The 144179-nt window shown below is 38.3% G+C and overlaps 2 protein-coding genes across 15 annotated transcripts in view; one reads left to right on the top strand and one right to left on the bottom strand.

Moving 5' to 3' along the window:
• The window catches only part of INPP4A (inositol polyphosphate-4-phosphatase type I A), a 124619-nt gene extending 110475 nt beyond the window's left edge, over positions 1-14144 (top strand). For 12 of the 13 annotated variants that reach the window (XM_030469555.1, XM_030469547.1, XM_030469563.1 and 9 more), the window contains 3 exons: positions 2353-2465; positions 2806-2960; positions 11192-13221. In XM_030469555.1, coding sequence (XP_030325415.1) covers positions 2353-2465; positions 2806-2960; positions 11192-11324 — 401 coding nt within the window. In that variant the 3' untranslated portion in view covers positions 11325-13221. Of the gene's footprint in view, positions 1-2352; positions 2466-2805; positions 2961-11191 lie in introns of all 13 variants that reach the window. The other variant, XM_030469538.1, reaches the window with a different exon arrangement.
• Positions 14145-26809: 12665 nt separating this feature from the next.
• On the bottom strand, positions 26810-118259 carry TMEM131 (transmembrane protein 131). Of its 2 annotated transcripts, XM_030448987.1 has the most exons (41): positions 118062-118259; positions 98638-98699; positions 88049-88089; positions 81794-81862; positions 75906-76029; positions 74953-75069; positions 73845-73967; positions 73085-73165; positions 70394-70544; positions 70225-70281; positions 69232-69293; positions 64771-64879; positions 62770-62878; positions 61829-61982; positions 61558-61728; positions 61137-61247; positions 60916-61050; positions 60344-60448; positions 58995-59081; positions 54577-54729; positions 54353-54428; positions 54136-54253; positions 52946-53084; positions 52736-52845; positions 52260-52326; positions 51125-51276; positions 50319-50461; positions 48869-49055; positions 47528-47713; positions 44059-44217; positions 42901-43496; positions 38800-38975; positions 37465-37592; positions 35931-36055; positions 35633-35791; positions 34564-34747; positions 34095-34216; positions 33888-33984; positions 32710-32807; positions 31277-31440; positions 26810-27886 (listed from the first exon to the last, which is right to left on the bottom strand). In XM_030448987.1, exons 1-41 carry the CDS (start codon positions 118228-118230, stop codon positions 27581-27583), a joined length of 5682 nt encoding a protein of 1893 aa, XP_030304847.1. In that variant the 5' UTR covers positions 118231-118259; the 3' UTR covers positions 26810-27580. The 2 variants fall into 2 exon arrangements, with proteins under 2 accessions (XP_030304847.1, XP_030304856.1); XM_030448996.1 differs by lacking the exon at positions 35633-35791 and having other exon boundaries at positions 27486-27886; positions 118062-118253.
• Positions 118260-144179: the final 25920 nt, after the last annotated feature.

Raw genomic sequence — 144179 nt, 5'->3', positions numbered from 1 at the left:
TGTTGCTTCTGCAGCCAGCAGCAGAGCAGTCTACCTCCTGGGAGAAAGACCGTAGCTACAAGCTTGAGGTTTACTGCTTGTATAGGAAGATTTCTTGATTTTTTTTCTGTTTTTTTGTTTGTTTGTTTGTTTGTTTTTTTAGGGGTGGGGGGAAGTGCAGTGGCATAGATGTTATTTTCATGTCACCACAGAAATGGTGAAAATTAATGGATTCGTTATTAGTAGCATAGAACCTCTTGTAAGGTAATTTTGTGGGTCCCACAATTGCAGTTTTATTGCATAAATAAAGTGCAGCAGCACGCAGAAAGATAGTAAGCATTCTGTCTGCTAAAATACTCTATTGTACTTTCAGTGACCCTGGATTTATTTTGGTGCAGCCGAGAGCAGAAGCTGTTTCCACCCTTCCGGCCCTACATAAACTTTCATAATTAACTCTCTGAAATTTTTGCTGCAAACATGTTTTTATATATATATATTATAGTCTTCATCAGACTTTCTTGTAAAGTTCAAAGGTTAATCAATTTTAAGTGATTTTTCTTCTGCTTTTCTCCGTTACTTCATGTCTCTGTCCATAGTCTTCCATAATAGTTTCCATTCAGCTCTTTCCTCTCCTCTGATATTGCTTTTTCTTGTTTCAGTCCCTTCTCTTGTTCCCAGACCTCTTATATTGATCCAGTCATCTTTTAGCCTTTGCCTTTTTCCTAAAATTCTTTTTTTACCCTGCAGTACATTTTCTGACCTGTTTTTTATTCCTTGTCTTTTCATGTTTTTTTTCATTCTCTTTTAACTTTATACTTATTCTTTTCCATTTTTTTAAAGTGCACTGGTGCCATGACCTTGAATTTCTCATTTACCAGTAACACTTAATGCCTTATACTGGAGTTTTTTCTTTAAGTAACTTGTTGTGAATAAGGTTGGCACGCAGTGCTGGATAGGTGGCATTAACATACACCTTAACTGAAAGAAAACAAAACAGTCCTGTGTCCACCTGCCTTTGTCTCCCTTACTCTGGTTACACTGATCCTTGTCACATGAAATTAATACCACAAAGGAGGAAACCTGTCCTCTGCCAAGAGCTTCACTGTTCATCCTGATTAAATGCAGAGGTATTGTTCCTGGTTTTGCAGTCAAGCTTGAAGAAATGGTTTCTGGTCATAAACATTTAAGAAAAGTTTTGACTAGAAGTGTGAAAAAAAATATTGTGGGTGTCACAGGAGATGTGTTAGAGGCACTGTGAAAATCTGAGACTGTACGAACAAACCTGGGAGTGCTTGTTGTAAGGAAGGTCTCAGGGTGTGTTGTCCCTCTGCTCTTAATTCTAATTAAGAATTAGAATGCAGAATTACTAAGAAGTGAATTAGTGTCTTAGCTTCATCAGCTCCTCATCCTTGTTCCATGAGCTCTCCTTTTGTTTAGAAATACTTAGGGAGATGGTCTGTGCCCTTTTTGGTCACGGGTATTACTTTCTTTTTAAGTGTAGAGTTCAAGCAGAGCAGACCAGGATAGATGCACTTGTGCTATCAAACTGTTTGCTGTAACAAGTGATGTGGTCCAAAAATTGAACCTCGTATGTCACCCATGAGGAGTTATTTTTGTCAGTCATTTTTAGCAGCACACACCACCTTATTTATCCAGTCACAGCCTTAACTGATGGTCTTAAAAAAACCCCAACACACCTATTTAATACTTGTTTATTGTCTTTGAGCATCTTTCTAGGTGTGTATGAAATGACATGTAACACTTTGAACATGCAAGATGACTTCTGAAAGCACTCCAAAACACTGAAAAATTTCAACAGCTTTATTTCCACTTAGTGAAGTGTTAATAAAGAGATCATGGGAGTGGATTGTGCTGTCAGAAAGTGTATTTCTTGCAACTGAAAACTGGTCAGTTAGCAAATCTTACACTGCAAATGTGGGCAGAATATAAAATATCTCCCTTGGAGGCATGCATCATATCCTATCTCTTCTGAAGAGTGATAATACAAGCAGTTACATGTTCGTATACAGTTCTGAACAGTGTGTGAACACTTGTACGTCTGACGCACAAACCGAGGTACTATAACAATCTTGCTCCCTCTGTTCCCTCTCTTATATTGCTATCAGATTCTGAGCCCTTGAATTTTTAAATAACCTCAGTGTGTCTTTCCAGGTGAGTTTAAGTAAACTTGAATTTGTTTTTCTGGTGGTACTAAGTAATGAAGAATTGGCCTAATTATTATAAGGTTCAATAGTTTTGAGAAAATATGGTTGTTTTTCCAATAGGCATATAAAAACACTTGAAATGTAACTTGTATTTGTAAAAGTGTTGAATACAGATAAATAAGTGGAGTCCCTTTTGTTTGCTTTGTAGGTCTACCTCGATCTCGTAGTCAGACGTGCCTGCCTGAACTGTTAAGATTTCTGGGACAAAATGTACATGCAAGGAAAAACAAGAATGTTGATATCCTTTGGCAAGCTGCTGAGGTACCTTATTAATCTAAGCATATCTCCATAGTTCAGTTTTTTTCCTGTATGTGTATGTGTTTTCCCCTTTTTTGCTACCAGTATTTTCAAACTTCTTAATTTGGAAATGCTGCCAGGTTAAACCTCCTCTAGAATGAGATACGGGGAGATAAAATGTGTTTTCCTCATCGTTTTCTCTGCAACTCATTCAACGCAGTTCTGCTGTCCCAGACATCACAACTTTGGACATTAAAGTCCGATGCAATGTTTCTGTCTCTCTAAGGAAGGGAAGTACAGGTGTGTTCTCTGCTGGAAGGCTACAGATGAGGAAGGAATGATGAATTGTGTGTCCTGTTTCTAGATATGCCGCAGACTAAATGGCGTTCGATTTACAAGCTGTAAAAGTGCCAAGGATAGGACTGCCATGTCGGTCACCCTAGAGCAGTGTTTGATCCTACAGCATGAACATGGAATGGCTCCACAGGTCTTCACCCAGGCTCTGGAGTGTATGAGGAGGTAAGAGTTTGACTGTGTCACTTATTCCTGAATGAGGAATCATGCAAACTGCAGAGGAGCAGTGGTCTCTGTTTCTGTCAGAAAGAAAAAAATGTAAATCAAAACTGCCTGCTAGAGTTCATCCCTCCTTTGCATGTATTAGTAGCATATGCTAAGGATGGACATAGCCAGATTTATATCAAATGGGCTTCAGTTTTCAGCAGTTAACTGGAGGTTTTCAGAGAAGTGTATAGAAACCTGCTTTCATTGAATACTGAGCTTATAGAACAGGAAACTGGTGCTGCTTTGAAAGTTGTTTAATGATGAGGTGACTGTAACTGTCACTGGGTTTCTTAGTTCGAGATCAGTCAGATTTCTGAGGGATAGCCTGTGTTTTGTTCTTGGAAACATAGACACCTGCAGTTTGCAGTGGTTTGCCACATGTATCCTTTAACAGTGAAACACTGCTTACTGGGCAAAATGTCAGTGTGAGTGTTTCACAATACAACAATCAAATTTCATCACAACTTGTCAGTGTGCTGTTGTCTTACCAATATAATGATGTTCTGTTTTCTGAGAGATGTTTTCAGAATTAAAAAGAAAAAAAGAAAAAAAAATAAAAGGAAATGTATTTACTGTTGTTCAATGCCTTGTTTCAAGCACTGCTGGAAAACTCCATATCTCACATACCAAAAGAAAGGATAAGAAATCTAGCTTTAGTCTTTATCAATGTAGTTCAACAATGCTGTTCAGTCCTGTTTTCAACATTCACTCTTACTGAATGTACTGTACTGTGTGTCTTCTCACCAAATTCTCTAGAGTGTTCAATTCTCTTATCCTTTCTGTATGTTTTTGCTGTTTGACCCTTTCTTACTCTTCAGTTACCTAGAAGGAAAATGTCTCATATGGTAACACTTGCAGCTTCTCACACTGGTAATTTGGTTTTTATATCAACATTTCATTTGATGTCACTAGACTTTTTTATTTTCTCTTTAGTACAGCACACGAAAACTGCGTTCAGGGAGCAGCTAAACCTTAGTATTAGAAGCAAAACTATAAATAGCTTTTTGTGGGAGAACTTAATAACTTAAAATGAAGCTAGGTGGCTCTTGAATATCTCTCTTTAAATTACACAATTTTTCAACTTAGACATCTGAAAGAATAAAGCTTTGTTGCACGGTTGTTTATTTAGTAAGAATAAAAGCTGAATGAATATAATACAGGAGTCTTATTTTCTTTAAATTATTTACTGAGTTAACCTTTTTTTTTAAATGCAGTTATGGACATGGTAGAGACAGAGGTTAATAACAACATTGTTTTGGACCTTCAAACTATCAATTTAATATCACACAAGATCAGATAAAATATTGACCCAAGAAACACATTGCTTAATGTTGACCTACACTGGAATATTGAAAGAGGGCCAAATTAATCAAAACCTTTGGCTTGTGTTCTAGCAACATCAAGGAGTTGCTCTAAGAGGTGAAAGACATCTTTCTCTGCTGTTAAATCTTTGACTAAGGGAGATTGTGCAGACCAAATACTGACTAAGCCTGAAGGAATGCTAAGATTAGACCATTCTCCAAGCCCATCAGTCTTCCTCACATCTCATTGCTCTTTGTGGTAGTGTTTTTAAAATTATTTGCCAATTCCAATCAGGAGCAATGGCACAGAATTAACAAAGCTTAACAAGAGAGAGGGTTGTGGAACAAATACGTAGGAATCCAACTGCACACAAACCCATTTTAGCCTGGATAGGATGACCTGACATAGATGACTGATAAAGGAAGTGGGAGAGTTGCAAATTGCTTCCAGGGCATTCAGAAAACTTGGTTTTTATTGTAATTAGGATCATTTATTTGTTTGATTTTATTAGAAAATGAAAGTTTAGTTCAGCTTTGAAGATTTCTGAAGCTTCTGGGGCAGTTAGAAGGACAAAGAAGAATTACTAATAAGTTGTGGGACTTGAAGGAAGTATTTAATCTCTTCTCTACTGGTAACTTTCCACAGAATAAAAGCCTCTTTCCTTACTCCATTCTTCACAAATTAAGAAAGCACCCTCTTCTTCCATGTGATGCTGGTCTTCAAATGTGTTAGCTCCCATTTACTCATTCTCAGGGACTTCCTGCTCTTGTGATAATTATGTGTCCTTGATGATTTTTTTCAGTGAAAATGGACATGAGAGAGAACACTGAGTGCTTGTTGTAGGTTCTTGTAGAAATTCACAGCTGCAAGTTTGTGGCTTTCAGCATAGAAACAAATCCTATTAGAATAAACTCACTATTCTGTAAATGACTGAGAGTTTTTACAGTTGCAAATTAAATATAAGGTAACTCGTGGCCTACAAATAGTAAAATAATGATGATAAGTCTTGAAGTCCATGCTACAGAGGAAATTACTGCCTGGCCAGTAAAGCAGTTCAAAAGTTGAAGTCCAATGGGATCAGGTAGCCTCTTCGGTCTGCAGCAGTGCCAGCACTCTCCACTAGACCTGTGACTCTCTCCTCCTTCCAGTTTGCTGTCCTGTCAGTCCGTGGGCTGAGATCCCTTGGCAGATCCCCTTGCCTCTTACTGTTACAGGCAAAACAGACTCAACTTAGAGAAAATTCATTTTTTGCCAATAGATTTGCATCTAAGAAACAAAACCAAAAGCAACCTCCACATCCCCTCTGGTCTGTGGCCCAAGTACTTCACTCCTTTATTCTCATCTCCTCTACCACCTCCGCACAGTGAGCAGTGGACAGGGTATGGGAAATGGGTCTGCCCATAACAGCTCCTCCCTGCTACTCCTTCCCCCTTGTACCTTTCCCCCACTCTCGTGTGGGCCCTTCCCAGGCTGCAGTCCTTCAGGAAATACTCACTGGCTCCACTGTAGAGTCTTCCACGGATTGCAGTGTGGATATCTGCTCCACTAGGGTCTTCCCCACAGCTGCAGGGGAACCCCTGCTACAGCTCCTGGGGCACCTTCTCCCCCTCCTCTGACTTTGGTGGTCACGGGGTTGTTTCTCACATCTTTTTTTTGACACCACTCATCACTGCCATGCAGTGTTTTGCCTTTTCTTACAGACACTGCCTCTGAGGAGTGACAGCCTAGCTGCGGAGTTCAGCTCTACTCTGTGGTGGATCCATTTAAGCTGGCTGGAACCACCTGTGTCCAGCACAGGTGGCCCTGACTGCTCCTCACACAGAGGATGCCATACACAAGCTGGATGAGCAGGAATTTGCTTTGTCTCTTTGTCTCTTTACCCTGGTCCTCTCCTAGGACCAGGCTGATCCAGTCTGCCAATGAATATTTTGATTTAAGAAACTGTACAGTTTGGTATATTAGGTCTTCTGTACTTCTCATCCCCCAGGTGGAAGTATCTACATGGGCCAACAGTGAGAGGGAAAGCACTTTCCAGCCTCTGTCTCCATCCACATTCTATGTTTCTTTGCATATGTCTTTGTGTAAGATGGAGTAAATTTTAGTGGTAGAGATGGAGCATGTGATGATCATAACATCACCTTGTAATTTTGAGCCTTTTTTTCCTTTCTTTCCCTCCCCCATTGTTTTGCTCCCCTATCTATATTCTAAAACACTTTCCTTCCACCAGAATATTCTATTGAGCCTTTGTCCACCACTTTCCAGTCAACATTAGCTTTCTACTTATTGATTCTCCTGCTCACCATGCCCTCCACAGCACACTACAACAAAGAAAATTGGGATTTGTAGGCATCTCTAACTCAATCTGCCCTTACCCAGTGCAGATATCAGAAATGAAAACATATTTTGATCACCATCAGAAATGAGAACATATTTTGATCACCAGTGTGGATGTATTAATGCAGATCAGAAATACTGTTCATTTAGTTCCTCATCCCCCTAATTCCACTTGACTTGGAGTGTCGCCACCATCTAAAGGCTATTTTTCTCTTTCACCACCTCCAAGGTATCTCTGATATCCTCCAAGACATTGTCTGTTGGTTACCTCACCTTCCTATGCAGCCAGCAAGGTTATGTATCACCTTTTATGCATGTAGTGAGTGCACTTGGTTCTACCAGGATCAGGTTCTCAAGCTGCATTTATTTGTTGCTTTGTAAACTAAAAATAGAGTTGGACTGCACAGGGTGTAAGAGTGATCCGAAATAAAAGCCCACACTACAAAACCTCAGGTAACCTGAGCAGGTCTTCACCACCATAGGCCTTCGGTGCTCAAAGCAATTTAGACAGCAGGGTCACAATAAGATGGGCTGTACAGCATGCCTTGCCTTCACAGACAGATATTGAGGCACTTCAGAAACTTGGATTTTGGAAAGCATGTGGATTTAAACTTGAATTTATGTTGAAGAATAATAAATGGGTAGTTTGAGGGTTTTTTTACATATTGAGGAGGTGCTTAAGAGGTAATTTGAAGAGGTCACATTATTTCCCTGCAACAGGAAAGATGTTTGAAAGGGTCAAATACTACAATGGTTATTCATGTTCAGCTTGCTTTTCAGAGCTCCACTTCTTTGCAGCATGGCAGAGCAGCATGGGATATTATTGCTTGGTAATCTGAAAGAATGAACATGGAAAACCATTTATGTTCAACCTACATGTGTTTATTTTCAGTAGACTACAGTACTTCTTTCTTATTTTTCTCTTTTATTCTCTTTCCCTCTCCTTATTTCTGTAACTGTGCTGATACATATTTTTGAGATGTTTTCCCACTCTTTCTTTACTTCATCTTCTGGTTTTGTTCTGCGTTCTTCCATGTTTTATCATTTTCTTGACCACCTTGTATTGCCATCTCTTTTTATACATTCATTTGCACGTCCATCTTCCTTTCTGTTTTATTTGCCCTCCTCCCAACCTTCTTCCTTTTCACAGCATTGGAACACGGGAGGTAGTCACCCAGAAGAACTTGAGTGGCCTGGTGCCCATCCGAGATTTCAGACTAGATCCCAGCCTCCTCTACTCCATTCCTTTACTAGCTCTCAGCCCCAATTTACTGATTGTGTGGCTGTTTCTGAGCATAGCATACCTGGTGGCCAGATTACGTTGCAAGTGAAAATAAAGTTTAAAAAAAAAAAAGAAAAAGTGCTTGAATGTGTATTGCCACTTGGTACCTGCTGGACAAAGGAATGTGTCATAGCATTGTCTGCCAAGAATTATTATTATGCCTTACAATTTTACGTTTCTATTGTACTAAACTGTAAATTTACATCAAATTATTTTATCAAAAAGAATTGTATTGAAACTTTAAATTATTGTTCTGCTTTCAGTGCTTGTAACATAGTCTGACATTGGCCTGTTACCTCGTTACTTTAGCCAGCCTGAAGATCTCTTACCAAATATAGTTTTGTGTTACTTGTTTCATGTATTCCAGAGAAAGGAACTCTATCTGAAAAGAATTTGTATCTTTTTGTATATTTAAGCTATATGCTAATCTTGCCTTTCATTTTTACGAGGTATGAAGAGAAAAATAAAAATATGGGTGGGGTTTATAAGAAATTGTAAGAAATTTATCTAAAGAAATAAACAAATTTCTACCTTCATTTCAAAGCATAATAACCAAATTACACAATGAACACTTTGTAGAACTATAGTTTTGTTCCTTTCTCATGGTTTAATATGTTCTAATAGACTAGTGTACCCACTGAAAAAACAACTTGCAGTGTGCTGCATGCAGAATTATTTCATTTGTAGATCTGCATTTTGTAATGTGTTAAAAGACATAAAGACAATGCCTTGTGGTTAGGAAGAGGATGTAACTGGCATTAGCCTGCTAATGATCCATTATCTGTTTCAGGTGCTCTGTTATAGAACTTATTCTGAAAAGGGATCATTGTCATCCTAGAAATTAAAGATACTGGTCTTTATATATCAGACAAGAAGAGGAAGGCTTCCTTTAGCTCATTTAGTAGGTTGTTTGAGGCTTTCCAGTGGGTTTTGTTTTTCTTACACTAGACTAAATATTACTATTATTTCCATTTTTAAGTGTTTGACAGCTTTAATAAATGATGATGTTGATAGTGACTTAGAGATAAGTGAATGAGGGTAAGTTAACACTTATTTAAGCGGTGGTAACTAAAGCAGCTTAGTTTAGTAATGCAGAATAACTGCAGGTGAAATTTGGTAATGGGTTATGTAGAACAGGAATCTGGAAGAGGCCTGTTTAAATGGAAGGATTTTGCTGATGCAGTGGTCTGGCAGAGCTTGTCAATAGCAATAGCTGATCAAAAAACCTAACCTCATTTAATATAGTTTGCTTAAATTCATGAAGGGATTTACTTCGCTTGGTGCCTAAAATGAGAGAAAATTGGGCTTTGGAGGAGAATTCTTCTAGTACTGTGATTTCTATTTTCTACTATTATTAGCTCGCTCAAAAAACCATAGGTAGCTACAGCTTTTATTATAAATTTCAATGGAATTTGAAAACTTCTGAGAGAAGTAAGGTTAGAAAAAGAAAAAAAGTGCGGTTAGAACAAAAATTATGATAAAATCCTCAATTTGGTGATTCTTCTAAATAAATAAAAAAAACGTTATGTATTTGTGTCTTCATGAAATCAGACTGTACAGTACACTATCTCCTGGTACTTTTCCTCAGTATTCTTCCAATAATGTCTTTAAAAGAAAAAACCCCCAAACCAGAAAGACATTATAAATATATTTTTATATATCTATATATATTTAAGCATGTATCCTATATATTTTTAGTTGCAAGAATTTAGGTAAATCCTTAATGCTGCTGAGATCGAAAATCATGGTATTGAACATATCCGTGTACTGTGCTGATATCTAATACTGCTCAGTCTCTGTACAAATCATCTGATTAATGCTGTGGATCATTTGCTATGGTTACCAAAATCTAATTTTTTTTGCAAACTGAACAAATGTCGGGTTGGACTGTGGTTTAGTTCTTGCAATGTGATGAGTGTCTTGGCTTCATTCTAAAATTATCTGAAAGCAACTTTAGTTGGCCTGTCTCCACTGAACTCCTTGAGATTATTCATCTGTCTAAGTAAAGTGTAAAGGGTTTGCTCATGACTATCATTAGGGTTGCAGCTACCCTTAAACTGCTTTGTAGAACACAAAGTTATAATGTCTTATGAAGTTAAACTAGGTGGTAGATACAGGACACTGTTACAGTCAGTTTAATTAACCAGAATTAGAGGAACGTGGAGGTCAGTAAGAGCTGAGAGCTTTTGAACTGAACCAGAATCCAAACCCTACCTTGAAGTCAGATGACAGCAGTTTACCTGGTAGATGCTGCAGCCATCTCCAAGAAAGAAATAACCTGACATTTCCACCATAGGATGGTGTACTGTACACTTTGCCATGAAGTTCTAGTATTAAAACGTTTTTTAGCTTTCAGCTCTCTATCAGGGAAAGACATTCTCCTGCAAGCCTAAAGTGATTTATAATATATATTTTAAAAGATAGTGCTTCCTCTTTGTATGTCTGTTTTTGGATATAATCAAAGGAACTGATGTAGACTTAAAAGTGTAAAGAAGCCTTATAACTGGAGTAGTATTTTTTTTATTGTAGCACAGAACCTGTTTGTAATGTGAGGCAGTTGCACCAAAACCTTTGGTAAAAATTAAATTCTGCATAGCTTTGTTTCACTGGGGTGATGACTGTGAGCACAGCCAATCTTTTTATTGCACCCACACAAAGCTACTCTGTCATTGCTAATTTTTTTTTAAGACTGTGTTGGTTTTCAAGTCAATTTATGCATGCAGAGATAACTGGAAACTCATTCTTTTTGTGTCAGAGCTAAACTTTAAGTAAGTGCTGGTAATACTGACATACAGGGAACAATAAAATTACTTGTAAGAGCTTACTGAGAGAACAGCAGTTTTTCTTTTTCAGCTTAATATACTAATAAATTAGCAGAACTGCTTGTAAGCAATCTCTTGGGATCCCTTGTGCAATGAAGCAGCATGTGAACTCCACAACAGCGTGCCCTGAAATACATGAAACCATCCTGAAAGAACTTTTTCAGTAGATCCACTGCTGCTTTGTAGAAATGCAAAACTAGCAAGAGACATAGCATGTGTCCATCCTGTGTGCTTCTTACTAGCATTGTATGAGAAATCATCATTTTTAATATTTGCAGCGGCAAATCGATTAAACGCTCATTAAATATAGCCAACTTTTTGTTAATGCTATAAAATAACCAGTTCATTTCATCTTAGTTTAAGTCGTCTTTTTTTGGTTTGTTTTTTTTGTTTGTTTTGTTTTCCCTTTTTACTGCTGTCATTTTTTTGTGCTTGTTTTTTTTCCCCAGCGAGGGTTGTCGGCGAGAAAATACAATGAAGAATGTTGGATGTCGCAAGTATGCATTTAATTCCCTGCAACTGAAGGCATTCCCAAAGTATTACAGGCCTCCAGAAGGAACTTATGGAAAAGTTGAAACATAAGCATACCATGTCCTTTAATTGCTGTTCCATTAAAAAGATGTGGATTCACTCTAGATTAATACATGACTTTGTCATCCAGAAGAGATAAATGACCTTTTCGTACGCTTCACTAGGTTATACAGAGCATGTTACCTACAGAATTGGAATCTATAGTACCAATTATTCTGACACCTTAGCTTGAGAATAGTGTGATGACTCTCTGCCCATTTAAATAGCCTTCAGTGTATGTAAGATGATCAGATATTATGCTACTTGAAAATTACCTATATACGAATATCTAGGTACCTCCTGGGGGGACAAGGACTCTAGGAATGGCATTTAGGCAGCTGTTTCACATTACATTTTTTTGTACTGAGTTGACATGAGATTGAGCTTTTCATAAACTTTTAAAAACAGAGAGTAAAACTCAAAAGTTGTAAATAAAAAGGGACTGGATCCTACACAGTCTAGTAAACGTAAGAATGACTTGTTACAATCAAGAAACAGAAGTTTAACTTTTAAAAAAATCAGCACAATAAAAGCCAGGAGTAGAAATTGTTTTACTGTATATAGGATACCATCTTAATTTATGAAATTAACAAGACATAGAAGGCCAGTCAAATGAGGTCTAGTTCCCAGTTCTGTACAAATAAGACAAATTCCTGCCATCCTTGGTAGATAAGGATTTGGACGCACGTCTTATTTTTTAAACAGTGTTTCAGATGATGCTTAACCATTGATGCCCTGTGCTTCCCCACAACAAGGCAAATGCAAGTTGCTAGTGCTGCACATGACGTGTTCAGTATGTTCCATGATATTGTATATTAATGACACAATTTTACTCATGGCTTTTTATATCACTTCTGGATTTTAAGCATTAGTATCTGGAGAGGTTACATTATTTTTTTATTAGCGTTTGATTTTTTTCCATATCAATTTTGTATATCAATACAAAAATATTCCAAGTGCCCAATGCATCCCTGTTACTCTGTAACATACTCTGCTTGCCTTTGCATTTTACCCAGGTAGATTTTCAGAATCCTAGGGGAAAAGTCTCCCCTTTTCAGAGTATTTCTGCAGTAGGTAGCAATGCCCCATATTGATATAAAGCAACTGCTCATGTGCTGGGGCTGTTGCACAAGAACCTCAGATGTGTTCTAGCTTATGACTAAGGTGATCAGTTTGATGGCATTTGATACAAAATGTTCAACAGATCTCCTTGGAAATAATTTTTTTTTAAATGCCTTTAAGATACCTTTTTGAAAAGCGGCTAAACATTAATTTCCAAATTTGAACAGGATTAAGTAATCTCTATCTGGCTTCATTCAGCCAGAATGTGCCCTTTCCTTCTGATTTTCTAAGGATAGAAACTGTAGAATAGAAAAATCTGCCTATTTATTCTTGTGGGAGTAACAACAGCCAGGTAAGTATATGGCTGTTTTCTGATTTCTTTCTCCCTCTCACTGATGTTTGTCTGTGCTGTCACTGCTCTATCAATCAGCCGTGTTCATCCTGCTCCCATGTAGGTCTGGGGGTTCCAGGTCTAGCAGTTTTTGCATTTTGCTTTTTGCAATTAAACACCGAGCAGCATGTCACAAAGCCAGGTCAGAAAGTTCTGCTGAACTAGGTTGTTACCATTCTTTCAGTCTCCCTAAGGTAACAAAACACTGAATTCTGTGCAAAATCAGTGTATTGTGATGCCTACCCCAAGTCTGGACACATCATCTACATAGAACAGTCCCTTGGAAGCTTCATCTTCTCCAATTAATATTTATTTTATTTTATTGTTAATATGTAAACAAATGTATGGTAGCTCTTTAAACATGTTACTCCATCAGTTCTGCTCAACCTTCAGTCCCTGGCTCATATTTAAATGCTACATTTATTTTTGTATAAAGTATACTCTTTATATCCCTTAGTTTTTATGAGTTGATTATTTTATTTTGTATATTTCAAACATAGTTAATTATATTTTAAGTCCTGTATTGTTATACTAAAAAATATTCCAATGTTCAGCTTCAGAAGAAAACAAGAAGAGGTCTGTTGTAACAATTAGCAGAGCCACTCTCTTAGATTGTGGCCAACAATCTTTAGATCTATTCTAGAGCTTAGCAATCCTTTATTTATTTTATATACCAACATAACCAGAAAAAAAAATTGCCAGATTTTGTATGTGCATGGTTTTTGCTCACCTTTTCAAAGTGGTGGAATGCTGGTCTCAAGTTCTGCATTACTTTGTTTAAAATATACTCTGATTTCAGTATGCTCACACGTAAAACATCATTGCTAGATACACCCTTGTCATACATGCACCTCGATGGGCTTCTTGAAAGGGCGTCAATGAGCAGTGAGGTCTGGAGGAGTTCATCAACAGGAGAAAAACTGGGAAACTTGAAATCCACATAGGACGCTTCAGAAGGGTGGAATAAGCATTTCTGTTGCACAGGAGAGGCCAATTTAAGGGTTACTGTAAAATGAAATGATGTCTGATGTTCTTTTTTGAGTACATTTTTTAAATTATAAAAACATACAAAGGTAAAAAAAGAAAACTGTTGCCAAGTATGTTCTGTGTATGTTCTGTGAAAGTACCTACAGCACAGTTGCCTTTTGTTTCATTTATACATGTAAAATTACTGTATAATACAACACTGTTTTGTCCCAACACAACTGTATTTACCGAGCTTTGTGCATTGAAATATTTTTATTTATTTGGTTTTGGGCAGTATTAATATATCATAAACATATGGCTACTGTTTTATATATTCTAGTTCATCCAATCCATGTATGCTGTAAATGTGCTAGACTTTAGGGTGAAAACCAATAAAGAACTGACAACAATAACAAACGGCTGCTTCATTTTAGTGTGTTTGTGGTTAAAAATGAGATAAATATTTTTAGTGTTTTATCAGTTGGAGAAATTATGAAGTTAAACTGCACATGCAGGTATTTTACAGAGATATTCAAGTCAGGAAGGAGCTACCCCGCTGAATTGCAGCTCCTATCAGGTGTCTGTAGTTACATCAGGCACCAGTCTGCCCCATACGCTCTACATTCAGCAGCAGCAGTTTAACTAAAGAAGAATGCAATTCCTTTTTTTTCCTTAAATTGCTGAACTTTCCCCATAAATCTTCTCTAAGACCCTCCTAGCTTTTTTTCTGTTTTTATTCTTCCATTAATGTAATTTCTTCTCTGCTGCTGCTTCCGCTTCAGCCAACTCATCCCACCAGCAGTAGTTGTGTTACTTTCCAACAGGGACAGTTTGCCATTATTGACTCCAGTTTTTCTTTCTGATTAAATAAATTTTATATAATGACACTAATCCAAAGCATCCTGATTTCTGTAAGATATAAAGAGTAAACCAAAAAAAGAGTAGTTCTTCTGTCACTGGACGTATGAGAACTGTCAAATACAATTTTATTTGCATGAAAGAGGACTGAGGGGTCCAGCTGGGGCTCAATGAATTAATTTTTCTAGTTACAGAGAAAGCAAAAAAAAAAAACAACAGCAACAACAAAAACCAGAAAACCCCCCAAACAGACAAAAAAACCCCAAAAACCAAAAAAACAGCACCAGGAAAAAAACCCCATACAGTTTTCATTCAAAATGCATAGAGAAAAGATGCTTGACAGGTGGGAATTCTTAAATTATACCAAATATAAATACATAAAATATAAATACAAATATAAATACCAAATATAAATACATACATGCATGTGTATAAATAAATAGATAGATAGATAGATGTTGGGGAAACAGTTCAGAAATATACAGGTTGTGAGCAATCCTGACTTACTTCAATTTAGGCCACATTGGGTTAATGGTTATTGAGGCCTAGTTAAAGGCTTTCTGAGAATGAGCTACTGGGAAAGAGATAACTTAATTGGCAACAGAGGAGGAAAATAATTATGTGGGAAGAAGGTCCCGTGAGAATGGTATGTGTAATTGGAAAGCCACCTGCATGATAAGATGATGTAAACAAGGCTTCTCTATATAAAGTGAATGCAAGTTGCTAATGGACGATTTTCCTGCAATCATATTGATGCGTACATGGAATCCTTAAGCCTCCGCAGATTGCTTTCCCACAGATAGATACTTGTAATTCAGATTTTTTAAATTGGTGTGAAGAAAGCACCTACCAGTATTCCTTTTAATTTAAAAAGGTGAGGTGTTTAAAAGGTGGTTGAGATTTTAACACCCCTAAAAGGCATTCTGAGTTCCTGTGAGCTGTGGCTGTGTGAGGGGTGTGTGTGTCCATGGGCTGCAAATGCTGCCCTGGGAGCTGGGTGGCTGCCTGCTTTGGTAGGAAAACACAACTTGCCCCATCTCCTTGCCATGACTTGGGTTGTGGAACTGCCTTTGGGCAGGACTGGAAGCTCTGGTACAGCCTTCTGTGTGGAGGCACTGGATGCACTTCAGAAAGGCTCAGCTGGTGTCACAAGTTTAACCTCTTCAAGTGTGAAATGTTTACTATTACAAAAGAGAGAAAATGTTAATAGATTCAACACAAAAAAGTGTATGAGAATAGAAAGCCAAGAAGAATTCACAGAGTCATCATCAGAAGAAATGGGGTAATCCTGTTGACCAAAGGGTAAGCTTTTTCAGCCCATCTTAGACTCTGAATTCCTAAACATTTCTGACACTCAGCAATGTTGTATCAGCATATTATTGCCAACTGCATGCGGGTTTGTTTAAAATAGATCTCCCTAATGAGTGACAGGACTTTTCAGGCTATGAATGGGAAAGCTTAATTCAACAGCATCTTCTTTTTCTCACATTATTTTAAGCATCAGGCAAACTTTCTGCTCACAAATCAAATATTTTGCCCATTTCAACTGAAATCCCATTCTCAGCAAGATGGTGACATGCAGAGCTGTGTCCTGCTTCATTCAGTAGAGTCCAATGTGATCAGTTGGAGGCGTGAACATGCAGCTTGTAAGAGCTTGGTTTCCCTTGCTAAGCATCCTTTTCTTTTTTCTTTTTTTTTTCCTGAAGTCATGCCAATATTAAGTTCTGTGTTATTTGCCAGCCTGGTCCTATAATCTCTGCTTTTTTTGTATTTCACACAGACTTCAGCATCAAGATGTTTTGATTTTTATTGTACTGGTTCTTGTATTTGTGCACATGCCCTGAGTATTCTGAATGTAAAGTTCTGCAGCTCTGGATTTTACAGATTTTACAGCATAAGGACAATACTACACATCCCCTAATATAATTTCTTGTAAAGCTCTGATCCTTGCAGTCAAAATACTTGCAGTAATGTGCTTTATACCATTTTGTACCTCACCCCAAATTGCCAGGCGTGCTGACTGTTTCTGAGGGAGCAGACCAGAGGAGCCTTCCCAAGGTCTCCGACTCCTCTAGCCCCAGGATCACTCAGCCTGGAGTCAGTGACTGCCCAGCAGGCTCACTGAATGTGTAATCATTCATAAGGTTGGAAGATTTAAAGAAGAGAGATGACCATTTCCATCATCTGGAACATGAACCAATTACACTGTGATCATTGATCTGGGTGGGAATGGTTTTGCTTGTGTTCTGCTCCCATCAGAGTCCTTAGAAACCCTTCCTGCTGCAAATACACAGGTATTCCTGGGAAAAACCCTTGGGTGGGAATTTGGAAGCACATCCCAATAGAACGGTGGAGGAAAAAAAAAAACAAAAGTGAGAGTTTTTTAAATTAGATTGAGAATTTTCTAAGCTTTAATGATAAGAAATATGGAACTGGAATACAAAGCATTTACTCATCCACACCCCTGATTCTATTCTAGTAACCAAGACGTGTTTTTTCAGGCTGCTACTTCACTCAAGCTCATAAAGCTTTTTCAATATACACATCAAAGCATCAATAAAAGTCTGCCCTCAGTGAGCTGTGCTTATGTACTTGTTTGATGCTGAGAAAACTGCCTGACTTACACAATTTAAATCACTTCAGGATGGATGCATTTTATCCCTTTATTCATCATGTAATTAGCCAGCAATGAGCACATAAGAAGAGTCAGGTGTGGTTGACATGAACCTATAAAGTTCTACCAGGGCATTTTCTGCAGCAGGGAGGTCTGGTTGCTGTTCCCTGCCTGCCTGAGCCAGCCATGGCTGTTGGCCAAAGAAGTGAGGCTTTGCAGTTCCTCTCTGGGAGTGAGCTCTGGAGGTAAATAACTCTGTGAGATAAGGGTCATGGCAGGAGCTAGAAGAGAGTTTACTGAGAAATAACATCTGTTAAAAAGTCAGATGGCTTACCTTCCTCTGTCCCAACCTCTTGCCTCTCAGAAGGGGCACCTGCTCAGCAGGGATTCACAAAAAGCAGGAGTTCTCCTTCATTTGCCAGGGGTGCAGTGGGCACTGCAGTGCTTGTTGGGGGTCAGGGTGTGGTTGGTACCTGTGCTGTGGTGCAAAGCAAGGCAGTGTGGCCGACCAGCAGCCAGCCAGAGGTGCTGGTTGAACCTCCCAGGTCACCCTGAAAAGTGGCATCCCCTTAGCTGTCTGCTCCCATGGCAGTAATGTCAAATGGCTGCTGGCAGAACTGACTGCAACTTTTGCTGACAGGAAGTGGTGCAGAGAGAAGGTGTGGGATCTGTTTTTCCCTTGTGTCAGGCCAGTGAGAATCAGCTCCAGGTGTTTGCACTTGAACATTTGTCTTAAGATGCTTTGCAAAGAGAACTATCAGATGTTATGGAGGTGAAGAGGAAGACACTTCAAAGGAGGCTGGAAGGTTTTTTTTGTCCTGCCCTCTTCCTTCACAAGCAAAAAAGGGAGATAGAGATTTTTTGGGTTTACTACATGTGCCTAAATTGGTTCTGTACCATAAGGGGGGACTGTTTCAGCATGCAAAATCTGCATTTCATACAATCACAGAATGGGAGGGGTTGGAAGGGACCTCTGGAGGTCATCTAGTCCAACCTCCCTAGCAGGACTGCATAGAACACATTACATAAGTTTGCATCCAGGCAAGTTTTGAATAGCTCCAGAGGAGACTTCACAGTGTCTTTCCAGTGCTCTGTCATGCTCAAAGAAGTTTTTCCTCATGTTCAGATGGAATTTCCTGTGTTCCAGCTTGTGCCTATTGCCTGTTGACCTGTTGCTGGGCATCACTGAAAAGAATCTGAGCGTAAACTCTTGACACCCATCTTTTATAAGCATTGAAAAGATCTTCTCTCAGTAGATCAGTATTCTCCAGGCTAAAGAGACATGGGTCTCTCAGCCTTTCCTCATAAGAGAGGTGCTCCAGACCCCTTATCATCTTTGTTGCCCTCCTCTGGACTCTGTCCAGTAGTTCCTTGTCTTTCTGGAACTGGAGAGCCCAAAGCTGGCCACAGTTCTCCAGATGTGGCCTGAGGGAGAGGATAACCTCAAGATGGCTGAATACCTGCCTGCTGATGGGAAGCAGTCAGTGAATTCCTTGTTCTGCTTTGCTTGTACACAAAGCTTTTGCTTTACCTATAAAAGTGTCTTTATGTCAACCCATGACTTTCCTCACTTCTACTCTTCCCATGCTCTCTCCCATCCCATGGCAGGGGAGTCACTGGATGGCTTGGGCTGAGCTGCCAGCTGGGAGTAAACCACAAGAAATTCTTGGAGAATGAGGATTATGAGTCCATGAATATTGTGCATGGAGTACCTAAACTAACCTAGAATAGGAGTTTATCGTTATGGTGGAGGTAGTAAACCAGAAAGATGAGGCCTTGCCAGCAAACTATAGCTGCTGGGATTTTTTTTCATTTTACTGATACATCCCTGTCTGTTCCCAGGCTATGGATCTATACCCCCAGTAATCTGATCATTATTTTTGTTTTTGTATTGTAAATCAAGACTGGTAGTTATTTAAAGAATATGGAACTGTTGCAGAGTGTAACTGAAAAACTGGGCAGCTTTCACAAGGAAATAAAATTTTTTAATTCACTCTAGTATCAAAAGATTGAAAGCAGAGGAGTCAGCTGCTCCCACCACTTACTCTACCAGCCTGATTCAAGATTTGGTGGCAGACCAAAGTTTGCAGTTGCAGAGGTTGGGAACAACCATGTCAGAGCATGAAGGGGCAGTGCAGGGTCATCCACAGTGTTCATGCTCAAATATTAATGCCATGGGTTGGTTATTGGAGAGCTAAGACAGGAATCAAGGCTAAAACCATGTAAAAAAGTGATACTTCTTAGATGGGCAGGAACTTCAAGGGTCCTTAGGCTTAGGGGGGGTTTTGCTTTAAAACATTTACTCTTTAATCAGTATTTATTCATGGAACTTAATATGGCATGAGGGAGGCATGGGGCTCATTTGGATCTCCCTAAGAAAGGCACAACAGTGTATAGTGCAATAACATCCTGTGTGTTTCTGTTCTGTTTTTCCCCTGATGTTGGGAAGGGAGTGCTTACAGGGATGTGTAATGATAGGACAAGAGCCAATGGTCTTAAACTAGAGCAGGGTAGGTTTAGATCAGACATTAGGATGAAGTTCTTTACTATGAAGGTGATGAGACACTGGAAGAGTTTGCACAGAGATATGGTGGTGCACAGAGAGTTTGCACAGAGATATCCCCATCCCTGGAGATATTCAGGGTCAGGCTTGATGTGAGTCTGGGCAACCTGTGCTGGCTGAAGCTGTCCCTGCTCACTGCAAGGGTTTTGGAGATGACCTTTAAAGATCCCTTCCAACCCAGCACATTCTGTCATTCTATCTTTCTGTCATTCTGTAACTTTGCCTTTCTCATAAGGTAGAATAAGAAGAGAGATACCCTGAGTAAATCTCATGTCCCATCAGGTGTTGGGAACCCTTTTGTGCATCCTCAGACAGACTCCAGATGGATTCTCACAGCAGTCGGTGCAGTTCCTGTCCCGGGGGAGATTCACAACCCCCCTCCCACACCCACGGTGCCTTTTGTCTTGCATATGGAACAAACCTATCTGTCTTCTCCTGACAGCTAGGAGTGTCCTGTCCTCTCTTTTGTGATCACCAGAGCACAGCACCAGTAGGTGTGGGGTGTTCCAGCACTATCCCTGTACAGTGCTGGGCATGTGAGGTTACACAGGGGTTACTCATGATAATGTTCTGTCTTTTCAAGCCTGAAGTAAGAGCCAACCTTGGCTTACCCAAGATCATTTATTCCTCAAATACAAATCTGCCACAAGGCTTCCAGTACAACCTGGAAGAAAGCAGGGCTGGGGCAGGGTTTTGATGCTGGAACTGTCACTGGGACAGAACAAACAGCAAGAACTGAAATAGTCAAAGAGGAGAGAATGTAAAGCCCTGGAAAAAAAGCCCAGCCCCACAATTTTTCAGTCCACTTTTGATAAAAGGGGACTGGAAGGGGGAGATAGAGCAGAAACAAGGGTGTTAGAGGTTTGAATAAAAATATGAAATAGCTGCCTAACATTCCTCAAGTAGGGGTGTAGAAATGAGGTATAAAAATTTTTGTGAATTGGAGGAGATGAGTGCCTTGAACATGTACAGAACATCACAGATTAGAAGGATTTAGTATTGGGGAAATAATCGTTAGGTGAACAGAAGACACAGAATAAAATATACTGAAAACATAGAAGGAGGAAGACAAGTTGTTTGCTTGTAGCCAGTTTAATGAAACAAAAATTTAAAGAAATAAAGGAACAGTTTGATCGCATTTGGCTTGTCTGGAATGTTGTGATACTGTGCTTAAGAAAAGTATAAGCCAGGTATGACTGACAGGGTACCCCGTTTAAAGACTTTCACCATTAAACTGAAATAACTTTCCGGTTCCTCTTGGTTTAGGAATTCTGACATATTGCTGTTGAGGAATGACAGCTGTATAGACTGGTCATAGTGAACTTAGTGTTCATTTTCCCTATGTACAGCTTGTTAAAGTGCTACTACTATAGGTGAGCTTTCTTTTTTTCAAGGTTTCAGGAAAAACTTAGGGCCTGAATGCTGCTTGTAGCCACAGAGGGGTGCTGTTTAGCTAAGTACTAAGACTTCTATTCTGCACTATGCAAAAAGAGGAAATGGCATTACTCAAATTTATTAAATTAGAGCAAGAGTTTTCCAGTTTGCTAATTTAATCAGAATTCCTGAAACCCTAGAGTAGGTGTTTTGGTTTTGTTTCCCCATGAGTTAATATTGCTGTATAAGCCAAAGCAGTGATTTTTCACAAGGAGGCTCCATTTAAAACCAAAGCCAGCCCACACATTGTCCATTTTCTGAAGCTCTCTGGTGCAGAATCTGCTGACTTCCACAATATTCAGTTTTTATTATTCTAATAACTTCCTGATATGGATTTTTCCCTGCAGTTGATTGATGCAGGAGCACAAAGTCAGCATAGAGTGTGGCTTATACTCATTCCACATACCTGGAACCATGAGTTCAACTCATGACCAGTGTCCAGGTCCATCAATTGTAGATATGAAATTAAGCTCTGCCTAACAGTGAGATGGTTTGTGAGCCACTTGTTGCTGCATGAATGCTTGTGTTCTGTTGGAGCTGTGATGAGTTTTACCTTCCAGGAGCATTTCTTAACACTGCTGAGTCCAGCTGCTTCCAGGAAAGGAACCCTCTTTTATCCCTCCTTTTCTCACTCCTTTCCACACCTGCATGACATCTGAATTTGTCACTAACTTTCTAAAGGTAGCTGCTGTGGCCTTTGCTTAGCTTAACAGAAGCACTAAGGCATTCTTGATGTTTTCTTAAGCTCAGGTGGTTTTTACAGCCCAACCTTCCCTAGAATTGGAGGCTGAGCCTTCAGCCCCAGAGCAGAATTTGACAGGTGGGCAAATGTGAGTGAGGTTTGGAAGACTTGGATCAGGTGGTCATAGAAAGAAACTTCTGTGTTGCTGCCTTGGGACAGGATGTAAGTGAATATTCATTGGAATTACGGTTGTCAAAAAAAATTCCCAGTTCCTACAGCACAACAGGAATTTCCCTGCCAGCTGTAAACTGAGTCACACCATTTAGTTCAGAATGTTGCTTAGTTTTGAGGGGCTTTCTTCACTTTTCATGGCCAGATTCTTCAGTGTTGGTAGAGTTTTGCTGGTAACTAATTTGACTGCTAAGAACAGGCTATACTAGGAAGATGGGCAATGCAAAGCTAAAGGGACTGAAAGATCTTTCCACTTTCAGCAAGCCAGTGAAAGTGCATAACAAGGAGCATTTTAGTCTTGTGTTTGATCTCAGCATCTGGGCATTATTTCCTTCTTGGGAGGCAGTGAGCATCCTCCTGAGCTCCTGTTGTCTCCTACATTGCCATAGAGCAGGTTATCAGCCTCTCTCCAGTATTGTTTGCCCTGAAAATAACTCCAGAATGAATGGGACAGGGAGTGATACTGGGTGAAGCAGAAGCAGCTCCAGGTGCTCACCCTCCCAGTACATTTGCTTCCCAGCAAGTTCCTTGTAACTAAGCCAAAACACCACAAGTGACTTCATCCTTCATACTAAAAACACCCAGGAAACTTCCCAGAATAGATAATTAATTTTTTTTTTCCTTGGGAATATTTTATTTGCCCCAGAATTATGAAATGGGCAGCCTGCACCTCCTCCCAGAGGTCTCTTACCCTCTCTAACCCAAAGCCTTCTGCCTTGTGAAGGATGCCAGCTCCTGTCTTGCTTAGGACAACCAGTTGAGCTGTGATTTGTACACCTTGCAGGAGTGTCCATCTCAGGCTCTGGGACAGCCTGTTTCTTCACCTCCTGTAAGGACTCTTCTGGCATGTATCCCATGGGAATTGTTATCTCAGTGCCAGAATGTGCCACTCACTTCCCACTACCACTCAAGGACTGCTTGAGTGTTACCTTCTAAAATTTTGGGAAAGACTCAGCATATCCCCTTGCAGCCCTTGAAGATCCCATATTATCCAGAATTAATGACACTGACTCAACCATTTGCTTCACAGTAGGCAGAGAGAGTGAAGTGAGACCTCAGCTACAAGGTCTGTCCTGAAAGGCCACTATTTGGTGATTCTAGCTTGACAAAAACACTTCAAGGGGGCTTCCCTAGAAACTGGCCTTAAAATTTTTCTTAGACACTTCCTTCCCCTTTATGCATTTCTCTTGGTACAATGTGATTCTGCTGTTTAAGTTCAACTTCCCCAACTGATGGCTTTGGATCCAAGCAGCTTATCTTTACACTGTCTTGCTCAAAATCAAGTTTTGCTCAGGACAGTCTTCATATTCCAGCAAATATAGTGATATTGAGGTTTTCATTGCTTTTCAAGACTCAATCTTTATTAGTCCCCCAGGGTTTACACCAGAGCTTCATTATATTTTCTCTGGCTCCTACGGATGCTTGTGGCTTTGCTTTCTGGTTGATTTCTTCTTTGCTGTATATAAAAAAAAAAGTCATGCTCCACTTGTTGCTGAATATCCCAACATCTAAGGAGCAAACTAGTCTGGCTACCAGTTGTGGTCAGAGGGCTACTGAAGAGTGTGGTGATCCAGTCAGCCTGAAGGCTGCTTTAGTATTGATGTGACTAAAGCCCTGGCTGAACACAGAAGTCCATCCTTGAGTGGTGCTAGATGAAAACCATCAAAAGACTCAGTTTTGAGGCAGGACCTATTTAAAACGAGGTGACTGAATGCTCTGCCAGCTGCAGCAAACACAGAGTAGAAGTTGGGTTATGTCCAATACCAGTGTGTGGCTCTCTGCTAATGAACTGACTCATCTTGAGCTGAAGTCATCATTGCTCTGTGAGGCTGAAACATTGAAGCTCGGAAAACTTACTCATAATTACAGGTTGGGAAAGCAGACAAGGCACAGTCAAAGTTCTATTTAGTGTAAAACATCACTCAGGGTGAATTAGCTTCAGCGCAAGATTGGCTTCTTACCCCATGAAGGTGAACACTCCTGCACTCTCAATTTTACCTCTCACTGTGTCAGGCAGACTGTTCCCAGGCACCTTGTGGGCAATTTCAGTACAAGTTGGCTGTGATGCTCCAGTGCTGTTTTCTCACATTCTTCATCCTGGGCTGTCTGAGAGCTTTCCCCAGTTTGGTATTTACCACTGAGGGCAGGGGCAATGGTACATACACTGCTGGCAGAGCTCTGGGGATGAGCCCAGACCTGCTCCTTGGTCTGTGGGTTCATTCCAAGTGTCTGTATCCATGAAACAAACACTAACTGCCCTTCGACTGGAATCTTATATCCTATTCTGATACTTGAACGAAATTCCTAGTGCCTTTCAAGAGCTTTTTGAATGAACACTTGTGCCAATTAAACCCATTTCACTGGTTTAGGCCACACTCACCTATTTCAGGCTTTCAGATTTTAGCAACAGGACAGAAACTTTAAAGTCGTATTCAGTAGAATTGGCAGAAATGCTTTTTTAGGAGCACAAAAAACATTTGCCAAAATTAACAATTGCTTCTCTGCCTTGATGGGAACTTCATATTCCCAATAGCTTCCAGGCTTGGGAGAGAAGAGTTGCCTCAGTTGGCCCTGATACTGCTCTGAAGCAGCATTTTAAATTTTCAGGAGGGCTGTGAGGTTCCTGCTTTCCAGGACAGTTCATCTTCAGAGCACTTCAAGCTATTTTTCCCTCTGGTCTTTTTACTCAAGATGGAAATTTCCTCTTGGTCTGAGCTTCAGTCTTGTTCACTCCATTTTAACAATGCTGTCCATCCATTCTTCTGAGCTTTTGACCTTACTTCTCCCTGGGTTCTTTCATTTTAAGCTGTCCCTCCATCAGGCTGCAACATTATTAACCCCATCTAGATTTGCAAGACTTCACATGTGCACTGCCAAAATCCTGTTTTCCTTTCCTTTTAACCTCATAATAAGAGGTTTTAGTTCTATTAGCCTGTGGTGTCTGTGGATGCTTCTGTCTCATCACACCCCTCCCCACTTTTCAACAACCTTAAAAGCATTTTCAATGCATGTCAAGAGTGACTGTAACATAAAAGCTGCTAAGTAGACACTCAGTGAGAAGGCAGCAAAACCTGTTTGTATATGTACTTACCAGACACAGAGCTTTATTTAGAAATACCTAACTTTTGCCCAGATTTTATTTCATCTAAATTCTGTCAATTCCAATTAGGGCTTCTGTTTAAGGCATCTCTAACTAGGCAGAACAGAGGTGTTCTCCCAAAGTAACCTTTGAGTAAAGAGAAGGAAGATAGGTCACTCTGAAGTAGGAAGTCTTTAGGCTAGGATATCTTTCTCATAAATTCAGTAAACACATAATTTTTTTTTAATTTGGAGACTGAAAATTGTGTGTAAAAGACCCTGATAATTCAGGTTGATTCACCCCTGTAACTTAAGTAATACTTAATTGGCGTTAGAGAAGGAAACTCTTCAAAAGCAAGAACTAAGAATACACTAAAGGCAGCAGAGGTTACGTGCATGAACACAAGGGACACATTTTGGGGCAAAAAAGTCTAAATTACTTGTGTGCTGCATTGTCTTGTTCAAAGAGAAAAGTTTTTAAATGAGATTTTCTTTTTTAATATCCTCACAACTGCTTAAACCACTGAGGACTACGAGGATCTCAGAATTAATTTCTGCTTCTACCATCCCATGGAATCAGTTCTAATGTAAACACCTGCTGGAAAAAAAAGAGGTGGCAAGTTCCCTAAAGCAGACTTTTTCACCTTGAAATTACTGGTAGTTATCTTCCCCAGTTCCACATACAGAAAAGCAGACCCTGGTATGTCTGTAGCTTTAACTAATTATTTTTAATTTTGCATGCTGCAAGTGACTTGCTTGCCCAGTTATTCAGAAGGAAATTGCACACAAACCCAAGCTGAACATTCAATGACCTTGCATCATTCTAGAAATACTCAAATTTTAAGTACAAAGGAGTTCCAGCAGGTTTGTATTTCAAAGCTCTTTATCTTCAAGCTTCTGCTGGTGGCAGCAAGACAAAAAATAGTCTGATAGTTGTAAGGTTGTGGGTTTTTTGGTTTTTTTTGGTTTTATATAATGCAAGCTGGAAAAGTGGTCACTTAGTCTTAATTACTTATTTAGCCCTCCTATTTTGTTGCAAACAATATTCCTTGTAGCATAAAGGCTTTAACTAAAATATGGAGTTCTTACTCTTTTAAAGGATGGATTCTAATAAAAATCTGCTGGTTTTAAGGTGCAACACTGAGTCATAAGCAAATTGATGCTGCTGGTGCCTCTTAATGCCTTCTCAGGATGGAAGGGTTAATTTTTAGGTGGCTTTAGCTCTGCTGGAGTCCCCATGGTTTGCCTCACTGTTAAATGAAGGGAAACAGGCAACATAAAGGAACATTTTTAGATCTTATGTGACTAAAAATAGTAACCTTCTTGTCCAGACCTATACAGGAGCAGTGTTACAAAGGCATGGGCACAGCACGCACACCATCAGCTGCTGCTATGCCTGACACTTCCAGCAGCACAGTGGAGCCTTTTGCCACCCAAAACCACCCTAAATTTTTCATTCTCCACTACTGTACAAACCCACACTGGTTCTCAGTGAAGTTCCTGCCCTGAGTGTTGGCCCCATCAGCAGTGGAATTTGGCCTGAAAGCTGCCACTGCTAAGTGGGTTCCTGCACCTACAAGTTCAGAAGGTACCAGAACAGAATTACAGCAGACAGATCTTGAAAAAAGCAGTATTTATTTTAAAGTACAACCCAAAGTTGTATCTGTAAGAAATGCACAAGGTATCTTGTTTCTTCCACAAGTCTTGGCTGTGTGCATTTCAGTTCAACTTAAAAATGCATTCAGGTTTACAAATGTACAAACAGCACAGAAAGTGTATTACAGTCTCAACAGAATGCTCTTACATTCAGCCATTTTGCTCTTAAGGTTTTGTGTTGGTTTCCTGCTGATTTTTTTCTTCTTTTTTTTTTTTTTTTTACATTCTTAGAACCTTGTTAACAAAGACAGCCTTATTTTAAAAAAATACTCTGAATTTTAGCACAAAGTGCCTTTTGATTTTTAATTAGAACTTGGGAGATAATACTGGAAAAAATTTAAAAACCCAAACCAGTACTTTTCATACAAGTATTGCATGCCAGGACTGCTTTATAGTTCAAATTATTTCATAAATAAAGATGGCAGATGGTAAAATATGAAACCAGTGAAATTGTTCAGATTTACAGGCTTCAGCTGCAGTTGTGGTTTGTGACCACACCCAGACTTCTTCAAGCTTATCTGCAACCTCACACTACCATATTGCAGGACAGACTTTAAAAAGGAGCAAGTGATGAAAGCATGACTGAGGGGAAGGGGTGGAGGAGGGGAAAAAAAAAAAAAAAGAAAAAAAAAAGAAAGCAATGACCAGCAACAGCCTGAAGATGATGTTTCAAAAATTTGCATTCAGAATGCAAATCACGACCTGGGTGAGAGCTCTTTCCTTTTGCTTGACTTCAGTTTTCGTGAGGGTAGTGTGAATTTGACCAAGGATCTGAACTTCTTCTTCCAATTGTTGGGCTCCAGATTCTCCAAGGATTGTACGTCTGTCCCACGTCTTCTGCAAGATTGGCAATGGTGGCAGCAGTGGGTGGAGGAGGAGGAGGAGCAGCAGCAGCAGAGTTTTCACTGCCCATGAGGTCAATGCCCGACAAGGTGTTTGTTGGAGTGGTGAAGGGAAGGCCACTGTTGAGATTGCTTGACCAAATGGAGCTGCTGAATGGAGTGGTAGACCACAGGCCACTCGGGTTGCCAAGGATCGACTGCAGGAAGACAGAGCCAGGTAAGCAGCAGCTCAGTAACCTCTGTTTTCACTTTCTCTACAGCCCCTCTGAAAGAAAAGTATCTAAGCAGCACCAATCCTGCCGTGGAATCCTTTCCATGGTCTCTGCACATGGAGTTTGGAATTCCCTTTACTAGAGCTTGCCCAAGGGACCACATTACCAATGGTCACCAAGCACAGCTGGTAACTGAGCTGCAGAGCTTTTAAGCTGCCCTCACTGGAGCTCATACATCCCCATACCATTACTAGGTAAACACCACTTGTAGTCAAGCTTTAACATACATCAGTGAAACAGCTCAAGCTTAATTAAACTAGTGAGAACAAGGCAGAAAAAAATGGTTTAAGTCTCAAAAACACACCAAAATTCAAGTTGTAATAGAAGGTAGCAGCAAAGTCTATTCCTTGATCCCTTTTTTGGGCTGTTTGCAAATGTATCTATTTGTATTGAGACAGCTGTGATAAATTGTACATTCTGGATGAACCGACCTGTGCTCAAGCCCCACTGTACCTCCCTGTATTCCCAGGGTATGCTTCTCCCCTCACCCATACAAACTTCTGCAGGTGAAGGGAGAGGGGATTGGAGAACTACCCATTTGTCATGGGGTTCCACTAAGTCTGTCCTGGCTCAGGACAGCTGGGAGTCTGACAAACAGTCATGGTGCAGATGCAGGTGTGCTGCAAGACAGGTCACAAATGCATTTGGGATGCACAGGACAGGTTTAGGAAACCTAGGGAATACCTGCAGGAATGAACAAGGCCCAGGCATTGTCAACTATTTTCTTAAAGCCCAAAGAGTTGCAAGCAAGGAGCACAGCAATCTAATCCATGGTGTGGTGGAAAGTGATACCAGGAAACAGCCAAGAATGGAGATGAGAAAAGTTAGCATGACTTTCATGCTAATATTCAAACAAAACCTGCTACATGTAGGTATGCAGTACATACCTCAGCATCAACAGATTTAATGTACATACGCTGTAAATTCAACTTGTAAATATACAATAAACTTGATGCATCTAAAAGGCAGTGGACTTGTTGGGTATGTGCTGTAAGGCACAAACATCCTCATATTTGGACTTACTGGGTGGAGATAGGGCATCCCTTCCCAAGATCTCCACGCTCAGATAATGCACACTAAAAGGTTAAAAAGTATCAGTGTAGTGATATTAGGGAATTAAAAGAAATGTCTCTTTAGGAAAGTACACAAGATAAAACTCTGAAAATGTTTTCATTACAGGTTTTCATTTTCTGCCCTGGAATGAAGAAGATGTGCTTAATCTAATCATAGCTGTAACTGTCTGGACACTAACACATTACCAAAGAGCCTTAAAAAAATTTGCTAGAGGGTTGGACAGGAGTTTTGAGCATATACAGGTGTTAACAAGGCCAGCATCATTAGGAGAGTCTCCAATGTCACTAAGAAGTTGAGCCAAGCTAGCTAGGGTCTCAGTCTATTACTGTTATATAACTAAATGGTGACATTTAAGCTATACAAGCATTTAGATTACTAAGGCAACAGCAGAAAACACCCATTCTGCTGTGCAGACACCAAGCCTAACACACTAAAAGTCCATTCTATTTCCTCCTGTGGGCAAGAGTCAGGAACTATTCCTACATGTCCCAAAAGTGTTTGGGAGAACCTGAGAAGCAATTGCTGACAATGAAGAAGCAACCAGGAAAGGAGAAGCAGCACCTGAGACTGCTACTCCCTTTCAAGGCTGATGGAGGTACACAGTGGCCCTCAGACAGAAGTATGTGCAGAGAAATGGAAGAAATAGGAGTAAGGTTACAAGGAAACCTGGGAAGAAGCACCAGCAATGCAGCAAGGCCTGAGAGGAGAGAGGACCCAAGAGGTCAAGTGCTGTTCAGTAGGGAAGTGAAGAGTTATGCGTAAAACGGGAAAGGCAAGAGAAATAACAAAAGAGAATGATCAAAATGAACTCCCTAAGAACGGTCCTAAGAAACAGCAGAACACAGAAGCCACTAATAAGTGGTTTTTGCAAGAATTTGGCTTTGGGGCTTGTGCCAGAAAGAAGGACAGGGCCTGCCAAGGTACCTACTCTCTTATCTAGCACTTAACAGCAAGGAGGTTCAGTGGCAGGTATTCCTGCACTTGAAAAATGTCCCAATAATTAAAAAAGCTTTTTATAGATCAACCTGTTTGCTGATTCTTGTTTATTAGGTCATCTTTTTCTCAAATAAGCTCCTAAAATGAATTCTTCCCTTTCCCCCCCCCCCCCCCAGCCCCCAAATCAAAGTATGTAAAGGGAGGGACTGACAACTCTATACTGTTTGTCTGGCTTTTGTCTCGATCCTTCCTGAAGCACACTTACAGGTATTTTTCAGAAGCAGCCACGATATAGGTTAGGAACTAGAGAGTGTTCTGGTTGTCCTCAATCCCTCCTGTTACCAAATGCTTAGAAATCTGCCCCTCATGTGACCAAAAAAGCAAAAACCTCTCCTTACATAGTTTTAGACAGGTTACAGCTGCAGCTACCCATGACCAGGGTGGGGATCAGTGTGTGTTTGTTTTTAAGAAGCTATGTGACTTTCTGCAGCTTCTCCTGCCCCCTGCCTTCCCTCACTCTACCTGAGCTGCTACCAGGTGAAGTAAACACTGCCTCTTATTCAATACAAAAACATTCTTATAAGACAAGATGAAGAACGATTTCAGCTGGCACTGAATACAGCAGTTGTGGTGTATGTTTTACTCTGACAGGTGAGAGTCCCAAGGATGAGAGAGAAGTGCTATAATCTGTATAAAAGTTGTTTTTTTCCTCTTCTTTGGCTATACTCTAGATCTCCATCAAAATTAGTAGTCAGCTAAACTGACTACTTCACCTTACCCTCAGGCTTTTAGTGGTTTTCTTCCTAAGCTGAAGAGAACACATGAGGTGATTTATGTAAGGGGTTTTTTTTGACCTTTTGTTGATTTACAAGTAGATGAAGTATTGGATTCAGGAAGCAGAATCAAAGTCTGAAAGCTGTAACATTAGCTACTTTGTAACTGCCCAAACTGGAAGTGACAGAGGCAGTGTCCAGCCATGCCACAGGAGCACAACAGCTCTTCCCACAATCCTGAACACATGGAAACAGAATACACTTTAAATGTTTGCAAGGTGCTCCCAGGAGGAATATTTTTATATGAAGCAATTCACTAGTCTTGATTATCTGCATAGGAGGGGGCTAATCGCTCTTTGTCCAACAGCCATTTCAACTTCACTGCACAGCAAGATGATGTAACATGTATAACTTCCCTTTTCCTATATTCTTAGGTTATTTTTTTTTTCACCCAAATTTAAAAATCCTCTGAATTAAATTAGATGGCTGATACACAACAGGTTGGTAACTGTAATTTAGTCTGAATACTTACTGCAGTTGTGTGAGTTGGGGAACTCGAGCTTGTTGGCCAGGAGGGTACAGAATCTGTAGCTGAAGGATCCCAGATGGATGATGGAACATTATTGAATTCACTCCAGTTTCTCTGAACATCCTGGCCATAAGCAGAGCGAGCTAAACCAAGTTTGCTAAAAACCTCTGAAAATAAAATGAAACAAAACTATGTAAATTACTCTTCCTCTTTTTCCAAGAACCACAGCAGACTCTTCACAGTTATTTCCCACATTTCTCTAGCAGGTCCTGCAGCAGTTCAGTAACTGAGATTAGAAAAGGTCACACAGTAATACAGATCTCACCTCACAGGCCCTGCATCAGACAGTGGCTACAAATCATGGTTACAGTGGGGAAAAGTGATGCACCTACTGTAATTCAGAATCAGCCTGTGGGATTTGTTTGGCTTTTGGTATTATACACCCGAAAGCAAAGAGGGAATGAGGCAGAACTGCAGCAAACCCTGATAGTCCTGGCAGCTCCTCTTAACAAGTTAACTGCAGGAGGAGTAAGTGACCTGGCTGAATAATCACAGCACTCCTTTACCTTGCAGCACCAGAGGTGGCACTGGCTGCACCCAGCCCTGAGCAGGCCCCCAGCATTTTTCAGCAGACATACGATGTTCTCAGTAGATGTTGTTTTTTTCAGTAGAGGCACAATCCATTTTGCAAATGCCACATAATAAGTTTGCTTTGCTTACTACCTTTTGCAGACACCTTAAAAATTCCCATGCCACCCCCAAAAACACTCTGCAAATTGAGAGTAAGTATGTAGAACATCCACACCCAGCAATACAGCCTGCTTGATCAATGCCTATCTCAGTCACTTACAGAAATTTTACCTGAATATTTAAATACAGGAATTAATGACTGGCTTTAGTATTAGTTTAGCCTTATTTAGTTTAGTTTGTCAGTTTATTATTATTAGTTCATTGTTATTATTATTTTTTTATTATTTAACATTAGTTCATCATGCAGCTACACAAACACTAGAGGGAAACAACACAGGGGATGGGCCACTGCCTCAGTTGTAGAGCAATGGTTTTATCCAAGCTTAAGGTGGAAACCTCAGGAAGCCACAGGCCCAGTGGCACACTTCTGAGAGCTACTGTAAAGCTTTAGGGGGATGCAAAGGAGGAATACTGAGGAAAAAACAAATATCAAGAAGTTTTATTGAAGCCGAGAAACTACAAAACAGAGTACTTCCTGCCCAAACACTGGAAGAGTTTACATCAACGCTCCATGTGCTGCAACACAGAACACAGCTACAATTTCTTAACAGGCTTTCCTACATAGTCATCCTTTTTGGGGGGAGGAATGGGAACAGTGCCTGTACTTAGACCAGTGGAATGGAAACACGTTTTCTTTACCTATATTTTAAATTTTTTAAGAAAAATATTTGAGAACAAAAACTTACCTCCAGTTAGGTTAAAAGAATGTCCAAATGCAGAGAATGAGTTGAGAGGAGTGAAGTCAGGGCTGCTGGGATTGCTCATAGGACTCCACAAACCTGAGCTGAGTATTATGGAATAATGGGAAATCAATACAGAACTCATTAATGCCAGCACTTCCAAAAATATTAACTTACCAACACATATAGAAATATACCAACACATATAGAAAAATGTATGCATGTGTATATATTTAATTACATGTATCTATGGATGACCAAGAGTTAGGAAATCAGCATATTTTTCTTTTAATAAAAGTTTTTGGTGAAACACCATTATTTCCTGTTTATCTACTCACTTTGGAGCAACACACTGCTATAGGCATAACGCTCTTTCAGCTGAGAGTAGCTCTTTTGACCAGTTTTTCAGAAAACTTACAGGGCCCAAGCCAGAGTGCAGGCTTTTTGACAAGCAAATAAAATTTAGAGCTCCTTGGAAGGAACAGAAATGCTGACACTATCTTGTGGGCAAGCTTCTTGAAAATATCAATGAGTTAACTGGAATCAGTGATAAACACTTTTAAAACCGAAACCCCACCCACAAAGTTGGTTCAGAAAAGCAATTAATTTGCATATTGAAACTTGAATTCAAATCTCCTACTCCAGAAAGTCTGCCAGACACTCACTGCTCTTTGCAGCTGAGACAGATGTGCACTGCCAAACCACATCAGAAGATACAGAATGCCCTGAGGGACATGACCAAGCACAGATGTGTTCTCCTCACTGTGCAAAGCCAGTGACAGTTTTGGTCTCAGTGTTAAAAGTGGGAAGGAAAGACACTGCTGTACAGCAAGATATTCTGCCTGTCAGCTATTTCAAACGATCTTGATTCAACAATCCTCAATACAGAGCCAAGCTGATTTCTCATTGTTTGGATCTCTGGGAAACACAAGACTGTAGAGTTACTGAGAACGAGGGGGAAAAAGTCCCCATCACACACAGTGAAACCTTCTCTTTACTTCTGAGTCACTTGTTAGTTCTAAATTTTTTGCAAGGTATGAGATTCTGTACCCAGACTTATTAAAAATCAGTTGAAAAAACAAACCCAGAATTAATTCTGTCACTACCTTAAAAATGACAAATTACCAGTTTACAGGCTTCATTTCTAGGAGCCTAGCTATTTGCCTAGAGAATATAAAAATTACCTGTCAGAACCATCACTGTCAACAACTGTGTGAGAAATGCTGATATTGCTAGAAACGTCTGTTTTGCTTGGAGAAACCTTTGGTAAACCACTGCCGCCTGCAAGAACATATATAAAAAACATGTAAAATTTTAAAAACCCCAACAAAATAGCAGAATATAACAGGAAATATTCAGAAATACACAGAACTCCAAACTGGTTCTAGTACCTGGACTCTTGTCATACCCTGCGGCTACCGCAGCAAAAGTGGGATTACCATTCCTGCCTGGAAGAGAAGCTGCCTTTGCCAGCTTATGTTTGGTACCATTAGGTTGCTTGCTTTTCATTTCACTTAATGGAGAGAGGGGAAAAAAAAAAAAAAAAAAAAAAAGAAAATAATTAGGTTTTGGACTTTGGTTTGATTAAAAAAAGCAGCAATTCAAGCTAGCATTCATGAAAATGTTAACAGCAGCTCAGCACTTCATATAATTGCACATTTTTCCAATCTATGAAGTTGTAAAATAGCCCATAAAAATATAATTAGCACATTAAGGTATGTGCAGCAATATCTGCAAAAAGCAGCTTCCATAGGAAGAGGAAATGGGTCTGAGCAAAGGGAGATGCACTTTATGAAGCACATGGGTTCCACAAGTGTTTTGTGCTGCAGAAATCAGTAGGAGGTGCAGATTTGGACTCACTTGCTACAGCTGCTGTTCACAATGCTGCTGTAAGTTCCTCCTCGTGGCCCAAAAGCTAAAGATGTGGAAGGAGGAGGAGGAGGAGGAGGAGATGGAGAAGCAGGTGTTGGTGAGGGCTGTCGCTGTTTCAGGAAAGCATCTGCATTCAGGGTTTGCAGAGAGAGCTTATACAGGTTGTCTGTAGCTGTAAAAAAAAGAACAAAAACAACACAACCCCCCCCACACAAAATACATTTCTGTAGTATTTACTTTAAAGCAAAGGCTTCTCAAACCAGACATTTTCAAAACCAGGTTAGATGGGGCTTTGAGCAACCTGGTTTAGTGGGAGGTGTCTGTGTCATGGTAGCGGGGTGGAACTAGATGATACCCAAATGATTCTGTAATTCTGCTGTCCTTTCAATTCACATTGAGGAATGACAAAGCCTCTCCCCAGTAACTGAAGGACTAGCTCCTTCTCTATATTCACCTAATCACTATTCAGGTTTACTATCTATTTTCAGAGAGGTTGTGTATTGCACCAAAACCAATTCATTTGTACAGAAGAAAGCACCTTTCTAAATTAGTGCTGTGGAGACAGATGACTATGTTTGCATGCAACCAAGAGGAATGGGATGTGGTTCCTACAGAAGGGATTTAAAGCAATCAAAAAGCTTACAATAGTGTCCCACTCTAACCACTGCATTACGGCTTTTTCAGTGTTCCCTCTCAAGGACAAATTATTAATTCATTTCAACTTTGGCTGCAGCAGACTTTACCAAGCAAAACTCTGTGGTAGAAAATACATTTTGTTTTCAAGTGGCAATTCTCATTTCCTCAGTTTCCCCAGCAGCTTCTGAATCCTGCTCATCACTGAAGAATTGCAGAACAGCCCAGATTCTGCCCCTTCAGTTTTTCAAACCTCCCAAATCATACCAGATGCTATTAACATGAGGCCTACAGCAGAATACAGCAAAAACCAGAAGCACAACTATGCAATGGCAAAAAGAGAGGAAGATCTAGAAACAGACCAAGTCTACCTACAGATTTTAATGCAGAAGACTAATTCTGTCATCATTTAGTGATTACTTACAGCTGCCAGCTTTGTGGAGAGGCACAGAGTCCCACTCTGGAGGGGGAGAATCTTTTTCCCCTTCTGAGCTGCTGGTATTCCCTAGCTCTTGTGCAGAACTACTAGGGAGAAATTTTCCTAATACTGATGGTCTGCTCTCCATTAACTTACTATTTGGACCTATGAAAACACAAGAAAAAAGTCCATGGATAGTAAACCGAACAGCTTTCTTCTCACACTAGACTCAGAATTAAGTACTCAACAAGTAAAACAACAAAATAAAACTCTCAAGGTATTATAAAAAAATAGCTCACACTACCTCTTGTTTTGGGGAGGTTTCTTGATTTAGACCCATTCATCAAAAGGTGCTGTGTTGGTATCTTGGATGGGAAGGTTTTGCGCTGCTTGTTTTCCAGTGGGGGAGTACAAGACAAGTCCAAGGAACTACATGAAAACAGAGATCCATTATCTTTAAGCTCTCTTATGCCAAAGCTATTTATAAGCAGAGTTTTGTATTTCTCCTATATGCAACTCCACCCTTCCTACCACTGGCTCATTTTCTACCCACACTGCTGCACACTTTCATTAGGGCTCACTCATCTTCCAAGAGAAGCTTTCACCCTGGAGCTCCAGGATTACAAAACCTTTTTGATTATGCACAGACAACATGAGATGGCAACTGCTGTTTATTTACTTGGCCTGCATATACTCTTGTTAGACCACATGCTGCTGATATGCTATTGCATATTTGGCTATATATTGTTCTTTTTCTCCAGCTATTTGATTATATTTCTCAGACTTTCTAAGGAAGAACTGTTTTACTCATTTCTCACAGAACAGTTACAAACCAGCTCTCACTGTAGCCTCTGAATAATGTCAGATGCAATGAACTTGTGACTTGTATGATCAAGGAAAGCAGATAATTGTAACAATAAATATGGTGAAGGAGACTTCGTTAGGCACTGTTTTAAGAAATATTTTGAAAGAAAATGCATTTATACTAACTTCTAATCCCAGTTTGGTTAGTATTAATTACAGCAGCAGGGAAAACACAAGCCAATGCACAGCACCTCAATTTGGCCAAGTTTACTTTTGCAGCACTTGGAAATCAGATTTCAGAATTTCAGATTACTGTTTCAGAATGAAGTACACATAGTCAGACTAAGGACCTTCATTTTTCCCTATCTGCAATCAACCACCTCCAAGTAAGGGAAAGGGACTGAGCAGCAGCAGCAGCCTCCTTCAATAAAATATCCAAGAGTTTGATCTTACTCTGTGATACAAAAAAAAAAGAAAACGCATGGCTGTATTTTCATTGAAGGACACTAAAGACATTCATTGCTGGCTGACTGTGCCATCACTAGAATCACAGAATCAGTCAGGTTGGAAAGGACCTCTGAGATCACCAAGTCCAACCCTTGATCCACTTCCACTGTGGTTACCAGACCATGGCACTGAGTGCCACATTCAGTCTCTTCTTTAAAACCTCCAGGGATGGAAAATCCTCCACCTCCCTGGGGAGCCCATTCCAATGCATGAACGAAGCTCCTGTAGAAACATGAGCCCTAATATGTGTATGTGTTACCTGCTACAAAAAGCTTAACATCACTTAAATTGATTTCCTTCTCCAGAATGAATTCTCATTTATGTATTGTATTCCCATTAAGTAGTTTACTATTGACAAGTTGCAGATATTCCCTGGTATCACAAAGGAAGAGGAAGCTGCTTAAAGGTGTTTGCTGTTGGCATCAGCCAGACTGGCAGCCACAACAGTCAAATACACAGATTTTTATCAATCCATCTTCCCTTCAAGCACAACACTGTCTCTGATAAAATGCCTTTGTTGTGCTTACCTGGTTTTCACATCTACAGGGATTTCTTTCTTGATACTTGTTATCAGTTTTTTAGATTTCTGTTTTACTTGGACTATTTCATTTTCAGGTTTTTCTGGTATTATTTTTCCCTTTTGTTTTTCAGGCTCCTATAAAAGATATAACAACACGTTAATATTTATGAAAAGTAAATTCTGTCTTGCATCATAACACACATAGTGTAAACAGGGCTGAGGAAAGAATGCTATTTGAAAACATCAGCATTTTTGCAGCACAGAAGCTATCTTTTTACAAGGTGAGTGTATCTACAAAAACCAGTATTCTTTTTCATTTGGAGAAGTAGAAATTGAAATATCTAGCAAACTGATGTGCTTCATAGCAAATTTGATGTTTGCAAACACACAAACAAAATCCTCAGGACACAGCCTCCAAGTCTACATAAAGAGATGCTAGCTCTGTATGGAGATCTATCTTGTGTCCATTGTATGCAGTCCATGCCATCTGAAACAGATTCTCTAAAAATGCAAAGACTATGAGCAACTTCACCAGTTTATTACTTTTTTTAACCACACTTCTAAGTATACTTCAAGATAGTCATCCTGAAAAATCAAAGGTGATTTTCAAATAAAACCTTACTAAACTGTAACTTTAAAAACATATTAAATGGATTTACTGTCTCTACCCCAGGTAGAATCCCTATCTTTTCCAAAGTTCAAATTTAAGGCATGTCAAAATTTAGGATTGGTACTCTTGTCCTTGCAATTACCTTTGCTTCATCTGGTTCTCTAGCACATAATTTAGGACAAAATATTTTTGACAACTTGATGACTACAGATATTGTTAGACCTTCAGTTTATTAACTAGAAGCATGTAAGCTAAATGAGCAAAATAAAGGTAGGGGCATTGTCAGAGCAATAGTTAACTCACCTGCAGACAAGTTACCATAGGTGAACTGACCCTTTGTAACTGATAAAGTGCATGGGTTTAGCATACACCTTAATTACTGAGTTAAATTAATGTCCATACTTTGGCATTTCATTCTACAAGTAGCACAGGCTAGGAGTGTGCAGAGACACAGCTACCACAGTGCTGCTGAAAACTGGTGGCTTATTCAAGCCACAGTCTCTCGGGCACTGTCATTCCTGCAACTACATGATTCAAGAATGTTCACACTCACAGAAGAGCAAATTTTATAGAGAAGTGAAGGAGGATCAGGAAAGATGTTTTTCAATTAACATTCTGCCTTTGTTAGGTACTGCAGTCTACAAAAGCTGGGGGTGGGGGAAAGAGACTGTTCCTGCTCTGACAGGTACCCACCAGCTACGAAGGAGTCTCCTTCAGTGAGCAGTGCCCTACCTCTTTGAGAAGTGGCTCTGTGTCTGGGTTGGAGGTTTCGGTTGTGGTTGAGGAACTGTCATCATCTGCCAAGGAATCCTTCAGTTCATCCTCCTGCTGCTTTCCTTTCCCTCTTCTATCCTTTTCTTCCCGCTTCTTCTGTGGCTTTGCCTTGCGTGGAAGTGTTTTCCCTTTCCCTGGGGAGATAAGGATGCTTCAGATTCTCAGCAGCAGTATTCCAAGATGGGCTTGTTCACTTCATTTTAGAGGCTGACCCACATGATTAAAGCTCTGAAGTTTGTCATCTGGTATGTACAACCGCTTCACACCAAATGGGAGCAATACCAAACCTGAAGAACCCTGATTGCCACTGTTGGATTTTTGTTCCTGAGCCCCACCCTCACTGCTCTCTGTAGATGGTGGGCACCTGGCTACCTATATTTCTTCTCTGCTCTGTTCCCGGTATTCATATTAAACATCTTCGAATCCAATTTGACAGTTTCACCATCTACAACAGGATTTAAACATGAACTTCAGAAGGTGGTACAAGCTTTATCATCCAGATGAAGAACAGAAATTTTTAGCATGCTTATAAATCAAAAAACAAAACAACTGGCAAGAAGAATAAAGTGGATGAGAAAAATCACTAATAGTATTTGTCTAGCAAAAATGTAAAAAACCAAAACCCAAAATCTCACACTCAAGTATACTTTCTCCCCTTGAAGTATTTTATTTTTTCAGAGCTTCCTACTTCAAGTATGACTAATCTGAATACAAAATAGTTTGCTTGACAGTTTATAAAGTGTTACTGCATCTCCAAGCAGGGAAAAGAATGTGTGAAATACTCCATGGGATGTTTAATCAAATTTCTTGAAGCAATCATGTATAAATAAATAATGCTATTTATATTAGGGTAGGTTAAATGGGGAGTTCAGTCTAGTGGAAGATGTCCTTGCCTATGCAGGGGGGGGGTCATGTGGGACCAGACGATCTTTTAGGTCCCTTCCAACCCAAGTGCCTCTGTGATTTTATGACACTTGAACAATTGATTATGTTTTTCCTGCAATTTCTACAGGTTAATTGAAGTGTATCACAGTGTAAGATCAAAATGAGTTTTAGGACCCTTCAAAATCAAGCCAGAGGTCCTGGTTTGTAAAGAAGGCAGAATTAGGCTCCTAGGAACTAAAAAGCTAATCAGAAAAAGCATCAATAAAGAGAAAATGTGTGTGCATGTAAAACATACCTTTACTAATAAGATCTTAGACATTGCCCTCCAGGCTAAGCACTCTCATTTCTAAGCCTCACAGTGCCTGTGTACAGTTTCCAGGATGGATCTAATAGTTCACTCAAGTAAAGATTTAATTAACCCATGCTGAATAATAAATGTATTCAGCCCCTACTGGGATTTGTACCAGCTCAAGTCAGGACTCAGTCTGGATTCACAGTGGTAACTGTCTTATTTCACTTGGCAAAATATTCCTCAGGGAAAATTTGTACCAAAACATAAACTTGGCTTCAGTATTTTGGCAGATACACATCAAGGGGCAGTATCTCCAAACTGTTTTTTTCAGACTTAATGTCTTCAGTATTAAGAATAACAACAATATCAGAGAAAATATTCTTTTTAGTGTGAATGCAATAGAAGTTTAAATTTAAACAGACCTTTGTATGGAAATTTTCTGAAGCTTGGTTACAGCTTATTGGGGGTATTCTGGTTTTGCCTCGGAAAGCCTTGTCCTAAGATTTGCTTCAAAATTTGTCCATATTCCAGATAAACAGTTTCGTGTTCATCGTTAGAAAAATTATGTAAAATGTTATAATGAAAAAAATATGTAAAGAAGCCTCCACAACTGTCTGCTAGGACCTGAAGCTGAAACACAAGACTTTATAAAATCCTGCAGAGGATATATGGCAGACAGTTTTAGTCCAGAAGCTGCTGCTTCTGCAAATATTTGTGACTAGCTCCACCTCAAGAGGCAGTATGTGTATGAAGATCCAGATATAGAATGGACCTTCTTCTAGGGCTTTAGATTTTTATAAGAGGGCAACTGGAAATTGTCAAGTTTTACATGATGTGCTGAGCTTGTGTGAGTCAAGCTATGGTTTACAGATAATGTGGGGTTTTTTCTGTTTGTTGGTGTTTGTTGGTTTTTTTTAATAAAGCTTGTGAACTAAGATTTATTGATCTAAAACAATGAAGAGGCAAAGAAAACTATCTGGATTGCAAAATACATTTGTAATTTGCAATACAGAATATGTTTAAATATTTAGTATTCAGCTTGAATATTCCAATATTAAATATTCAAGTATTCAGCCTCTGTAACAGGAGGAAAGATGTGAATTTATCTGAATGAACACGTCAATGAATGAAAGTTACAAAACAGGAAAGTACTGTCAAAAAATGGAACTCATGTAAGTGACTAGGTATCAAGTATTTTACATAAACTTGAACAACTTTGGAAATCGAGACCAAATCAACACAAGCACCCATATCTAAGTATATTTGAAAAACATGTAATTAAAGGTCTATTGACTTAAGATCAGCTATTTGCTAAGATAAGCTCCTAATACACAGACTGCTAGAAATTATTTGTATGGTTACAGAAATAATAACGAAGGAATAATTTAAAAAAGGAATATGCTGTGAAACCAAACTCAGTGCTCTTCAGGTGCTGAGTAGCAGCTGCATCACACAGCAGGATTGGAATGCAAGAGCTGTTTTCATTTTAGGCTGAACTACAAATGGAAGGTGCGCTCCAAAAGTACTCCCAGCCCTTTCAAGCACTGAGTACATGGGCTAAGTCCACTTTAAATCCCCGTAGACATGCTCCATGAGGACGCTGCATCCTCTCTACTACCTGATTCTCTTTTCAGAGTTCCATCACTGTAGTATTTGCTAACAGAGGAGTTGCCTATAAAACATACATCCAGTCATGTCATTTGCTGGAGTCCTACTTAGCCTTTATGAAATGAGTAAATGACAAACCGGTCATAATTCTCTTAAGATTAATTCCCCAAACCCATCCCCTTATCTAAGCTAAAGAACAAAAAAGCCCTGAAAAAATAACATATTTCAGCAGATCCCCAAAACCTCTCATCTCTCTAGAGTCTCTGCTTTGAAAGTCCAGATGAATCATCACATTTATTTTGAACTCATTATAAACTTTCTGCTCATTAACAGTCAACAGAGCAAAGCTTTCCTCTTTGGTGGTGCATGATCATACAGGTACTTCAGAGTTTATATGCCTTCCCACCATTACTTTTCTTAACTTTATCTTTAATAAGCCACAAAGAATCAGTGCCATTTCTGTTGTTGCTAGAAAACATGTGAAAAATCACTTAGAAATATACATATTAAGATTAAATTTATAAGCACGTAACTCTATGACACAACTGAAAGGGCTGATAAAAAAGCACAATTGGAGGTTCTGTACACTCAGGAAGCATTTGTAACAAGGACACAATCATTGGCACACACTTTTAGAAGTCTGAATGCATCACATTAGTTTCTGCATTAGAGAACTGAGAAGATACTCAAACTCAACCCTAACCCTATGCAAAGATGAATGCAAGTTATAAATACAGGTGCCATATATAGCTTGCTGACCACCTGACATCAAGGATTTTCTGCATGTCTGGGCACAATTCCCAATCAATACCACAGGGGTTTACTCATCTCTCTTTCCCCCTTCTCCCTTTCTCCATGTCTCAGTTTTCACAATACAGTGGGACAACTTAAAAAAACTCCTTTCCTTAACCCCCAGGCCCAAGCACAAATAATGGAGACAGAAGGGATGGATAGTAACTCAAAGGCAAAAGAGTACCAGCAAAAAGCATCTTTCTTCTTGAGAGGGTCCGATGTCTGGATATTCACATCTACTTTTATAAAAATCCTTCAGAAATTTTGCAGGAGGAAGCACAATCTAGCACTGCACAGAGAACTTTGCTGCCATGAAACAAGTAAGGGAAGTGTTCAAGACACAGGCACATACTGTAGGGTAGGGAACAGCTGAGAAGCTATCACTTTCCACACTATGAAAACATGACCTTTACAGCTGATTGTATCTTGTTCTGCAGCTTACATAATGAATCACCCTGTTAAATAAAACACAATTGTATTACCTTTGTTTTTTGCTAGAGGAGATGGGGGCTGCTCTGTAAACACATCTGAGGAAGGGGACTCTGGGTGGTCAAAGTCTTTTTCCATAGTTTCTATGAGCCCAGTGAGATCTGAATCCTCTGAGCTGTGCCTTCTGCTGCTGGCACATTCACCGTGAGGTGTGCTGAGAAGTGGCAGCTGTGGCAAAGCACTTTCAGTCTGTTGCTCCTGCTGCTGGGGCCCGGCTGCTGGGGGCTGCTGGAGGGGCTGCTCTGCCAAAGCTGGTGCCTGCTGCTGTGCTGGCTGCTGGTTCTGCCTCGTCCCCTTGGCTCTTTTGCCTGCAGCATGAGTCTGAGATGTGGCACCTGAATCCAAGGTAAAGGGGCCCGCTCTGTTCACTGACTGCATGGAAGCTGCTTGTGCTGAAGTCCTATTAGGTATGCTTGAACTGTTTTTAGATTTGATGTTGTCAACATCAGGTGCATTTCTATTGCTGTGAAGGTGTGCTGTTGCATTGCATTGTTTATGATTCCCTGCACTGGATCGTGAAGACGAACTGCTTGCTCCGTAGATCCCTCTGGATGAACTGTGATTAGAATCTGATCCAAGGGCATTCAAGCTGGAAGAACAAGTGTTTAAATACACTGGACAATGTTTCCATTCTCCCACATGAGAAAAAAAAAAACCCAAACCAAAAAACACTATGTCCAAGAGAGTCCTTGATCTACACTGTTGTTGGCATAAAACCAGCTAAAATGCCTAAAACTTGTTTGAGAAGTCAGAGGACTGTTCATTTGTTCACTGTACAGATAAATAAAACCACAGTAAAATGACAGTCAACGTATGGATTGAAAGGAACAATGAAAGGAGGAGATTTCTCAAGACACTGAAGGTAGGAACTTCTGGCCTGTAATTTTTCTGCATTCTATACCTTTTGTTCTCAAGGAACATTAACAGAAAATCTGACAGGGTTTGGTTGTTTTTTTTTCTTTTTTTCCAAAGATGAATATTCCTCACAATCAAAAAACCCATCTTTTTATCCAGGCCATCTTTTTATAAGTAACTGGATCTTTTATCCATTCATCTGTCCTAAAGAGCAATACTACTTTCTTTTCAGCCTTAGAACTAAAAGAAAAATTGAAGAGGTAAACACCTTACAAAACCCCCAAACTTATACTTACCTTCCATCAGATGAAATTCCAACTATTCTCCTGAGATCAAGTGGCCTTCCCATATCAAAGGGAGGGTTTGAGGCCTCAAAGGATAAACGTCTCCTAAATGGCTCCCATATTCCTTGAGCTTCTAGATAGGCTGTTCCAATTACCAAGAGAAAGAGTACACTGCAGAGAAAAGAAGCAATCATCTAAGTATTTCTTAGTTTTGAGCATTTTGAAGTTAATTAATTACACAACACAAGTTTGAATCTTGTACTGAAAAGCTGAAAATTGCATCCGAACCACACAATTTCGCCTGATAGAAACAAAGAGCACACAAGTCTGGCACGTTACACACATCACTGACACTGAGAATTGAAGCTAGAGGCAAGTCTGACTTGCAGTTGCTGAGAATCCAAAAGAAAAAAAAAGACAGAATTAGAATATAAAATTGGACATCCAAGTGGTCAGCAGCTGTTGCAGCTTGCTGGTGCAATTCCATTTTAAAAGCAGAGGCCCTCTACAGAGAACTGTACTGCTGCTCAGAGAGATAAAATTTAGAGACTGTTATTTCAAGGAGTTTTACAACTAACTGCATCTGCTGCAAACCCATGTTTAGGAGTTCTCCACTTACATAATACACTGCAGTGAACTACATTTTTGAATGAAGCAATAAAACCACTGCAGAGACCTTCATCGCACTCTGAGTTCATCTCCTAACAGGTGGGAGTTTCGGGGGAAGGAGACACAATGACGATGACTAAAGCTTGCTTTGCCTATTACCCTAGAAAGTTTATGAGAAAAGAACTCCAAATTAGCAACTTCAGATTCTGTTCTCCCTCCTGCTCTGACTGCCAGCTTTTCTAATCCAAATCTATGAAAACCAGCATCAGTTCACAGAAAAGGCTGAGATACCTCTGTTTAATTTTAGCTAGAATCATCTAGTCTAGATATCTCAAGTTTCAGCTGTTGGCAAAAACACAAGCACCTTTGAAGACCAGATCAGCAGTTGGTAGCAGGTTATCAGTGCTTTTCTTTCCTGCCCCAGGAGTGACATAGGATTCTAGATGCATAACCAGATTGCAGAAGGTTGGAAAGACACTTTTCATCCAAGATGTTAGAAAGCAACAGAGAAGGTTAAAAAGTACACAGGAGTTTTTAAGACGAGCTTATACAAATTGTTACTCAAGACAGTAATGCTTGCGTTGTGTTCCATGCCATCAAAAAAGGAATTACCTTTAGGATGTAATGAATATGTTCCTTTTATGTAAAAGTACCTTTTACTTGTTTCAAGTAATCTATGGTGCTCTTTGAAAGTTTCACAACACTGATACCAACAAGAGCATCAAATCTCTACCACTATAGTGCTACGCAAACTTCGGATGGAGTGCATAGGGTTTTGGTGGGCTGGGTGGGCACTCTTTGCCCTCAGCCTCAAAGCACTCCCCTCACGGCATTAATGCTGGGATCCATGGAGGCTGTACAGGAAAGGATGCAGCTAAGGGTCACCTTGAGGACTTTTCCACCATTCTGAGTAAGGAACTCATTGTGAATTGACTCTTACGCCAGCTCTGGAGCTTTGACAAATAGATACCAGCTTCAAAATGCAAAAATGAACAAATCTCTTTTTTGTTGTCTATTTTTACTGCACTTTCTGGTTTTGGTATGGTGAGAGCAGCAGTGGTTTGGTTTGGGATTTTTTTGCTTTTTAAAAAATTATTGGAAAATGAAACACAAATCTAAGTTGCCATTTAAATTACAAAATAAATTAGCATGAGGAACACCACGCAGTGGGGAGCAACATGATCTAGACATCCAAATATGATCTTGCTTCATCCCTCTTTCCCCTGTGGTTTTATAATGGAGCACACATATACGTGGTTGATAAAGTCTTCACAAATAGGAGAAGCTCATTTGTCATGTTTGCACATATTCTATCAAGTTGGACTTCAAAACTTGGATCCACAAAATGGTAATGATGAAAACCAATAGTGATTTAGGGAAGGCAACAATAAACACCACCATATCAAATTTAAAATATGAACTTGACACACTCCTAGAGTTGTTAACCCCTACCAATTAAGGACAGCTTTGCAACGATAGGGAAGTATTGCTATAGTTGCAACTAGCAAGCATCTGTGTGATGGCATCCTGCAAGACAGAGGCTGTTTCTGCAGAGGATCCTTGGAATGTTATGAAATGGTTACATTAAGACTCTTATCTAGTTTGCTACTAAGAAAGAGACTTGTAGAAAAAGAACATACATTATTCACACAAATTATACTTGCAAGCTGACAAGCATTATTGGCTCTAAAGAGAAAGTAGCCTTATAAATTACTAGCAAATACACAGGAGAAAACCATTTAAGGAATTACTTAGCACTTCCCTAAGTAATGGAGTGTTAGTTTGGAAACAAGACTTCCTAACTTTCCTGTCACTTCAGAAAATGCAGTTTCCTAAAAGGAAGGTGCTGAAGAGTCAAAAAAGAAAAAGAAAATTAAGCAGGCTGTAACTTTACGTATTTCTTTTAAACAGTCTCTGGAAGAAAAGACAGCCTAATCAAGCATGTAAAATAGCACAGTAAAATGGAAGAGCCAGTATCTTACTATGAAAAAAAAAATGCAGGAACAACACATTATCACATCTTTTTCCTCATAGTCATCTACAGCAGCAATCCAACTGACTAAGATATAAGCTTAACACTGATGAAAAAGCAAAACAGCATTTGTTGTTACTGATAAGTAATAATTTATACATATAAATTTCTCTGCTAGGGTTTTCCCTGGATAAAAGCAGCGATGGTGTCTCACATCCAAATGGTGAGCAGAGACGTTCTGTTTATAACCTCGGTTTTCAAAGAAGCAAAGATGGATAGAGGTTAGGCTAGGAAAACAGTGGAATTTTCAAGCACTCACAGCTAACAAATGTCAGCTTGCTGAGGCAGAAAGTGCATTAATATGCTACTAAGTAACCTCCAAGTCTGCAGTGTTGCAAATAATGCCCCTTTGGGTTCTCAGACATCCCATTATTCAGTTGTCTGTCACATGCAAGTGACAGAGAAGTTAAATTCAAAGGCATCTGCTAAGCTTATTACAGTTACGAACTGCCTCATCTCTCTAAAGCTCAGTACTCCAGAAGGATGCTTAAGTTTCCATGGGAATTAATGGTTAGAGGAGTTTTAATACCTAATTTGACTCAAATTTGGCTTATTTATCAAAACACTACACATTACCAAGGCTAAGAGGCATATGTATCTCACTTAAAGAAATAAGCCCAAAGAAGGTTATTATTTTGTCCTCTGTCTGAGCAGCAAGTCAGTACTCCTCAGCCTGAAACAGTTCACACTCAATCCACAGGAGCATTTATGGATTTGTTCTCTTCCATCTCCCTGCTCTATTTTACAGAGATTACAGCATGTACTGGAATACACAGACTTCTATTCAAGGAGTGGTAGCTCATGCACATATACCAGTAAGAACAAACACATACACACTACCTCATTATTCCTGAGATGATAATGTACAGTGCCAACTCCCAGTTGGGCCTGGGTAGAGCCTCTGCACACGTTGCTAACATGTGATATGGAAGGGATGCATTCAAGATAAATATGAACTCAGAGCCTCCCTCAGTGATGAATTTTAATTCACGTATGACTCTAGAAGCAGTGAAATCAGGTGTAAACCTGAAAACAAAGCAAAGCACGTTAGAACTTCTTGCATCAACAGCATGAAAGTTTGAGGTAACTTATATTATTCATAAATTTAAAAGATAAAAGCTCCATCAATTACTGCCATGACTGGCATCCTAATCAAACATTTATACCAAATAGCCCTGGTAGTATGGATAACAATCATACACACAACTAGCTTAAAAATACTTATGAGTAACTTTCAAACACCTCAAGGTGTGCTAAGTTCATACACACCTAAGCTTAACATATCTGACACCATATGAACATACATTATAATGTATTACATTGTACATTATAATAACTGAAATGACCAAATCTGTTAAGAGAAAGCTATGAATGCAGTAATGTAAGTAAGCAATGGTACTGACCATTATGTGAATTATACAGTTTTTAAACACTTCACCTATAAGTCAAAATTGCATGCCTTTTCAAAAACATCACCACTATGTTCCTCTCTTATCACAAGCTAAGACTGCTGAAGAAATCCTGGTGAAGGATTATCTCATACACCCTTTTACAGAACAGAACTATCTTCTAAATTTTTAGATACCATGTTCCAAATAGTTAAATCTAAATCCAAGCAGCATTACAGAGGAGTTTTTGGGTGAAGCTATCTTTTGCAATAAAAATTGTCAGCATTAAACAATCATTACAATCAAGCAACAGACAGAATATTCAAGACTAAAATGCTGCATTACAATATTAACAATATTAACATTACAATATTAATCCCTAGACAAAAGGCACTTATCGACATACTGCCATGCACCAAAAACATATGTAAACCTACACCTTACGTGTATTCACAACCCAAATGAATAAAATGTATAAAGACCCCCATTTAGTAACACTATTTCAATTCAGTAAATTAAACATACTGGATAGTAATAAAATTAATACTATACTCAGTCATGAAAACTTTAAGTAATTTTAAAATTGTGTTTGCAAGGAGAAAAAAATTTACTGGTTTATGTTTTATTAAATAACAAAACAAAAACAACCACCCAACCTACTCAAAGCCTAAGTAAAAAAAACCCCAGAATTTAACACACAGTGTTTTCTTCTGGAACAGTATTAGGTATTAGGTATACTAATATACACATTCCTGGTGTAGCTCTCCTTTCAAATGTAAGAAAAAACACTCACAATATGACAATATCTTTAGAGGCATTGGCACTTAGTGCAAACTCATGACAGTTAACTACTTTAAATCCATATCCTTCACATGTATAGCCACTTATTTCCATAGTTTTCACATTAATCTGCAGTTGCCCTGTATTTTCCACTTTAAATGTTCTTCTCAGTGTGAAATTCGGTTCTCTGTATTTCATTTCTAGAAACAAACAACAGAAAGCAATTAGTGCTGTGCTAACAGATATCCTTTCACTATATTCATATTTTACAGTAGAGGAGAGCTGTGTCAGTATTACTGCAGCAAAAGGGACCAGTGAGGCCCATGGAAATCTCCATGTGACCTGCAGAAAGAGATCTCTGCATGCAGATCCTCACCACTGCCAAGATTGGGCACTTGTACAATTTCAGAGCCCTCTACAGGGAAAAAAACAAGCCCCCAAACTTCTGATATCCCTGCTGCCTCACAAAAAAATTATTTAAGTTCTTTGATGTACTGCTTAGTGTTGTGGTATTCTGTGAGAAGTCAGAGCATAAGGTGAACTAAAACTTTTTTGTGAGTTTCTTAACGATAAAAATCTGTGACTGAGCTACTATCTTACAAGCAAAAAAATCCCTAAACCACAATATGTAAGAGATAACAACCAAGCTTTTGTTGCAGTTCTCTTTCTCATCCCTCAAAAAAGCAGAATAATCTCAAAGAATTAAGATGGCACCTTACAAATATATCTGGAAATCAGCAACGTAATAAAGTAGATTTTAATACCAGATAAAACTAAACCCTTTTTACCATTTCCTTTGGTAATAGAGCTACTCCTAGCTTCCCTTTCAGAAGGAAGCCATAGACCAGAAAAATTTTGACCACAGTGTACCATGTGTCTGGAATTTATTTTCCATTGAAGAACATACTCTATTTTTTTCCATGTTGAGTATGAGCATACTGATTCTGAAGTGTGTGTGTGTTTGGGGGGGAAACAACCAAAACCAGAAAGCTGCATCTGTGATGGGCTGCCCAGGGAAGTAGTGGATTCTCCATCCCTGGAGATATTTAAAAAGAGACTGGATGTGGCACCCAGTGCCATGGTCTAGCAACCGCAACGGTGGTAAAAGGGCTGGACTTGATGATCTCTGAGGTCCCTTCCAACCCAGCCAATTCTACGATTCTATGTGATGAAATTTGAGTTAAATTAGGCATTAGGTATTATCCTAGTGAATGTACCAGGATTTTCACCTCCTCTCTATTTAATTTTAGCATATGAAAGTCTTTTATTCAATATTTCCTGATTTTCACATTAAAATGAAGAACCTAAACTATTTGATTTTCTGCCTGGATGAAGAAACAACTTGAATACATTTAATGGAATTTCTGGGGCACAAGAACAGGGGAAAAAATATTTCCACACATTTCAGGTTGCATATATAAAATGAATTTTCTGTTCAGCATAGTAGCTCACATAGTACTCACTTTCTGAACAGTCTTTTAATAATGCTTCTGTGATTTTAAAGCGTAAAGAACTTCCTGGACCAGGAGGTTTGCCTGCGACCTTCAAGCTCTCCGTCGTTCCTTGTCCTTGTACCATTATGGCATCTATTACAGTCAAATTATTTCTGTGCATAAAGAAAAAGTGGAAACATTCACAAAAAGATTATGCAGTCTATTGCTCCTGCAAGCTTCTCTACAAACTATGAAGTTATATCCCAGACCTGGAGGTCAGAAATATACATGATTTCACAAATAAAAGCCCACAATATGGAAGTAAATAGAGGGGTGGGGAGTGTATCTCAAACACACTGTTTGCAAGGCAAAAATATAAGAAATTACAACGTAACAGATGAATTAAACCCCAGGGAGGTACTAGTTAAAATTTTGTATTTCAACATTATATTAATGTATCATAACTAATACTCAAGTGAAATAGTTATTCAGAGTTTTTTAGTAGGAAGACTGAACTACTATTGCAGCTTAATATTACAAATGGTAGTAATACCTGGAGTCCCTGCTTTCAAGATAATGTAACATGTATTTAAGAATTCAAGTCTTCAAGAATAACAGTGGATACATACTCATATTAGAATGTATGCAGTGAATACAGTTTAACTGCTGTAAAAGGTATAAAAATTACATTTAAATTAAATCTTTCACCAGACATGTGATGCTACAATTATTCTTGTAAAAGCAGCAACAGTTTCTTATTGACGGCTGATCACAAGTATGATCTCATATATAAATACAAACATCAGAAAAACTCATGACAGAAATATCTATCATACCTGATAACAATTAATGATGAAACAGTCTTATTAAGAACCGGTGTGAACCTGATTTTGACAGACTTCCTCTCACCAGGTTTTAATATTAGGCTCAAAACTGAATGGCGAGTGAGGCCCTTTGTAAGTCCCAGAGTGTTCTGTAGTGGCTGGACCTTTACAGGAGTAGGGAAAGTAGGAAAAATAGGAACTTTTTATGTTTATTTGACAGAAATTACATTTTTTCAGCTAGAAAATCAGTCTCATCATAAAGAACTGTAACTACCCAAAGGAGGATACATTTTTTTTTTTTACCAGAAAGTCTTGAGACTAAGAATTTCCCTCCCTTTTAGCTAGCCATCTGTGTTTACTATGCAGAACAACACAGCTATGTTACTATGCAAGACAAAACTGAACTAAGCCATACAAATGTGGATTCATAAAGATTTAGTAAAAGTTTAGAAGGTTTTTTATGTATACATTATAATTTGTATTTTAAACACTAAATTAGCATTAAACCATTATGTAATATTTTCTGCCTTTGGAATGTTCCTTTGTTAAAATATTTTTAGAATATTGCTATTCTTAAGTAAAGGAAAAACAGGAAAAATAGAACTTAAAATAGAAAAACTATTAAAAAAAAGCATTTTGATACATTTGTCTTTAGATACTGTGCAAACACCAAATTGCTTACCTAAAACTAACTATAAAGGCATGGAGAAAAGGCATACATTTTGGATGGAAAAAAGAAAATGTTCAAGATGTGCCAGGCACTATATGAAAAAACACATACTTAAAAATTGTCCACAAAACTCAAATTATTTAATATAAAGAACTAAGCAATGGAATACTCCAAACTTCACTAATTTTAGAACTACTAACCACTATACTAAAGAAAATAAGCCTTTCAATAACAGAATGAATAAATGCAGATTTCCTGTAACTTCCACAATCCTATTGTAACAGAAGCATATGGTAAATGTGACACACTAATTATATTTGAAGAAATACTACTTTTCCTAATGCCCTGAAAACATCCAATAGAAACATCACATTTTTCACACAAATTAATACCTAAACTTTAAGACACACATAAACTCTTATTATAACATTAAAATACCTAAATTAAAAAATATAAAGAACATATTGAAATACTTACACAATTTCTGAAGACCTGGAATTCTAGAGTCCTCAGATTGAAATTAATTGGCTTGCTCAAATTAAACCTGAAAGAGACATGCAATTTTTTTCCCCCCCAGGTCAGGAAAGATAATGACATACTTGCACTTAAGGATTTTAGCACAAATCAATAACAGATGGTAGGACTCAAACAATATGCAGCTGATAGGCTCATTTGATTTTTCTTATTTTCCTCGCTTATAGTTCATGTTAAGGAAGAAATGTAAACATTATTTTAGCTCAGGAAAAAAAAACAAACAGAAAAAAAGAACAGATGTGCGTTCAATAGAATAGCAATCAGCCTAGATTCAGTTCTCAAATGGGTTAATGATTCGAATTCTAGAAGTGGCCAAAACTGTAACTACCAGCACAGCTGCCAAGTACTGCATTTGTGTTTTGTAAAATACATTTTGCTGCAGGGTGAGAATGTCCTAAATACTCTAAAACAATACTTACCGTTCTAGCATTTTATCAACAAAGGTGGATGGATTAGAATACAGAGCTACAGGAAGGAACTGAACATACACAGGAACATCAGCTGGATTTTCTAGAAAGATTTCTTCTTCCTATTCAGAAACAAAATTTTTGTGAAGTTTATGATGGGGTTAATGTAATTAGAAACAGTGTAATTTTGTATTTTTAATGGCTATCAACACAATAACTTACTGATGAGCTGTTTGTATTGGTAAGAGGGAAGCTGAGGTGCCGTGGTGAACTAAGTATGGAAGGCCAGGCCATTTCTGCTGTAATTTTCAACCGGACATCCTTCTGAAGATCTGTGTCTACTTCAAATACAGCATTCAGTCTGGAAAAAGAGTTTTAAAACTTACTTTATGGGAGTAAGATTGAAAACGCCTGGAAAAAACTGAGTCCTTTAAAGCACCCTAAAAACAATGGTTTGAGAAATAACATGGTACATTGTATATATATGCAACTAAAAAATTCTGTGAACTCTGTCCATATGTACTGCCCATAAAAACCTCAAGCAAAGCCACACAAAGATTGTAAGGATTTTCTCTATTTAATTGTTGCTGCCAACACCTATCCATTCCAAGTTCTACTGTGGACTTGATATCATAGAATCATACTATGGTTTGGGTTGGAAGACACCTTTAAATGTCCACTTTGTCCAACCTTCCCATAAGAGGAGAGACATCTATCAACAAGATCAGGTTGCTCAGAGCCCCATCCAACCTGACTGTGAATATGTCCAAGGATGAGGCTTCTGCCATCTCTCTTGACAACCTGCTAGTGTTTATTATAAAACCTGCTACCTTTATTATAAAAAATTTCTTCCTTGTATCCATCTTAAATCTAACTTTTTTTAGTTAAACACATTATATCATCCTATTACAACAGACCCTGCTAAAAAGTTCATAGGTATGATATTAAATAATATTAAAGCACTGAACATTCTAGTTAGAATTGCTGGTTATTCAGAAGTAGCTTTTAAATGGAATTTTCCTTTACTGTCCTCTTACTGTAGGCAATAGGACATTCTCAAAGGTTACTTGTGCAGAATGAGGGATACTGCACAATCAGTATAAGCTGTTTTTGGAAATTTTTACAGAGCAGGTAGCAACCTTGCTGTTGCCACCTTTTCAATAACTGCAACATATTCCAGTTGAATAGTAACTTCCAAGTGCTATGTGTTTCACTTAGGGAAATTACTGTTTTTTTAACTTTTAAAATGTTCTCATTAAAGGTTTTGCAGAGAAGGTCAAGTAATTCCCTTCTTGGCCCCCTCTAAAAGAGCACTGCAACATTAAGAAAACTTATATTTTACACAAGCACACATAACACGGAATTATCTAGTGATACAAGACCTGAGAAAATAACAAGGATAAAATCCTTACCTATGGCTTGAGTTGTCTCTTATTTCTGTCCATTCTTTGAATAAGTTCTCATGTAAATCCCAGTCAGAATCCCAGGCATCTTCTTGCATTGCTATGCTGTACTGAACTTTAGGTTCCGCTTTAAGAAATAATATGTTTTTTTAATTTTTCATGGAAAACAATTGCTTAAAGAGAACTTTTTTCTAAGACTTTCATTATAAAGTTGAAAGTTACTTACATTTAGATAGAAAAGGCAAGCCTACATAGCAGTGATCTCCACATTGTAAACCAGGATCAAAATAAATATTTGCAATCTGCAAAACAGGTAAAAGAGCAGATCAAATATGACACAGCACAGTAAATATAATGACCAAAGAAAGATTTGTGGTGACTACGCAAACTTAATATAAGCTATGTATAAGAGAGAACTTGTAAGCTTGTAGAAAAAAGTCATAAACAAACCTTTGATTTTTTTCCTGGCTCTAAATCTTCTTTATTACTTCTTAGCCTTTTATAATAAAACCTTACATCTTCTGACAGTGAGCGTATGTGTTGTATTTTCACTTTCTGAGAAAAGGAGTTCATAATGTTCAGGCTCTGGTGAACTACTTTCCCCTAAAGAAAAGAAAGGATGAAAAAGCATCACAGGTGAGGAATTTTCCCTAGCACATGTATTTATTTATGGAGGCTGACAAAGACTACAGCAGAACTAAAATCATAGAATCATAGAATAGTTCAGGTTTGAAAAGACCTATAAGATCCTCCAGTGCAGCCTTTAACCTAACTCTAGTAACCTAGAGTTACCAGCTCATTGCTAAGCCACGTCCCTAAGCACTGTATCTATTTGAGTTTTAAACACATTCAGGGATCATGACTCCACTATGTTCCTGGGCAGCCTGCTCCAGTGCTTGATAACCCTTTCTGTAAAGTTTTTTCCTACCATCTAACTTGAACCAATCACTGAACCACTTCCCCTTGTCCTTTTGTGAGATACTAGTGAGAAGAGACCAACACCTCCCTTGCTACATCCTCCTTTCAGGTAGCTGCAGAGAGAAAAAGTCTAACACAAGCCTCCTCTTTATCAAACTAAACAACCCCAGTTCCCTCAGCTAAAGATTTTTCACCAGCTTGGTTGCTCTTCTCTGGACATGTTCTTGGACTCCATGTACTTATTGTATCACGAGACCCAAAATTAAACAGAGTCCTTGAGGTGCAGCCTCACCACTGACATGTACAGGGGCATGATCACTTCTCCAGCTGGCTACACCATTTCTGACCCAGGCCAGGATGCACAGTTCACCTCTTTCAAAATTAAGTCCACCTTAATTATCTTGGAGAGCTAGGACAACAGTTCTGCTTAATCAAATCATGTAAAAAAAAAGTGCCAGAGGAGGAAGGACAAGAGAAAACTTCAATTTTTTTGAGCCTGCTATTACAAAAGGAAACCAAGTTTCTTTAAAGAGATCTAGTACATAGTTTTCTAGTAATTAGAAATAACCTGAAAGGAACAGCAATGCTGCAGATTATGAATACTACTGGTTACAGAAGGCATTTAAAAACATAGCTAAAACTTTCCTTTCCACTCCCAGTGAAATTAAAAACACCAGACACCAAAATTACAGTAAAACCCAAACAAACAGGGCAAGCTTTTTTCCCCACACTTTTACACCCTGCCTCCTCTTCCAAGTCAAAAATTATTCTACCTTTTAAGCACAGAACACGTAATTCAATTGTTTGTCACTATCAGAATATTTACATTGCTAAAGCTCTCCCCTGATCTCATTTCTGAATCAGTGATTCCGTGGCCATTTTTTTCACCTTATCTCAAAACCCAGTTCTGACAAGTAGAGAGTAAATAAAAAAAGACACAAAACAGACAAAAAAACTGCAACTTGCAACCCATGACAAAATTTTACATTTATATTAAATAAATTAATACAAGCAAATTTAAATACCCAAGACTGTCTTCTAATGAACATGACTGAAGTTTTTCACATTCATCTTAAATCAGTACTTTCAGCTTTTTAAAAAAATTACTCTGAAGTACAGACTTGGAGTGGAGAGATTCACTTCCCTGAGGCCACAGCCAAATTTTAAGCCTGCAAAATAGTTAGATACTCTAAAAGTCCCAGTAGTAGTAACTTTAGAGGAAAAACTATAAAAATAAATCTCTGAACAGTATAATCTTGTTAAACCGAAAAGGAAGCATGTCAGAGCTTCTTCTATGGAATGCTATGAACAACAAACTGCCATCAGTTGGCCAAGGTAAATGTTTGTTAAACTCTAGAACAAATGAACAGTATTCTACTAAAACCCTTACACAGCACTTAGGCATGAAACAACAGATATGGGAAGATGGCTATCCATCAGTAATAAGAAAAACAAAGCAATGTTATTTAACATACAGGTCCTCAAAGGGGACCATTAACAGAGGTGGCACCACGAGCTTAAAGTGCCACCATGAAACAGAAGTCAACAGAAGTCAGCTAAGATCTGTTCACACCAGGACACTAAACTTTACAAAGCCTACATACACTGATGGGCCACTGCTGACAATTTTTTTAATAACCTTAGTGTATTTGCACCTCAATCTTATTTCTGGTATTCTACAGACAGCACTGGAAAAGGGACAGCTGCAGAAGAATTACAACCTAGGTATAAGTTGAAAAGCAATTGTTACTAAAATTGTAGCACTTAGTTATTCCTGGTTGTTATAGTTGTCAAATTTCTCTACCAAATACTGAAACAAGAAGAACTGATGCTATTCCAGGTTTATTTCCATAAGTAATTGAGGCATTACAGAATAACTAGAAACAAGAGAGTCATTAATTCAGAGATGACAAGTTTATCTTGAAATAAACCCAGGAAAAAAGAAAAAGTCTGCTGTCAGTGTTCTTAAATGCCAAAAGAACTAAGTGATCAACTAACAGAGGCAGTAAGTGAAGCTGACTGCTCTGAAAAGCCTGGGTCTGAACACAGAGAACAGACTAGTTTCTTGTCAAAGGTAATAACTCTGTCTGAATCTACATTCTAAACAAAATGCATGAGCCCAAAGCTTCCTTGAATAACTATCTGAAAATATTTCTAGAAGAAACCATGAGCAAACAAAAATCACAGCAGTCTGGGTATAAGGAACAACGACAGCAGTGAAGATACAGTAGCCACATAAATAAATATCCATAACATGGATATATGATGCCATATAGTAAAAAAGAAAACCACAGATCATAACGATAAATAAATAAAAAAAACGATCTCTGCTACTCTTAAGCATGGCTGCTTGACCTCAAAAGCAGCAGAAGACTTTAGAACAATTTGTGAAGGACAACATCAGAACAGAGATGGAATGGATAGTTGGGCACATGTAGCAATGATTTATTGAAGTCCTTGTGACTTTAGACCTATCTTCTTCCACTGAGAGTTATTGCATTACTTTTTCAAAGAATTATCACTTATCTACTAGACGTAAGTTAAAGGGCCAGTGAAAAATTACTATTTAAAAGTGCACAAACTGCAGATAAGCAGAAGATACTAAGGGACTATCAGAAGAGAAGGTGAGAATAGGCAGTGTTCTACAATAGATTTGACACTATGCAGGACACACAAGGAAACAAAATATTTCCACCAATCTGCATGGAATTAAGTTTATCCTTTCAGAAAACTGCCACCTCCATTCCCTACTTTTTACTCATAGTTTTCCTTCATAGCACATTCCCCACTGACCACAAAGTCATAACAACAAATTACACACTTTTGCAGAGAGCTGGCAACCCACACAGCTTCTTTGCTTTCCTGTTCATGCACTCCACCATGTACCCTCAAGAAGACCAGTTTTCAGTGTGGAAACAATACAGTTAACAGTTCCCCAGAGATGAAGGACTTCCTATGCTGAATTGTCAATTTATTAGCAGTCTTTGTTGCTTTGGGTACTACACTTCAGGAATTTGAAAAATGTACTTGTGCAATTTCATCTCTCTTACTCTTGTTGTTAATGCACGTAAATTAGTAACCACCAGGTAACCACAGCTACATTAGACTGAAGCTGCAAACAATCTCATTTGGGATCATATCAGTATTCCAAGATCCCATTCAAGTAGGCAATAGAGGAGATGCGACCAGGAGGTCAAAGGAAGAGATTCTTTCCCTCTACTATGCTCTTGTGAGACTCCACCTGGAGTGTTTGTGTCAGGCTCTGGAATCCACAGCACAAGACAGACATGAACTTGCTAGAGTGGGTCCAGAGGAGGGCCACAAAAACTATCATAGGGGTAGAACACCTCTCCTATGAGGAAAAGGCTGAGAGAGTTGGGGTTGTTCAGTCTGGAAAAGGCTCTGAGGAGACCTTATTGAACTCCTTCAACGATTAAAATGGGCTTATAAAAGAGGAGGACTAATTTTTAGCAGAGTCTATAGTGATAGAATAAGTGGTAATGGATTTAAGCTGAAAGAGGGTAGATTTAAACTACTTATTAGGAGAAAATGTTTTACAGTAAAGGTGGTGAAAGACTGGAAGAGGTTGCCCAGAGAGGTGGCAGAAGTGCCAGCCCTGGAAACATCCCAGGTCTGATTGGATGGAACTCTGAGCAACCTGATCTAGCTGAAGATGTTCCAGCCTATGCAGGGGAGTTGGACTAGATGACCTGGAAAGGCCTCTTTCAACCCAAACCATTCTATGATTCCACGTAAGGATAGTTTGTTTCTGGGACGTGTGCTTGGGGGGGAAACCCCCAAAACTAGTAACAAACTGAATTAGTGGTTTAGTAGCAGAACCTTTTCAGAAATTTGACATGAAACAATTCAAGGCAGTAATTTCTCTTGAAAAGAACAGAAATAAAAACGACAGCAAGAAAACATGACATGCTATGACCCAACCCTCTTACCGGAAATGAAGGTGGAAGAAAAACATGTTTTGGGGAGCAGGTTAGTGAACCAACAGCAATCACTGCCTTCACTGGTACAGTTAAAATCTGGAAAAAAACCAAAACAAACCCATCAAGAAAATTTTTGAAAAAAAAACTTAAATTTCAGCCTTTAAATGTCTCTTCTTTTCAATGTCACATAATAACAAAACCAATAAATTCTACAATTAATGTAGTCTATGTTTATATCATTTTCTAAAATATGGAGACATGAATTAAAATTTCAACATATTATCATATTCAAAACAGTCACTCCCTACTGTCAAGAAGCACTTTTGTTTTGGTCATACTTAGCACTATTCTACATGCAACACAGAAGCACATTCAAAACACGTGCTGTCCAAAGGGGCATTATATAGGTCTCATTTGAATGGAGCCTACTTTGTTGCAAACCAGCAGGATAAAATCTTTAATGTAAATGAGTATGAGGGAAGAGGATAAACTGAACTTCTAAAAAAAACATTGGAAGTCATGGTAAGACCTCGAGATATATGTAGACATGGAAAAAGGAGTGTGGAAGGGATGGCAACAAGATCCTTTCTGTTTATTATTAAAGCTACCAAGCCAAGTAGAATAACCTGTAAGAACCAGCAAGGAATGCTTCAGATTTATAACTGTAGCTTTACCAGAACCATAAAATAAGTTATAGTTTCCTGACTTCATAAGAACACTGGGAGGTGGGGAACTTTTCCCTACATATATCACCCAAACATATTAAAGCCAGATTCTGTTATGTATTGAATCTCTTTCTTCTGCAAAATAATTTATTAATAAGAAAGACTCATGAAATTGAGAATTTACTGGTTGCTCTTTTCTCCCTTAATAATCTTAGTGTAAGAACTCTGTTTCATCAACTGTCAGCAAACTGTAATTCTTCCAAAACAATTTTCACTTTGGGGTTTAACAAATAACTCCAAAATTATAGCTCAATTTCAGTAACTGATAATGTACAAAAAAAGCACATTGTCAGCATGTATTGCCACAAGATCCATGCATTGATGCTTTGAGGCTGTCTCAAATAACTGAAAAAACCATACTTCAAAGCATTAGGTCGGACTGAAATGGATGTTTCTGAAAGCCAGATGAAAATCATAATGGAAGTAGTTCTTCATTCCTTCAGAGAATACTCAGCATGAGCAGCGTATCTGTCATTTGATGTAGCGTTGGCTTGTAGAGAAAACTTGACCTCAAGAGGTCCCTCCCAACCTCAACTCCTCCCTGAGTCTGTCCACTAACACAGCTCTTAAAACCTCATGCTTAAAATTTAACATATCATCTGTGCAACACCCATGAATGTACAACAAATATACCTCATAACCCGTCGTGATCTGTACAGCTCCATCATGAATTCCTTCAAGTTCTTTTGCTATGAGTTTAATTCTAAAAACAGCATAGTAACCTGATGCTAGTATTACCTGTAAACGGCAGGAAAAAGAGTCATCATTTTATTCCACTGAATAGAAACAAATTTCACTAAAAAAAAAATACCCAACTCTTTCTTAATTCTTTCAGATGAATCAAAATCCATTTGAAACAATTGTCAGTGGTAGAAAGAAAAATTGAAGCACATAAGTTACTAACATAATCATCTGTCTTAGAGGTAACAAATTCCCACTCTTCCCAAATAAATGAGGAACATCACCTGGGGGCACAGAGGTTATTTTTTCTTAAGTTTCTTCTTTCAAAATCTAACAAATACAGCTTCTTAAAATAAATTTTTATAATTCTACATGCCTTATTATGCTCAAATTCAGACAATTTAAAATTGTTATCCTCCCTCCCCCCTTGGTAAATTAAACTTCAAGAAATTATGCAAATTTGTCTCTTCAAAACCACCACCCCCCAGTCTAGCTTTAAGCAATGGATGCAAAGGATTACTTACTGAGGACTGATCAGATGCACTCGCGTTCTGTAGTTCATGGTGGTTTGCAATTATCGTTGTTCTGTTTCCCTTTTCAGTTGTTAGAAGTTCTATGGCCAAACCATCCCCTATAATATGCCAACTTTTTATAGCCAGCTTGGAAAGAACAAAAGGTGTTGTTTTCAGTAACAAGAGAGGGGCAAATTTTTTTAAAGGCTAACTAAAAAGAAACCCATCCTTACCTCTATAGGGTTGCTGTTGATGACTGCAAATAAAATGCTGGTAGCTTCTGTTGCACTTAATATGCCAAAATCTATAAATCGTTCTTCAGTTTTTGGAGGCAGTACAAAGTACTAGAGAGATTAATAAAGGTATTTTAGCATAAGTTAAATACAAAATGTGTTCAAACTCTAAGCTCATTAACAAACACATTAATAAATCTAGTATAGCGGTACTGTGACAATCTCAAAATTCTATACATTTTCTATGTAAAACTGAGGGGAATAAAACAATTTTTCAGCAGTTATCAAAGCTGTTTAAAGAAAGAATCAGTAAAATAATTTTGAAATTAAGAAAGCCATCCTCCTGTAGAAGTAGAATAAGGAATTTAAAACAGTCTTCTTCTAATTATTTGAAAGTAGCTCAAAAAAGGAAAATACTTACATCTAAAAATCCTGTGTATGCTCGGACAGGTAGATGAAATTTAGAAGCATTGGTGATAAGTAAAATGTTGTTATCTATATGAACAGATGATGTGGAAGGCATAAAATGAAGTGTAAAAATATATCTGGATTCATTAGGCGGAATGAAGACTGGTTTACTGAAGTTCTGGACCTAGATCAGTGAATAATGAAGACCAATATTACAATTTAAGAAAGTGTAGACATTTAAATATTTACTATTAGGTTGAAATGTTCCCTGAAGTGGGGCTTACTTTGAACATTGGCTTTGCTTCTTCTGGTAACACAACATCATGTATAAGGACTGCAAAACTGAATGTGTTTGTTAGGTATATTGGTCTTTCCACAGAATCAGCAGCACCATCACGGATGTGAAAGAGTGTGGCAGCATGATCAAATCCTAAGTATCTATTAAAAGAAAACAGCAGGAGAAAAATTAGGACTTTCTTCAAATATAAGATGCTTTTCTTATACAAAAGACTTGAATTAATTCAGTCCAACAGCAAAAAGGTACATAACACCACTTCATGTTGAAGTTATATTATTAGCACTACAGGGGCATTGATAATTAAGTAATTCAAATGAGATAAGGAAAAATGTGAATGAGTCTATTCGGAGGACTAAAAGTAAGTGCTGGAGTATTAAGATAGCTTGCAAATGATGCATATTTCTTTTTAACCAAAACAGGTGTTTGCAGCACACAAGTTCCGATAGATAAGATTTGGTTTCTTTGCCTTCAAAATACTCCATCAGTTCTGTTGATAAAATAGCATCCCATTCCACCACTAACTTTAAAGTAAATTTAGCCATACTTTGGAAATAAATAACAAAAGGTAAGTAGTACTAACAGGTGTTAAAAAATTTTGTTTAAGCTCAAAAGATTTGCTGTACTCTTACTTTATAGAGAAAGGAGCAAAAGCAGAACTGAAAAAAGTTCCAATACGGAATTTTTAAAATGTTATCTGCAGCCTTTAAGCACTTTGAACCCAAGCCTTGAAACAGGTGCATCACTATGACTATGTGACATGTTAGTGTAAAACCAAAAAAGTTCAAACAAATAACTGTAGTTCTAAATGTGCTCCAGTTTCAGCAGACTTCTATCACCTCTTTATATCCCTCTCTCCCTAATTCCCTCCTACACCAATTAACTTACAGCATTTAAGTTCTGAACTATGTTTAATTACTATAAGCTTACCCATCCAACACTTCTGCTTGATACGGTATTTCAAGTTTGGAGTAGCTCTTCTCTTTTGCTTTAACAGTTATTTTCCCAGAAGACTGTGATGCCTTTTTTGCTTTTGATGCTGTGCACACAAGAATATGTTTGTTGAAGCAGACAAAAAAAAAGACCCGTTACATTAGAATAGCATGAGGAAAAGAAGAAAAGCACAGAGCTACCCTGGGGATGAGGCATCATGAAAGAGAAAAATGGATCTTAAAGAAATTTCAATAAGCAACTGACATGGAACAAGTCTAGGAATTAAGAGCTCTGAGTTCTCCCTTCACACCAGTTAGTTAACCTGCCTGAGTCAGTAAGCTTACCTATGATTGGGAAGCCCCTTTGTTCCTGTCAAATAATGTAGACATGTCAAGAGGGTAATTTACATCCAAGCTGAGCTGAATTCCCCACTTCATACTATGGAATATGCCTATTCCTCCAGTAACAGAAAGGAAACTTGAGATAGCTGGGCTCTTGGAATGACAGTGCAACAGAACTTTGGGCTAGGAACACAGCATTTTAAGAATAAAGATATAAAAGACATGCTAAACTTGACAGAAATAGAACCAGAATCCATGTAAAAAGCTAAACTACTCAAGCCCCAAGAACAAGAATGTCACAGAACAAGGAATGCTATCCTGGCTAGCAACACTGCCAGAAAAGTAAAGGCATTCACATGCTGGTTAGGAGAAACCACCAGCCTCTAAAGGCCCAACATGTATTCAGACAGCTGAAATAGTCAATATTTCAGGGCTGGACAGGCTGCTTCTCTGAAAAAAATTCACCAGCTCAACCTCTTAAGGATTAAGCTGCTGACTGGGTATTTTTCTGCAGCTACTATTCCTTCCAAGATCTACCGTGTGTTAGTCAGTAAGTAGGCAGTCATGTCACAATTCCCTCTCCAACTTCAAAACATGGATGTGCTACCACCTCAGGCTGACAAAGTTCAGATATATCAGAATTTATTCATATGCTCCACTCATCTTACAAAGATAAGCTACTAAAAAAAAACCTGAAGTCCTAGTTGAGTAAATAATAATAAATATCAATCCTCTTTTCTCTGTCCATAGGATTTCCAAAATTTTGCCTACCTGAAACGAAAAACATTCCATCTACAAACTTCCATTTCTAAGCAATTCTAGCAGAGAATCTTACAGAACCAACTAGTATTTTAAAGTAGTAACATTACAGTAGGTCAACAGCATTCTGACAGTTGGTTAAAATCTCTATAAAAACAGAGGTACCTTTCTACAAAGTGTCAGCATAATATTTACAGCCACACTATGTAAGAGGGAAATGACCCAGCACTTCTTTCATAAAGATATAAATGAAAGTCAGTATCACCATACACAACATATCTTTGTAGGAAAGACACCAGTAAAAGGTCCTTCCGTCCTTGCACCCCTCTCCTCCACTTTTTTTTTATTTAATATGAATCCAAGGTAGAAAAGTAAAAAAACAGGGCAGCTTTCACAGTCATATTCTTAAGAGCATAACACAAGCCCTATTTCCACAGCATTCTAACATAAAAAGTAATTTTTTTTAGAAATAAAATTTTGTATTATTTTTTAAACAGTGGAAGAATCATTGGGCAATCCAAGGAATACATTGTCAATCTACTATATACTACTGTGAGGAACTTGTCCTGGTTTGTCAGGATTTCTCAAAAACAAATGTCTGTTTAGATTAACAACACATTTTAAATCTGTGTCTTAACATAAGAGCTATATGCAACACAAATCTGATGTTTTGTTTACAGAAACAATACTTCTCACTAGTACAGGTTACTTGCCAATTATGTTAAGGAAGGGTCCCTTCAGAAATAAGAACAACTGTGAAGCCTTTACTAGATAGGAAAATTATGCTTCCTTCTCAAAGTTACCAAAAAAATCTTGTTAAGAGAATGGAAAATAATTCATGAAGTTTCAGCGAGTTTTAAGAAGCACTTGACAAGTTCTGAGACAAGCAGTTACTTACCATCAAAGCTTATACTTGCAACTTTGGTATATTTACTTTCAGAGGCTTTTAACGTAACTGGCTTGAAATGTACTGTTATAGCTTCATTCTGTGGTGTAGGTCTAACACTCTGCAAACAATCAAAACATGAAGCACCTGTAAATTTTTCATTGTTAACACACTGCAGCCTTCACATATCCTTCAAAATGATAAAACAGCAACTAGCTTTGGCTGAGTTCTTACAGGTCTGTCTTTCCCATAAAGTAACTGTAAAGTAACTGTACACAAATGGTTTTGTAAATCTGAGATGACACTCATCCTGTAGCAGCATTTTACAAGATCACCTTTTGTGGCTGAGAATTACTATTTTTAACTGACTGCAAAAGGTGAGCTGAGCATTTCCGAAACAGCAATAATAGCAATTGTGTCAGTTATTAGCCAGAACTGATGTGTATAGATACTCATTACTGTGCAGCAGGATTATGGATTCCATGTCAGTACCTGAAGACTTTATAAAGATTGCTAGGAAATTCTTTATGTAGATTCCATGGAAAGAAACTGGGCACAGAGCATTCCAAGGCTCATATTCTTATTTTGCTTAAAATTAGGATGTCTGCCATGATTTCTCCTTCCCACCTGTCTTCTCCCACTGTAAGAACAGCTCAGCTGCTCGTGTAGAAACTGTTAAACTACTGCAAGTTACAGGATGCTGTATTAAGAAAACTGAAATGAGTGCTGTTTTACCATATGCTGGGCTACTGAGGTTCAGCAGCTGCTTCGTAAGCAGCTGACTCTTTCCTGGTCAGAGTAGAGTAAGGCAGACAGCTGGTGGTGTAAGCCCATTACAGTTCTTCCAAGCTAAGCTCTCCCTGATTGTAAATCAAAGCCAGAAAATCATGCACACACACTTAAGTTCTTCCAGGTCATGTGAGCCTTAGAAGAAACAAGCACTCCTGCTCCTGCAGCTAAGGGATCATCTGCTAGTGTTGCAGTGTGGATTTATAATCCTGACCTGTGTCAACCACCTGCACACTTGTGGTGCAATTTCTACTTCTCTTCATGAGTCAATTCACAATTATTATCCATACTACCAAACCACGATCTTGAAATCTAAAAAAAAAACTCTTAAAGGAGATGAAACCAAAGCTGTAATCGAGTTCATAGCTTTTGTGTGGCAGAAAGGAGAGAGATTTCTGGTAGCTCTTCTAATGCAAAAGGCTGTGTGGCTTTTTTTTAAGTCGAGGTTTTAAATTATGCCGGTTTCATTTAATAAATCAAATGAGAAATATTCAAAAGGACAGCCTGTTTCCAGAAAAATGGCAGGTGTCAGAGGTGTATCTCTTAAACCACAAGTGTAGCAAACCTAGATGTAGTTACTCAATATATTTAGTAATAAAGTTAGTTAATAAATTTAGTTAAGGGAAGAATTTAGCTGTTTTATTGAAAAATTCTTAACTTAATCATACATTTCTCTCATTTATGGCTTGCTTACATACTACAAAAAGGAAATAAAGAATTAAGATAACTAAAGGAAAAACAAACATTGTTTAAAATCCTTTCAATTTCACTTTTTACAAAATTTAACCTGTTTTTAAAAAAGCCTAAACAAAACTTGGCCTGAGATATGCCTTAAGAATCATCAAATATGGACAGGTCATGAGAAAACATACCCAAAATAGTAACACCAAAAATCTAATTCTACACTTTCTTTCAGAATATCTCCTGACAGCAATTTCTGTGGAGAAGAAGAATGTAAAACTCATTAACACATAGCTCTCCCATGGTGTGCCCCAGTCAAGATTTCTGATCCTGCTGTATGAAGTTACTCTCAATATTTAGCATAAGAGGAGAAAATGAGGATGTTCTAGAGAAACAGTTGGGGGAGAAAGTTTTGTGCTACTGAAATAGTTAGGGAAGGGATTCAAGGGTTTAATAACTTTCAGATTACACCTATTCTAACTAAAGAGAAGAAAAGTACTGGTTGAATGGCACATGTTCATCCATACTGTTTACTGTCAGCAAACTCCCAAGCATACTTTTGTCTTTTCCACCTAACACACAGCTCCAAAGACTGACCAGGCTGTAGACATTTGCTTACAGATTATAAAGACACATCTACCCTGCTGCAAGGTACCCTGCAACACTTTCTTATACATTTACTTTAAAACAAAGAACTAAGCTTCAATATGCAGCTCTCCTGAAGTTCCTGGTTCTTTATTGCAAATATGATCAGAAACGCAAATTTTAAAATGTGCCTTTGTTTTTAGCAATCAAATGAGTTTAAACTTCCTTAAGGAAATACAAAAATTTCATTCTAGAGAAGGGATAAAAAGTAGGTCTTCAACAATCTACATTTACTAAATTTTTGACACCATGGCTTAATTGTTGTAGCATGGAACCAGTTCATCCCATCACAAAATATGATAATGAATAAACCTTACAAAATGTAATTAAGGAATAAAGAGTTTTAGAACTAAAATAAAGTCAAGTGCCTTGGTTGTGTTTTCCTCAAACAATATGTTGGACCACAGCATGATTAAGTACTTAAAGGCAGAACAACTATAACTCTGGCATAAGTATTAGCTGTGTCTCACACACAGATGACCTGAAGATATTTAGTTCCTCCAGCACACAGCTTAAATATGCTAAATATAGCCTTGGCCTTTTCTTCTGACATTAAGACAAAATTTGTCCCAGTGCTGTCTCACCACTTCAAACCTTTGCTCTAAAGGGTCAGAAAACCATTGCTCAAGCTTTTCTAGAAGTAAGCTATTCATGAGGTTCCTTCCAAAAACTCTTTACTCTTGTTTACCACTTTGAAATTCCTTGATTGGCACAGCAGTAGAAATACACACAGTGCTTCAAATGCTGGAAAGGATACGAAGTTCACCACAAAGTTGGTGGTTTATGAGAAGAACAACTGACCTGATGTGCCATCTGTGACACACTGAAAAATACATCGTGTCTGGATCCATGCAGTAACTTTATCATTGCAAAAGTAAGTCCTAAAAGCTTTAAGACCACCAAATTTACTGCCTTGAGACATTTTAAGAGAATAATCCACCTAGAAGTGCTTTGTCATGAAATATACAATGTTTATCAAAAGGATAGCCTTTCATTAGATCACAGACTATGGTCTATCATCTAAGGTCCAAAGATGACAGCCAAAAAAAAAAAAAAAAAGCTACCAAAAACTCCTTCTGGAAAAAACCTGGCAAATGTTAGAAGATTTTACATAAGGCAGCAGACAGAGACGGAAAAGTAATTTAACACTTTTACCAAAGCTCTAGTTGTAAAACTTGTATCCAGTTTTTTTGTTTGTTTGTTTTATTAATAAAAACCTCCCATGGAAGCTGATTCATAGCTTACAAGGCCATGAGAGACCTTACAGGCTCATCCAACCTTGATAATGCAATAAACATTAGGACTTTGCTAATTAAATTCTATATGCACTAAATGCTACCTTCTCTTGACTTGAAAATTATTAGTGAAAACAACTTAACAAGCATTGCAATGGACTATTTACCACAGTGGAAAGCTAGCCTCACTACTGAAAACATGTGCTGTTTCTAGCCTAAATTAGTCTAGTCTCAGTTTCCAGTGTCTTAAATTTGTTAGATCACTACTGTTAAAAAACAGTTCCCTACAGTTACAGCTTTAAGTTTTAAAAATACAGAAACACTCTCAAAGAGCTCAGTAAGAAACCTTTGCCAGTCATTCCTCCAGCTCCTGTTTTATTTTCAATACTTCAACACTTTTTGAAGTTTACTGGGACAAGGTAGGCTAGCTACACAACTAAATATGGAAAATAAGGAAGACAGGAAGGGGAGAAGGAAGAAGTGAGAAAAAGAGTGGGCAATAAAAAAATTACAGAGGGAAAAGGTAGGAATGAACAAAGATGAACTACCAGACTAAAGCCAAAATTCTGTAATAAAAACAAAGTCCAAAATCCAAGAGCTAGAATTCTGAAGCTGGCTGCACTCTACATGCAGCTGCAATAATCTCACTGGAAAGGGCTCCAGGGTGTCTGCAGGCTTTTTTCTTATTTCAAGCTACAAAGCAGACAACCTCAAGAAAACAAGAGTAATTTTACAGTCTGCTTTGGAAAGCTACTCTTTGCTCATCTTGAAAGATTATGTTGGACAACCACTTTATACACTCTCATGGAGGCTGTGATGAGGACAAAGATTCCCACAGACTTTACATTAATCTCTCATTCACTTGAATGGGAGTTACTGTTCCCAAGAACAAAAGCTTACAGGGACTCAGATATTGCAGGCAAAGCCTATAAATGTTGAAACAGCTGTTCCAAGAAGGCTATGAAGCAAATTAATTTTTCTACTCATTGATTATTTGCCTTATGTTTTCAGTCACATATCACCTAGCATCTAATTCTGAATATGGTGAACATGTGAATGATCAATTTTTATGACAAAGTAAATCTAAGTAGAAAGTTTCAAACTGAAAGGAAATAAAACTTACTGTAATTGGCACATCTTTTGTTCCTGAATTTAATAAATGCAGATTTAAAATTTTTGGCAGATCTGTTAGAGAACAAAAAACACACCTGGCTGTTAGGCTATTTTAACATGAAAATGATACACAAAGTCACCTGCACTAGTTTATTTCTCATGTAAATCCACTTCTGTTTAGTGCTTAAAAACTTAAGACTAACAGGACAAGCCAAGAATCTGAAGCACTTACTAATACACAAAAGAGTAGTTTTTAAGTCATTACATACTTCAGCTAACTACTTGTATTTCTAATGCATTAAGACGTGAACAGGTTAAAAATACTACAAGGAATGACTTTGCCAGATGTACCTATATTCAGCAGGAAGTACTATTTTAAAGTCCTTACATGCTAAGTAAGCTGCAATTAAAAGTACTTCAAGCTACATTTTTCAGTTGAACAAAGATATATACTGGTTTTCTTTAGCAAAGATTTCCTTTTATAGTTCCAAAAGATACCTTCAGCTTTACTACTTTCTGCCACATAGATACATTTTTTAAATTTAACTAAACAATATTAATTTAAACTGTAAAATTTTAGGCACAGTTATGTAAATAACACTTAAAATCATGTCATAAGTAATAAATTTGATTAAATTTCAATATTACAACTTTCAATATTCCTTGTGTCTGAAAATTATTAAAGCTTATACAGATGTAAAGCAATCTGTTCACAAATTAGGTAAACTGACAATCGTTTTTACATTAAACCATGTGCAACAGCAGAAGACTAAAGATATTACTAGACTTATAACTGGATGTGCAATCTACTGTTTGTTCACATCTAAAGTATATTTGCAGGGCAATACATATGTGTAACATATTGTTACCCTGCTTTTGAAACTCTACCTTTTAAAAAGCATCATTTCACAAGGAGCTCTGAATAGTATAACAAACATAAACTGGCTTTCTTCTTCCCATACTACTCCTTATAAATACTTTTGAGACCCGATGAACAGTTTACCTTGTGTTCGTAGTGTACCAAAATCTAGCATTTCTGTTGATGAATAGATTCCTGGTGCTTTAAGGGAAAAAAAAAAAGAAAAAGAAAATTCTTATTACACTTAAAAAGTTAATTAAGCTTATTTAACTTAAAAAACAAAATATAAAAAACCAATCACATTTCTACAAACCTGTAGTTACTTCTACTTCAACAGGGAGAATGATAAATTCTGTGTTATCTGAGGCATTTGTTTTTATTCTAATGAAGGCTGTATGATTATCTGCTTCTCTTGAAGAAAAGCTGGCTCTCATCACTCCTTTTGTTTCGTAGGGAGGTATTTCCTAATAAATGATCAAAGCACACCTGTGAGACTGCAGTAATTACAAAAAAAGGTATCACACAAAAAGTTACAACAGGAGGACTGAGCATAATTGTAGGAAGAGAGAGCTGTAATAGTAGTAGGAGATAGGCTGCATGTTATTATAAGCACCATTAAATTCAGTAGAGATAATTACAACTACCTAATATGACACTAATTAAAAATAGGTGTGTGCAAAAGAGCTTTGGTGTCCCATTTGAATTAGATTTCATTTATTAAAATTGTGGTAAAGAGAAAATAGGCTAAATTGACAGAATCTACCAATGAGTAATATCTACTCAAAGATGTTATTGAGTGCAGTAAAATCCAACATTGTTTTTGTAAACTCCAAGTTGTTTTTTTTTTATATACAAAACAGTACAGTTTCAGCTACAGAAACAGACATCAAAACCATCTAACTACACAAAAATTAAAATGATGCATAATTGCAAGTAGCCAGAACTTTGGAGAGCTGCAGCTTCTAATCATCAAGCAATTAAGATCAAAAGTAAAAATTTGTTTTACTTTCTGTACCAATCCTATTCCATCAGGTCCAATTTGCCCTAAGGATTTGAAAGGCAACTCTTCCTGTATTTGCTGGACACAGCTGTAGCACAAGACTAGCTTCAGAATCACTACTGAAATACTAAGGGCATATCATTGCATATTGTCCCCCATCACATATAAGGGATGGGGAACTGGACATTGATTTTTTTTTCTTTTTCTTTTTTAAATAGATTAAAACTTTGAAATTTGGAGTGTCTTCCACTTGAAATGCAAATAAATATAACAGGAAGTAGGATGCAAGCAGTCCTTGCATCGACTGAAATGGTTTCAGCTGACATCTTTCTTTCATGTTTTTGATGAAAGAAACTTGACAGGAAGTAATCCACCTAAGTGCTTATTGTCTTACAAGTCTCTTCTGTGCTTTCTGTAGTACAAACTCATAGCAATCCATTGTGAAGATGAAACTATATTTCCAATGGCACATAAAGTCACACAATGACTATAGATAGGTTCTTTGTGAACTACTGAATGTCAAGTAATTAGTTTCAACTGCTACTTCTTGGTAAGTCTCTCAACTAAAAGTTCTGGGCTTCCACTTAGTCACAGACCAATGTATTGCCATAATTTGTTAATGTTTCAAAAGATGCAATTCCACTGCATATGTGCAACCAGGGACCCAAGGTTTGTCACATCTCTGAAGTAATTTCAAACAGTGATTACAAAAATCTTCCTGCATATGCCCAGTGCTTCATCCAATCACTCAAATATTTGGCATCAAAACAATTTCAGACAGTGAAGCAAGTTCATATGTCAAGGCATTATCATGCTGTGCCAAATAATTTCTTCTACTTTGCAGCTTTTTCTTACTTCAGAGCAGTGCTTGACACAGCCAATACAATGATGTATCTGGATGTTTACTGGTTTAAATTACTTCTATTTACCTTACTGTTTTGAAATACCAGTGGCTGATATGAAAAACAAGAGGATTAGTGCTGACTAGTAGTAACCTAACTGCCTTTCCATGCAATAAATACACTGGAAGATTTCACAGGGATGTCATCATTGTTTTAACTGGCGACCTGGCTGAGAGAAGCTGAAAAGCTGTGCTCTGTTGAAAAGCTACACGCTGAAGAAACAGGACTAGAAATAAGCAAGACACTTAAAAATCTTCTATTGTTTTGTTTGTTGCTCTAATCTGCTTCTTACATACCTACTAAAGAATATAGAATTCAATGTTCCCCTTGAATTACCTTTTGTCAATAAGGTAGGGACTATCTTCAGAAACAATGTAATTTGATTAAAATGCTGTCAAAATATTAGCACCTTCATTATTTTAACATTTTAATGTGTATCTCTGCTTTCAGTATCTGTGTAGTCCTTTCACTGCACTTTTAAAATACATGTGATTTGTATTCACACTTGTTTCTGACTTCTGTACCTAAAATCTAAATCCTGACATTCTCATGGGACTTTTTCCAGAAAAGCCAGGAATTAAATTGAGGTTGTCCCTTCTAATCTCATTTGGAAATACCTTGGCTTTAGTCATTACAACAGACAGAATTGTCTGTGACTATTAAGATGCATTTGAGCTACAAAGAACTTTTACAGCCCAATGCTATCATTGTCTCTCCAAGACAAAAAAAAGTAAATCAAAAAAAGGAGTCATTCTAACTTCAGAGAAAAACAGCTTTTGTATCTAGTTGGAGGTTACCAACAGTATGATATACAGGCCTCAGGTAAAGTAATTTACGTTTATTTCACTTAAAGATACCAGCAAATGCTACTCCAAATCTAAGTGAAGAACACAACAAAACAGATATAGCAGAATAGTAATGGTTTCTTTCAATTCCTAGTACCATACAATTACCAGACACTGTTAGCATTTCAATTTTATGGGTATTTTTAATAATTACACGACAAGAAACAAAACTGGTAAAAAATGTCTTAAAGCCTAAAATCATAAAGTAAAAGCTGTCTAAACAAATACAGTGAATGATACAAAACGTGACTACTCACCCACAGCTTCCTTGTACCTCCTTGTTGACCTGTTGGAAGCTCTAAATGGAGATCACCTCCACTGGAATACATTTCTACCACCTGGGGTGGATAATAGGAATACATTAACAACTCAACTTTAAAGGGATCCCAGGTATCATAATGTGTCATGTCCTGTTAGCAACTATTTGACCACTGAAATGTCTTATAAATTGATTTTTTCAAGATAAAGCAGGCATTTGTTAGTGTTACACTCTGTGCTTTCTGTAGCATTTCTGTTTATGGATCAATTAACTATTAATAGGCTATTCATCTAACTGTTTGGCTAGGTATAGACAGCAAACCGACCTTAAAGAAAGAATGCTTGCCAACACAACATACTAGGGTACACTGTAAAGAGACCTTATGGTGTGCAAAACAAGCAGAAGGAAGCTAAGAGGCATGTCTGGATTAAAAGCGTAAAATCTATTTTGCTTTGTTTGCTTCAGTACCTTTCATAATTAACAATGAAGCTGAATTCTTTATTTTGCAGTAATTATGACCACTTTAAAAATAGGAATTTCAAAGTAAAAACCTCAGTTTAGCAAATTAAGAGAACTGTGAACATAATCTACAATTTCTAGAACAACTGATTTGCATTTGAACAGAAAAGCATTTCTATAAATTGGCCTCAAATAGCTTTATGTTCAAACGGAATTTTAAGAAGTACCAAAAATTAACAAACCTTGAGTTTAATATCATAAAAATAGCTGAGCATTTAGTCCTTTTATCTTAGGCTCACCTGCAAAGGTTCACTGTGAGGGTTATGTATATTTATTATAGGAGAAAAGCTGCTATTTACAGGAACTCGTGCCCCAATAAAAGGGCGCAATCGATAGGGGTTCGGGACTCCAATGCCAAACACCTGATTCAGAAAAAGAAAAACAGCTTAGATAGTTGTATGTAACCACTGCAGAACCTAACATACATGTGCTAGTTTTAGCAACATACCAAGTACTCTTTTCCAATTAATTTTATAGTATACTTTTAACCAAAGTTTTAAAACCAGTATCATGCTGAAGCACTGAAATAAAGAAAATTGCTTCATTTGACAGCTAAAGGGTATTTCTCATAGCTTCTACTTACACTGACATATTGAGAACAAAGAAAGTCAAAATACCACCTTTTTTTCTGATACTCTGAAACACTTTATAGCATCTAAAGGTTAAGAAGATGTGAAATAACCTTTAACCATACCACTAGGAGAGGCCTTCAAGGCCAGGTTGGATGGGGCTTTGAGCAATCTGGTCTAGTGGGAGGTGTCCCTGCCCATGGCATAGGGGTTTGAAACTAGATCATTTTCAATGCCCTTTCCAACCCTAACTATTCTACTGTTTTATGATTATGGAACAAACTATCCATATGGAAAGAATTGCTCTTGTTTCCAAAACATTGCCATGGCAAGAGTCATTCTCTTTCAACAACAGTCCCTCTTCAGACTCTCTCAACTGTATTTATCTCTCAACTGGCTTATCTTCCTCAATCAAGTAATTTCTTGCCAGCTTAATAAATAAAATTGTCTTGCCACTGGATCAGATGAGTAGAGAGCTAAAGAATGAGCTAGATCACTGCAATGAGCCACTAAAATAACACACTAATAAAGCTTTTTGGGAGGATTTAAAACCCTATATAATTTCATCAACCTGGTTTATAGCATTGCCCTACAGATATTTACAGTGGTACACTTTTGTGTTACAAATAGCAGGGATCTCTTCAACTTGGTTCATAAAAAAACCAACAAGGACAAAAAAACAACCCCAGTGTGCCTATATCCTTGGATGGTTAAGCATGCCATAATGGATCCTGCTCTATCACAGCACAAGATTCCTGAAAGCATGTAGTTTTCTTACCTGGTAAGTAAATACCCCATGATTAGAAGTGTTAATAAATAAAGTGTTTTCTACATTTCCCACTACTCTTGCGAGGAAAACAACATCAAAAGATGTATTCCCTCCTGGAAGAATTTTCTGGAAAACAAAAAAGTAAGGAAGCAAAGGAATAAGCAAAACTATTTATTGAACACTCTCCACACTGCAGATGAACAAGTTTTTGTTCTACAGATGATCTGTGTTCTTTATAGAAAACTGAAGTTAGAAAGTCTATTGCATATTGGAAAAGAAAAAGAGCACAAGTTTCTGATTTAAAAAAAAATGTGTAGCAAAATAATAAAAATCCCAGTATTTTAGAGCTATTATCCAGCACAGGATCATATTGAATTTAATTTTTATGCTAAATCCTGAACTTAGGAGCTCAGTTTATCACAGAAATATTTAGGTCTGATGGTTAGTTTACAGACTGTTGCAAAAAGGCAAAGACTTCCATAACTTAAAAAGCTTCTTTATGGACAGGCCCTGCAGACCAAACTGAAACCAGAGCACTACATCTGACAGTAATGTGGTTAAGACTAAACCTTTTTGACACCATGCTTTTTGACTTGCAAGCTCCTGTAACATGAAGTGATTGATTCACATACACCGGACTTTAAAATTTTCAGAAAAATGTTAAGAAAAGCTTGTTCTTGTATGTGCTCTAAGGCAACAAATGCTTAGTAGTCACACTTCAGAAAAAAAAGGAAATCTGCTTTGGATCATCAGTTCCAGCAGAAATTTCTGCTGTGAAATATTTTATTTCTTCTATTCTAGTATGGTTTGTGTCTGTTTCTGTGCTCAGTTCATACTTGCTTGGTAAAGTATGAGATCAAGAACTGCAGGATCTTAACACATTTCGGTAATTATTCTAGTAAGTAGCTCATTTAAGGAAGGGAGAGAAAACAAGCTCATTTTGAGAAAGCAAAATAACTTACCCTATTTTGAAAAAATGATGCATGAAAATGTGATGTTGTAGCAGATATTGATACTAATGTAATTGTTTCTTCTGAGCTAGGGTTATGTAGGTAAACTTTTTCCATTTTTGGCATTCCAACTGGCCTGTCAAAACAACAGAATATTTTTTAAGTGTTAAGATGTCTAGAAAACACAGCACTGGGCTTTGCCCCACTAAACGAGTAGGAACATAACAGTGATGAATACTGACACTAAAATTTTGCATTAAATGGGGCTATTTTTTTTTCCACATAACTTATGTAAATTTTACCTTGAGCAATTACTTAGTTAACAGTTTTCCATTGTTTTATAAATAATAATTATTTCATAAATAAACGCTTGAGATGAATTCTAGACTCTAAGTTTAAAACAGTCAAACAATGCCACACTTTCTCAGTAACGAGAGACATGCTAAAATTTATTCCACAGACTTTAGGCTTGTTTCTTTTTGCTTATGACAGCTGACATGACAATAAACACTCCAGTTTCACCAATTACTTTTCAGATTTTGGCATGTCCTCAGAATTTTTTTCATGTCTTTTAACACATACATGTTAAACATCAGCACCAAAGCACTAATAATGTGTGTAGATTGTAATTTGCTCCAAATTATTTTTTGGAACTCAGAATAGTTAATGTTTACCTAGGAAAGGTGGCATCTTAATATGTAAAGCTATATAAGTTTGCTTGATTCAAAGGTTGCATTGAATGGAGGATTTTTTGACAGTAATCAAACTATACCACAATTTACAGATACTGAAGTAATGGATAGAACCCCATGTTTATGAAACATGGCTTAAACAGACAGAATCTGAAGTTCATTATATTAAAGAACACAATTATTAACTTTCAATAAAACTGCATCATCACTAACAGTAGAATGTATCTACGCTCTGATGTAAATCTCCCAAATCCTAATTTCATGTCTTCTACTTTCAAGAAGAAGCAAATACTTGTTCTTACCTTTCTTCCACTGTTAAAAAGTTCTCATTTTGACTTCTTTAACTTAGCTACTATTGAAGGCAACAATTTCTCTCCTTACTTTTTACAATACATAGAAAACCTAACATCCAGTTAAGCCAAAACACAATAGTATCCACAACTGTTGCAAGCATACATGAGGATACTAGAAAAGGAAATCATCTGTGATGTTTTGCATTAAACTGCTGTGACTGCTATGTTGTTCATCAATAGAATAAAACAGTAAACCTACACACACCTCTCCCTTTGCTGGGGAAGAACTTAGATCACATCAGTGTAAACAAGAGCCAGCCCACCAAAGTCTCAACCTTACCCTCAGCAACAAATCAAAACCAAGCCACCATCCATCTTGCCCACCCATGTCACCAACTGTGATCTGAATGGATCTAGGAGTGTAATATACTGTTATTTGATTTGGCAGCATTTTGCAGTCTTGCATGATATGTGAAGAAAAACAGAAGTAGATTTGGACTAAATGGTGATTTACTGTCAACGATTGCTTTCATTTAATAATGAAAAATTCATTTTGCAACACCTGTTAAAAATGTCAATAATTTCAATACACTTCTAATGTGTGAAAGTTTAAATGTATTGTGTAAACATTTGGCTGCACATTACAGATACCTTATAAGTCCTTTCACCATTTGTAGGTATACTTGTCTAAAGCATAAGCAAAGTAGCCATTTGGGTAAACTCTCTAGCTGATAAAATTTTGCACTATTTACTATTTAAAAATCAGAGTTCTCTAAGACAATAGAGGATGGGAAGTTCAGCAAATTGATCTAAGTTACTTCAGGTAATGTAAGGTCTCAAGATCTGCAAGGAGGTCTCAAATACTTGAACATTACCAAGCAATTGTTTTCATGGCCAGCTCAAGCTTTCCCAGAATATCCTGCCAAATCTAGAGCTCACAAACAAGGAACATGAAAACTTAAAAAAATCCTCATTTGAAAGGAAATGCAGAGCAAGACTATTGACAGAAAACTGATAGACAGATTTTCAGAATACTGTCCTTTCACAGAGAACACTTTGTCTAGAGGATGGGATCTTGCACTAATTGAGTGAAGCAAGAACCTCCATTTACCACAGAAGAACATACCAACCAAGGATTAATATATTACTGCTGCTAGAAGTATAATTTCATATATTACCAATAACTTAAATGAAGGAGCAGTAAGATGTGAGCTTCACCTTTAAAATAATTACACATTTTAAAATTTTAATAAGTAGCTCTAGCTTATATTATGTTAGTATCATAAAACACTCAATACCCAAGTTCTCCATTACCAGAACTTACTTCTATCAAAAATGTAATTGCAAGTAACTTAAAAATTTACTTTTGACATAGTCAGAGTTGAATTATCACAGATTAAGGCAATGTGACTCAAGTTCTCCCACAAAGCAGGTGGAAGAACTGTATGTAAAGTTCCCTGTAAGAGCATTCTTCAGACTTCACCCAGATGGGCCACTTGCAAGAGCTCTAATCCAAAGACTTGTCTCAAACACAGCAAGCCACATAGATAATGACTCTCGTGCCAAAATAGCCTCCGAGCAACCAACTCCCAAAGAGATGGAAGTTGATGTAATGGTTACTGCCTGCAAGTTAGAACACCTCAACTATTCCATTCCCATCTAACAACAAGGGAAAGTAACAGACTTAGAGAGAGATTACAAGGAAAAGAACACAGTTAAGAATAAAGGCAGCTACTTGTGAAGTTGTTTTTGTGGGGAGAGTTTTTTCTTGTTTCTATTAAAGCCTCAAAACTCCAATATCCAACATATTGCAGAATTTGTTCCAGACCAAGAATGGTGTTGCTTCAGAAACCCAAGCAGAAGGCTTTCACATTAAGTGAATATTCCACTTAGTCCAAGCCATCCCCTGCAGCATTGATATGGAAGAACCTGCCACAGTTCCACCCCATTCTCAGAAGCTTAACGTGTACAGAGAACACTTGGGATCTCTCCAAGTGAGCTAAAGATTTGCATAACCTAACATACAGCATACATTTCCTTTGATAAAGGTCTGATTAACTGGTCTTCCTTGAAAGTGGCAAATATGACATTGTTTATTTTATACTTGAACAGCATTAACACATGCCACCCCCCAACTGATATAAAACACAAGTATAGGGCCACTGTACTCTCATCTTCAGGTGGAACACAGGAAGTGTGTCTACAGCACCCCTTTTTCAACTCCATGTTGATTTTGATTTTCTGAGATCCTTAAATAAAATAACTTCTAATAAATATTATTTCTGCTCAAGTTGGCATGTTTTTTTAAACACATGATTTATCCAAGCACTATTAGCAGACTACAAATGTCACAGGAAGAACAAGTTAGATTAAAACTGAAATTAAATATTGTAACTTTCTTTATCCCAGGGACGACAGCTCAGCATAAACACTTTGAACAAGCTTGTTCTACAAAATGCTTTGTGCTGCCTATTAAAAAAAACAAAAACAAAAACAAAACACTGCTGTACAAAACTTATCCAGAAACTAAATATGCAGTTTATGCCTCTCCTAAAATCCATTATTAACTGTGAGAAAATAACAGAAGACAGGTGAGCAGGACTGTAACCATGCTCAAGTGACTTGCAGCTGGGGTGTCAAAAATCACACGTATCATACTAATTGCTGTTCAGACTTGTGTGTTGGACAAGTATACTATCCCTGTTTAGATAAGATGGGCTTGTGATAGACTTGGAGGCAACCCTATCACATATGCTTGAGATTCCTGCCCTGCTGTGGGAAAGATCAAAGCACAGTGGTAAATGATGCCTGTGCAAATCCCTGACATGCAGGCGAAGACAAGGTTCAGTGATCCTCTAGCATGGACCCAGCTCTGCGGTGCCTGCATCCCTGCCTGCATGCCTCTGCCTGGGTGCTGCTTCAGGGATCTCCTGGTTGGTGAGGTAATGAAAATAAATTTATGCTTTGTATTTCATCCATGGTTTTGTGGTTGTTCCTCCAGCCTGCCTGTGCCAGCTCACACATTAACAAAGAAAAGCCAGAATTTGAATGTGAACACCCTATTTTAAAAGGCTGAAAAGCCAGATGCTTAAGTCTGCATTGTTTTACTTCCAAGGAGCTTGGCACCTGCAGTTTGTTCCCACCATAAGGTTGAGTTACTTGGCATTTCTCAGAGTTGGTTCAATGTTACTTAAATTTATAACTACATCTTCTAAACTTTTTGACACCTAACTTAAGGATTTAATAAATCAGAAAACAATTTCTACCTGAAAGTATGACCTAAATTACAATAGATAATCTAACACATATTCTAAGAGGAAAACAAAACACACAAGATAAGAACAGAACACATAATGAAACAAGATATGATATAAAGGTTCCTTAGTTTAACTGACAGAAGGCAGCAATCCCCCAGTGCAGTTCCACTGTGCAGAGCCCTTCCTAAGAAATTTGGACTGTAACACTGTACTAGTTATATACCACATCTTCAGTGCTTTCAGCTCTGACAAGAACAGCTTACATAAGAAACAAAAATACAATGAAGAACAGCTTAAAGAATTTATGATAGTCTGGTATCTATTTTTAGCATGAAAAAGAACAAACAAAGTATCTTGGGAAATCTGCAAAGCAAGTACACATAGCTTTCTTCACATAAGCATGCAAACTCTAGATGACTATTAAAACCATGATATTTCGAAGTACACCAACCAAACATTTTATTAATATTAGAAAAATGTGTATAAAACACATTTTGAATATCAGATATTATACTTATTGTGAACCAAAACTTTTAAAATTTTGAGAGAAAATAAACATAAATCAATAGGTAAGTGTACAGTAAGTCTAACAATGAACTCCTCTACAAGTCTGAGTTTGTACTGCACTCACAGGTATAATTTGTAAACCATAACCTAAATTTGTTAACGCAGAGATGCAGCAGAGCAGGATTTACCACTAGGAATTTCATTATTTGGTTTTGAAGCTCAATATCGTTTTACCTAGGACCAGTTACTGACACTGTAAAAAAAAAAAAAAAAAAGCAGCTATTCTGTGACAAGGCACACCTGAATTGTTAACAGTTTAGACTGGAAGAAAAGTGTTTGAAATGTCCTCATTGCATTTACACTGTGTTAAAGTCTCAACCATGCACAGGGGCTGCTCCCCCATGCATCCCCAACTTCAGAACTGATTTTGACTGTCGTAGCTATGATTATACCTACTTATACACAGTAAACAGTTGGGGTAAGAAAAATCAAGACTGAGATATTTGGAGAAACTGATTTCAAACAAGTAGCTTGTTGAAAAAAATTGAACTTTGCTCCCCCTTTCTTTTAACTTTAGAGAATTTAGAGTTAAGTTTGCTGTAAGCCATTATATGCAGCCACTGAGAAACAGCAGTCAGCTGCAAGGTGAAGCACAGAGCTGGGTTCCAGGAGACTGTGTTCTCCTTGAGGCTGTATTTTCACAACTCTACAATATTACTCTTCTAATAATAAAAGTATTTTTTTGCCACCAAAGCAACAGTAACGACTTATGTACAAGCAGAAAGGTAACCTCACTTCAGTACATTAAGTTCTAGACCTAAAACTGGCTTCACTCTACAAAGTAGGTTTACAAGTACATAAAAAGTAAGCATAAATACTTACACTACCAAAACCATGGCAGCTGATAGGCAGCTACATGATGTTTAACACAAGTGTACACCAGGTCTCTGGAACACATAGGTCAACTACACGTACAGACAACCACTCAAGGGAATTTATGTATACCATCTTCTCCACCTATCTTCTCCATTTATCTATACCATCTTTCTCAATGCTGTTGAGATAGTTTTTTTGATAGTTTTTTGTTGTTGGGGGATTTTTTGTTTGTTTTTTCTATCTAAGCAAAGAGCTAAAAAGTCTTAACAACTTACTGTTCATGGAAATCCAGCATTGGTGGCTCAAACCGGAGAGGTCGGCAATTTCCCCGATACAGGGATACACTGCAAGAGAAATGAAAATGCTGTAAAAGATACTGTTAGATAATATTTTTCTTTCTCCTTTCCCTTTCTTATCACAAATTTCCCTTTCTTAGCAAAAGATTTTTTATAGCCACTTACACCAGTCTTCAAGAAAGATTATGCATGAGAACAAATCTTGGCAATTAACTGAAGTGTTAGCCATCAGTATATAGAGGAAAACTAAGTGAAACAGTAAGCTAAATAGATTTTATCATCTTTCACAGCAATATCCAAACGTCATCATCATCAACGTAAGAAAGTCATTTACATACACATCATCATCTTCTCTAGCTACATCTACACTACCATGTAAACAATTTTGGACACACTTGATGGTACTGGGGCCACATGGGAGAAAAGAGCCCACATCTATACTGTTAAAAACACAAGTCTCCAGAAGACAGCGACTCTGCTCTAGGAACATAGCTTGGCTTTGCCTATACCAACATCTAACTGGGAACTCACTCTTCAGGAAAATACTCATTGATGAAAACTAAAACAAACACCACTCAGTGCAGCACTGAAGACCATGTAATACCTGGAAACATACTCTACTACTGCTTATTCTCCCAGTGCACACTCCTTCAGTAATGATTTTCAAAACAATTCCACCAACTTCTTCCAATTTCAAAACCGAACAGTCAGCCAGCACCTTTTTTAAATTGGCAAATATTGGTAAAAGGACATATCTATTCCTTTCATGGAAAAGTTATGAGAAATATTTCTAGTATTTACAAAAATTATAATGAAGATCTTTCTTCCAGAAAATCCTGTCAAGAGTCACTTGACCTAACTGGAACAATTGCAACATACATAATTCTCCACATGCAAGAGAATTCTCAGACTGCCTAGCTACATTATCCTGATTAGTCATTAGGACAACACACAATTTTTAAATGGCTAAAGTTTGGTAAAGACACCTACATCATAACAAATGCCAGCTCTTATAATAGAAGTTAACAACTGCAATAAGATTAAAATGGGAACAAGCAATATTGGAACTCCCAAATTTTGCCTACTGAGCAGCCAACATGAGCCAACTTGCAGCAGACACACAAAATGATGATAATGTCTGTTTTTCTGGGCACTTGCTCACTGAAGCCTGGATACACCCATGGGTAGGGCAACTTTAGAGCATAATGACATTAAAGTTAATTACTACTGTATGCATGTAGAGCTATGGCTCCTGGTCTTGTATCAGATTTTAAACTTTTTTTTTTTTCCTTTTTTTTCTTCCCTCCCCCTACTTCTCCAAGTTTTCTAACCTTCAAAGTTGAGAGGAACAACATGAAAAGGAAAAGATGCCTCTGAATGAGAGAAGAACTACTGACATCTGCCAACAAGCTTGTGCAGACTAAGAGTTGGCCAGGAGCCATCTGAATCTATGACATTCAGGAAGAATTCTTATTTTAAAAATGAGACTTCAGAGTTACAAGCAGTCCCTGACATCATCATTACCCTTCACTGCACCATTCACTCTGTCATTAAAGTGAGAGGACATTTACCTCAACTACTAAAATAACTACTTTACTAATAATAATCAGAAGCAACCTACTACCAGATAAGATTCACTGAAGAGCAATTTCATGTCTCAATAAGGTTAATCAGAGATGCAGTTCTAAAGATGGTCAACATATCAGTCAGGAAAGACTGTAGGTGATACGGATGTCCCTCTTTGCTGAGACACAGTCTTCTAAGAATACTCTGCAGCAGTTCTATAAAGTCTTGCTGTTTATCACAGAGTACTAGGCAAGCTCAATTTTAAAAATATTGTGCTCATCTCTGCATTTGGAGATGAAGAAAATGCTTGTTAAATATAGCATAACAGATTTCTTCAAAGTTGGGCAGTAACCATTTTTCTGTATCCTCACTTTACCTTTCCAGTTCTGGGATTTCTGGAGGAGGTCTTTGCTCTGTGGAATCTTATCTGTACCATCTGTAATTGCTGCTGTGGAAAATTCAAATCCAAGCACTACTCTCTGTATTTTTCCCACATTACTTTACCAGGTGTTTAAAGGGTTTTATTTCCTCTCCTGTGCCATAAATTGTAAAGGAATCAAGACAATAGCATTAAATGGTGAAATAGTAAGAGATCATAGAATCACAGAATGATAGAATGGTTTGGGTTGGAAGGGACCTTAAAGATCAACTCATTCTAACACTCCCTGCCATTGGCAGGGGCACTTCCCACTAGACCAAGTGGCTCAAAGCCCCATCAAACCTGGCCTTTGAAAGATCTCAATATTTTATTTAGCAACACAAACTCTTAGAATGCCACTACTTTGTTATTTCTTCTACCACAAGATTAAATGAAAGTGCATCCAGAAATAACCAAGTGAATATTTAAAATCACTAACAAGCCAATATCTCATAGTGGGTACTTTCTGTGACAGAGCATCCTTGAAAGAGGCACCTCAAAGGCAGTACATTTTTGGCTAAAAATGTAAGTAATTAATCATATTTCCCTGAGGGAATCCATGACTTGTTAATATTTTAAAATAAGGCTGAGCTGCATACTTCATAAAATGTTTTTAAAATTTTATAGCTTAAATTATTTAGAAACATGGGTATTAAACACCACCTCAGTGAGAATGTAAACTGCCACAAATTATTTGACCATCTCAGTATCTGGCAATAGCCACTGCTATGAAGTTCAGATGAATAAAAACACTGGAAACAAAGTTTTTCTCAAATTACCCCCAGCTAGTGGTTGGCTCCATCATGCCAACATTAACCCTGTATCAGAAAAACATACTCATTATCTCAGACATGAAACTTCAAAGCTAACACTTCCTGAGGCAGTTGTCTGGGGAAATGTTGGTGGAAGAACAGGGAGAAGCTTGAATAGATGCAGTTCAACCTAACCATAAGCAAAAAGAAAACTAATTAAATGTCTTGTTCATTTCCCTCCTTCCAAATTCCTACTGTTAAAAAGCAGATCAGAGAACTGAATATACTGTCTAGATAGCAAAGAAATAACTGCAAGCTGTATCAAGAAGATTTATAACTACAATAAGACAGATCACCTAGAGAACTTAAGCTTGTGGACCAGAAACCTAGTGTTTTCAGCAGTGTCACTGAAAAAAGCAAACAAACACACAAAAAAACAACAAAACAAAAAAAAAAAAAAAAAAAAAAAAAAAAAAAACAAAAAACAAAAAACACAAAATACAAAAAACAAAAAACAAAAAACCACCACCAAAACACAAACCTTGACAAATATTAGAAAGACTCATATTAAAGCAATAATGACAGTGAGAAATAGACAAAAAACTGGGTATTTACACTGTGATATGGCATTGAAGCATTTGTGATGCAGATCTCTATCACACTGTGACTGAATCCCAAAGAGGCCAGTAATCTGAAGTGGAATGACTATTTCTCCTCGCAAATCTTGAGATTTTTAAAATCCGTAAGCCAGTGTTTTATTAGAACACCATTATTTCCAACACAGAAAGCACTTTTCGTAGAAAAGAAATAGAAATAAAATATCCTGGAAACTTATCTAATCCATAGCCTCAGCCTCAATGACCACCAAATTCAGTTGTTTCCTAGTAGACAAAAAAAAATTGCACATAATCTCAATAAAGAAACCTTCTTGTTGCCATTGAGACTCAATTATCTAAACAAGACAGTGTTCTATTAAACTGTTTCGATAAAGCCTGACTACTCAAGACACAAAATACACTAATCATGGTTCTCATAAGTTCATTTATCATTCCTAAATTAATGTTTTCATTCTTGCAATCTGACATACTGCAATGCATAGCTACAGCTGGTTTAAGTTCCTATCCACAGCTGTGTCCCCTAACATTTTGCAGTCCCCTAGCATCCCATGGACAAATGCAACAAATAACCACAGCACAACAGCTCCTGTTCACAATCTAAATACAAACCCATCATGGCTGGCAGGGCAAAATAAATCATTGGACCATAAACTTCAGCAGCTGAGCCACAAGCACAGATAATCACTTTCTCAGTCACCTGAGTATCCTTGGCAGGAAGGACAGGTAAACAACAACTGGCATGATGGCATCCTAATAAACCACTTGTGTTGTTTGTGAGTTATCAATGACCTGAAGTCCACTTGATTTAATATCACAAACCATGACAGAGAAAAAATGATCACATAGCTTAAGCTACTTGGCTTACAGAAATTGAAATTTTGGAAGTCACTATTAGTTATAATAATACTGCTTGGTAACCTATTTGCTTTGATTCTGCTCTTCTGAAAACACTAAGGATCGTCCTATTTATCTTTCAACTTAGAAGAGGACTTTAATAATGAAATCTAAGAGTTTCCTTAATTGCTGTGCCAAGACTGAGTCCACTAGAGGGTAATGAGTGCAGAAGCAGAACTTCACACCATCAGTCTAAGATACCAAAAAGGGTGAAAAATTCAGTAAACAACATATTAAAAGGACATAATTTTAATTTGATCTTTTAAAAACATATTTGATTACAATAACCAGGAAAATCAAATTCAAGTAACTCTAAACTAACAGTGACTTTTCCTGGGGTAAATCACTCTTCTATCACAGTACAGTTCCCACACGGAAGTGTAACTCCAGTACGCATAAGTGGTAAACAGAAAAACCATTACTGAATACAACTTTGGAAGTAATTATTTATGGAAGCAGTTTAGGGCAATACATATTCTGTTTGCTTAATCCAGTGTTAACAGGCAAGTAGAAAACAAATAGTTCAGTGAAAGTGCCAGGTAGAAAGTTTGAGGCATTTCACAGTTGAGAAAAAAATGGGCAGTAGTCCTGAGGGGCAAAAAGGAGCCCCTCTTGCTGAGGAGGGAGAAAGAAGGCAGATTCAGGAAAGCTACAGCAGGAAAAAGTTTCAAGTTTTATCCAGAGTGACTACGCTGTACTTTTAAAATTAAGAAGCCAATGATAAGTTTAATAAAAGTTTGACAAAATACACATTACCATAATGCACAAATTGCCTCAAGCCTCAGATCAGAATATGAAGTAACCACCTTTTTTCAATATATAATACTATATTAATTACCACAATAAAGATAACCCGATATTATGTTTTAATTTCACTTGGAGTGAAAGACCTGCTACATCCTCCTAAGACTCTTCACCACCTTTATGTTCACTCTTTCTCCCTGACACCCTGAATTCCAAGTATACTTAGAAGCTTAGTACTAGGTAAGCTCAAGTCTACAGAATTTTCATACAATTCAGGAAATTTACATTTCAAAATTTAGGTCTGTATCAAATCAGAAGGCAGCAGAGACTGGTGGCAAGTGGTACAAACAGGATCCAGGTTTTCAACCATAAAATGAAAAACATTGCTTATTTTTTCAGGGACTTTTCAAAACTTGTAAGGAAATGCAGTCAAGCCTATGTTGAAGCAACTACATACATAGTAAAATAAGAATTTTTCACATACTCCTCTGAAATTAAAAAAAGGAACAGTTCTTTCATTAGATTTCCTGGGAAGGAAATGGAAACAGCCTGTAAAAAAACCAAAAAACCTAGCTGTATTTACTGAAAATAAGCTACACTTTGCATGACAGATTGATAAATGCTATTGTATAAGAAACAAACTTCATTATTCCTGTACAATGGATTCATTAAATACACAGGAATATCTAAGAAGTTACGAGAAGCAAGTTAGGGACCAGGGAGAAGGGAGACCACTTCTTTTCCTTCTTAGAAACTATACATCTAAACATGCAAAGCTCTTTCGTAACAGATTCTTTCAGGGTGGGGGGCAATGGCAGGGAAGAATCTATCTAGTAGCAATCTATTTAGTAACATATATAGCAAGTGTTTCTTCAAAAGACCCCAAGAAATTTTGAAACAGGTGAACAAACCCACTCCTTTTTCACCTCAGGAGAATGAAAAAAAAAAAAACAACAAAAAATCTACAAGTAGAATCTCAGATTATTCCTCTTTATTTTCATAGAATCAGTCTCTGGTATACATTGCAAAGTAAACAGAAGACTTCTTCCATTTCTTATTCCATATGTGAAGTGATGTAGATGTCCAATATTAAAAAAATTTGTACATTTTAATTTCCTCTGTATCAGACAACTAACTACGCTTATATTTGATCATTTACACTAAAATTTCATTATTCTAATGAAAAATATCACAAATGTCAGAATAGGATGGCTGTATTAAACTTTTAGAAAATGATGCTTACCTTTTCTGTTGATATGAACTGAGGCCTAAAGTTGTCTCAGTCTGTAAAAGAAAAAATAATTTTACATTTAAGACACTGACAGCATTATGCTTCCTTTGTGAAAGAAAAACAAACAAAAAAACAAAAACGAACAAACAAAAAACCCCAATACAAAACACAAGACCAAAACAAGCTTCAACAAGTTAGTAGATCATATTCTGAAATACAAAGAAAAAACGATTATTTGCCCCTGGAAAAGAACTGCAGTCTGTTCCAGTGGTAAGAGCTCCTACAAACTGTAAGATAAGTAGCAAGTTAACAACTTAAAACTTGAGCACAGAAGTCCAGAAAATAACACTGTGGGGAACAAGAAAAAAACTTACTGTACGTGTAAGAAAAAAACTACGAAGAAAATCTTATAAACCAAATAACAGTCAAGCAATTATCTCACTGGTGTAATTTAGTGATATAGAAAACAATGAACACTATCATCTTTATTTGATTAGGAAACTTTACCTCCTTCCCTGCTAATGATCTTCTAACCTCTATCATTCACACCTTTACTACCACTCTACTGGACATGACAGACAATTACCTGAAAAATAAGGAGGTTAAGTTGTCCAGCAAGTTCCAACTGGTTTACGTTTGTCATAGAAATCCCAGCTCCTTTAGAGGACTGAGTATGGAGAGTCCTGATGCTAAAACATACCTGACTTTTAAAACTTGTCCTCCCACAGGATTTGGGGATCAAAGTGAGGACAGTAGTCCTTCCCTCTCCCTCTCTCTCTTTTTTTTTTTTTTAAGTTTTTTTAGTTTTTTAGGTTTTTTTTTCTAAATTAAGATTAGTCAAAAAATTCTTCTAATAAAAATGTGTATTTTCTTTTGCTTCTTGGGTACACTTCCTTGAAATTTCATAATTACTATTTTTTAAATCACCCAGTCCACACACATTAATATCTGACTCAAAGCTCAAATCTGGACTATAAGAATAAAATCAGTTTTGAAAAATAAATTTAAAATCAGTTTTAGATAACTGACAAATTCTTAAGAAACAGAGCATTTACATGAATGTTTTGCATCATTTGCAACAGAATGTTTGCATCTAGTGTTTCCTAGGAAGTATTGCCTAACACATTAATTGCATAGCTCCATAAAATCTAAGTTTCATCAGAAAAAAACAGATCTCTACCTTCTATACCTTATTTTTAGTCCTCAGATTGGAAAAATAAGAGCAAACCTTCCACTTTTAAACTGCCACCCATTCATTTCTCAAATTAAAAAAAATAAATAGATGGGAACCAAATTAGTGATTCAGGTGGAATTACTTTCTCTTTATCCAAAAAGGACTTGTACTGTCAAAAGCTGGTTTAGCAATGCACACAAATGTTTGTTCAATTCATTAAGCCACTGAATTCTTCAAGTCCAGAATAGCAGGATCTTATAAGCTGTGCAGAAAATTCTTATTGCTTGTGTATTTTTAAAATTGTCTTAATAAGCTTCTAATAATAAGTATATGTAATTGTTATTTAACTACTTTTCCATTATAAATCTGACAGCCATGAGAATCACTGTCTGCCTTCCCAATTTTCCTTTATTTTTGTTGTTCTGTTTGAAGCATTCTTTTAAAAAAGCATACCAGAACACAACTGGCTCTAAGGGCTCTGCAGGAGATGTTGCACAGCCTACTCAGGGGAAATAGGACTAATGCTTGCTTAAAAGGACTAAACAGCCCGAGTTACCTGAATGCAGTGGAGATGCATGCTGATCTTCACCACAGCAAGCAACCATAGATCTAGGCTAGAAGATAAACTGATCAGTAAGTCCCAGTGGTTATGAGCTTTCTACACAACCCTGATGCACGTAGCAAGTGGTATGCTCCCAGTGTTGATGATGAAGTTTTACACTTGAAGATCCAGGCAATACAAGCAGTAATGTAAACGTACCCAAAATTTAAACAAATCCTTTTTCAGTGTTTTCTCTACTACCTGAAAACATCTGCTCTTTCTCCCTACCAACAACTACAAGTATCCATCTCGGTTTTTCACTACATTAGTCATTTAAAACCACTGTTCTCCTGATTTCACCAGTTCTATTCTTCCAGGCTTTACATGCACACCACTGACTTTCAGGCCTTCTGAAGACAACCAAAAATTACTGAGACAGTGTTCCTGTGAAATACTGTTACACAACTGCTTTTTTGCTGCGATAGTTAATTTTCTCCCTGGCATGGGGCTGTGTTTTGTATTTGTGCTGAAAAGTGCCGATAACAGACCCATGGTTCAGTTACTGCTGAGCAGAGTCCAGGCCCATTCTGTTTCTCACACACCTGGATCAGTGAGGAGGCTGGGGCTGCACTGCTTACACCAGCTGACCAAAGGGTTATCCCACACCACTCGACATCATGCTCAGCATGTAAAGGTGTGAGAAGACAGAGAAACAGGAACATTTGGAGTGATGGCATTTGTCTTCCCAAGTAACTGTTATGCAAGATGAGTCCTAGCTTTCCTGGAGATGGCTGAGCACCTGCCTGCAATGGGAAGTAGTGAATTAATTCCTTGTTGATTTTACCTATTACACTCTTTTTATCTCAACCCATGAGCTTTCTCACCTTTACCCTTCCAATTCTGCCTCTCCACCCCACTGAGAGGAGGAGTGAGCTAGTAGCTGTATGGGGCTGAGCTGCTGGCTGGGGTTTAACCATATCAGCAATCAAACCATGAAGTTAACAGGTATATAAACACCCCATGTCCCTTACCAGTGGCCTTGAAGGTGCATTATTTACTGCAATTAAATACAACCTTCCTTTCAGTAATTTTAGTTCCTCTACAAACATAACTAAAGCACATCGTTAAATTACCAGCAGTTACCTGACAGTCAGATGACAAAGTTAACAGGTTCAGATCCTATGACAAGGCAACTAAAATAGCCATGACCAACACTGCCCCATCCTTGACAACCAGCTTTGGCTCTCACAAGAGAGCATGTTCTGTAAGTTTTAAATTATTCAGTAGAGAAAGCTTTTTGTTATATGTGCTTTTAAGCACCATAACTGGCAGACAACACCCCTACTCTTGGGCTCAGTCTAAGATTCCACCCAGGCCAACTTTAAGATGAAGGGCAATGGAAATAAAATTCAACTCCAAAAAATACAGAAACAAATGGAAGTACACATCACTGAAAATAGCTGAACTGCTACATATCTATGGCTGCAGTTAACTGTTGGGAGATAAATTCTCTGGCTGATACTACCCTCAGGTTTTCCCTCCCATGTTCTGAAATCACAGATCTGCTATAAAAATATTAGTGTAATATCTGTACATAAAGTTTGAAATCACAAATCACTGTGATAGGACATCATACTTCTGAAATATATTTAAGAGCAAAAGTCCATTAAAGATTCACACTTATAAGCAAGAGTCTGTATTCATGCTTTCAGATGTCTGTTGAATACAAACAAAATGACAAATTCATTTCAATTACACTTCTTGTATTTTGGGCAGGGGGTTGGTGGGTTTTTTTGTTTGAGGTTTTTTGTGGGTATTATATGGGGTTTGATGGGCACTTTTTAGGGATTTTGCTTATTGTTTTTGTTGTGATTTTTATTTCTTTTTAAATCAGGGTCAATCAAGAGCAAAGAAATAGCATACCAGCTTCAGTAGCTCATCAACCATAGCATCACGGAACTAAACCAAAAATAAATCTCATGCGGCAGTTTCTATAATTACCACTCATTTTTATTACACGTCAATCTTTAGAGTTGTGCAGTAAACAAAAACATAGAACACTTAACTGAACACGTTTGTAATTTTTTTATTTATCCTCAGATAAAACTGTGGACCTACCGTGCTGCAGTCTGGCATGCGATTTTTCCTACACAACCGTACAAAACTGTCAAACAGAAATGCCCAGAACCCAAACCATGTACCAAATCCATCTAATATTTGAAGTATAGATTTTGTTGAATACTGCCAATTTATAATGCAAAGAGAAATAATACGATGCTCTGAAATAAACAGTTTATTCTTTTCTTCTGTCAGGGATACAACTGCAATACAGCAGTGCAATATATGATTTGTAGGGATTTTTTTTTAAATCTTAGCTGTACGGAAGAAGTGTTACAAATAGCAAAATACTACCCTGTAATGTACAGATTAGGAAGAAGGCTGCATGTGCACACTATTTCTATTTCAAGAGACATAATAAGCTACATTACAGGGAAAAATTAAACGGCATTAATTGCCTGACCCAACTGGCTGCCTAACAACAAAAAATAAGGTCAGCACAAAAGAAACAGTAGTAATATAGAACTGAGTGGGAAAAAGAAGTGGGGGGGAGGGGAAATCACCCCTTTTAGCAGTACTGTGGGTTTATAATCCCTCTACCAAAAAGGCTGTGTTCATGTCCTGTGGATAGATGATTATTTCAGGTTGGATTTTTGTGTTTGATGCTTTGGTTTTGTTAGGGTTTTTTTTGTTTTTTTGTTAAATGTATTTAGGCTGTTGCTACTAACAGTTCATGCCTTAATTTATCTCTTATATAACCCCTGAAGGATTAAACTATAAACCAAAGAGATTTCAGAATAAAGATCTTGAGACAACTTGCACACAGAGAGTTAGAAAATTTGAAGGCTGTCAGCCAGCACCAGTTTCAAGACTTGTAACAGCCCCTCTCCAGATGCTTCTATCCTCAAGAAAGATTTCACAGAGAGTCTGTACCTGAAAGCACACCTTTATGTCAGTAGAGTTATGGAATGATACCAGACTACCTTGTGCACATGGAAAATTGAGAACCAGACATCAGAGTCTGAAGGCCATCTCTAAAGACATATTTGTAGTTGTCAACTTTAGCCAGAAAACAACACCAAAAAAATTCCACAAAAAGAAAAAAAACCCAACTAACCCACCACCAAAAAAACCCAAAAAAACCCCACCAAAAAACAAAGCAAGCCCCAAAACAAACAAAAAAAACCTCACAACACAACCAATCAAAAATTTAAAAAGGTTAATGTCTCACCTCTTTGTTATAATACTTATTTTTTACTTCTTGGGAAGAGGTCATATTACCTAGCACTACATTCAGTCATCTAAACATAGGTATCTGCTGCCACTTGAGATTAATGTCCTAGGCAACCTGCCTGGTCTCAGACACACATTCAGAAGGGCACACAGTTTCTCCTGTGCCCTGTGTCCTGCCAGGTCCATGTAGTTGTCCAGGATAGCCCAGGCCATCTTAAATAGCACTGGCTACCTATGTTTCAGCAGCTGTCCTAAAGTTTTTAAAAAAGGATGGCAGTGGAGAGGGGGAAGGTCTTGATCAAGACCTGAGGTTTCTGGACACCAAATACATTTCTTCAGTGTTACCAAAATTCTCAACAACCAAAACTTTCTGTATTTCTATACAAGAGAATCCACATTTACAAGACTCTTTCAGTTTTAATTTTATATGAGTATTTTACATATTGTTATTTTATTGTAAGGCTGGTTCCTTCTTGTAGAAAGCTATGTGCTGCTTGCCACTCAATGTTGAGTGGCAACTACAAAACTGATATGTAGATGGCAGCTAAAATTTTTACTGCTGCATTCAGGAGCTCTATGCTAGTAAGTAGGCTAATTATGAGAAACATAATTAATGATTAATATCTTGCTTAAGGTTATGAAAAAAATGAACACTAATCTGCAAGGTAGCTGAAAGTGCATTGAACTGATTCATTCTTGCCAAACTCTCATAAGGAAATAGACACATCAGTCCATGTTAGCTGATGCAACACATGCTACTGACATTAGCTTTGCAACAGTTAGTTACTCATGGGTGTCAACTAATTATTTTTTAACTAAGGCCTGGGAATGACAATTCTTCCAATAATAGAAGAAACTGCTATTTTTTTCCCTAGCAACAGAATTTAGCTGCTCACAAGCAATGACAATGAACTGAGATGGCTTTTATTCTTTAAAAAAAATAATAAAAAAATAATACAAAATCACACTAATTGGATGGAAGCTCCAGAGGCTATCTAGTCAACCTTTTCTCAGGGGAAGTCAGCACAGGTTGCTCAGAGCACTGGGCCACTGAGCTCTGAATATCTCCCAAGACAGAAATTCTATGACCTCTGCACATAATCACAACCTGGTCCAGTGCTTGATCATCTTCAAGTATAAAAGCTTTTTCCTTACTTGGTTTTGGAATGTCCCATGCAGAAATTTCTGTGCTTCCACTGTGTACAGTGAAAAATGAGGCTACTGTCAATTTTACAGTGCCCACAACTATTTTTTTCTCTTGGACTTCTCTTCTAAAGGCTGAAGAAATGTATCCTAATGTGAGAAGCATTCCAGCCCCCTAATTACCCCAGTATTCCTCTTCTCTGCTTGCTCCAGTATGTTAGTGCCTTCTTTGTACAGGTATCTCTCAGACTGAACACAATATTCCAGCTGCAGCCCCTCAAGCTCTCAAGTGTGGGAGAAATCACATGCCTTATCTTCTGGCTTCACACAGTTCAGTATGCTGGCAGCCTTCCTTCCCAATAAGGGCACAAAACTATCTTATGTTCAACTAGCTGTCTACCAGGAGCCTTCAGGTCTTTTCTGCAGCATTGCTGTCCAGTCAGTCACTTCCCAGCCTGTCCTTTTACACAGGGTTATTCTCTCACAGCTGCAGGACATGCATTTGCCTTAGTTGAATGTCATGAGGCTCCTCTCAGCCTGCCTAAGTTCCTCTGAATAGCAGCCTTGCTTTCCTCTCTATTAACAGCTTCCCCTAATTTAATAGCATCCACAACCTTCCCAAGTGTATTCTCCATACCACCATCCAGGCTGCTAATGAAGACATTAAACAGCATCATCCTCAGTATCAGGCTCCATCATGGGTAACTGACTGCAAGCTGCACTGTAGAGTGCACTCATGGAAGACAATGGTCCAGGCACCTTATTGCCAACTTACAGTCTCTGTCTTGGTTATATTGATATTAACGAAGATCCTATCAAAACCCTTTTAAAAGTCAACATAAAATGTGAAAAATCAAGGTAATAAAAAAATATCTTTAAACTTTACACCCTGAAAACAGTTATCACTGACACATCAGAACTGAATGGTTGCTACTTCAAAGATACTCCTTCACCAAGTCATACAAAGTTGAAGCACTCGTTTTGCCAAAAACACTGAAATTCACAGAATTATAAAATGGTTTGGGTTGAAAGGGACTTTAAAGAACTCATTCCAAGACCCCTGCCATAGGCAGGGACATCTCCCACTAGACCAGGTTGCTCAAAGCCCCATCCAACCTGGCCTTGAACACTTCCAGGGAGGGGGCAGCCACAACTTCCCTGGGCAACCTGTGCCAGTGTCTCACCAACCTCATTGTAAATTTCTCCAGTAAGATATGAGCATTGCTGATTCCCAGGCATCTAATGCAGTCCTGTAGCTTTCTCATTGCAAAGGCAACACAAACCATATTAAGGTTCTGGGTATTTTAAGATTCGGGACAAAATCTCATTTCCAGTTTTTGTGACTAACAGTTTACAATCACAGTCAGGTATGTATTATGTACAAGCAGATATATCACGTATATATATAACGACACAGGTTTTCTTTTTCCCCTATTCTAGCCTCTCCTTCAGTTGAATGCTCCCTTGTCAGTGTCAGACCATGTCCTCTGTCTATCGTGATTATTTGAAACCTTGTCCAGATTCAACAGATGCTTCAAGCTTGTGAAAAAGCATTTCACACACTTAAGATTATTGCAGTAAGGCTAAGTGTGGGATTCATGTTAAGTGCATTTAACTGAAGAGTCTTGTAATTTTTTTTTATTGTACAAATCGATTACCTTAAAAATAATACTACATAAGAAGTACTTTCCAAACACCTAGTCTGAAGAGAAGGTCACTAACTCTGAAAACAGTGGCCCCATCTACAATGTGCAGAAGCATTACATAACTGAGACAAGCACTCTCACAAATTTTTTGCTCTGAAAAATAAATTTTACTTTACTGTTCACTTTTCAAAACAAAGTCTTCAAAGAGTCACATAGCAGGGTGGCTTAATATGAAAGGATAATTTATTAAAAGGAACAGTTGCCATTTATTTCAGCACTCCTAATATTTGCAGATGACATCATCGTCAGTGGCTTGAAGCATCTGTTGAATCTGGACAAGGTTTCAAATAATCACGATAGACAGAGGACATGGTCTGACACTGACAAGGGAGCATTCAACTGAAGGAGAGGCAGTAGTACATTAAAGACAAGATTATGACAGGAGAGCATAATTAAATACATACTATGAGTGCAAACAAAATGCTGTCAGAAATTCACAACTGATTTTGGAATTACTAAAACAAGCATTACTACACAGGAAGCAACTACTCTGTCCTTTCTCAAAGCCTCAGAGTACTAATGTCTCCATTAAATGCTGCTCTAAGTAGTGTGTAGACAAATAAAAAAACAATAAAGAAAGTTACAGGGTGTTCTTTAACATTTATATGAAGAAGCTATAGGTGTCTTTTAGTATAAAATTATCATTATGAAGAGGGGAAAAAAAAAAGAAACCACACCATAACAAAAAACTAACTGAAAATATATCGGAGAAAAAAGAAGGAACAAAACCACATTACACATGAAACAAATATGTACTGAAGGAAAACTGTGAAAATTACTTCTCTAGAAATTTTGAGAAGAGTCAACCATCTGCCAAGGGTAGTCAATCTACATATATACTACCTGAAGAAAGTACTAGGTGATCTAAGGTCCATTCTGACCAAACAAATCTATGACTCTGAGGTGCCAACCAACTATACAGATATCTGTAAATTGTCTGCTACTGAAGAAATAAAAACAAGCTACACTGCATTGAATAATATACATTAGCACAACTCCTACCCTATGTTCAGAATCTAAATAAATTATTTGAAGAATTAAAAAATTTGAGTCTTTAAGGGGGCTCATTTGTGCAAAGAATAGACAGAACTAGGAAATACTCATTATCATAATTCAAACCACAGGCTAAAGTAGCATCAATTTATTCATATATAAACTGTTAATCTAAACATGTATACTAAAGAATAAAATTCTCAGTTACTCTGTTATGACAGATGGCAAAGCTACATACACCATACAGCACTTCCTAACACATTTTTTTTTAAATCATCTGAAGGTGACATAGTAACTCAATATTGTCTAATGCTATCATTGTTGTATTTACTCTGTAATGATGGATGACCTACAAGCAACAAATATTTGTGAAAACTTACAGAAAGCTGGAAAGAGAACCATTCAAGGTTTAAAATTTTAAGTGCTGTTCACAATATGTAAATCTGTTTCTGCAACAATTAATTTGCTTTGGTTTTATTTTTTAATTGCAGTAAATAGTCATAAGAGGTCACCATATTAGTCTCTCCGGAAAAAAAACAAGTATCATTCTGATACAATAAGTTAGTTTTATTTATGTAGGTATTTTCGGCTTATGCACCACAGCCATAATATAAACCACAGAAGCTATTTATTAGCAATTGTCTCCCTTGCTTTGTTTTAAATCAAATATTCAGCAGTGTATTAGGATAAGTAGTAGCCATATGAAAGCCAAAGTACCACCAAGTTTACAGTGCAAAATCCAGATTTGTTTGACTTTGTCTCACCATATTTAAATTAATTTTCCTGTTTCTGTTGCATTTTGGAATAAAGCTGGAATGATTAAAAACACCTTCATAAATATGAAATGAATATATTATCACAAGCCCAAAACTATACAGTTTGAAGACCCTTTATACATACTATACATTTGATGACCCTAAGACTAGGTGGGAAGTAGGAATAGTAAATGAACCACTGCACTGGTAACTAACCATGTCAAACAGTCACATGCCATGTGCCTTAATCTTTTACACAATTGATTGGTTTCTTCTTTCTCCTCTCCTCCCTCTCAACTACCAGGACTTACTTTTAAAAAAAATTCTCAACATAAATACAATCCACAAAACGCATATTTATGAAATTCTAGTCAATAGAACTGCATAGCTTTAAAGTATCAAGCCATGTTGCTATGTATTCAATCCTAATTACTACTACCATTTCAAAAATATCAGCACATATTCTTTAAAGTTAACTTTTCATCCACTTTGACTCCTGTCAAAAGGGAGAAGGATAGCAACACTATATCTGAAAATCAAATCTGTATTTGCAACAGCAACCACCTAACTGCAGTAATTTGAACTTTCTTTGAACTCAGTGATGTCATGGTCCCAAGGGCGCCCTTTCCATTTGGGAATCTCACAGCACTTCAGTTCCTCTGTGCTGCCCAGTTGCATCTCAACTCTGCACAAGGATTAGTCTTAAACACAAAGCCTCCTGCAGGTTTTTTGAGGAAAAGAAAAACCTGGACAAACAGGCCAGACAAAACCCGTGGTGAACCTCACCAGCTTCCAAAAATAGCAGATCAGGGAACCAGAACCTCAGGACACACCAAAGAATACTGTTGAAATTAACTCTAGAAGGTCCAAAAGTTTTCTGGACTTAAATTTGATGTTCGCTGATTTTCAAAAATCCACTCATCCATAAGTTTCAAAATGGAGCTTTGAAAAAGATGATGAATTGCTACTAGTTCAGATTATTTTCTCTGCCTACATACCTGCAATAGGTCTCCTTCATCAAAACGCAGCATTTCTATTATGCCATCCGACTGGATGAAAGCTGAGAAGAAAAGCAAAAAACTAAGTTACTTAAGAGAAAAACATTTTGTTATTAAGAAAAGCAACACCTAGAGCCAGCTGTACCTCATTGTGTAGACAGAGCTATGACAATCCATAATAACAGCAGTATAATGAACTACCAAATATTAGTCCATGATACTATTTTTAGCTCCGAGAGCCTCAATTCCAAGACTCTCGTATTAGTAAGTCTGACACTTCACAAATCAATATTTTGACATAAAAGTATTTAACTCCAAAGGGAATAACTCCTTCTATGTTCCCTAAACATGGTGGTTGTACCAAACTGACTCAGTACTTCAACCAGTATGACTGACTAGGTGCCTGAAAAACTAAGTTTAATACCTCTAAGCCCACAAAGAATTCCAACGCTTAAAAATGGTACTCATTGACACTTATGTTCCTAAAATACCAACTGTGTATCCATAAAGTCTTGGTTGTACTGTTCCTTCATCCTCAGCACAGCAAGAACTCTCACCCATCTTGACAGTAATGGAATAAAATTTGAAACTGCTTAAAAGTGTTTGTATTATATAACTGAACTTGATGAAAAGTTCATGCCTCAGTCACATACAGGATCCTCAAATTAGGCATTCTTCCTACACTCATCTCCTCTTAAATATTTGGTCAGGCTGTCGCTCTTCAGTTCTCTCAAAATATAGGAATGCTACTTTATTTTAAAGGCAAATAAAGGAGGGAAATGCCCTTGCTGCAAAATACAATAATCTGTGCAAGAATGATTATGTTTTAAAGAAGAAACAAATTCAGAAATGTCTAAATTTTAGCCCCCAGGACTGTTCACACACACACAGAAATTAGGTCGTCTTTAGGATAAAATAGAGTAACAACTTTAAACCAGAAAATTTTATTGTAAAAAAAAAAATCCCTCTAGCTATACTCTTCCCCTACCCTCTTTTTCCCCTCACTGTCTTTACCAGTCAACTAGATGAAATTTGGAGTGAGAACACACCTGTCTTTTCAACAAAGAGGAACACCTTCAACAGGAAGAAGGTTAAAGGTTTCTCAGCACACAGAAGCATGTAGGTGCTTTTAAACCTCCACCTCCCACTCTGAAGATCAGTGTTTTATCAGAAACAATTGTAACGTTCACCAACATTGCCTCTTGTCTCTGGTGTTTTAAAAGAAAAAAGGGACATTACTTTCCTGAAAGCAAAAATAATAAAGAAGCCCTCCTGGTGGACAGGAGTATAGGAACCTACCACAGAGAGAAACACTATTTTTGACATATATTTGTCCAAAGCATTTTCTCACTGGCTGCTTTAGTGACACCTCACTCAGCATCCAAAATTTAATCTACTACTTATCACTGTTTTCAAACCCATTCTACACCTGACTCTTCCAATATTTTGACACCTTCTCCTAAAAGGTACAAAATCCTGCTTTCACAAAGCAGGACCTTTTCACAAACGTACAACCCTGCTTTCACATATCAAAAGGAAGTTATCATAAACTGAAGATAGCTGCTGTTATGTCCAAAGGTCTCTTGTAGTATACACACCCAGAAAAAATAAATTTAAAAAGCCACAAAGAAAAAAAAAACAACAACAACCAAATACCGCAAACAACAAAATTCTATACAATTACTTTCCAAGCTACCATACCACAGAATTCTAATGCTTAATGACACAGGCCTAGAAAGCCACCCAGCTCATGTTGATGTGTGAAAAATCACCAGAGAGGGGCTTTAAAGGGGCTCAGACAATAAACAATATACAGGTCTGAAAATATTACAGTGACAAGAGCAGTAGTAGTCAGTCATGCCAGCAATATCCTTGATATTTTTGTGTGCATTTATTGTTACTGCATTAATGATTAAAACAAACAAACAAAACCACACACAAATGTCATCCTTAATCCAAGAATTAGGGATTTGGTCAATCATTTATATTGAACAACTACACAGAAGACAGGACAAGAGATTAAAACAAAACCAAATCAAAACAGAATTTAAACATCTGTTACAAGATCAAGTTCTATAGCTTATGAAGATTTTGGCCTAAATTTCTGGAACAGGTCTATTAGTTTAAAGTTTAATCCTAGAAATGAAGAACAAGTGAATTCTTGCTAAATTAACTGGCAATACATGCCATTAACTGGCAATGTAAGACATACAAATTGCTTTTTTGGGTAACAACTCAAAGCTATAAGAGAAGTACAACACAAGAAATGGGAAAATGAAGATTTGACATGCTAGGTTAAAAAGCAAAATATGACAGTGCAACACAATTTCATAGAAATGTCATGCCTGTGAAAAAACAACAACAAAAAAAACCAAACAAAAAAAACCCACAAAAAAAACAAAACAAAACAAAAAACCCCAAAACAAAACAAAAAAAAACACAACAAAAAAACCATACACCATAAAAGTGTCAATTCTTAATTTAGGGACAAATCCAGAATGAAATAATGTTTCCTTATGTGTTTGATTTATTGCAGGTTTAATAAACACTTGTCAATAAGAGCACATTTTCCTAACATTCACAAAGAATTGCAAGTCTGAGGTTGGATTTTTTTTGCATTCTTTCATCTTCTAGCTTTCTGCTCTTGAAACAAAAAATACACAGAATTTGACTGTGACTTGAGGCACCCAAAAATATCAGAAAACAATTCTTTATATTCATAATCTATCATAAACTAGTAAACCACAAAATGTTATTTCTTCAGATGTATGTTTTTACGTTGAACTACAAATTCTTGGTATTTTCAAGCCATTTTCCCCATCTTAAATATTATACACTATAGGTAGAAAGAACAGAAAGCAGCAACAATTCTTCCCCGAGTTTAACACACAGAGAAGCTCACAGGAGCGAGGCAGAACCTTCTAACAAAGCAGCTGGAACACAGGCAGCTTCTGCAAACCCAGAACACTGGCAGTCACTCTGAAGTTATGTCATCTTTGTTGCACCTTTTGAATAGAGCAGCAGATGTTAGAGAATATTTTGAGTGCACAGCACTGTTAAATAGAAGTACCATTCAACATTGTATCATTTAAGAAATGTTTTCAGAGAGCAGATGAGAGTGCCAGGTGAAGTCAGATGCACTGCAAAACTTGGCTGCTGGCCATTCTGCAGCAGTCGCATGGCAACTCAGACCATGATGAAGTTTGTGGTTGTACCTTTTACTGTTTTAGACTAACTCTCAAGTTTTTGTTTCTGTTTTATCTACGTGTATCTACTGCGATGAAAGCAAGGAAATTACAAGTAAATACCTACACCTTTGTGAGATGAAAGCTTGTTTTTGCAACTGACTTCTCCGAGTCAATTCAGAGTGAAGCAACCGAGTCACCTCATTCAAATGAGACAAAGCCAATTACATTTTAAAGAAGCTCCACTGACAAGTCATAAAGAATCACCCAAATCCCTCTAAGAGCAGCTCTCAGACCGTCCAATAAGGACCAGAGAGGTCAGAAGCTTCTTCAAAGTGAAATGCAGACGGTGCCTGAGGAGCAGAATGCTTCCTTTTGAGTACTTGCCCTTTCCAGAATTAGAAGCAGTTACTCACCATTTGCACTTGTACCCCACGAGCTAAGGAAACTTCACAAACTTCTGCAGTGCAAGTCCAAAAATAGTCTTTTCTGTCTTTTTACACAAAATATTTATGTCACCAATAGAGAATAGGTTATTACCAATGCCAAAAGACTCTGCAAGCAATTAAGAATGAGATCACTTGGGCATGCTTTATTCGGTGAACCATGTCCCATGCCACGAGGAAGATGACTGCTTTGCCAAAGTCCCTAACCATTTCTCCTGGAAAAACTTCCCGAAGTCCAGGCTGATACCATCATGCTCCATTATCAGGATAATACTGTAGCAAATACTTTAATACTCAGGAATGGTAAACTGCAACAAATTAAGATCTGCTGACTGTGCCATTTCAGTCACCCCTGCCACATGACTGGCAACCGCTAAGAGAGGGGCACAACATAACATTTGGGGTAGGAAGCATTTCAGTTGTGACAGAGGGATCTGCCTCTGAACAAATCAGCAGCCAAGAAGCCAAATTACACACTAGGAAAATAATTTCTTCCTGACCCTACAGGCAACTGAAGCCCTGAAGGCTGGTTGTAATACTTGTTAGTCAAACTTAAAATGCTATTAGGCTGTTCACAGCCCAAAGAAGTTTCCAGGATAAACATTCATATCCAGAGACTAAGGTCAGAAGAATCAGTGTCCCCTTCCTCCTCATCTCTGCTGAAAAGAGTATATTTTTCTAAGAGGTATACACAGAAGAAAAAAACCTTCACCCTTTCAAGCACCCTCAAGAATCAAATTTAACAGATTCACAAGAATCCATGAAAATTTCAGTCATTCTTGTTACTAGGACATTAAGTAATTTCAGGGTCAAATCTTTCCAACTTATAACTTGCATATATCAGTTTCCTCTGTTCTCTCTGTCACTATTAATGAAGTGACACAAGCAGCAGCAAACTCTAAAAATGCATAAACTTTCATTTTATGTTTTCAACGTACAGCCTTTAAAATGTAACTTTTTTGCTTAGGTCAGCAATTCTATGAAAAGACTGTAAAAGATAACAGAAAAAGACTGAATGTAGTTTTTTCCACTTGCTCCAAACCTTTTATTTCTATAGAGAGAATTTTCTAAGCTTTTACAAACTCTTCAAAAAATGGCAAAACAAAAACCACCACCACAGCTGTAACCCTGCCCCACAAACTACAGCTTTCTGGAACGGTAAAAACACTATCCAGTCATTAGTACTAGTAGATTTCTAAATGCTTTCCCCTGCCCTTTCCAACATCAGTGCTTGACAGTAAACACCTGAAGAAATAAAAATGGAAACAGTGGTATAAAGAGACACCAAATTCACCTAAATTCTTCAAAGCTTAAACAGCACCTTCTCACACATTTATTTAGCTAGCAGCCAAATTTTGCTCAAACACATTCCTGTTTCCAAGCCTTTTATATTTTACCTTAAGTACAGAAGCATCAAGTAACAAGAAGACAATTTTTAAATCCTGCAATCCTCCAAAGAGAACAGGAACTTAAGTTTATCCAACACTAGGCTCTAGATGTGTCTGAATTACATATAACAGAACATATTTGCATGTAATGCGAGGCCACAGAGTGTGCCAAGACTCTTGGTGCACAACGATAAAAAAAGTTTTCCATGGTTCACATGCTATGAGGCTTAGCCTGATCGAGATCTGATTTTTAAGGTGGTTTTGCAAATTTTGCTTTCATTTCATTTCACTGTCAATCCCAATTTCAATAGCAATGGAGATTCTGGCATATACACTTATAAAAACACTATCCTGAAATATTACTTAGGTCTGGAACAGCTACTGCCTAACACAATGCTTTTATTGATTTTTATTCTAATCACCATAATACGTCTTCTTACATACTTGCAAAAACTGTCTTCTCCCTTCACTCATAAAAAAATTAGGAAACTGATTTAGATAACTATTTATACAATCCAGTATGATCTACTATATGAATTTTCTCCCAGTTTTGGAAATAGATTCCCAACTTACTAAAATAGGGCCAGATCAACTATTTCAAACTCTCCTAATTTACACTAAGTCCTTTTAAAAGAAGTCCAGTTTCTAACCCTTTGTCTTAATGACTAAGCTCACTTCAAGGTAACTATAACCACATGAGCCAATTACAATGTGCTAGATGTCACTCACTTCTGTCGGTGCAATTGTAATTACAGCACTTGTATCACTACTGGTTGAACAGCACAACTGAACTGGACGAGTTGGTTTTAAAGCTTTGACCATGAATTAACTGCTTATGCATAGTCACACAATTTCAATTATCCTGAACACTGAAAAATTGAGCAGCAAGTGAAATACAGGCAAGTGGACACAGAGTGATAAAATATCATTATTATGAAAGGAAAATTACATTGTTAAAAAAAAAAAAAATATATATATACACCACACACACAAAAAAACCAAACAAAGAAACCCCACAAAAAAACAAAAAAACCCACCAAAACCAAAACAAATAAGAAAAAACAAATAAAATAAAAAAAGAAACACCCATATTATGCTGCAATGCAAGCTACCATTCGTATAGGCTTCAAGAATACAAAAGCCTGGTGAATCTCAAGAAATATATCCCAGTTCAGTGCTCAACACAGTAAAAGCTGTTTAAAGAAAGAGCTGTTCTCCAAGATGCAAAAGCCAGTGCAGCTATCAGCCTGAATTTCTGTCTATAACCCCACAGGTTCACTGGAAATGTAAAATAGGGGGGCTGGACTAGATGACCTTTAGAGGTCCCCTCCAAACTAAATTATTCCATGGTTCTCTTATGAGACAGGCAAGAAAATCTCAGGCAAGAGACTCCAAGAGAGAATCACCAGCCTGCAGGCATCTTTTCCAGCTAAATCCTCTGCACTTACATAGTCAATTCACTTGTGGTTTTTCCAGTAGTCAATAAAGAAGATAAACCAATAATTCTTCCAACAGACCTCATTAAGTGCCATCACAGCCAAGACAGTAAATACACACAAAGTAGCAAAGACCACATGCAAAAATAGCTCGCTTTGATGTCTTTTTACATGAAAACATATTAACTTTTTTCTTTATTAAACTCCCTAATTACCATCCCTCAAAAAACTAACTTGCAAAATTTTTATCTTCTCTTTACATACTAGAGTTGAAATAGAAGCATTCCTAGGCAATGAACTTTAAACATAACCTGAAATGTAAAAGTAATATATTATGTAAATAGCAAAAAGATGGAATTTTCATTGAAAACCTCATTTTGTACTACTGATAATAAAACATTATTTTTATATCAGTCAAATAAGTTTATACACAACAACTTCTGCCCAAATTAATACAAGCTACACAGAAATAGTAGCACACTTGCACTGCACTACCAGAGTGCACAACTCACTATTTCATGGTGATGGAGAAAAAAGGTCAAATAATTTGTATTTTACTGCACTCAACAACAAGAACTGGAGTGTAAACACTGTTGGTCAACTAAGTCTGCATATAATCTTTTTGCCAACTTACTGATGTGTCAATTCAAACTTGACATGCAAGCTTCTTTATGCAGTAAGGCCCTTTCCTGGAAACAAGAGCTGTCACATAGCATTTATTCTTTTTTTTTTTTCTGACACAGTTAAGGCTGATGCAGATTTTTAGGAATTCATTGATCAACTCAGGCTTTAGAGCCAGTCACAAAATAGAAAGTGACAGCACAATGCTGATTCAGAACACAGGCCTCAGACAGACAATAAAGTTACCACACAGCCTGAGAAAGGAAGGAAGAAGGTCTCTATCCAAAGGACAGAGTTCAAATATCTGGCTCACACCACTTGTCTCACACTTCTGGAGATGGTGCAACTTCTTGAAGTTTTCTTTTAGAGATCTTGCACTGACTGGATGTGTTGTGCAATACCTACATGCTTGGAATAAAGCCACAGAAACACACCTAGAAATAAAAAAGTTTACTGAAAGTAACACAATACACCTAGGAGAGAGTCTGCTTTTTTTCAGCTATTTTCCTATGAAAACTACTTTAGATGGACAGAAAAAAATAATCACACCATATTTGAAGACATTTATTCTCAAGCAGTTACTGCCTGCTGAGCCTATATTTCCACCTTACAGAAATTTGTATTTTCATCCACTTTAGCAGAGTAATTTTTAGTTTAAACTGATTTTTTTTGTAGGAAGTTTTAAATGATATCTGCTATCAACAAAAATAGTCTATTTCAGGTAGTAGCAATCAGTATCACAATATTTCACTTAAAATTAATCAAATGCTACTACTTTCCTTTGCTAGATGCTTTAAGATTCCCATTTAAAACTTTTGCCTTAAGTTGGTGCTTTACTTTTAAACACGTCAGTAAGTCTTCCTCCAAAGACATTTAACTGCTGGCTCCAAAATGCTTCTCAGGAAATCATATCCAATCCTGGTGTTTCATGAACATTTAGTAGGGGAGTAGGACTGAGAAAATACATTTTTTAATAAATTAAAAAAAAAAAAAAAAAAGATATTTCTGACATCTGGAGAAAGACTTAAGCACACATTATTTTTAAGCCAAAGAGAACAATACTTCAGACACTCATGGAAACTTCTCATAAATCATTTGAAGAGGGGAAAAAAACTAAAAGGAAGTTAAAGAGAAACTCAACATCTGCAAATAGCAACCTTTTTTCTGCCTTCGGGCCATAGAAATTACAGCTTTTTACTCTTCCTAATAATGATGATTTAAAGTATTTTAAGATTTCAATATGTGAAATTAGGTTATACCCCTATAACTGTCTTGATTGAGACAATACAGAAATAAAATGAATTGGAGTTAGCCTCAAAAAAAAGACAGTCAGTCCTGCAATGAGAGAGGGAAAGAAGCAGCCCTTCCAAACTATTTTTATATCTTCATCACAAATTTTAGATCAGAAACTTCTAGTTGTGACACTAAGTTTTACTACTCATACAGCACTGCAAATTGATTTGTTCACAGGTAACATGGATTTATTGGAATTTTATCCTTTTCAGCATACAAAAATATTTAATAGGTGTTTTAAAATAAATGACAGTCAGTTGATAGATTCTGCAGCCTCAGGAGAACAATGCATTAAATTACAATAATTGTAAATGTTACCATTAAAGTCAGCCTTCCAAGCTTGCACTCCTATGAAACTGACCACTGAACAGACCTATGAAACACACTCAAAAAATGGATTAGGCCAACACAGTGCAAAGACCTACTTAAATGCTACATCCAGACTAATTAATGACCTTAATAAAACCAAAATAAGAACAAGAATTGTTCTCTACACTGTAGAAAGGGGAAGGAGGATGGGATTTTCAGAGTTTAAAAAAAACCCGGGAAGACAACAGCACCAGAGAGACACCTCCTGACATTGAAATGTCTTGCTGGCAATGTGAATGCAATCATGCAAGAGCTACAGCTATGCTTTGTGGTTTTGAATCCCTACTCCTACCTTGCTGCCTGCTACAGAGAACACTTTACATCCCTCAGCTTGACTGATGCTATGGCACAGCAAGAGTGCCCTACTTACTGAGAGTGTTCTGCTCTGCTCCCTGCAGATTAGGGGGGCACACCCCATTTCTTTTACAGGCACTTACCAGAGTGGAAGTCTATTACCTTATAGAAGAACAAGAGAACCTGGACAACACACTCATTTAGATTTTTGCTGCACAGCACACTCAACTTGGATAAGACTGAAGAAAACCACACCATGGAGAACAACCACTGGGAAGGAGGAGAGCATCTCCACCCTCTCCACACATGTGGCAACTGTTACCCAAGTGGCCACTGGTCCACAGCTACTAAGCCTGGAGGACAAGTCAAAAACCAGCAATATAATGCTTAATCAGGGACTATACCAAGTCTATAAACACAATGATCGAAGGCTGAGAAAAGGTAGGAAATGCCTGATGTTAAAGCCTTAATGTTAATGATGTGGCAGTAATGCTAATTATTGATTGGCAAAGCAGTCTGTTCACTTGCCACGTGGGAACAGAGACCAGCGGGAAAAAGCTGGTGGTAATGTCTGATAAAGTCAGAGAAGAAACGTGTAGAGAATAACAGCTGCAGCCAGTTTTGAAAGGAGATAAAATATGGGGCAAGAATGAAACAAAATAGGAAATTTTGAGGGAAAAAAATCTGAAAACATTAATAAGAAATTAGGAGGTATAAGTAGACATAAGGAAATGAAATAAGCTAAGTATGTTTAACTAATGAAATACAATTCACCTACCCAAAATACCTTGGAAGCAATTCCCCTCAGAAGTAAATAAACAATTATTTCTGGTCAGACTCTTTCAGAAACTGCTGGGATAAACTAGCTTGACACCCTGTAAAACACAGATCACAGTTTCACCCAAAAATTGCAAACCCATAGGCTTAGTTACAGAATATGCTTTGAAGAGACATCTGATTCTACTTTAAGGATTGCAAATACTCCACATCACCAAACTGACCCTTAACCAAGACACCAGTCAATTATCTTCACACAAAAATACCTCTCATTTCTACTTCGACATGCCTAGCACCAAGTCTCAACCTAAATATGCACACCTTTGCTAGACTAAATGGCCCTTCAACCTGTACCAATACAGGTATTTTCAAGTCAAAATTAAATTATACTAAGTAAAATAGCTTTTTTTGTTGTTGTTGTTCAATTTCCAAATGCATTACCATAGTGCCTTTTTCCCTAAAGAAATTTAGCTTAATTAAATGAAGAATTCAAGGGACTCATCAGGTACTGGAACTCTGATCAAATTTTTCCTCACAAACTCACAGTTTGTTTCAGTCTTTTCTCCATCAGATAATGATATTGAGTAGTACTAACTGGCAGAGTAACTTCACCTGTGAAGATTCAGTCCTGTCAATGAAAACAATCTTTCTTTTAGTTTCAAACATAACCATGTTTCCCCCCAAACAAAGCAAGTTATGAATCTTTGCACTAATTTGGAAGTTACAGTTTAGCCAAAGCTATTTGGGCAGATCATGACCTATTCAAGTTTTATGAAAGGCAAATGACAAACTATTATATTATGATACAGTTGCTTTTGTATTATAAAGTCCCAACACATCTTTCTTATTTAGGAGCAAACATTTAGAGGGCAGGAAGTCTTTCAGTGCTCTCTATCACCAAATTAAGTATCAGGATGGCTAGAAACAAGGGTCTCGCTAGATAATGGTAATTTGTGTCCATTGATGTCTCCAGAGCCCAAAGTTATACACAGGGCCAGAACACCAATGAAACATGCTAGAAGAAAATGGCTTCCATCAGCAAGAAAGGATAAGCCAAACTTGGCAACATTCAATATCCGTGTCTCTCCATATTGCCTCAGAAATACAAGTTGCAAGGATTAAGTATTACTTTAATAAATCTTATGTATTAACATGTCAACCACATGCTGACAATTGCCATATTACCAATCTTATTATCATATTACCAGCAGCTAACAAAGATGGAAAGTAATGGCCATATTATCCTTTGCATGAATGACAGATAGAAATATTCCTGTGGAAACAAAATTTTCAAGAGAAAGAAAGAAAATTAGGGGGCAAGACAGAGCCTATGTGATGATGTATGTAGATAGAAGCAAGCAATGGCCAACAAGGCATTTTTTTCATCCTATGATCCCATTTATTTATCAATGCAGCTATGTGTGAAACTTCCTGGATTCAATTACAGTTCCACTTCTATCTCAATTGTACCATATCACTTCTATCTCAATTACTAGTACCATAACATTGATTTCACCATTGACTTGAAGTGGAAACCCAGAGTTCTCCTGTTTTACAAGTATGCCCATCAATTTCAAAGTTATTGCAACTAAGAGGGAGACCCAAAACACAGAGGCAGAGCAATGACAGCAGAATGGATCTTAAGATGTCATCTAACTCAATCCTCTGAAGCACAACGGACACTGAATTTGGGCAGTGTTGCTTAGAGTTTTGCTGAGCCTTGAAAACTTCCAAGGTCAGAGATTCCACCATGTCTTTCAGGAAGAATCTGTGCCCATGCCTGTCTGTGCTCATGGTGAAATACAGCATCACTTTGCCAAGCCAGAACATTGCAGTGATCCTGGTTGGCAGACCATAGTAGACTGAGGTGTCAGAGATGCACACAAGAGCTAGGCTCAGCAGCACTGTACCTGCACTGTGCTGTATGTTCAGGGCAGTTCTCAGGTCCATGCTGCACTGCACATAACCATTGGCTGCAGAAAAAATACAGCCACCTTGTGGTAAGAGGAGCCTGCAGGCAGCTCCCCCTTGGTACTGGCAACTATACAGCCTGGGTGGCCACGCCTTTAGCTTAAAAGGCACCTCAAAGTTCTTATGTGAGCATCCCTTCTGCATGCCAGCAGAAATTATAAATAGAGTGGTATTCTTCTAAGGAAATGAAGCAGTGGCTGGAAGGGCCAACAGGGGGTAAACCCCTTCTATGGATATAGTCTGCAAGGTGTTCTGCACATGGACTGGAGGCCCATTTGATGCTGCACAACTCAGGGTTCTCAAGATCAAAATGTGTAAAATTACCTATGCTATCCTTTCTTTATAGCTTAAACACTAATATATAGCATTTCCAATGATACTTCACCATGTCCAAGTGCCTTTCTTATTCACATGATCACAGACCAGCACCTCTGGGTGCAAAACAAACTTCCCAACTTCCTCTGTCTCACTTTACTGTCTCCCAGGCTGCTGCCATGCAGCTTTGTGAGAAGTCTGGCTCCATTTTCTTCATAATCTTTACATTGACGTTGGCAGGCTGCCATGAGGCCCCTCCAAAGCCTCATCTTCATGCAGTTTTGCATCCCTCAGCCTCTCTTCACAGGTCATGTACCCACTGTTGGCATTTATGGACTTCTAGTGGGATGGGAGAGAGCAAAACTGGATGCAGTGGTTTAGGTGTGGTCTATTAAGTGCTGAGTAAACAGGAATAATCACTTTGTTCAGCCCAGTGGCTACACTCCTGTATGTTACCAGGGTACATTGCTGACTCAAGTATAGCATTTCCAGTCCATATCCCCTGCAATTGGTTATTCTTTCCCATATGAAGGACTTCACATTTGTCCTTTTTGGATTTCATCAATGTCCTGTCAGGTCATTGCTCCATCCTGCTTAGATCTCTCTGAAATGTAGCCCTGCCCTTAAGAATATCAACTGCTCCACAGATTTGGTACAATCCAGCTCCAGATCAGTGGCAAAGATATTAAGCAGGACAGGTCCCAGAATAGAACCAAGAGGAACTCCTTGTAACCAGTCTCCAAGGTGGAGCATGAACCACTGCTGGGAATAAACCAAAATCAAACATGCTGCAGTTCATCATATTGTCTGGATAGCTTATCATTATCTACAAATTCCACCTGCAAATACTTGTGCAGTCACTGATTCATTAAGATGATTTAGTACTTATTTGCAAGCTTAAGGTAACCATTTTTTAAAATCACTTAACATACTACACCAACATCTCAAACAGGGGACCCAAAGATCCCCTAGTGAAAGCAGATGTCATAAAGAACAGCCAATTTCTTTATCTCGGTATCAGTATCTTGTATAATTTTCCATCTGAACCAGACATTTTCAGTCTTCAGCTTATCTTTTACAAAACTAAATAAATTTCATAAGCCAGTCACATTAAACCATCCAATTTCACACTGAGGAAACTACCTGTTTCCAACAGAGTATGCCTGAAAGGAAACAAGAATGATTTTAAGCTAAAATTCCCTCTTTAAAAATCTCCTCTTTGAGAACTTTTCTCAGCCATTCTTTTCTTCATTACCACTCTCCTCTACAAGGACCTCATCCTACTTCAGATCTACAGATCTAAAAGGTCAAGTTGATGACCAATGGGTATAAGAGGTTCAGTGAAAACAAGTCTTTCAAACTATTTAAATTGGTACCATGTTTGTCTACAACTATGTCTCCTATTATCATTCCCTCAAATGGTAATTTAACCTGTTTAACATCACTGGTTGCTGTACCTCCTGACTTACATAACTTTTAAAAAAACTTAAACCAAGGGTTCTTTGGATTTTTTTTTAAGTAGCTTTAAGAAGTCTAGGCATATTCTATTACACAAATTTTGAAAAAATTTGTAAGAGAAAAAAAATTAAATCTCACAACCCCCCCCCCCAAAAAAAACCCTAACAAAAAAACCAACCAAAATGGAACTAAACAGAAAACAAAACCAGAAGGTTCTTTTAAAATATCTGTCCTTTAAACTCCAGTCTTGTGACTACTAGAGGTGAATGGACCAAATCAATTGCTTCCATAATAAGCACCTGGTGCACTCACCTTCTAGAACTATGGGACAACACAAGCTGGAAGTGACCCCAGAGGCCTTCAGCCCAGCTGCATGGTCAGAGCGGGTCCAGGAGCAGGCTGCCCAAGGTATTACCCAGTCGAGTTCTGAGTACACCCACTTATTACCATGAAGAGTACAGATATACCTCAAATGCTGTATTTAAAGAAAGAATTAAAAAAAAAAAAAACAAAACACCTTCTCACAGGTCCTGTTACACCAAGCTAAGTTTATGTTGTAGACTGACAAAGTCAGACATGCCACACTGAACAGGAGTTACTAGCAAGGGAAATATAAGGGATCTTTACTGACTTTTTATTCTTGCTGAACCCACAAGCACAGGAACAAACCAAACTGGTTCTAGCCTGTGCTTCAGTCACACAGTTTTTACTTATGCATGAAGCACACCATCCACCATTCACTGTCAAACTCCCAGCTGATTTACCAAGTTTAAGGCGTAAGAGTCTTCAGACTTGTAGACCTAGCAAATCACACCATGGAATCATAACATGCATCCCTCTCAGGAGATTAAAACTGGGTAGGTTTTGAAATAAAGTGACACCACGAATGCCCCAGCTTTACTGCAAACAGATGAAATTTTAACATGCACAAATGTATCCAAATGACACAAAGTAATTCATATTGCAATACTGGCAATCAATCACAAAAACAAAACAAAACAGAAAAACACCAAACAACTGACAGCTTCAGTTAAGTAATGCCTGTAGACTTCTGCAAACTGGAGATGCTTCATCATGCTAGACACTACACAAATAAGTACCAAGTGCCTTCAGGAGCCCATGATCCAAGGTTCTGAACTACAGCACACTACCCTTCAACTGAGCTTACAGGTGAGGGTATCTCAGTCTGCTTCACACATGCACTATAATGAGACATAGGGAAGAAAGAGATGCAGAGAAGGGAACAGCAGTCATTTGGAGATGGCACAGAAGATCACAAAGAAAGGGGTCTCAACTCTGTATTGATTACATTATAACTTTCCCTTATATTTAATTTAGCCCAAAGACTCTGCAGACAACATGAAACTTTTCAATTTGAGCACATGGTTAATATTTAGTATTCAACAGAGCAAAGACAGTGCAAATCTAGTCAGCTCTCCCATATGTAAATTTCAATAATAGTGAAACAGCCTGGTCAGTTTTTATTTACTGTGTTTTTCCCACACTACTCATGATTTACATGTGCTGCTTCAGCTGCTAGAGTGTTTTCAGTTTGATTGGGGTCACTCTGGATCTTATTTTGATTTAAGCAAGAGTCAAAACATCAGTATTAAAATAAATGGGAGCGTGCTACATGTTAGTTCTGACCGCAGGATATAACAAACAAGCAGTGTATGTGAAGAGGTTTTTTATAATGTTATTTTAAATCTATAAGCTTTCTCCCGCATAACTTTCCAGCATTAGTTTGCTTATGACACTCATATGAAGTACCCTGGACTGCCATTTTAGATACTGGTAAAAAGCAAGAAGGAAAAGCTACTTGCCTCAGATTAGACAGACTGACAAAAATGGAACCAGAAAACCAGCATCCCAGTGCACTGCTCTAATGGCAGCTTCCTTCAGCTATTCTGTGATTATTTTACCTATCATGCTTTAGTAAAAAAAAGAAACAAAAAAACACACCACAAAAAAACTAACACACAAAAACCCCAAAACAACCACCAAACATTTTGCATTTTCACTGACCTGATATCAGGTCTCAGATACTTAAATAGAAATTTTTCCCAGATCCCGAACCAAGATGGAACTTAAAAAGTTACAGTGAGGGATTGAACACAGCTTTGCTCTGACTGGATCAATCCTGTGAGCAGGTGGATAGGTAAGAGAAATATCAAAATAGTCTCAACAGACTTTCAGTCTGCTGGCCAAGCAAAAAGCTATTAAAAAAAAAAATCTTAGTTGTATAAAATTAAGATTTAGAAAAGAAAAAGAACAAACTAAATGAATACAAACAAAGGAACAAACACAAAAGAGTTCTCAGATAAAAAAGCATGGGGATGCTAGACATCTCTCTTCAAAACAATTTACTCACCATGGGGTTTATGGCATTGCTGCAGCTTCCTTTAACCAGAAACCCCAGAAACCCTTCCAAAAAAATCAACAATGAAAAAATAACAGAAATCCCCAAACAAAACCCAAAACAAAACATACATATACTGAAATATAAACTGACAATTGTCCTCAATTCACATTGCAATACAGAATGTTATAATTATACTTAGAAGGAGGATGAGCCTACAAAAAGCCTGAAAAGCATATGTATTTGCAAAGTTATTTGCAAATACAAAATATTTGCAAAGTTATTTTTTTGCTCCTTCTAAATGGCAAAAAGCTCTTTGAGACTGAATGCTGTTTTTTTTTCCTGCCATGTCATTTTTTTGCTATGGACTCAGAGATTTCTGAAGGAAAAAAAAAAAAACCAAACAAAAACCACAACACACACCACACAACCAAACAATCTACCACATATCAGTGTTTAGTCTGAAACTGATGTTTAGGCTTTTTTCAGCTGGTCCACATGCAGTTTTCTCTGCTTTCATATTTGTCCAGATACCAGATACTTTCCACCAGTTCTGTTTCTCTAGCACAGCAATATCACTGTTCCCTCCAACTTCGATTTACAGCTTTTATACACTGAAGATTTCAATTTTGCTTTCTTGTTAGACAAATGCCAAACCCATTAATGTTACATTTTTACCCTCAAACTCTAAGATTGGGGATTAGAAGCAGTCATGTCAACCTGGAATACTCCATCATCAATCTTCTTCCTATTCACAACAGCTCCATAAAGATCTGCTTACTGCTCCTCCATAGAAGCATGAAGCCAGCATTACCCTCCTGTGCATCAGTTCCATCTTTCCCCCAGCTTCTCTTCATGTACACACAAGGTAAGAGGTAAATGGTGTCCTCTACCTTAATCTTTTCCATTTATTTTCCATCCTGACCTATGCTTCTCTCACTACTATGCTTTATCAGAGTACCTACTTCTATAAATTTTTTTCTGCAGCAACTTCTCTGGAATATATGCTGCACTGTGTCTCACTACAGTCGCCTTCAACTCAGCTATGCAGAAACAGCACAGAAGTGAGAATGTTCAACCCCAGTTCTAATTCCTCTCCACAGCTTCCTTCCTGCAGCTGTAGTGAAACATGTATGCCTACATTTGGGGAATGAAAGAGCCATTTCTAGCTATTTCCTTACTTCCAGATAATAATTTTTTTGAACTGTGTCTTACTATGTTTAACTTGACACAACGTGGTAGATGCTAAGGCACTGAAGGACAGAGCGTGAAACACCTTCCCCTCCCTTCTTCTGAACTACTATTTCATGTTGAGCTCCTACCTAAGTCTAAAGGACCACTGTCCAAACTGGTCTTTCCTCTCCTATGCTCAGTTATTGACCATTGGACACTGGCACTTAGATTACAGTTTATTATCAGCAGGACTGGATCTCACAAGTTACTATCGACTTTGCCTTGCTTTACAGTGCCACTGTTCTTTTATGCAGGGTATAAACAGACATTTCAGTGAGCAAAAGGAGGACTCCAAGACAACAGTTTTCAACATGTGATCCAGAAATGCAGATCCTCAAAGAATTCTTCTATGGAGTTCATAAACAATTAATTAAAACAAAACCAAAACAAAATCCAAAACACTACACTAAGACTTCTTAGTGAGCTTAAATATATCACTCAGACTTACACTCAAGCAGCAGAAAGCTTGGGAAGAAAAATGAGTGTCATAAATCATAACACACTGAAAGAAATGTGTTCTGTATAAGAACCAAATTCCCTTTTTGAAAATGATATAAGTGCTGCTGGGGTAAGTTTCAAATAACTGACTATATTAGTAGAAGGAAATGGTATCAGTACAAATGATTCAATTTTCTTGAAGGGCTCCAATCATATCCATTCACTCTGTGATTTTAAACCTGCCTTTGTTTAATCTAGGAATGCCCAGGAAGTCCATGGAGAGAAAACAGTATCCCCTTCTCAAATGAACAAAGCCAGACCGTGGCCTCAGCTGTAGCAACTTTTAGGGCATGCATCCATTCCATCACACAGGTATATGACATCACTGATAAAGCTTATAAATTCCTATAAGGTACTACCAATAAAGGAATGAAACTACAATCAGAGTTAACACCAGGTATTTCTGAAGCGTTTAAACTTTTCTAGCTACTTGAGACACTACAGACTAAAGTGACAGACTTAATTTTCATCACTCTAAGGATACCGTTTTCTAAATGTCTGAAGACAAAGTCAAGTGAACAAGAGTGGTTCCAACACAAAACTGATATTTTATCACCTTCATAGCAAGATCATCATATCTGTAAAAAACAAGTTATAAACTGAGCCCTTCATTACAAAATGTAAGGCACACCTACATTTATTCTGACACATGCATTATTAGGACGCGTTTCTTCCCTCAGGTCTGGTCCACGGACATGATTACAGCCTCATCACTAAATTTGTCTTCCATATCATTCTTATTCTTTTATATTCTATATTCTTCTTATTATTATTTTATATCCTTGTTTTGTTTCACTCTCTTGAACCTCATCTGGCCTGATACATTTCAGTCTCCTTCCAATAAAAACCTTCTCCAGTGCAGCAATTCGCTTGAAAAGCAAGTTTTCTCGTTAGTTAAAAGCTATCTGTTTCAGCTACTTGTGTAATAAATTATATTTCTCTGCTGCTTTCTAACGCTGCCACGCAGCCACACTTTAAAGTAGACCATGAGTCTGCACCTTGGAAATGCCTGAAAGCCGTTCTCAGCAATGCTACAGAATATGCTTAGGTGTTTCGCTCGGGGCCTTTTTTCCTTGTTAAACCACAATGAAAAGACAACGTGCCAAAATCCGACACTGGAAGTTAAGAAGTCCCCGTCCGACTTTCACTCGGGTTTGGAGAACACGCCAGCGCCCTTGCGAAGGCGTCCGGCACCTGTCAAAAGCTGGGGGAGCCCAAGGTGGTCTCGGTACACTTCTGAGCCCGCAGTTTTGCCCTTTCTCAGGCAGCCCTGCCCGTCTGTTTGGCTTGGCTCCGTCTCCCACTGGAAGCCTGCCGCAGGGAAACCAGCTCAACGCGAGAAAGCCTTCTGCTTTCCTTCCCTTGCCCCTCTCTTCTTTTAATTTAAAAGGCAGCTCCATCCCCGGCGCTGTCAGGGAGGAGAAACCCTACCGAGCTCAACCCAAATGTCAGCAGCTCCCCCCTGCCACCACCACCGCCAAGCCACGCACGCAGACCCGCCGAACAACCCGGTACCCGCAGGGACAGGGACACAGACACAGCGGCAGCGAGTCCCCGCGCAGCAGGCAGCGGGACCCGGCGGCCGCACCGAGGGGGAAGGGGAGACGAGGCCGGTAGCCTCCTTCCCCCTCACCGCCTCCATCGCCGCCGGGGAGCGGGTGGGCCGCGGCGGCCAACGGCCCCGCAAACCGTAGCCGGAGGAAGAGGAGCAGGAGGAGGAAAAGGAGGGAGAAGGGGGGGAGGGAGGAAGGAAAAGAAAAGAAGGAAAATCTGGGTCTCACCTTCCTTCTCGGCCCGGGCCGTGTGGAGGAGCACCGCCAGGGCGAAGCGCAGCGCCGCGCCCCGCCAGGCAGCCGCCCAGCTGCCAGCGCGAAGGAAGGGGGAGCGGGAGCAGCCGGGGCAGCCTGGGCAGGCGGCGGCCACCGCCGCCACCTCCCGCCTCGCCGTCATCGCGCTGCCGCAGCCGGTACGGGTCGGCCGCTTCTCCGGCCGGGCCGCGGCGCGCGCGCGGAGGAGCTCGGGGAGAGGGGCGGAGCGGGGGGGAGAAGGGCGGAGCGGGGGGGAGAAGGGCGGAGCGGGGCGGAGGGAGGGAGGCGGGGAGGGGCGAGAACCCCGCAGAGAGCTGCATCTCCTGACGGGGATGTCACGGGAGGACGAGGCGGGGCGGGGTGGGGGGCGGAATGGACATTCCATGGGTTTGAGGGGGCGGGGTTACCGAGGGAGGGAGGAAGCAGGAGCCATCTTGAGTGTGGGCAAGCCGTCCACTCCCTTGTCTGGGGTGGGGAGTTCGGGTATAGTTTAGTTGGGGTTTTTTTTCTGTTTGTTTTTGTTTGTTTGTTTGTTTATACGTATATATGTGCCTCTAGGGCCTTCTCTGAGGATAACTGTCTTCGGTGGGGGCACTCCGTCCCTTTAGCGCTCCTTTCTCCCCGTCTCTTCAAGGGCTGAGTTGTCCCTCATTGTTTCCCTATGGAGGGTACCGGGGCTTCTCATGCCCACACTCAAGATGGCGGCGGGGGGCGGTCCCTGTACGTGTCCGCGGCATTGCGGGGTGCGGGTGTCCATGCGGCGGGGTTGGCGGCGGCAAATGCTGCTTGGGGGCGGTTCTCTCCCGTGTTTGTGTCCTTTTTCACATGTCTCAGCTTCCCGCCCCGCGGCCGCGCTGCTGAAGGCGCTGGAGGCTGCAAGCAGGGTTGTTGGTAGCCCTGTCAGTGCGGGAATCCGCCCCCCGCCATGCTGGGCCTGGCCGGGCCGGACCGGGCTTGTCCGCGCAGTACCGTCGCCAGTAATAAAACCGGAGACCAGCGAGGTATTGCATGCCTGAGGCCCTGTGCGAAAGCAAGGGCGTGATAGCAGACGCCCGCCGCTCCTGAGAAAAGACAGATCCCCGTCATAACCCGTCTCAGACACACGGGTGGCCGTGGGGCCTTCACAGCGGCGTTTCTCTGGCACAACGGGGCAGATCCCCCGGTGCCGGAAGGATCTGTGGTACCAGGCGTGCCCAGTGGCGAGGCTGCACTCCCAAAAGATGCGAACCGGCGATGTAGCTTGGTCTGGGTATCAGCTGTCCAAAAACAGGACTGATGCTGCCATCTTGGGTGGCATAAAGTCATCGGGGATAAAGTGGCAGAGAGAAGAGTCTGTGCTCCAAATAGTCCCGTTCACTAATGAACTGGATTGGCTTTTTGGAGTAAAAAGTTGTATACGCCTATGCTCGGTTCCTTAGTCCTTCTTTTCCCTACGTGATCAACATTGGGTTTTAAATGGTTGGACACATGGTTAAATTTCAGCTGTCTAAACAGCATGATAGATTTGGGTAGTGTAATAGATCCAGAGTCTCTAAGGGACTGACTAATGTACAGCCTAACTAAAGATAGTAGTATTTATTTATGGCTCCTACACTCAATCATAACATAAACGGTTCTTTATTGTAAGAACACTCCAAAGACACCTTGAAATACCCCACACCGTTGTTTTGTTCAACTATGGCCATAATATCAACTAGGTTTATTTTCAGGGGAGAAATGGAAAGTTAGACGCGCTAGGGTAAATGTCTTCCCAGTCACCAGTGGTCATTGCCAGAAATATGTGAGGAGTTAAGTTAAAGGTTTCTGTACATTCCATATATTCTGTGTATTTACTAGTCTTTCAGACTTGCATAATCTTTTGACTACTGCATTGAAAAAGGACATACATGAATTGGTGAATTAGGAACCTGAGTCTGTTCACTCTCCTCAGAACCACCCAAGCCACAGTAAAGGTAAAACCTGATCACTGCTGTGAGCAAAAGCCCGCATGTTGACTTATGTGGGGGATAGGTATGTGCATTAAAGAGCACAATCAAATCTAAAGAATTCATAAAGACACACAGCAGTGCTGCTGCTTTGCTACAGTAGACCCTGTATGATCTTGATTTTACCTTCTTAACTAGGCTGCTGCTGTGTACGCATTAGTTTTCTGGAAAAAGAAGTCAGCTATTTTCTCATATTACACATCCTCTCTTGTACAACCGAGCAGCCAGACTTCATTTCTCTAATTCATGCTGCAGAACATCCTATCCACTAAAATGAATGGGAACTGTAGTGAAACCAAGATGTAAGGACAGCAAAATCTGCCTTCATGTAAAAATGGAAATGCCAACTCTTATTTAAAAAAAAAAAAAAAAAAAAAAAGAGAGAGAGAGAGAGAGAGAAAACGACTGTGAGTCCTACCATTGTGGTATGAATTTTAAACCATACAGCATTAAAATATGGGCAGTTTTTAATTGTATTTATAGAGTATTGTATTTTAATTGTAATTATAGAGACTATCTTTTTCAAAAGATATTATTAGATGTGTAGGAAACAAATAACTCTCAGTACATATTCTTCCTTTCATCTTTGTCCAGAACTCCCACTGTTTTCTGTGCGAGAAAAAACAATACAATATGGTTCAATGTCTGTAAATGATAAAGCAAAAAGCATTCTGTTAATTTATTTCTGAATTAATCTGGGTTGTATTATTTCATACATGTTTGAGACTCTTCAGCTTGCTTGGTTTATGCATGCAGTGCATATAAATATTAACATTTTGATACTGCAGTATTGCTACAGCTTATTGAACATTTTAAAAAAATTAAATAAAATTCTATACTAAAAAAACCCTCAACTTATAATAAGCTCTGACAAGACATAGAATATAGTTCTTTTGGAAATGTGCTTTTGTTGATAAAAATTGCATGAATACTCAGATAACAAATTTCAATAGCTGAATTGTCAGTTGAAGAAATGCCTTCTTCCACTGGAAAACACATTGAAAGTGGGGCCATGCCCCAAATTCTTTAGCTATTGTCATCTTTGTTAGTGTGATTTCTAAACCAGAGTAAATTTAGTTAAAGACTGCAACATTTACTGACCTATGATAGTTTGAAGTATTCCTCCTATGCATACTCACGTGTCAGCTTTCAGCTGTCAGGGAAGTTCACTGGTAATATACATGTTTTTTTCTGGGCAAGGAACCAGAACTGCTAAAATACAGTTGTGGTTTTTGTCCTGCCACCTTTGCTACGGAGGCAGAAACCCCTGGGAGAGAGGCAGAGAATTTAATTAGAAGCAATAATCTCTTCAGCTGCTGGTACTCATTAGAGGTTATCTGTCAGACTCCAAAAGCCATTATCAAATGTTTGAACTGCCTCGTCTTTCCTGCAGTGGGTTGCCTCTTCTGGGGGACACAGATCAAACCCAGGTGATACTGCACTTTAATAAACGAGAAATGTCTGTGGGGTCCCTTTCACAGGTTTTGCTGGCAGGACAGGAACTCACAGTGGGAAATACAGTCTCTTAAATTGGCACTGGGATTTCTGTCATCAGTGTGCCCCAGGTCACTTCCTCTTTGCTTTTACCAAATGTTGACAGTGGTTGAAAATAAACCAAACACAGAGAAATGGGGAGAGAGGTGGCTTTTGGATCATCCCATCAACTTTCCTGTTAGTACAGGCTTAATCCTGATGGCTTGCTTATTAGTATTTTTCAAGTTTTTTTTAAAATAAGTTAAATAATATAATTCCTACCACTTCCTCTGAAAAATTTGCACAAGCTCTCTAGTGCCAACAAGATTTTCTGATACTTACTCTTTCCCTACACTCTTTTCATTTACTCCTACTTGTTCCCATATGTATAAGACACATCCCCATCCTTAAGGTTTGCATTACCTAAGCATTTTCTAGCTGGCAACGTGCTTCCATCTACCTCTGCTCTAACAAATCAAGATATATTAAGCTCTTTTAACCTTTCTGTATAAAACCACTCCTCCAGATAACTCTTGCTGCTGTTCCTTAATTTGTCTCATTTGCCTTGACATTATGATGGATTGCACAGAAATGATGCACATACCAGCACCGAGTCTGTCAGGGAAATGCTGTCTTTTCAGAAGACGGTTTCAATAAGCTTGAGCTGCCAAAGTGAGTTTGCATCACTTCAGTGCTTTGCATCACTTGGTTACATTTCTGAGCACCCTAAAACTGGGTTTACCACCCTGTGGATCTTCTGGTGTGTCTGTCTTTTCCTTGCCAGTACTTTGCAGTTCTGGTACTCGGCTGCACCTGGGTGCTGGAGGCAGCCCTGCAGCAAGGACAAGTGACTCAGGGCTCCACCCCTCTGCCTCGTTGTCCATGCCAGCTTGAAGTCACTGAAGGGCCTTGTTTCCAACGTGTTATTTATGGCATTATGAAACTTCAGCATGAAGAAAACTGAGTAGCTATGATGTATTGAGGTCTTAATGTTTAAGATTGTCTACAAGATTTATTTTCAGTGAACCCTCATTCCTTTTTACTTAATTACTTTGTGTTCTAGATAAACAGTGGTAAATTTATTGTTTTATTATTTGTTTTACTTCTGTTTTCTGTTCACTAATCACTCATGTGATCATACACCTATGTTAAAATCCAAGATATGTCATATAGTTTTTGTTAACCCATTGAGTAAAAATGTCCTTCGTTTCTTCAAGAATTTTACATTTTATTAATTAAATGTTATGATTCATAAATTACTTTTTCAGAGGGAGGGCTATCACTTTCTGATCAGGCTTGTCATTTATGGTACACAGTATCCCAAGGAAAGCCCACTTTCAGCTTTGCTACGATAAAAGCCATGACACTGTGATTTTAGTTTACCAATTTCCTCTGATTATAAAAGAAATTATGAAGTATTTTGCTGGCACTGATGCTATCTGCAGTGTGAACTATGATGTGAACTGTTGCTGTGGATACATACCTGGGAAGTTACATGCAATAAGCATCAGCCTTATTCATCGGGTGGCCACTTCACATTTCCCTACTGCTACATAAGTGTCACACAATTACTGGATCATAGTCCCTCTCTCCGACTGTGTTCCTGGAACCAGACTGAGTAGGCTGGTCTGATCTGGGATAATGTAATTAGTTATAATTCCAGCATATAGATGTGATCCATAAAAGGTGAGGGCACCCAGAGAAGGCTGGCTAGAACTGGGTGTTGTATACTGGAGTATAGTGAGAGCAGCTCCCTGTGCTGAGTGACAGAGCACTGTTACTTGACCTAATGCAGTGTCCTTTGTGCCCTGTCCCATGTGGTTCTGTACACTGGAACACGGGGAGCTTGGGAAATACAGCACAAAGGGCTCAATCCCATCACAAAGGCCAAGGCAGCAGAAGACTTCAACATCAGGTTAGCTTAGTGCATGACAGTACTGTCAGTGAAGGGTACTGCTCCCCTTCAGCCATGTATTTGTTAGGTGCCTTCCTATTATGGTACAGACTTTCCAGACCCATTTCCCAAGAGAGCAGCAAGGCAGCCCTCTGTTGCTTCCAGCACAGTAATATTGACTCCTCAGTGTTTTGCAGCCTGGCACAATTTCTGGTATAGCTGGGAGGTATTCTGGTGTGACAGCAAAGTGTTTGATACTTATTTTCCTCATACTCCACACTTATTCAGCAGCACTGGATCTTTGTAACACAGGACTTCCCTCAGTTATACTCTTGTAGAAAACCTAGACTGCTGACATGGTACTGTAGTGTGTTACCCACAGAACCATGCTGGATACCCAGTTATTACATTGTAAATTCTGTGTGTTGATTTTTCTGCTGGAAGAGGGGTGCAAACCCACTGTTGACTGTACAAGCAATCCACTGATGCTTTAGAAAGACACAGAGAGGAGGAAGAAATAATAAATGAATGGGCCTAAATAGAGTGCTGACCATCAAATATGCTGTTGTGCCCAAGGATATGCAGACTACATTCCTGTCTTCCTAAAGCTTTTCTGATTGTTGAGTCTTCATTGTAAACCTTCACTTTCAGTTAAAAGGGATTCTTCCAAAATGATTATATACTCAGCTTTTTGATGAGCACATCCAGCAACATTACAATGATGTGCCAGTGCCAACGGGTATCTGTGCCTGGACAAAAAGCTTTTAATACTCAGACTGGTGAAGTCTGAGTGATTTTCATAGCAGTTTGAAAAGGATCAGCACACTTGATCATTTATCCGTTTGTCTCCATGCAGATTCAAAAGCCCAGCCAAGGGACACCTCCTTCTTAAGTTCTTGGCCAGAATTTATTCATCCTCTGATTATCTGCCAATGCACATGGAACCCAAATATCCCTGTGGCATAGGAGGGAATTGTTGTAAGGTGCTGTGGGTTTCAGTGCACAAGCTGAGTAGAGGAGTAGATGAAACATGCAAAGAGGGCATACATCAAGGTGTGTGGATTCCAGTTACTGCCTGGGCCCCTGATCCTCAAAGAACAAAGTCAGAGTGATCTCCACATGAAGAACAACTTGCAGGACAAGGCAGGATGAAATTCTGATTGTAGAATTTGGTTAAATGCCTTAAAATTTGATAGCATCATCCACTTCACCCTTGTGGTGTGCTTGTGGTGGGTCTTCTTTGCCTTTTTAAAATCTTTGTTCTGGAGGAGTTTGAATGGTTTTGATGATTAGCTTCTTTTCTTTGCCCTTCAGATGGCTCTAGATATTTTCTCCATCCCAACTGAGTCATATGCTACATGATATGAAGACTTGAGTAGGTGGATGTCTGGATTTTCCTGTCCTTTCAGGCAGCCAATGTTATCATTAGTACTGGCATTCTGAGTATAGGCTCTCGGGTGTGCACTTCTTCTTTTTTGGTCTTTTGCTGTCTCTTTCATTTCTGTTTCTGGGTTGGGCTGTATAAATGATGGCTCTTCACTGTTGTCTGGCTTCCCCTTTGCTCCTGTGGGTAAGCATATCTCAGTTTTGCATGTTAAAATAGGATAAAAATGAGATCAAAAGCTAGTGTAGGCTCTCGTGGCACAGCTTTGTAGCTTTGGAAATACCTTCCCTGGTGTTCTGTTGCTGTGGACTGATTAATATCACTTTGCCATGTCTCTCAGTGCATCTCACACTGGCAAATGAAGGCTCCCAAGAGGCAATACAGAGATTTTTATGGGTGATGGTCACCCATACGGACCCCAAGGTCCGTAGACTGTATTAGTAGGATCATCCAACACTCTATTCCCCCAGCACAATGAAAGCAAATTGCTCTTGTGACAATAGGACTCAATATATATTTTCATATTTCATATTATGTTTCATATAAACTCTTATTGTTCAAGTAAAATGCAAAAATGACAATACTTGAAACTAAAAAAGGGAAAAAAATTAAATCGGAACAGCTCTTATCTATGACATATTTTAAATAAATTTGAAATGAAATTAAGCTTTTCAAGGACAAATTAGTTTCTTGTGGCTCCACAAACAGTAAGCAACAAAATCCAGATTTGCTTGCGCAGAAATGATTTAGGTGGTGAACATGGAGGAGTCTTAGACAGCTGAGCTGAATAAAGTACATTTGCAAGTTCTTGAAAAACCCACGTAAGAGGGAGTCCCACAGAGACTGTGAACTATGACTCAACTTGATAAGATTTTCATAGGGGAATAAAAGACATAACCTATGATCTTGGTTGCTGTGATAGAAAACTGGGTAATAAATGATCTTGTTAGTGTCTTAATCATAGCTTACACAGAATTTTCTCTTGCCAACATTCCTCAGCTTTAAAATGTACTTTGGCATGGCATGATTGCATGACTGTCTCAAGTGAGCTCAATCACTCTTCCAAGTAGAGGAGTCTCCTTGTAGACCACCAAAGTTGAACATGTTGGAAGAAAGGGACTAGATGAAAAGCAGCCAAGGGGACTTCCTAGGATATTGTGCAGCCAGTCATCAGCATCCTTTCATGGAAACCCCAGTAACAGAAGCATCCCCAGAGAACCATTTGGGCAAGCACTGATGACAGATGGATCCAGTGTGTTCCTCTTCTTCCTTAAGCAATATCTGCTGTTAGTTGGAAGTATCCAAAAAGCCACTCCACACTTAAAAATGGAAAAAACAAATTGCCAGGAGAAGAAACGAAGATAAATTAGCTTCCAATGTACAACATTAACATGATAAACTGCATTTTACTAATAAAGCTGAATGAAAGTGTTGCATAGCACTAGTCATGACATGAGAGAGCAAAAATCATTCCATATCATAACTAAGAGTCTGAGCACAATAAGGGCTGGCCATGTCCAGAACTTGCAGGTATTAAACTCTCGATACTGCTCAAAACTATTTTATTTATTTTTGTTATTATTTCATTATAATTTTATTATTTATTTATTGCTACCTCTTCTGGTTTGCCTGCACATCCTTTCTAAAATACAGGAAAAGCAAAACACTTAAAAATGTCAATAAGTGAAGCTTTGTTAGATTCTTGTGTCGTTTATAAGTCTTGTGATCTGTTCAAGTCAGAAAACTCAGATACAAAATGGGTATTCTGACTGCAAGGCAGGAAGAGGCAACACCAAGACTTTGAGTAGAAAACCTATACACTTACAAGAAAATAGATGAGAAACCATATTTTTGAAACTACAGTCCCTAATTTAAAAAAAAAATAATTCAAACACCTAGTACTACAGTGCCATTCTGTGAAATTCTCGAACTTGTTACTACATTTGGTCATTGGTAAAAAACTTGGAACCCTAATGGCTACCTGTATAGATAGCTGTGCAAGTTTCTGGAGCACAAGTGAAAATTGAGTTATTTATAGTTTAACATTTCATGCTTCATATCTTTGAAATGGGTGTAATTTTCTTCAAAATACAGGGGCTCCAGTTTCATTTTTGCAAACCTACATATTTAAAGGAGGGTGTTTAAACAGTGTTGGCAGCTTTGTATTTCTAAATGTTAGCGTTCTGGGTTTCATCTAAATAAAGAAAGCAGGATTTGCAGCTGAAAATTCCGTGTGCAAGCTCAAAAAATACCGTTTAAAAATATGTGGAAAAGCAGAAACGCCAATTAAAAATATGTGTCATAATTGGACCGTAATGTCTGCTTGACTGTTACTGTTACCAGTGCAGTTGCTGCAGGAAGCAGAGTACCAGGGCCAAGTAGAGAAGCACAGGAATTAACTTTTAGCTACTCCAGCAGGGCAGAGCCCTGTGAATCACACTAGGAAGCACAGATCAGATCCTCCAGTGTAAACACCATGCAGGGCTGGCACTAGTCCCCCGTGCACCCTGTGAGGACTGCTGATGTGGCATTCCCCAGGCACACATTTGCTTTGCGTAATTGCAGGCAGTGGTTCTCAGGCACCGGAGGCCTAAGCGTGGATCTTCACATCATCTGATTCAGGTGAGCAAAAATAGATGGGGGAAAGCAAATTCTGAGCAAAGCCACGGGCTCCCAGGGCCATCTCATACACCTCTTGGGGTCACTGCTCTCTCTGGAGACAGGGTCTCTTCACCCCACCACACCAATGTCCTACACATGCATCTAAGCCCGTGGAGACTTGGGTGACCCATCCCAGACATGGGTCCTGCTGGATCTCCAGAACTGTGTTGCTGGCATCCCCTTGGGTTTGCCAGCAGTTTTCTGCTTCAGTGCAGAGTGCTGAGGACCCATCTCCATTTTCACACCACTGTTTAACTTGCTGAATCAGGATTCCATGAACTGACTCAGACCTGGTTCCTGGTGACTAAAACCAGGCACTCCCTTCCTCCCCAGGCAGGGGTAGATCCTTAGTGCTTTCAAGCCCTGTTCAGTCAGGCAGCTACAGGACTGAAGCCCAGATATGCTGCTTTCCCTCACAGAGCAAGTGGTGACAGATAAAGCCTTACTTTAGATGGCCGGGTATTTTTTATACAGCATTGTCAATTTGCAGTCTGAACCGTATTCATTTATTTATTTATTAACTCTTTGTAGTCATATGATCATACAGAATAATCCCTGCACATACAGATCCTTTAGTTTACAGGACTAGTCTCCTGAAAGAGAGTCTGGGTGGGGTACAGGTAAAACTCCTGGTTTTTCTCTTCTCAGTCAGGTGGGATCATATGTGGAATAAAACAAATATCTTAGGAATGCTTTTAGCATTGAACACTTTATGATAGGCATAGTTTTATCTATGTAAAGCTGTCTTCTGCCAGGTTGTTTTATCATTTATATGTAGAAGTCTACGACTTAGAGGGGCATTCTAAGTAAAAGCTCTGTCTCAACTTCCATTTGCCTCTCCTCACCCATCACAGAAGGTGTAATATAATACAAACACAGCCATTTCCCACTAAGATAAGCATATAGCCTCAATGGCAGTTGCCCTTTCCAACTTTTCCCTATTTTATTTAGGAAGAATTTAAAAGTGTTAGCAGTTTGTTCATGCTGTAATCACTGCTGTTGCAGGAAGCTTACCAGTCCTCACTGACTCCGTCATAAGAGTGCCTGCTCAAGTGTTCAGGACACCCTGCATTCTTCATTCTAGATTATCAGTGAGACAAAAAATTTTGTTCTGCCAACCAGGCCCATTTTTTAAATGCAATTGCTCTCTTAAAGGCTTCTGTGCAGAACCCAATGACCTCTCCAGTGAGTGAAACCTTCTTAGATAATCTTCTAACAAAGCTTCAGAGATCTTTTTGCCTGGACTGGATTTTCCTCTTGTGGGTTTTCTTGGCTGTCTTCAGTTTTCATATCTCGAATTAGATAATTTATTATCTTCTAAAATATTTCTGGCATATGCATGAATAAGAAAGATACTCTGCAGAACTTGTAGTCATTTGTGCTCTGTTCTAATTTGTCATTGTCAATGTAACTGGATGACCCAGACTCCCATTCAAAACCAATAAGACATTCTGCTCTTGACTGAAGGAAAATGTGCCCTTATATTGAATTGCATTTGTTGTACTTATTGCAAATCTTTGATTCAGTTGTTGGGAAAGTTTTTGTTGTTGTTGTTGTTGGTTGTTTGTTCTTTAATTTAGTAGTTGCAGTATGGGAAGTTCAAGATGATGTGTATGCTGTCAGTCCGTTTTCCATTACCTGATGTGATCCCTCACTGTTATCCACTGTGACAAAAAAAAAAAAAATGCAAGGGTATATTGTGCTTGTGATACTACACCCATTTGTATTGCTCAGATCCTAAGGAAAATGGGAAGTATTAGAGCTTTAGTTTCTATTCTTTGTCCTCTGTGAATGTTTCCCTAATTTCTAGACAAAGAGGGATGTTTCACACTTCTTTGCCATGACATGCTGTTTGGCAATTGCCCTTAGGGTCTAAGTCCCATTTTCTGTTCTTACTTAGAGCTCAGCTTTTGATGCCATGTGAGGCAGCATCCTGACAAGGAGAAAGCCTGACAGCACAGCAGTAGTTTCAAATAGTCCAACAGGTTCACTTAGGCATAGTATTGCACAATGACCTAGTTAAGAGCTATCTCAGGAAGCAATTAATCTTTGTCAATCTATACTTACTGTAGAAGCACTTGGACCCTGAAGAACTCTCTGGAGTCAGATCTCTTCCTGACAACTTTCAGTGAAGGGGTTCAATTCTGCTCCAGACCGCATTTACTCACTTCAATAGCTCAAAATTCATCCAAGGTCCCTGGATGAAGGTGACTTTCAGTACAATAGCAACAGAAAAACTGATCATACATCATAATCAAATTTCTAATACCAAATGGGATGGCAGATGAGTTTCTTCTGGTGTCTACATCAGCCAGTCATTAGTAGCTCCTGGTGTTACTCTGGTACCATGTTTTCTGCCCTTTCAACTCCTAAGTATTTGTTGTGGATCATATTTTCACCAAATCACAACCCTTGTGAACTGTTGATTTCTGCAGGGAGCAGCAGGTGCCTGGACAACCCTTCACATATGTTGCTTTGGTCATCGTGTGCCAACATCTCTGCTGCTCCTACTTTCTTGGCTGTGGCTTCCCTCTCTTTGGGCAACTCTGCCTCCTTTGGCATTTGTCTCCACATCATCTGCAAATACCATCTGGCCCAGGCCCCCCTTAAGAAACAGCTTCTTTCATCTGATCCATGGGGTTGCCTATGAATGCATTACACTTGGGCATCCTCCAGCTCTTTAGTCACTTCACTAGAAATTATTTCTTTAAATGCTTCAACTGTTCTAAATGACTCACCCTGACACTGGGAATTCACAGATGATACCTTTAAAAACAACCTAATTTCTCTCTCAGACTTTATAGCTTGGTCAGTAACCTGTCCCTGTCGTTAGCAGTGATGCTATTTTCCTCAGCAAGCAAGCTACGGGTTGCCTTTGTGCAAACTCTTTCTAAAGTAAATGTTAATATAAAAGTTTCTGATGGCTTTCCCCTTGGGCATGCAGTCTCCCTCTATTACTCATTCGGGATTCAATACACAAAGTTCCGCCTCATTTAAACCATTTTCTGACCAGAAGTAGAGGGAAACCCCACCAAAAACTTCCTCAATGCAAATAACTGACTCTGTGGAAGTTGCCCTATTGCTACTTTTTAGTTAGTCTATTTGGTACTTCCAAGGAGCCACGTTTCTGCTTTTTTCAGGTACTTTCGTGTACTTCAAGAAAAGCTTTTATAAGGCTCTGCTTTGCAAGATGCATGGCCTAGATATTAAACATTTTGATAAAAGGCTTTGGCCTTGCCATCCAGAAACACTGTCAAGATTCTGTCCTGCTTTATCTTTACCCTCAGAAAGTATTAGTTCATTGACTGGAAAGCCCTCCTACTGCAGACAAATGTCTCTTCTTAGAAGAAATGCTTTTTCTGTTTTGAGCCCATTGCCGCAGGTGCCAAGCACGCAAAGGCCACCAGGGAAGGGCAGTAACATGCCTGGTGTAGAGAGCAGCATTGCCTGGCTTCACTGCTGCTGGCTCAGAGGCAGCAATTACACTATAAAGCTGCAAAGCATGTTATTAATAAAAATACAGCACCATCTTTTGGAGGAGGTGCTGTCTGGCCTAATAATTTTAAACTACTTATTCCCTTACCCAACAAAGAAGAGAGCAGGGACTGGTGATTGCAACCCATAGGCAGCTGAGCTGCCAGAAAGGGAATAGGTCAGTTAAATCACGCAGGTTTTGTGCAGAGGAAAACTTAAGGCAGCAAAGAGACACAAAACTCTTCATAACTTGAATCTGGCCCTTGGACTGGGAGCTAGACCTGCGGAGTCCTGCTTTTAGGTGAGCAGGCTTGCTGCTAATATACTTGTCAGAGTAGACAAACAGCAACAGAGGCAGTTTGCCAAACACTTGTCCTTGTTGTCAGAGTGAAAGAGTATTGACTCACACCTCTGCCAGTTTGGTTTATGGTTGCTGTGTGGTCAAAGATTAGTAAGATAATCCAAGGCACTGATCCAGGTGGGTTTCCACTACCTTTGCAATAAAGCTCTTCTTTGAGAAGATTTTACTTGAGACTTTGTCTCTTTGCTCTTTATCTCAAGTAAAATCGATGTTCTCATGAAGATTGACATTAGAATGGTAAGTAAGGGGGGTTTGTTCTCTTTTTTTCACTTCTTCACAGGAAAGAAAGGCCTTTAATAATTTCTTACAGTGGCAGTACAGTCTCATTAAACTTTATAAGCTTTGTAATGTAGAATTACTTTTATATAGTACAATAGCTGACGTGTAATGATAAACAGCATTATTTTATTATTCCTGTGACTCACTTGACATCAGCCCACATTTATTCATACTTTGAGGAGCATATCAATGGTTAGGGAAATTTTCTTTAGTTGCCAAGAAATTAATATTTTAGCTCATTTCACTTATGGTGTGTCTCTACCACTGTAATAACATTCAGACACTTAGGGCAAAAGTCCTTTTGGAGGCCAGTGGCTTGTGATCTCAGATTTGTAGGCAGCAGACAGCTATTTTATTCATATATGTCTTTAAAGGAACTAGAGTTAGTAATGCTGGTAAAATAACAGATGCTGAATGTAACTTCCATGTGATCAGGTAATTACAGCATGAGCATCACCTGATAACTTTGTTGTTCTCTTGTACAGTCCACACTCTGATAGTTCCAAATATTTGACTTCTTCCTGCTTCTCCCAGGGTATCAGATGGCTCTAAACCATGAGTGTGGTCTAATAGGCTCTATGCAGAAGGCTCTGCCTTTTTACCCTCACTTAAGGGGAAATTGCTTAGTGAGGAGGGCCTTCTGGGCTCTGGACAGAAATATGAAATGCATGGCCAAGGCCCCTCTATCTGTGCCTACCTCCTTCTTGCTGAAAGTTTTCTTAATTTTTTTCCATCATTGTGAGAATTATTGATCCCTTGTTGCCAAAGGTACCTGAGATTGGCCCAGCCATCTGCCATGCCTCTGGGACTGCTATATTCCATCTCCTGTCCCTTCAGCCTTACTCCAGTGTTTTTCTTTTGCAGAGGAGAGAAATGGTCCTTCTGCAGCCTCCAGCTCTGATCCTGTCACACCTGGTAATCTGACTACCTTCTGCTTACCTAATGTACAGTAAACTTCTTATCAGTAAAAGTCTCTGACAAAAGAGGAACCTGAATGGTTATATGAGGAAAAAAAAGAGACCTAACTAAAAAAGCACTTATTTTCTAAGGTGATCAAGAGATGAGTCATAGATGGTTCCTCTTGTTCATTCTTCTAGCTAGTAGGCATTTCTGTGAGTACTATGTAAAAAAAAAGCATCTAAATGCTTCATGTTGCTGAAGAATTGATAAATGCATGATTCACTTCTTCAATCTGTTCCATTCCTTTGAAATCAGGAATGAAGAACAAAACTACCCATATTTTAAAAATTATAAAAGAAATCTCTTAAATGCCACTATTTGAAGTGGAGGAAAGGATACTAGCTACAACAAGGAGATAGTTTTTTTCTGGGTTTTTACAAAGTTATACTTTCAGCTTGTCTTCCTCTGATGATTTCCTGTATCTCCAGTGTCCCACCACTTTTTGTGCTTGACTGCTGAACAGCTTTTGGTCACAGGCTTCTTTTAACTAAGAACACACAGCTGAAGTTTTCATGCTGGTTGAATTCTTTAATTGGAAGAGACTCAAGACAAATATGAGAGGCCACCAGATCCCTTCCTGTCATCTGTAAATAATTTGCAAAGACTGCACAGAATATTGTAGATGTCAAGTTTTCAGTAATCTTAGGAGGAGAAAGGGAAGATCCTAGTGTAAATACCAAGTAGTATATAATATCTGTCCTTGGAGATCAACATGCCAATCAAACCAAAAATATGCACTTTAGTAGAAAACCACCTGCAGCTTTAGTCAACTTTAGCTGATTTTTTTGCAGACTACCATTTTTGCGAGAGTGCAGGGCAACCCAGAATGTAAGGTGACCTCTCCCTGCCTGTTCTGGCAGGAAAACCAAAACCAAAACCAACTGAACTATCATTGTTGATAAAAATTCCCTGAGTTATCATTGCAACCTAGAATGATCCTACCTCTCATAAGCCACCCCCCATGCCTGATGCTGACAAGAACACTAATGTGGAGAAGGAAGTATGCTGCTTTTAAGGGCTGGGATTATTCTTAGATGAGGCCAGTCACAGGGAACCAATCAGTGGTTCCTTATGAAGTCAAGAAAAAGCCAGCAAATAGAAGTTTTGCCTCTTTAAGTCTTGAAGGGTATTTCCAGGAGAATTTCTGGAGAGGAGCATACAGAAATGACAGTAAAGACCTCTTGAGTAAAGAGCATGTGGTTTTGTGCCTATGATGCATGGATAATGACATGAATGCTACCTGTAGGCAATTATGTAGTTTATGGGATTCTAGAACGTGACCCATATATTAATGGAAATAATTATATCAGTAATGAAAGGTATACCTTACATCTAGATCCTAGGATCAACAACTGTGGGAAACCACAGCAAGTTCAGAACTGGGTTTGGTCATCAGATGGTAGAAGAAGGAACCATGAGCTACTAATATTCTTTGTGAGCAGCAGTGCCTTCAGCTAGCATTTCAGGATGCTATTAAAGGCAGTAATACCCTCAGAGATCCTTTTGAAATATTTGATATATTCCCAAATGTAAGTACATTTCTGTCCAACTTTATCCAGGAAATAAGGCAACTGGAGACAGGAATGGCTTTCCTATATGCAGACAGCTAGATCCCATGGAAGAGCTGCCTTCTGTTTCTGACCATTGCTTTGCTCTCTTTGTGACTTGTGACTGCAATGGTGAAGTTGAATTTGTGGCATAAAAACTGTAATGGAAAAGTACACACTAGTTCCAAAGGTTGACTAAAAGTCCTGAACATGGTACATCTATCCCAAATTCTACACAGACTGAATATTTTCACCCCAAGATCTCTACTGAAAATTGCTTCATTTACTTTAGATGATTTGTGATTTAGGCTTCAGTTTCTTTGGGAAAAAGATTAATGCTGGTAAGAGTCTAAATGCCCAGGTTTCCAAGAAGGAGTAATTTCTCTCTCCCTCCTTGTCCTGTGCCTGGTTCCAAAATCTGGAAGAAAAGCCTTCATATCATTTTTATAGATTTATTTAGCTAGAAAAAAAAATACTGTATGTAATAACTGCTTTGAACAGAAAGAGTACTCAGTTTTTAAAAATTTTACAATTCTTGTGACAGATCCAAACATCTCAGAAACTGCTGAAGACATTCTTCAGATGTACAGTCCTGATTGCAGTCATAATTGTGTGATTGCCTGGATATAGCTGTAGCATCCAGACCTCTAAAATAAGTTTGCTGGGGATGATTTCTGTTGACTCAGTCAAGCAGATCATAAGGTATCCTCTGAAAACAGAGAAGCCAATATGAAGTTGTTTTGCTTGGACCTATATCCCAACATTGCGCATAGCTAAATTGCTCAGTACCACATGAAAACATAGCTCTGAACCACAGGAGAAAAGTCATGGCTTAAGGATGTATTACACATAAGTGAGGATGACATGGATGGCTTGACAGCTTACAGATGCTGGGGAGGAATACATTTCAGGAAGGCCAGGGTTGTAGATCATTGCCTGGCATCTCTTCAGCTCTGTAAGCTGTTCTCCCTGGGATGGGGTTTCAGAAAGGAATGTTGTCACGGGAGATTTTACACTATGACTAAAACTGCTGACTTTCCAGCAGGATATTTAACCTCCCGTTACAGGTTCAGTGCTTGCTTTATTTACTAATGCAGCCTCTAGTTGTTAGGTGGCAGAGGAGCTGGGGTAGACATTCTGCCTTGGTAGCATATGTGTGAGCAGAGAAAGTGCCATCTACTCAGCATCATAGTTACTACTGCAAAGCAGCAGGAAAAGCCCTCATTTGCAGTCAGGGAAGAATTACAAGGAAAGAGCAGAAAAAGAGTTGGAGTTCAATGTTAGCTTCGATACCATCAAAAAAATTAGATGGAATACAAGGCTACAATATAACTTCTGTTATGTTCACCATGCTGGGAGAACCTGGACAGAGTCCACTGAAAAGGCAACAGCTGCAGGGATGTTATATGGCCATGCAGTTCTGCTAGAGAGTCAAGAGACTGACTTGGGAAAAACTCCTACAAAACACACCTTTTGCTGTATGGCAACAAAACACCAGCCAGGGGTCAAAATCTTACCTGCAATTGCACCAAAATATTATTTTCAGTGAAATAGTTCATAGTCAGTCATTGCTCTGAAAGATCAATAATACTTAAATGGTAGCCATTTCTTAACATCACAGAAATGCCAAGTTTCTTTCTAGCTGCTATTTTCTGGTGGCAAGAATATAGCTCAAAGCACATAAATTCAGACTGGGGAACACGTAAGCACATGTAAGCATTGCTAACTGCTGCTGTGTGTTTGGTTCAGTCACTGGCTGTGTTCTCAGGATCTTTATGAGTGAAAAGGTTTTATCTTGAATCCCAGCTTTCTGAGTCATGGAATTTTATGAGATTCTTCCCTCTTGTCCTGCCCCTCCTCTCAAAGGATGTTGTTGGCAGCTGTCATGGAAATATTTGAAACCACAGGCTTCATGAAGCCTGAAAAAAAGAGAAAGCAAATAAAGCCACCTTTAATATGTATATACATAGACATGCATACACCCATAGGTATATGTTTATAAGGTATGTATATAAGGTACGGATGGGTGCATCCATGTGTCTATCTGTATGAAGGGAGGGAGAGAGGCAAGGATTTCAGTTTTGGTTTTGCTTTGGGTTTGGTTTTTTTTTTGAAAGTTTGAACGCAGTGCCAGCTCTCTTAAAAAAAAAAAATAAAAAAATTAGAGAAAGTTTGAAGATACTCAGCTGGTTTGGAGAAGATTCAGCACACAGCTAGACAAGGTCCTTTAGGAGACAGCACACTTCCAGCTGGGTTTTGTGAGCAATTGATGCACTTGAGCAGCTTTTCCCATGGATGGAGGCAGTAGTCAGCTGGGAGCATGAGCTACCTGTGAAGGAGCACAAGAACTCCAGCAAGAGAGTCTGGCATCCTGATACTGCACTTAGTGTTCTCCCTCGTGGTTGTCAAGTTTGCATCATACTTTGTGAGGTCATAAGCTAAGGATCCAAAAATTACATTCCTTCTCATGAATAAGCTTTAGCATGATCTGGAATGACTCATCAGGTTAAAGGGTTGTCGGGCCAAGCTATTTCTGAAAATATGCCTTTAAATACTGGCTGAGTTTTCTGAGAAGGCAATTTTGTACAAAAAGCATGAAGTATTGCATACAGTAGGCATTAAATATTTAAATGCATACTTGTCAAGATTTGTAATTCTATATGCTATAGATTTTCTTATTTGTCTTCTTTTTTTCTAAATTCCAAAATAAATTTTGAAGCAAAAACACATACACAAATGCTGTCAAATACTCTTAGCATCCAGTATATTCAGACCTATTTAATTAACTTGTCAGGCTTGGTTTTCACCCAGCTCTTTCTGTGGTTATGACAAATTATATCTTCCAGATCTGATTATTCATTAAATGTCTGCTGTGAATTTCAGGCTCCCTCATGCTTAAAATATAGTGCATGTTTAATGGGATTAAGAATTAAAATATGTTCCTGAATTCTATTTAATTTATGATTTAAAATCACAGAATTAAAATTCTAAGGATGCTACAGAATACATCAATTAACTCTCCTGAACTAATTAAATTCCATAATATTTTTTTTCTGCAGCACATATGTTTTCAGACCTGAAAGAGATGATTGGACTGTTTATTACCAAGATTAGCTTGAAAGCTTTGTTTTTATATTAGTGGTGTGCACATTTTAATCCACTCTAAAGTAAATTATGAATGCCTCATTGCATTTATCAGAAAGATTCAATGATGAAATTAAGCATTATTTTAGAGTATTTTTTCCCACTGTTTCTTCAGTGGCATAATAAGGCTTGGAAGCTTGTTGCAGGACTTTGAAAACATGAATGTCTCACTGCTGCGCTATAATAAACTACCCAGATTTTGCTCTCCTGCAGCAGGGGAGCAGAATTAGAGTTGAGATTTGCAGAAGCTGCTGCTTAGAAACCCCTGAGCCTTTCCCAGTGAATATTAGTGGCTTCAGAGACATTCTCATGCCTGATCAGACTGATCAGAGTTGTGTTGCACAAATTGCTGATGGTACCTTGTTTTCATATGCCTGTTTCTCTGGAGAAAATTATTTTATGTTATGGCTGAAGCTGCTGCCCAAGCATTCACACACCATTTAATCCTCCTTGTCATGAAGATTAAATTTATTTTTATACTTATTTAGTTAGTTAGTTATTTTTAAATGAAATGTTATCACTGCATGGATGACTTTATTTCCTCCATTCAAGTCGGTAAGAGAACCCTAAGCACCTTGGGTAAAATTTGCATGAGAAATTATTTGTATCACACAGCCAACCACCACTTCATCATACTTACAGGAAACTCCTTCCTCTCTCAACGAAGCAAAAATTTAAAAATAGGACTCTGTATGCAGAGACTGATTTTATGGCTGCTGTCTTCATCTGCAGTCCTGTCATTTATGACAGCTGCATAGTTTGCGCAGCACAGGTTTTTACAGGCTGAGAATATGCTGAGAGAAATTCAATGTTTATGAAAATGCCATTAGTGTAATAAGCAAGATGGAGGACACAGTGTGAAAAGCAAGTTTAAAGGGCAACAAGAGCATCCCAGAAGCATCCTAAAAGATCTTTCAGTCTTAACTGGGACAGAAAATATCCCCTGGACAATTTGACAATGATTGCTTCTCCTCCACAAGTACCTTCATGATCCAAATGAGAGACTTTTCCAAGAAGTATTTCCTGCTTCAGCTAGAGGTGTAGGGCTGGGGGAATGAATTAGTTGAAGCAAGCCATACAGATTATATTAAGAAGACCTCACTGACTCAAAACTAAACTGCAAATCAACAAATCTTCGTGTCTTACTAGGCAAACACCTGAAGGAAGATTAAGATTTAATGTCAATAGGTTCCATTTCTTTCAGCCCTATTGTGTATGGTATCTGTGATGACACCTGATTCTCACCCCTCCTTTCATAACACGTTGCTCTGCAGCATCCTGTTCTGCATGGAAGAAGCCCCCTGAGGTCACCTCATCTTCCTGTAATGCATTTTCAAGTCCCTTCTGTGGTCTGGTGCCCATAAAAAACCAGCTGCTGTTTAACTGCTTGAGGGAGGCACCTGTAAAACAGGAGCTACATTAAAAGCTTAAGAAACTGTGATACAGGCTTTTTTACATCTGACATTGTCCTGCCTCTCCAAAGCAGGTACAGGGTTTGTTCTTTTAGAGTTTCATCTACAAAGGGCAAGTGCAGCATGGAGCATTTAAAACTTGTGGGAGGTTCTTACACACATTGGTTAAATATTTAAAAATAATAATATCTATGCCCAGCCCCTGTTAACCACGTGAGGCTGATTACATAATTGCCATTTTGCTGGTGGTGGACTTTGTTGTCTAATGGGCAAAAGTAGCTGGACAATAGATTTTTCTCATTTATGAAATTAGCTTGTGCCACTGCCAGTTTCAAATAGTCACATGAACCCAGTTGTAAAATCCTAGAGGGAAAGTCTGGTTGAAACCATAGTAAGCAACAAGGCCCTGACTGGCCATAAAGTAAGCCTTAAATGCTAAATGTTTCTTACTGTTGAAGAGGTTGTGTTTAAGCAGTCTGGCATCCACGGTGTCCAGGGCGAATTTTGCCAGTCAGTTTTGGAGGAAAGAAATGGGGTCTGCAGTTAAGTTTCAACAGGAAGTAATTAAGATGAGGCAAAAAAATCAGGTATTGCTGTATTCTCTTCTGGCCCTGCCCTGGTGACCCCAAGTCATTTGACTTTGGGCAGGAGATAGCACCTACCTCCCCATGCTGCTGTGAGATTAGCTTCATGTCTGTAAAATGCTTTGGCAAGATTTGGGACTCTCCCAGCTCTCCCACTGCCTCAACACCCAGGGCTTTGGCAGGTGGCAGAGGTGCCACTGGTGGCAGAGGGATGTGAGCAGCCTCTGCTGTAGCCACTCTCCTGCCTCCATTTATGCACGAAGCCACATTTGTGGGGCTGTAGTGTGCTTTAATTATGTCTCTTTTTTGCTCTACCTGTCATTTTCAATATGCAGCTGTATATATTTTGCTGTCTTCGATTGGTTCTGTGGTTGTGCTTGTATTGAGTGAAGTTATCTTCTGAGCAGAAGCACAGAGCAGTGGGAGTAAGAAAACATGTTATAAGTGGAGGAGCAGGATTGTTTTACGCTTAGTGTAACTTCTCAGATGTTTCACTTGCCCTCCTCCACTTCTTTGGGAAGTGGGAAGTGATCTTTCTCTCTTTTTCTCAGCATCCATGCGTTTTCCTGCGCTCGTGGGAAAAGCAACTGGGCAGTGACCTAATTCGATGCAAATGAAAGGGATTTCCTAGCAAAGGATGGTAATTTGCACAGCACTGGCAGGTGTATGAAAGGGCTGAATGGTAACCTGGGAGTACAGAGAAGGGAAGACCTCTGCTGTAACAGAGCTATAATCACCTCACACAATTTACAAATTGCCAAGAGCCAGAGCTCTGAAGTGCCGTGCTGTTTTTTATATAAAATCTATTTGATTGCTGCACTGTGGCCATTTTCTCCAGCCCTTCTTATCAGCCCTCATTATCACTGCCCTCAGTAGCAAGGCTCAGAAAAGAATGGAATTCCTACAGCCTTCCATTCATGAAGGTGGTGGTGGTAGAGGACACTCTCTTTGTAAAGAATAAAAAGGAGAGAACTGCTCGTGAGAATATAATGAAATGGGCTGCAGACACAGCTTGTACTCTCAAAATTAAACCAGGAATCATCTTCCAAACACAATGCCTTTCCTCAAGGCAGACTCTTACATGACTTATTGGTGTTATTCCATGCCATGGGGCTGCTGAGAGTCATTTCTGCTTACACTTCCACGTGTTTTTCAGCAGACTGATCTATTAGGCAGTTTTTTCAAGAATAGATAATATGTGTTGTGGTTTTGTATTAGGTAGGTTCTTTGTTCTCAGATGTTAACCTCTTATAAAACTTTATTTTGTCACCTCTATAGATCTGGTAGGTTGAGCATGCATCATTCAAAAAAAAAAAAACCATCAAAAAGATCAGCAGCAAAGAGCACATAAAGTAATTTTAGCCAGGTTAAAAATATAATAACATCTTCATAATAATATCTGGGAAGTTTCTTAGGAGTTTGTTAAATGAAGCCATCACTGTACTACTTAAAATTTTGCTTGAGAAGTGCTCTTAGGGGGGCTTAATTATCAGAATTAATTCCCAGAGCTGTGCATTTTTAGATTAATTTTACTGACTATATGGAGCTAAGAGAGAGCAATAGCATAAGAAAACCACTAGCATTTACATCAATATATAATAATAAAAAATAAGACTTTTAATTTCACATTTCTACAAAAATATAACAAAAAGGTAACATGCAGGTCTATACCATTGTAATTAATAACCATTTAATTATAAATGCATAGTTCCACAAATAGTTTTCAAAAAGGCTGCTACAAATGTGGCAATGAATAAATGAGAATGTTCTACAGTTTCCTAGTCTAGGATATTACATTTTACTGTGCTTTGCACATCTTAACTGGAGAGTAAATCTGATAGCAGCCTGAGATGAAAGTGGACTTCATCCCTCATTAGCAAGAGGGACAGAGAAACAGGGATTGGATGATATGCATAGAAATATCCTTATGCTCATTCCTTTCCTTCATATGTTATATGAACAGCAATGAAATATAATGTTTAAATTGCACCTGCATGTACATCACTTGTTTGTGCACTGTTTTTTTTCTGAACATTCTCACCTGCCAAGCCATACACCAGATCATGCATATAATGTTATTTTTATATATGGAGAAGTATGAAGCAATATCGTGCTTTTCTATCGTATTTTAAACAATGTCATGTTTATGGATTTACCAAATCTATCTGCAAGAAAGAAAAGTGTGCAATGAAAGAAATAACAATTACTCAGTCAAAATTAAATCAAATAAAAATTATTTAAAATTAGATATATATAGATATATATATATATATATACACACACATACAAGGCCGTCACAACAAAGAATGCTTTCTCCTTACAGAGCAAAATAATCTTTATCTTCAGGAAAAGTAAAGCAGATGTTCATATAAAAGAATATCTGCTGAGCTTTGTTTTGCACATTTTCAAAAATCTGAAGGGTATTTCTTCCAGGGAAGAAAGAGCTTATGACTGAGTTAATCTTCAACCAGAAAAATAACAGTCTCTTTCAGTAAAAGTTTGGATCCTTTTTGCACACCTCAAATAATGAATGCTCACAATTAGCAGTTGACCCCCCAAAAAGTAAATTGGGAAAAGCAAAAGGTTCAACGTTCATTTTTTATTACAAATTAAATGACAGTGTTGATTGTTTATCACTCATACCTATTAAAAAGTTAAACATTTACAATTCTGCAGTGTAGACAAGACACTGGCTTTGGCTCTAAAAGGAACTGGGTGTGAAAAATACATAAGAGAAATTCTGAGGTTTTTTAAGAGAGGGAAATCCAGGAACTCCAGGTTATATTTTCAGACTAACTAAATTTCATGTATGGAATTACAGTGGCTTCTCCTTCCTCTCACAGACATGTTTAAAAGTCTATCTCCATTTGAAAAGTTTTTACATTTGTGCGGAAGGTATTAATGTATGTACTTAGCACAGCATATGCTGAAGGCCTTCTTTGTTAATACAAAAATATTTTACTGCACAACAAGCAACAACAGGGAGAAAGAAAAGTAGTGTACCCTTTTCTGAACACAACTACTGAAATACCTGAAGATGCTGGTAAGCTGACTTCTACATATTTCTGTCAAAACCTCTAGCCCTTCTCTGTCAGCTGCCTCAATCTCTTCCTTACCCCTCAAAAATCCATTTCTATACTTGTTTATTCCAAGTATGAATCTTTTCAGAGTGATAGAAATCACAAGACAAGATAAAGCAAAGCAAATGTAGTATCAAAACAACTGAAAGAGAAGACTCCATTGAAACAGTGCAAAATTATTTGATTTCCCTTGCTCCATGGGCAGATCCATCCAAGTACGTGGGTTGCAGAGGTGGCAAAATGTGCTTCTGTCTTGCTCTGGACTAGGGAGTTGTTCTTACTCAGCTCATCAGTTCTGATCCCTCAGTTCAATGTCTTTAACCAAGGCTTAAGAATGGGTCATCCTGGCTTCTGCTTTTCAGGGTGCTGACAACGTTTTTCAAACCCAATACTTGTTGGCAAGTGCTTTTTCTGGTGCTGCTTGTTCATACTTTGTGTGCGAAAGTGGAAAGGGGGTTGTTATCGATGAGGAGTTTGTTTTGTTTCTTTGGTTTTGGATGGAGTCTCCAGGAGGACTCTACCAAGAATTCAGAAGAGGGGGAGTTGGGCTTTCTGTAGCAGCTTACTCAAAGAATTCCTTGTTTGTTGGTGGGGGCAACAATATTTTGTATGTTTACTGTTGTCATATGATGACAACATCAGAAACACAAAACTGCTCAGAAGTTGTTATGGTGTACAAGAACCATGTGCTTGTTTAAATACTTGTAAAAGTAAATTATTTGAGCAAAAAAAGAATATGAATGGTAAGTGCCAACACCCTTTTGCTAATTCACTGTATCTGAAACTCCTTTTTGTGCTTGCTTTCATGGCCAAGCTCAAAACCTTCTTTGGTGCTGAGACACTTTATTTTGATGGCATAGACCCAAAACTGTGGGCACAGTCTGCAATCACAGCTTTATATAAATATTAATTGAAGGACCACTACAAGACAGACAGAATTAAAGTGCATCTGAAGCCAATGTAGGTAGCTGAAAAAAATGAAGTCTCATGTGATTATTGCTTGCAAGTCTTCAGGGCACACTGGGAACCACTTTATGGCACAGGTTTTCTTGTTGAGCTTTGGTACTGGATTTAGGTGAGCAAAAGCTAAGGTGAAAAATGCTAAAAGGTCTTGCTACAGTATTTCCTTAAGCAAAGCAGAATAAAAAGCAAAACATACTAGCTCTCTGCAGAAAGCCAAATATGCTGGACTTCAGCAAGTCTTTTGGATAGATTCTCTCTTGCTCCTTATTTTTATTCTGAATAGGGCTTTGGATAGTATCTGCCTAATGATGAGGAAGGGTAGTGATAAAGCACTGATAAACTTCTATGAATTAAGAAGTAGGATGTAAAGTTATTAATTCTGTGGATGAGTAACAGTTGAATCACAACTGAGACTTGAATTGGCAGACTCTTTAAAATCCTATTCCAAGTGAAATTCCAAAATGAAAAGTCATTAAAAAAAAAATTAAAAAAAAATTGAGATTTCCAACGTAAGGAGTATTTTTTTTCAAGACAGAATTAAGAATTACATATTTTTTGGTTCTGTATAAATTCTTCCTCATGGTCTTTGAACAGCCAATACTTCTGGCTCTTGACCAGACTTTGATGTGGAAAACTCAAGAGTCAGGAAACAAAATAAGCCTGATTTCCTCAGATTTTTTGACTGATGAGAAGCCCAGCTCTTGACGGTCCTGGAAGAAGAACCTTCATGTGAGCATCTGTTTTGGAACCTGGAGTCAGGTTATTGTGGGATAATTCATACAATGACATGGACCAATCAGAAGGGCCCCTGCCAGTTAAACACTCCAATTACCTTTTTCTGCAATTGCCTCTGCTCTTCTCCACATCCCACAAAGCATTCCAGGGCTACT

The sequence above is a fragment of the Calypte anna genome, chromosome 1, assembly GCF_003957555.1.
Source record: "Calypte anna isolate BGI_N300 chromosome 1, bCalAnn1_v1.p, whole genome shotgun sequence".
In the NCBI taxonomy this organism is placed as follows: Eukaryota; Metazoa; Chordata; class Aves; order Apodiformes; family Trochilidae; genus Calypte; species Calypte anna.
This window is presented reverse-complemented; position numbering and strand designations above follow the sequence as displayed.

Excerpts from the sequence above, each read along its gene's own strand:
- TMEM131 (XM_030448987.1), bottom strand. The coding sequence starts at position 118,230 with ATGACGGCGAGGCGGGAGGTGGCGGCGGTGGCCGCCGCCTGCCCAGGC. Across the intron at positions 73,166-73,844 it reads CTCACAGTGAACCTTTGCAG|GTGGTAGAAATGTATTCCAG; the intron begins GTGAGCCTAAGA and ends TATCCACCCCAG. Across the intron at positions 64,880-69,231 it reads CAAAAGATGTGCCAATTACA|AGTGTTAGACCTACACCACA; the intron begins GTAAGTTTTATT and ends GATTGTTTGCAG.